At 43.9% G+C, this 130670-nt stretch overlaps 1 protein-coding gene, 2 long non-coding RNA genes and 2 pseudogenes across 4 annotated transcripts; all 5 read left to right on the forward strand.

Moving 5' to 3' along the window:
• The first annotated feature begins 2942 nt into the window (after window positions 1-2942).
• LOC140065430 (uncharacterized) lies at window positions 2943-24869 on the forward strand (annotated as a pseudogene).
• Window positions 24870-36030: 11161 nt separating this feature from the next.
• LOC140066002 (uncharacterized) lies at window positions 36031-116613 on the forward strand. Its single transcript, XM_072113568.1, is given in 12 exon segments — window positions 36031-36117; window positions 41924-43787; window positions 46411-46558; window positions 48350-48514; window positions 51216-51339; window positions 59847-60914; window positions 86057-86644; window positions 87559-87590; window positions 88606-88848; window positions 89117-89623; window positions 107577-107691; window positions 113161-116613. Coding segments are annotated over 12 exon segments (6429 nt in total). The 5' UTR covers window positions 36031-36035; the 3' UTR covers window positions 114654-116613.
• Window positions 89904-97056, forward strand: LOC140065463 (uncharacterized). Its single transcript, XR_011847929.1, has 3 exons — window positions 89904-90687; window positions 95872-95973; window positions 96604-97056. It is a non-coding gene; the product is annotated as an uncharacterized lncRNA (long non-coding RNA).
• Window positions 105450-107288, forward strand: LOC140065441 (uncharacterized). Of its 2 annotated transcripts, none has more exons than XR_011847904.1 (3): window positions 105450-105493; window positions 106929-107054; window positions 107181-107288. It is a non-coding gene; the product is annotated as an uncharacterized lncRNA (long non-coding RNA). The 2 variants fall into 2 exon arrangements; XR_011847905.1 differs by lacking the exon at window positions 105450-105493 and adding an exon at window positions 105529-105605.
• Window positions 116614-119084: 2471 nt separating the features above from the next.
• LOC140066003 (uncharacterized) lies at window positions 119085-120779 on the forward strand (annotated as a pseudogene).
• Window positions 120780-130670: the final 9891 nt, after the last annotated feature.

A 130670-nucleotide genomic window follows, 5' to 3' on the forward strand; every position in this document is an offset into this window, starting at 1 on the left:
TGCTGATGTTAAGCTGTTGCCTGACGTTCGAGTTATAATAAAGAACCGTGAGTTGATTTGCACAACATGCCTCCGCGCAATACCTGGATCAGGCTGCATCACCATTACAGGTTCCTCATCCTTCATCATCCAGGGATTCCTATATACACCTCAGGGGTTGCCCCAAGGGAGAAGCCTCTCCCTCGACTTTTCTTTCACACACCACCTGCTGGAGACCTGCCCGTCCTCCGGTCCCAATACCAAGCTCCGTGACCATAGCACGCCCAAGGCCGCACTAGCCAGCCCCTCCGGTATTCTGGGCCCTGCCTGTGGGGGATTTTGCACATGTATTCTAAGGTATTAGTATGACAGATACGCCATAAGTCTGACCAAGTGATTTTAAACAGGAGGGCAGCTAACGGGGAGTGCTGTGAATGCCAAGAAGGGGTATTTGCCACTTGAAACTTCAATTAAAGGGTTCAGAAGCTATGAAGTTTGCCCATACAAATTAATGTGGCATAGGTGTAGGAAGGCGCAAAGTCAGAAGCAGCATATAATATATCCAAGGTGTCAGCGGAGGGGACATAAAGACCTAACAGGATAACTTGTATATAATTACATATCTCCTCAGGGTCTTTACATGTAGATTCCACTGCACAGACCAATGTACTAGGATTGACAACCCACAGGAATATGAGGTACCAAACACCATGGTTTATGCCAGAGTAGGGGGATCTGTGGGGTGAGGTGGGTCTCCTGGTGATATACCAGGGTAGATTAAAATTGGGCAAAGATTAGAGGTCTTAATGTGGGCAAAGATATCATGGCGTCGCTTGTATCTGTGCGGGTACGGGAGCAGTGTATCTTCTAGCTGGGAGATGCCGGTCTCTGTCTTCCGAACCCGCTCATGCAGATTCTGTATATCGTGGTGAAGTCCATGTCCAGCTTCACTTCATCTATTTTGGTGGTGAGCGAAGAGTTACTCATCTGGATGGCTGCAGAATTATCTTGTGGAAGGTGAGATGGGGTGAGACAGGGGCCTGTCTCTGATTCATGAATGCAGGAACTGGAACAAAAGACTTTGTGGAGTAAGAGGCGCCATGTTGCTCCGGCCATGCAGACGCCTGGGAGGTCTTCAGCATGGTGGATAGCCGTGTCCTGTAGATGTGCATGCATACCCAATTACACACCCAATCCGGCTCATCATAAGAGCGTCAATGTTGATTAGGCCCTGCCTGCTGTGTATCACTCCCAGAGACAATCAGTCGATTGATGTAGATATGTCTGATGACATTGCTGCTGGTGGTGGCCCTGGTCCAGCCCTCCGAGGTTTCCAAGAGGTGGAGAAAGGCACCTCACACACCCAAGCAATGCCACATGTCCATAACATGACTGGATTACATACAGCAGGCAGGCAGGCACAGCTCTGCTGCAGACTCTCTGTACATCCTGAGTCAGACAGTAGGTTTTCTCCTTACAGAGAGTTTGCCAATTAAGGCCACCTTAAAGGGAACCTACCACCACAAATCTACCTTTAAAGGTAGATCGGGTGGTAGGTGGATCAATGGGACGTGAGGATAGCCCTTTTAAGGGCTAATCCTCACGTCCCCGCACTTTTTTAGCAACTTTTATGCAAATTTTATTATGCGGCTACTGGGGCGTGGAGTAGCCGCATCTGAGGTTACACGAGCCGGCTACTCCACGGCCCGGTAGCCTCTTTTCTCCTCCTACTCACCATCTTCGGTGCGCAGCTGCGCGTAGCTGTGCGCCCTCGTCCAACGATCCTGCAGTCTGCGCATGCGCAGAACAGCAGGCCTGCGCCTGTGCAGCCCTGGCTTCGGAGCAGTGACCGCGCAGGCGCGGGCCTGCTGTTCTGTGCATGTGCAGACTGCAGGATCGTCGGACGAGGGCACGCAGCTACGAGCAGCTGCGCGCCGAAGATGGTGAGTAGGAGGAAAACAGAGGCCATCGGGGCGTGGAGTAGCCGCCTCGTGTAACCTCAGATGCGGCTACTCCACGCCCCAGTAGCCGCATAATAAAATTTGCATAAAAGTCTAATAAAAGTTGCTAAAAAAGTGCGGGGACGTGAGGATTAGCCCTTAAAAGGGCTATCCTCATGTCCCATTGATCCACCTACCAACCGATCTACCTTTGTAGGTAGATTTGTGGTGGTAGGTTCCCTTTAAAGGCGTGTGGAGACTTACAGCCATAGATGCTCCACTAGGGAATTCTGGGAAGTATGCAATACGTTTAAAAACGAGTTAAATGGAAAACAATACCTCCATTTGCTACCCTTACCACCATGTATGACCTACAAGAAGTCTAAAGATATGGTTTGGGATTAAGCCAAACCAGTAACACCTTAGAAAACGTATTTGCATACTTCCCAGAATTCCCTAGTGGAGCATCTATGGCTTTAAGTCTTCACACACCTTTAAGTTGGCCTTAACTGTCAATCTCTCCTTATGGAGATCACCTACTGTCTGACCCTAGTCAATAGCCTCTCACACAGCCAAATCAGTTCCCTAAGCTGTACTGAGGAGACCAGGTCGAAACAGTGTTGTCTACAGTTGGGAGTCTGTTCCTTCTGGAATAGATATTCTGGTTTGGCTTAATCCCACATCATGTTTTTAGACTTCTTGTAGTTCACACTTGGTGTTAAGGGGGCTGCCTTTCAAGGTAGAAAAAGGAAGCGTTGTTTTCTATTAAACACCTTGGAAAACGTATTTGCATTCTTCCCTGAACATCCTGAGGTAACGCTGAACCCTCTGAGCAGAGAATTCTGTCAGACCTGGACATGTGACCCCATGACTCCTCCCACAACCGGGGCTGGTCACATGACTATGACATCATCACAGGTCCTGTATGTGGAGGCGGCTGTGCAGGAGGAGGTAGAATTGTCATTAACCCCCTCATAACCACAATCCCTTATTACCAAAACATTTACTTTACTACATTTAGAGACAACATTTTTGGAAGAATTTATAAGACCCACAGTTGCCAAGTAACCTCTTGATTGCAGGAGTCACCTGCACCTGGATCTCACCAGGGCATCCATGATCCATGACCAAAGTTCTCTTACATGATTTATCTTCTCTTCTTTCTATTCAGGTTTCTACATTACTGGATCCTCTGCTCATCTACAACATTTTACTGACTGGACCCTCAAGGATGGATAAAGAAAGGGACAAGGTGGAGAGAATCTTCCAGCTCACCCTAGAGATTCTCTTCTATATTACTGGAGAGGTGAGAGATTGTGATGAGGTCACATGACATCATTATCTATGGGAATAACAGATGATAGGACTGGAGAGGTGAGAGATTCTGGAAATGTATGGAGGGAGATTTATCAATGTGTCTCTCCATAACCAGGATTACACAGTAGTGAAGAAGACCTCTAGTGGGCGCTGTCAGGCCCCTGTGTATGAAGGACGGGGGAGAACCCTGAGCCCAATCCCGGCTCCTCCACCTCACCCCCTGATACATGATGACATCAATGAGCAGAAGATCCTAGAAGTCACCCACAAGATGATGGAGCTGCTGACTGGAGAGGTGACACTGCTGGGAATGCTGGGACATTATACAGTAACGCTATGAAGGGATCTGGGTGATGACGGGATCATTGTGTGTGTCAGGTTCCTATAAGGTGTCAGGATGTGGCTGTCTATTTCTCCATGGAGGAGTGGGAGTATTTAGAAGGACACAAAGATGTGTACAAGGACGTCATGATGGAGGACCACCAGCCCCTCACATCAGCAGGTAATAGACAGGACTAAATCCACACGTCCTTTCATTATCTGTATGGAAAGAAGGAATTCAGTCTCTGTGTTTCCTGCAGGAATACTGATCCCCGGGGACGTGATGGAAGAGACGGAGCTGCCAGGTCAGTATGAACATATACTAGATCTCCTGAAAAGATTGTTATCCACATCCACATGAAAAGCCTTTATATAAAAAAATGTTGATTATGAGACCAATAACTTCATACTAAGGCCGCGTTCACACATTGCGTTTTGAAACGTATTACAACAGCTGAGGAGAGGAGATTTGTCTAATTACATTACTGCAGATTTCCTCTCCTCAGATGTTGTAATTCATTACAAAATGCAAAGTAAAAGAAACCAAAACGCAACGTGTGACCACGTCCTCAGGTATACGGACCTGTCTAAGGTGTCATTTTGTGCTGCACGAGATGACATTTTCTTTGCTACTTTTTTGGGACTGTACAACCTTTTGAGTGTTTTTTATCACATATTTATGTGTTAAATGGCCAAAAAAGTTGAGATTTGGGTGCTATTTAATGTTTTTGGGAAATGGGGATATTTTAACATGTTCATGATTTACATTTTTTTTAGACCCCATAGGCTACTTGAACCCTAGGGGATCTGATTGCCCCTACCATATTCTGCAATTCTACTCTTTTGCAGTATAGGGCAGGTAAGCAGGTGACAGACTGTTACAGGAAATCTTCCATTTGTTTTTATGCGTTGTCAATAAAACCTATCTTGAATATGCTGTAGCGACACTGATGCAGAAACATATCTTGTTTCATGCCTGGTCTGAGTGGTTTTGTTTAAAAAACAATTATAAAATTCAGGACCTTGGGAAAGCTGGGTTGCATTCATGCTGCCGTTCATAAACACATTACACAGAGCTTCCTAATCTGTCCAGACAAGACTAATCAACCTGAGCTGGATGACTATTACACATTAGCTGGGGGATGGTTCAGCGATTGATTACCTCTGCCTGTCAGGTACAACACAATGATTACATCATTCTCTGGAGCAGCACATAATAAGGGAAAGAGGTGAATCACTGGGGCAGCCACAGGAGTGACAGAGCCTCATTATCATAATTTTATAATTGTTTTTTTCAGCAAAACCACTCAGTTCACGGATGAAACAAGATATGTTTCTGCATCAGTGTAGCTACAACAGTCTCAAGGTACGTTTGGTTCATAATGTATAAAAGCAAATGGTAGGTTTCCTTTAAAGATCTGTTGAAATGACAAGCCCTAGAGTATCGCAGAGCTCCTGGTACACGGCTCGTTAAAACACAGAGAGTAATCAGAGCTGTATCTTATAATGAGCCGTGCATTTGTGTGAAATCACATGACCATGGACAGATTTCTATCCGCTGGAAGTAAACATAGAGGCTTTGTGGCGCAGGACAGCAAGCAGAGATCTAGAAAACCGTGAGGAATTGATACAGGAAGTATATCGGATCATTGTAAAACTTTTCCTTACACAAACAATATCAATTATTTGCTGAAAGTGGACAACCCCTTTAATAAATATGTTCACCCCATGGGGTTTGTGCACTATGGCGGCCGTGAGCTGCTATCAATATCACAATGCTACAAACTAATCTTTTTTTCTCGGCAGATGACTGCACCAGTAGCTCGGAGGGATGGCTGATCGCTTCAGATTTTAAAACAGAAGATTGTGAAGTTATACAAGATCCAGACGCAGAGCAAGATCCATCCTCAGAACTTCACAGCGATAATCTACCATCTACTCCTGTGTTATCTGCCCCATCTACAGAATCATCACAGATTGGGAAACAAAATTTAACCCCTAAATTAGATGTTGAACAACAAAGAATTCACACAGGGGAGAATCCATTTGCATATTCCGAAGGAAAAATTGCTCTTGTTACGGATCAAGAAAATCTAACCGGGGACAAACGTTATTTATGTTCAGAATGTGGAAAATGTTTTTATCAGAAATCAAATCTTGTTCTACACCAAAGAAGTCACACGGGGGAGAAGCCATTTTCCTGTTCAGAATGTGGGAAAAGTTTTAACCAAAAGTCTGATCTTGTAAGACATCAGAGAATTCACACAGGGATGAAACCATTTTCATGTTCAGAATGTGGGAAATGTTTTATATCCAATGCAAGTCTTGTTAGGCATCAGAGAATTCACACAGGGGAGAGGCCAGTGTCATGTTTAGAATGTGGGAAATATTTTAATCAAAAAGCAAATCTTATTCGACATCAGAGAATTCACACAGGGGTGAAACCATTCTCATGTGTAGAGTGTGGGAAATGTTACAGCTTGAAATCGGCTCTTGCTCGCCATCAGATCCTTCACACAGGGGAGAAACCCTTCTCATGTTTAGAGTGTGGGGAAAAATACAGTGATAAATCTGAACTTTTTAAACATCAACAAACTCAGCACATACATACAATGAATTTCCGATATACATGTTCAGAATGTGGGCAGTGTTGTAGCAATAATTCAAGCCTTGTACGACATCAGAGAATCCACACGGGGGAGAAGCCATTTTCATGTTCAGAATGTGGGAAATCTTTTTATCAGAAATCAGATCTTGTTATTCATCAGAGAACTCACACAGGGGAGAAGCCATTCGTATGTGCAGAATGTGGCAAATGTTATAGCGATAAATCAAATTTTCTTCGACATCTGAGAGTTCACACAAAAGAAAAGCCCCTTTCTTGGTTGTAATGGGGGAAATATTTTGTGGATCTAAATTTTTTCCCATTAAAAAAAAAAAAACTTAAAAGCTCGGCAGACAGAGTTCATGGGCAATGCCATGCTGGTAGCTATAGTGACAGTTCGCTGGGGCCCCCACTGGTCATTCCTGTTATCCTACGACTTCTGTCCTCCAAGAGACTCTGACTTGTCGTATGCTGCTTGGATATGTAGTCAGCTGTTTCCTCCATTCCCAAATAATTATTGAATTGTTCTCAATAAATATAATTGTGATTTTTCTGTATCTGTATTTTTTGGGGGGAATCTGGATGTAATACATGTGGATCATATATTTTCTCATATCTTAAAGGGATATTTCTTCTTTTTGTCATAGAATGGAAAATGTATCACTTTCTGATATACATTTATTTCATATACAGGCAGTCCCCGGGTTACATACAAGATAGGGACTGTAGGTTTGTTCTTAAGTTGAATTTGTATGTAAGTCGAAACTGTATATTTTATCATTGTAGTTCCCGACAATTTTTTTTTTTTGCCCCAGTGACAATTGGAGTTTCAAATTTTTTTGCTGTAATAGGACCAAGAATTATCAATAAAGCTTCATTGCAGACAATTTTAAGCTGATTATTGCAATCTGGGACTATTTTAAAGCATCCAGAGAGCTTCACCAGAGGTCACAGTGGGCAGAGGGGTCCGTCTGTAACTATGGGTTGTCTGTAAGTCGGGTGTCCTTAAGTAGGGGACCGCCTGTACATGCGTTTGGTGTGCACACATGACATATGCATCAAAGAAATACATGGGAAAAATGGTGCACTTTCACTGTGGCCAAAAATTATAACTCTACATAGCTCTCTAGCTGTAACTAAGCCACCTGTTTATAGATGATGGCTGCCTGTCTCTACGAAATGTGTAACATGACTGTCTGTCCCTAGGTGCCTGTCTGTAGGTGATATGTCACATGGCTGCCTGTCTCTAGGTGATGTGTAACATGGCTGCCTGTCTCTAGGTGATGTGTAACATGGCTGCCTGTCTCTAGGTGATGTGTAACATGGCTGCTTGTCTCTAGGTGATGTGTAACATGGCCGCCTGTCTCTAGGTGATGTGTAACATGGCTGCCTGTCTCTAGGTGCTGTGTAACATGGCAGCCTGTCTCTAGGAGATGTGTAACATGGCTGCCTGTCTCTAGGCAATGTGTAACATGGCTGCCTGTCTCTAGGTGATGTGTAACATGGCTGCCTGTCTCTAGGTGATGTGTAACATGGCCGCCTGTCTCTAGGTGATGTGTAACATGGCCGCCTGTCTGTAGGTGATGTGTAACATGGCTGCCTGTCTCTAGGTGCTGTGTAACATGGCAGCCTGTCTCTAGGAGATGTGTAACATGGCTGCCTGTCTCTAGGCAATGTGTAACATGGCTGTCTGTCTATGTGATGTGTAACATGGCCGCCTGTCTCTAGGTGATGTGTAACATGGCCGCCTGTCTCTAGGTGATGTGTAACATGGCTGCCTGTCTCTAGGTGATATGTCACATGGCTGCCTGTCTCTAGGTGATGTGTAACATGGCTGCCTGTCTCTAGGTGATGTGTAACATGGCTGCCTGTCTCTAGGTGATGTGTAACGTGGCTGCCTGTCTCTAGGTGATGTGTAACATGGCCGCCTGTCTCTAGGTGATGTGTAACATGGCTGCCTGTCTCTAGGTGCTGTGTAACATGGCAGCCTGTCTCTAGGAGATGTGTAACATGGCTGCCTGTCTCTAGGCAATGTGTAACATGGCTGCCTGTCTCTAGGTGATGTGTAACATGGCTGCCTGTCTCTAGGTGATGTGTAACATGGCCGCCTGTCTCTAGGTGATGTGTAACATGGCCGCCTGTCTGTAGGTGATGTGTAACATGGCTGCCTGTCTCTAGGTGCTGTGTAACATGGCAGCCTGTCTCTAGGAGATGTGTAACATGGCTGCCTGTCTCTAGGCAATGTGTAACATGGCTGTCTGTCTATGTGATGTGTAACATGGCCGCCTGTCTCTAGGTGATGTGTAACATGGCCGCCTGTCTCTAGGTGATGTGTAACATGGCCGCCTGTCTCTAGGTGATGTGTAACATGGCCGCCTGTCTCTAGGTGATGTGTAACATGGCTGCCTGTCTCTAGGTGATGTGTAACATGGCTGCCTGTCTCTAGGTGATGTGTAACATGGCTGCCTGTCTCTAGGTGATGTGTAACATGGCTGCCTGTCTCTAGGTGATGTGTAACATGGCTGCCTGTCTCTAGGCGATGTGTAACATGGCTGCCTGTCTCTAGGTGATGTGTAACATGGCTGCCTGTCTCTAGGTCAGGGGTCTCAAACTCGCGGCCCGCGGGCCAACTGCGGCCCGCGGGACAATATTTTGCGGCCCCCACCTGCATGGAGAGGGCAGGTCGCGCTGCATGGAGAGGGCTCACGGGCCGAGCCCTCTCCATAGCCGGTAAGCCTTTGCTGCATATTGCAGCAAAGGCTTACCGGTAACACCCGCGATCGGTGCTAGTACCGATCGCGGGTGTTTTCACAGCGATGGCTGCCGGCAGCCTCAAAAAGATAGCGGCGCATGGGCGCCGCCATCTTACCTGGGATCTCCGCTCCCCGTGACGTCATCGGGGGGCGGCGATCCGTCTCCATGGTAGCCTCGGGTCTTCCGAAGACCCGAGGCTATTTCGTTTTAACCCCTTCATTACAATGTGCTAATAGCACATTGTAATGAATGAGGAGGAAAATCCCCATATATTGCCATACTGTAGTATGGCAGTATATGATAGGATCGATCAGACAACCTAGGGTTAAAGTACCCTAGGGAGTCTGAAAAATAGTATAAATAAAAATACAAAAAAGTAAAAAAAAAAAAAATGATAATAAAAAAACCTAAAATTTCAAATCACCCCCCTTTCCCTAGAACTGACATAAATATAAATAAACAGTAAAAATCATAAACACATCAGGTATCGATGCGTCCGAAAATGCCCGATCTATCAAAATATGATAACGTTTTTTCAATGCGTTTAACCCCGTAACGGAAAATAGCGCCCAAAGTCGAAAATGGCACTTTTTTGCCATTTTGAAAAATATAAAAAATCTATAAAAAGTGATCAAAAGGTCGTACAGTCCTAAAAATGATATCATTGAAAATATTATCAAATTTCGCAAAAAATGACACCACCCACAGCTACGTACACCAAAGTATGAAAAAGTTATTAGCGCCAGAAGTTGGCAAAATCAAAAAAATTATTTTTGTACAGGAGGTTTTAATTTTTGTAAAAAACATTATAAACCTATAACAAATTTGGTATCCCCTTAATCGTACCGACCCAAAGAATAAAGTAGACATGTCATTTGGAGCGCTCAGTGAAAGACGTAATATCCAAGCCCACAAGAAAATGGCGCAAATGCGTTTTTTTCATCATTTTCATTGCATTTGGAATTTTTTTCCCGCTTCCAAGTACATGGCATGGAATATTAAATACCATCTCTATGAAGTGCAATTTGTTATGCAGAAAACAAGCCGTCACACAGCTCTTTACGTGTAAAAATAAAAAAGTTATAGATTTTTGAAGGTGGGGAGTGAAAAATGGACATGAAAAAACAGGAAAGGGCCCGTAACCGGTTAATCCCCTTCCCTCCGGTACTTGAAGAAGATGAAGTCGCCGCTCTGAACGCACTTGGTGCAGGTCAGAGCGGCGACTTCATCTTCTTCGATGGGAGGCAAGTACCGGGGGGGAGGGGGGAATGGAGTGTCCTGGGCTCAGTGCGGTAGGAGCTTGGGACCCCTCGGTGCACAGGACGCGTTCATAGAGAGAACACGTCTCCCAGCTCGGGGCTTTCCTTGCGCTGGGAGACGCCATGACATTTAAATCTGAATAATGATATTTTGTAAGAGCATTTTGTGTGGAAAACTTGATGCGGCCCAGCCTTACCCAGAGTCTACCTCCAGCGGCCCCCAGGTAAAATGAGTTTGAGACCCCTGCTCTAGGTGATGTGTAACATGGCTGTCTGTCTCTAGGGGATGTGTAACATGGCTGTCTGTCTCTAGGTGATGTGTAACATGGCTGTCTGTCTCTAGGTGATATGTAACATGGCTGTCTGTCCCTAGGTGATGTGTGTGAGAGATATACTTCTCTACAAGAAGAACGAAAACGGAAGCCATTTAGTCTTATCCGGGGGTTATTCTGACCACGGTTCAGCCAAGACATGATTCAGACTTCATTTTGTGTGAACTGTTTAGAAAGTACTGCGTCTTCGCTATTGTTACCTTATCTTTTCTGCAGCTTCTCTGCGTGAAGGCCATGTTGTGACTTATACAGAGCTAACACAAGGACAATTACTATAAACATTCTGTTTATATGAGAACAAGGCCTCTGGAAGAAACCGTACATAGTTCAACATTTTGGAAGAATATCTTAAAGGAGATGTTCTGGTATATTGATTATAGCCAATAGTATTTCAGTATTTTATCACCTTTTCATGCCCCTATGCTGATGATTTTATGTATTTTATATATGCGGCTGTGCGCAAATAAACATTGCGAATTTTCTAAGAGACTGGTGAGTCTTGGTTCCTGCTGTCATCCCGGTACCTGTCTAAAATTCGAAGATCACCTTACAACTCCATGCAGGGCAGTTTAAGCCCTAGATAAAGATTTCTTACATGTGTAACATTGCCGTCTGTCTCTAGGTGATGTGTAACATGGCTGCCAGGTTCTGCGGCAGATGAGATGTGTATTATGAGGTTCTGCAGCAGCTGAGGTGTGTATTATTAAGTTCTGTGGCAAATGGGGTTTACATTATTAAGGTCATTGGCATTTGACCAAATAACTCTGGGGGAAGTCGGCGCAAGTCTTGAGGTTGAGCATGGGAAACTAATGTGCCTGGGAAAGGGGTGCCAGAAATTCCTATTGTCGAATGTACACCACACACACACATATCTGCCATGACAACACTCAGCACTGCTACATCTACAGAACATGACTAAATCACATCACACATTAGCTTATTGCTAGCACTTGCGATTATTTGCCCTAATCCATCACTATCACACCTTCGCACGAGCGCCAGCGTATGATAAATATGCCCTAATAGCTCTATGCACACCCAATAACATTAACTTATAAATTACTTGTATTTGTTCATAGCCAGACAACAAACACATGAAAATAAAATGTCATATGGTCCATGATAAGCCCCATCTGCCATACAGGGGTTCCCCTTCACATCTCAACGATCTAATACGTAAAGGATAAGTACATCAATAGATCAATACATTGCGTAGACAACAAGATGCAGTTATATATCACTAGACAAAACTGTATGGAAACAAAGTAACTAGATATACTGACCACTGGGTTAACAAGAGCCCAGTGGGCCCTGATGCAAACTTAGAATCAGGGCCCCATGTATCTAATTGCATGATACTGGCCCTCATCCTTCACATTTTACTTCAAAATACACATATACGAAATATAGGCTACACAGACATATGCACATTGCTTTGAAAACATTATACCTGATTTTTCAGCCTCGTCAGTTGATTTTGCGGACCCATAGACTTCAATTGGCTTCCGTGATCAACATCAGTAAAAAAAATAGGACATTTTAGAATTTTTTTCTCGGGCAACGGATCAGTGAAAATACAAGTCAATGTGAAAACACCCATAGAAATCAGTGGCTTTGTGAGTGTCAGGGCTCAGGGTCAGGTGACCCCCTGGACCACCGCGGGAGATGGTACTGACACCTGGGACCGGAATCTAAGTGGCACCTGGTCTTCACCAGAGCCTGCCGCAAAGCTGCGGTGGTAGCCAAGGTTGAGGTACAGATTCAGCGGAGTCTCAGAGTCAGGCACAAGCAGTCAGGGCAGGCGGCAGAGATTCAGAGGTCAGGTCCAGGGTCACGACAGGAGATCAACGCAGAGACTTGGAACGGGAACAAGGAGCAAGGAAGCTTTCTCTAAGCGCTATGAGCTCAAAGATTGGACGGGGGTTGATGGGAGCAGCGGGTCTTTATGGGAAACCCGGAAGTGCCAGAGGAGAGGTCAGTGACAAAGTCACTGGGTATCGGCAAAGGAAGTCCAGCCGGTTAGAGGCGAGAGGCTTTGTTACGGAACAGAAGGAACAGGACCCCATGTAATCCTGCTCGTCTTTGACCCTATCTGGCCACCAGTAGTAAGGCCTAGTGAGAACAGGAGCCAAGGCAAAAGTGGATTTCAACCTTGAGAAAGCCTTTTCAGTCACCGAGGGCCAGAGGCGAGGATTGGAGCCCTTCTTGGTGAGTGCTACAATACGACACACCAGAGTGCAGAAATGTGGGATAAAATGCCAGTAATAGTTCGCAAAATCCAGGAACTATTGTATGGCTCGTAGACCTTCTGGGTGTGGCAACTGAAGAACCACAGACAGTTTGGCAGGATACATCTGCAGACTTTTGTCGGGGATAATGTAGCCAAGTAAAGGAAGGCTCCGCTGGTGAAATTGACATTTTTCAAACTTGACGTAGAGATGATTAGCCCGTAGCCGACCAAAAACTTGATGTGCATGTGACTGATGGGTCTCGAGGTCTGGGGAATACACCAAGATGTGGTCCTGGCAGACCACAACACACGTATACAGCAGATCCCTGAAATTCACAAAGACAGCTGGGCAGCTCCTGGAAGACAGCTTGAGTCCAATTGGCATCACTGATGTTAGGGAAATATCCCCGTCTCTGATGTGATGTGTGGGTCCAAATCATTGTATAGTACGAGCTGCTCGGTGAACCACTCAGACCTTCACATGTTTGAGAGAATTCCCATTTATTTAGTCAAGAGAGAGTTTTTATAGGTTCTTGGGACAATAGCCTTCAACAGGATGTATTAGTGTAAAATGATCTGTGTACGCGGGGGATGGTACTAAGCATAGTAAAACACATGGTATGTGAACACAATAGAAAATGGATTCTATTCCCTCACACTAAGTACTCAAAATGTTGATCACGAGTGTTAGAACCTGCGCCAGCCGGAGAGGGAGACTTGCGTATGAAGCCTATCTGAAGGTTCTCTTTAATATACTCGGACATGGCAGCTGTCTCAGGATCTGAAAGAGGATAGATACGTCCTCTTGGAGGAGAGGCACCTGGCAGAAGATCCACAGAGCAATCATAGGGATGATGCGGTGGCAAGGTCTCTGCATGCAGGTAGACCCTCCAAGGACTTGGGAGACACAGAGGATGTCAAGACAGGAAGAGGCGTGACTGGCATTCTGGACCCCAACACAGGATCTCCCCCGTCTTACACTTGAGAACCGGAGCATGAAGTTACAACCATGGAAGACCCAGGAGGACAAGACGTAAAATGACAACTTTTCCTTGTGAAGAACTCCCACTTAAAGATAGACAGGTTCAGTGTGGTATCGGAACGGATCGGAGAGAAGCTGACCGAGGAAATGACAAGAGGTTGCCTGAGCGGAACCACCGGAATGTGATGCCGGGCGATTAGGGTGGCATTCACAAAGTTCCCCGCAGAACCAGAGTCAAAGAATGCACAGGAGTGCTGGTACCGACACCGAAAAGCGCAGGAACTGTCAAGCGTTGAGAAGCTGTATTCACACCTAGGGACACTTCTACACATTACACACGCACAGCTCCACTATACAGACATTATACACACACACAGCACTGCTATACACACATTATACACACACACAGCTCCGCTATACACACATTATACACACACACAGCTCCGCTATACACACATTATACACACACAGCTCCGCTATACACACATTATACACACACAGCTCCGCTATACACACATTATACACACACACAGCTCCGCTATACACACATTATACACACACACAGCTCCGCTATACACACATTATACACACACACAGCTCCGCTATACACACATTATACACACACACAGCTCCGCTATACACACATTATACACACACACAGCTCCGCTATACACACATTATACACACACAACTCCGCTATACACACACACAGCTCCGCTATACACACATTATACACACAAAGCTCCGCTATACACACATTATACACACACAGCTCCGCTATACACACATTATACACACACACAGCTCCGCTATACACACATTATACACACACAGCGCCGCTATACACACATTATACACACACAGCACCACTATACACACATTATACACACACACAGCTCCGCTATACACACACTATACACACACACAGCTCCACTATACACCCATTATACACACACAGCTCCACTATACACCCATTATACACACACAGCTCCGCTATACACACATTATACACACACACAGCTCCGCTATACACACATTATACACACACACAGCTCCGCTATACACACATTATACACACACACAGCTCCGCTATACACACATTATACACACACAGCTCCGCTATACACACATTATACACACACACAGCTCCGCTATACACACATTATACACACACACAGCTCCGCTATACACACATTATACACACACACAGCTCCGCTATACACACATTATACACACACACAGCTCCGCTATACACACATTATACACACACACAGCTCCGCTATACACACATTATACACACACACAGCTCCGCTATACACACATTATACACACACACAGCTCCGCTATACACACATTATACACACACAGCCCCACTATACACACATTATACACACACACAGCTCCGCTATACACACATTATACACACACAACACCGCTATACACACATTATACACACACAGCTCCGCTATACACACATTATACACACACAGCTCCGCTATACACACATTATACACACACACAGCACCACTATACACACATTATACACACACAGCACTGCTATACACACATTATACACACACAGCTCCGCTATACACACATTATACACACACAGCTCTGCTATACACACATTATACACACACAGCCCTGCTATACACACATTATACACACACACAGCTCTGCTATACACACATTATACACACACAGCTTTGCTATACACACATTATACACACACAGCTCCGCTATACACACATTATACACACACACAGCTCCGCTATACACACATTATACACACACAGCTCCGCTATACACACATTATACACACACAGCTCCGCTATACACACATTACACACACACAGCTCCTCTATACACACATTATACACACACAGCTCTGCTATACACACATTATACACACACAGCCCTGCTATACACACATTATACACACACAGCTCCGCTATACACACATTATACACACACAACTCCGCTATACACACATTATACACACACAGCTCCGCTATACACACATTATACACACAGCTCCGCTATACACACATTATACACACAGCTCCGCTATACACACATTATACACACACAGCTCCGCTATACACACATTATACACACACAGCTCCGCTATACACACATTATACACACAGCTCCGCTATACACACATTATACACACAGCTCCGCTATACACACATTATACACACACAGCTCTGCTATACACACATTATAACACACAGCTCTGCTATACACACATTATACACACACAGCTCCGCTATACACATTATACACACACACAGCTCCGCTATACACACATTATACACACACACAGCTCCGCTATACACACATTATACACACACACAGCTCCGCTATACACACATTATACACACACAGCTCCGCTATACACACATTATACACACACAGCTCCGCTATACACACATTATACACACAGCTCCGCTATACACACATTATACACACACAGCTCCGCTATACACACATTATACACACACAGCTCCGCTATACACACATTATACACACAGCTCCGCTATACACACATTATACACACACAGCTCTGCTATACACACATTATAACACACAGCTCTGCTATACACACATTATACACACACAGCCCCACTATACACACATTATACACACAGCTCCGCTATACACACATTATACACACACACAGCTCCGCTATACACACATTATACACACACAGCTCCGCTATACACACATTATACACACACAGCTCCGCTATACACACATTATACACACACAGCTCCGCTATACACACATTATACACACAGCTCCGCTATACACACATTATACACACACAGCTCTGCTATACACACATTATAACACACAGCTCTGCTATACACACATTATACACACACAGCCCCACTATACACACATTATACACACAGCTCCGCTATACACACATTATACACACACACAGCTCTGCTATACACACATTATACACACACAGCTCTGCTATACACACATTATACACACACAGCTTTGCTATACACACATTATACACACACAGCTCCGCTATACACACATTATACACACACACAGCTCCGCTATACACACATTATACACACACACAGCTCCGCTATACACACATTATACATGCACAGCTCTGCTATACACACATTATACACACACAGCTCTGCTATACACACATTATACACACACACAGCTCCGCTATACACACATTATACATACACAGCTCTGCTATACACACATTATACACACACAGCTCCGCTATACACACATTATACACACACACAGCTCCGCTATACACACATTATACACACACAGCTCCGCTATACACACATTATACACACAGCTCCGCTATACACACATTATACACACACACAGCTCTGCTATACACACATTATACACACACAGCTCTGCTATACACACATTATACACACACACAGCTCCGCTATACACACATTATACACACACAGCTCCGCTATACACACATTATACACACACAGCTCCGCTATACACACATTATACACACACAGCTCTGCTATACACACATTATACACACACAGCTCTGCTGCAGACTCTCTGTACATCCTGAGGTAATGCTGAACCCTCTGTGTAGAGAATCCTGTCAGACCTGGACATGTGACCCCATGACTCCTCCCACACACGGGGCTGGTCACATGACTATGACATCATCACAGGTCCTGTATGTGGAGGCGGCTGTGCAGGAGGAGGTGAGGGGTCGCAGCTCTTCTATCAGGGTTACAGGGATACGGGGAGGGGGTGACCGGGCCCATAAGAAGAGAGCGGCGGCGGCTGTCACCATGTAATGTCTCCAAGTTATCATCAAATAAGTTACTGGTTGTCACTGGGAGATGTTTCTGGACTAAGAGCTTCCATATAGTTACACTGTGACACCAGCTCCAGGCTCTGGTATATAGAGACGCATCTTCTCACATCTCTACATATCACTACATTATCTGCTCATTCATACAGTTACATTGGTTTAATAAAAATGTATAAGATACAAAATAACAGCCCCGCTCCCACACATTTGCTTTGCATTTTCTACATTGAATCCAGATAAAGTATTTTTTTTTTTCTTGAAAGTATCGTCCTTGACTAAAGTTGTCTTCAGTTTCTGATATAATTTGTCTCATCTTATATCCATTCAGGTTTCTACATGATAGGATCCTTTACTAATCTCAATTGGCCCCTCAAGGATGGAAAATGAGAAGGACAAAAGGATGGATAAAGAAAGGGACAAGATGGAGAGAATCTTCCAGCTCACCCTAGAGATTCTCTTCTATATTACTGGAGAGGTGAGAGATTGTGATGAGGTCACATTACATCATTATCTATGGGAATAACAGATGATAGGACTGGAGAGGTGAGAGATTCTGGAAATGTATGGAGGGAGATTTATCAATGTGTCTCTCCATAACCAGGATTACACAGTAGTGAAGAAGACCTCTAGTGGGCGCTGTCAGGCCCCTGTGTATGAAGGACGGGGGAGAACCCTGAGCCCAATCCCGGCTCCTCCACCTCACCCCCTGATACATGATGACATCAATGAGCAGAAGATCCTAGAAGTCACCCACAAGATGATGGAGCTGCTGACTGGAGAGGTGACACTGCTGGGAATGCTGGGACATTATACAGTAACGCTATGAAGGGATCTGGGTGATGACGGGATCATTGTGTGTGTCAGGTTCCTATAAGGTGTCAGGATGTGGCTGTCTATTTCTCCATGGAGGAGTGGGAGTATTTAGAAGGACACAAAGATGTGTACAAGGACGTCATGATGGAGGACCACCAACCCCTCACATCAGCAGGTAATAGACAGGACTAAATCCACACGTCCTTTCATTATCTGTATGGAAAGAAGGAATTCAGTCTCTGTGTCCCCTGCAGGAATACTGATCCCCGGGGCCGTGAAGGAAGAGACGGAGCTGCCAGGTCAGTATGAACATATACTAGATCTCCTGAAAGCATAAGATGATTGTTTTCTAAATTTAACTTCTTAAAGTGGGTTTTCCACGGAAGAAAATTCTCACATTTTAACCCCCCATTGATGTTAATTTAACACAATGAAGATCATTTTAACCCATTACTTTACAATTTTACTTAGTTTTATTCCTGTTTTAGCTGTTTATCACTGTTTAGGTTGCTCAGTGCAAAATCCTAGGTTGTGGGCGGGGTCTCTAAGCAAACACATTTTATCCATCTAGTCCTGTGGGGTGGCAATGTGGTTAGATAATCAGGGTAGAAGGTGTGCACTTTCATCTGGCTTCTGATATTGTTCTAGTGTCTGACACAGAAAGAGATCATAGATGCATGAGATTACACGGTGGCTGACAGACTTTTATACTGTGAGCTCTGCTACATCTCACAAATATGTGCCTGCCTCCCCCTTCCCAGCCACTCGCTCCTCACGATCGCCAAGCAGGAAGTAATCAGTGGGTGTCTCTGAGCTCCATGCAGGGGACGTGACTACAGACAGAAATCTCAGCTCCACGATCTCACACAGGAATCCAAGATGGCGGTACGACTCTTAGTCAGAAGTTACAGGGTTGTGTCTAGGGGAAACTGAAATTGTGTACAGCAGAACTGATAGAGACAGGTTGGACTTATATCTGTGAAATGTTGCATTTTTGTTAACAGTGAAATAGAGAAAGTGTTATTTTGTTATCCTGAGAACATATAAGAAACTTGTCTGACGATGATTGGTATTACTTCGGGCATAAATAAATTTGCTGCTATTGGTTGGTCTGCATTGACCAGCCAATAGCAGCGATCATGGATCGGGGGATGAAGAATCCCCTCCAGTCTATTACAGCACTCTTTGGGAAGGGGTTTAAAGGCTATACACCGGATAGAGCCTAACTTGCTGATCAGTGGGGGTCTCAGTGCTCAGATCGCGAAAACGAGGCATCTGTCTGAGCCGTGGACAGGGCCTAACTTTCCTTTGTGGGAAAACCCCTTTAATAGCTCGGACTTGGAGAGACTTACTTTAAAGTTGCTGGGCCAAATTTCCTGAACTCCTTCAGGACAGCTGGAAAGGGGAGTTGGGAGCCAACTCATGAACACTGGGATGATTCTGAAGGTCCACAGTCAGCTTTTCCATAGTCAGTACATATAGGAGGGGGGGGGGGGCAGAGGGCAGTCTTACGGGTGCCATTTCTAATAGGGAAGGGATCTGAGATAATACCATTCATTCCCACCTGTGCCGTAGAACCTGAATAAAGTGCCCTCACTAATCCCAAAAATCAGGGACCGTTCCTGATCAGTGACAGAGAGGCCGTGAGCAACAGAGTTTTGAATGAATGAAGCCCATCTGGTCATTGTGGATATTAGAGGGAATCAGAGCCTCCAACTGGTTAGCCATTAACTTAGTGAGCAATTTAATATCAACATTAATGAAAGATGGGCTGGTTGTTCGTGCTTATAGAATGATCCTTCTCAGGTTTAGGGATGACAGTAATTACTGCCTGTAAGGTTTGGCGCAGAATGGGAGCAGATATGGAAATGTAGATGAATATGCGTGTTAGGGGCTAGAGGTAGAATCTGACAAGGGTCCTTGGAGATTGTATATTTCGCAGTAATACGCCTAAAAAGTAATGTGTATTGCGTGTGGATCATGAGTCAGATGTTCTGATAGGTCTCAGACGTGGGGTATATACAGTGGTGGCCAAAAGTATCGGCACCCCTGCAATTCTGTCAGATAATACTCGTTTTCTTCCAGAAAATGATTGCAATCACAAATTCATCGGTATTAATATCTTCATTTATTTTGCTTGCAATGAAAAAACACAAAAGAGAATGAAAAGAAAGTCAAATCTTTGATCATTTTACACAAAACTCCAAAAATGAGCCGGACAAAAGTATTGGCAGCCTCAGCATAATACTTGGTAGCACAACCTTTAGACAAAATAACTGCGAACAACCACTTCCGGTAACTATCCAAGAGTTTCTTACAAAGCTCTGCTAGAAGTTTAGACCATTCTTCTTTGGCAAACTGCTCCAGGTCCCTGAGATTTGAAGGCGCCTTCTCCAAACCACCATTGTGAGATCTCTTCACAGATTCTATGGGATCCAGGTCTGGACTCATTGCTGGCTACTTTAGAAGTCTCCAGCTCTACTTTCATCTGACTAGAGAACATTCTCCCAAAACGTTTTTGGCTTTCTCAGGTAAGTTTTGGCAAACTCCAGCCTGGCTTTTTATGTTTCTGTGTAAGAAGTGGGGTCTTCCTGGGTATCCTACCATACACTCCCTTTTCATTCAGACGCCGACGGATAGTACGGGTTGTCACTGTTGTACCGTCGGACTGCAGGGCAGCTTGAACTTGTCGAGGTTCTTTATCCACCATCCGCACAATCTTGCGTTGAAATCTCTCGTCAATTTTTCTTTTCCGTCCACATCTAGGGAGGTTAGCCACAGTGCCATGGGCTTTTTAACTTCTTGATGACACATGTGCATGGTAGATACAGGAACATTCAGGTCTTTGGAGATGGACTTGTAGCCTTGAGATTGCTCAGGCTTCCTCACAAGTTTGATTCTCCATGCTCAATGTGGTACACACACAAGAAGTTGAGTCCATTTCAACTGGCTGTAAGTGTGATTTAGTTATTGCCACCACCTGTTCGGTGCCACAGGTAAGTTGCAGGTGCTGTTAATTACACAAATTAGAGAAGCATCACATGATTTTTCAAACAGTGCCAATACTTTCGTCCACCCCATTTTATATATTTGGTGTGGAATTATATCCAATTTGTCTTTTTGATAATTCTTTTTATGGTTTTTCCATTGAAGACAAATTAAATGAAGATAACAATACCAAAGGAGATATCTGGTATCACGTCCCATACCCTGGAGAAGTCATAGTTTTTCAAGGGGAAATCGTAGGGTTCTGGTATCACTGGATCCGGGTGAATCCTTGGATTGCATTGATACCAAACCTGACCTATTTGCTATGGTCCTATCCAGAGATAGGATGCTAGAGCCTCAATAGACAACTGGAGGGAAAATCAGCTCAAGTCTTCAGAGACGATGGGGCTGGGGAAAGTCTTTGAAGCTCGGCACCCACCTGAGCCAGGTAACACTTAGCTAGCTCCTTTAGGCTAATTAAGCAGAGGCTGGGGGAAAGTGGGGTATTTGTAACCCGCAGTCCCCGGGTTACATACAAGATAGGGTCTGTAGGCTTGTTCTTAAGTTGAATTTGTATGTAAGTCGAAACTGTATATTTTATAATGGTAGATCCAGAAAAAAAAAAATTTTGCCCCAGTGACAATTGGAGTTCCAAAATTTTTTTGCTGTAATTGGAGAAAGGATTATGAATAAAGCTTCATTACAGACACTTTACAGCTGATCATTGCAGTCAGGCTCTATACTAAAGCATCCAGAGAGCTTCACCAGAGGTCACAGTGGGCAGAGGGGTCCATCTTTAACTATGGGTCGTCTGTAAGTTGGGTGTCCTTAAGTAGGGGACCGCCTGTAAGGCGCTATTTATCACAGAGAGGTTGTAAAGGAAATCTACCATTTGTTTTTATGCATTGTGAACCAAACATACTTTCAGAATGCTGTAGCTACACTGATGCAGAAACATATCTTGTTTGATCCCTAAATTGAGTGGTTTTGCTGAAAAAACAATTATAAAATTAGGATAATGAATCTCTGTCGCTCCTGCGGCTGCTTTGGCACTTCTCCTCTTACCCTTAATATCAAAATATTATAAAATGTTATGTTTTCTTGGCAGATGACTGCAGCAGGAGCTCAGAGGGACGTCTGATATCTTCATATTATAAACCAGAGGAATTTGAAGTCTCAGGAAATACATATAAAAAGAAAGATCCATCAGCACTACACAGCAATGATCTTTCACCTGTTTCTTTGTTATTTGACCAATCTTTTTCATCATCACAAACTGGGAAAGGAGATGTAATCCACAAATTAGATGGTGAACAACAATTAATTCACACAAAAGAGAAGCCATTTTCATGTTCAGAATGTGGGAAATGTTATAGCACTAAATCAATTCTTGCTAGACATCAAATAATTCACACTGGGGAGAAGCCGTTTCCATGTTTAGAATGTGGGAAATATTTTAGCCAAAAATCAGGTCTTGTTAGTCACCGAACAATTCACACAGGGGAGAAGCCATTTTCATGTTCAGAATGTGGGAAATGTTATAGGTTGAAATCAGATCTTGTTCAACATCAGAGAATTCACACGGGGGAGAAGCCATTTTCATGTTCAGAATGTGAGAAATGTTATTGGTTGAAATCAAATCTTGTTAAACATCAGAGAATTCACACGGGGGAGAAGCCATTTTCATGTTCGGAATGTGGGAAATGTTTTAATTCAAAATATAATCTTGTTAAACATCAGAGATTTCACACTGGGGAGAAGCCATTTACATGTTCAGAATGTGGGAAATGTTTTATCCAAAAAGAAGATCTTGTTAAACATCAGAGAATTCACACGGGGGAGAAGCCATTTTCATGTTCAGAATGTGGGAAATGTTGTAGGTTGAAATCAGATCTTGTTAGACATCAAATAATTCACACTGGGGAGAAGCCATTTACATGTTTAGAATGTGGGAAATATTTTAGCCAAAAATCAAGTCTTGTTAGTCATCGAACAATTCACACTGGGGAGAAGCCATTTTCATGTTCAGAATGTGGGAAATGTTATAGGTTGAAATCAGATCTTGTTCAACATCAGAGAATTCACACAGGGGAGAATCCATTTTCATGTTCAGAATGTGGGAAATGTTTTGTCAGAAAATCAGATCTTGTTAAACATCAGAGAATTCACACTGGGCAGAGGCCATTTTCATGTTCAGAATGTGGGAAATGTTTTAATTTAAAATATAATCTTGTTAAACATCAGAGATTTCACACTGGGGAGAAGCCATTTTCATGTTCAGAATGTGGGAAATGTTTTATCCAAAAAGAAGATCTTGTTAAACATCAGAGTATTCACACGGGGGAGAAGCCATTTTCATGTTCAGAATGTGGGAAATGTTATAGGTTGAAATCAGATTTTGTTAAACATCAGAGAAGTCACACAGGGGAGAAGCCATTTTCCTGTTCAGAATGTGGGAAATGTTTTAGCCAAAAATCAAATCTTGTTAAACATCAGCGAATTCACACTGGGGAGAAGCCATTTTCCTGTTCAGAATGTGGGAAATGTTTTATCCAAAAACAAGATCTTGTTAAACATCAGAGTATTCACATCGGCTAGACGCTATTCTCATGTTTAGTATGTGGGGTAAACTACAGTCACAATTCGGCTCTTGTTAAGCATCAGAGAATTCACAAAGGAGAAAAAACATTTTCATGTTCAGAATGTGGGAAATGTTATAACCACAACTCAGATCTCGTTAAACATCAGAGAAGTCACACTGGGGAGAAACCATTTTCATATTCAGAATGTGGTAAATCTTGTAGCAATAATTGAACTCTTGTCAGACATCAGAGAATTCACACGGGAAAAGACATTTTTTAGTGTAGGTTGTGGGAAATGTCACAGTGATTAATCAATTTTCTTGGCTGTAATGTGGGAAATATTTGATCTATTCAACCTATTAAGTCACATATAGTCAATAATCAGTGGTCACTTAGAAACCAAATATTTTCGGAAGGTCAAACATACAGAATATTGCACATGGATTTTGGACATGCAGTGGTTTTTGCAGTACAAAAGTTGAGCATCAGGGCAGCAAAATCACAGCATAAAAACAAAGCAGCAACCAGATGATTTCTGCAGGTTTGTAAATGGTTGTGGAATGGTTGTTGGGGGTAAATTCTTCCATGTGTGCAGATAGCCTTACTCTTCAAAGAATCTCACACAAAGACAAAATCCACTCGCATTCAAGTCTAGAAAATATTGTAGCCACAAATCACATCTTCTTTATCATCGAGTGAAGTGAGTGACATCTCGCTGGGGCCTCCACTAATGACTTCTGTCCTCCAGGAGACTCTGACTTGTCGTACACTGCTTGGATATGTAGTCATGGATTTCCATATATCTGTACAGTTAATGTTTCCTTTATTCTCAAAAAAACAAAACTTTTTTATTTTTATCAATAAAAAATAGATTGAGAATCACAGAGAAAGACTGCGATCTCATTTATGAAAATTGTTTCATGTACACGATAATCTCTAATATTTTCACATGTATGCGCTGGGTGAGCACACAAGACATGTCCATGAAAGCAAAACATAAAAAATGGCGCAGTGTCTTTAGGTGATATAAGACGAAAATATGCAAATACATCTTCTAGGATGGGATAAGTAAAACTTTGCCTCAGTACTATCTTGAAAAACAGCCCCCTAAAAATCAAACCTGCCTTACAAGAAGCCTGGTAATAATACTTAGGATAATAACCAATAAACCAGTATATCTATTCCGAAAGGAACCAAATTTCCAAATGTTGACAACACTGTGAGGTGATGAGCGAACATGAACCGCAAAGTTCAGGTCCCTATTGAACATTGCGGATTTGGGACACATCAGCCAAAACCTAAAGTTTTCAGTCTCAAGCAACCACAGCCATGCGACCAATAAGTAGTGATCTGGTTGGACAAAGTGCTTTCAACCTCACAAGGGGGAGGTTATAAAACCCCTTGTGGGTGGGAGCACATGGTCAGTCTGGAGAGAGTATTCCAGAATCTAGTCTAGTGTGCAGCTCAGCCAGTGCTGCAGAGTCAGTCTTCCAGATCAGGTAGCAGAGGTGTCTGTGGCAAGCTGCCTGACACCTTGGGCAGTCAGGAAACTTATCCCAGCCTGAAGGTAATATCCAGGCTGTGATCAACCACCTTCATGCGGACCTGCACTCTGACTAGCTATCTTCTTCCATCTGAAGTTTGCTGCTGTTAAGCCCGTTGTCTGCCGTTTACTGTTCCAATAAAGAATTGTAAGTTATTCTGCACCAAAGTGCTTCTGTGTGATCTCTGGATCAGGCTGTTCACCATCACAGGCTCCCTATCCTTCATCATATGGGATCCCTATATAGCCATCAAGGTTGACCTTTCTTGCACAAATCTGCTGCTGGAGTCCTGCCACGCTGTAGACGACGAGTTCCCAAGGCCGCACTAGCCAGTCACTCAGATATTACGGGCCCCGGCTTCCTCCAGCCATCAGAAAAAGGTCAGGGGTATTTTGCAAGTGGCGTCACAATCCGGATATCTACTTCTGTACCTTATACTTGCACTAAGAACTGTTGTTTATTGAACTGATTTGTCTAAACCTTCTGCTTATCGGAATAAGGCTCTACTGTGATTGAACAGTTATTTTGTGCTGCCTTGTGCTGTCAAGCGCTGCTCTAGCACCTACAGGGTTAATACCCGCAAATAACTGTGTCTGCTCTGCTGTTTCCATGCTGCTGGAGCGTTGCTCCAGCACTGGAAGGGTTAACCACTGCAGAAACCAGCCCCTTTTTTGTCGGCCTGGGTCTTGGTTCGAGCAGACGTCTGTAGAAGGAGAGTCGAGTCTGTTCCCAGATAACATTAAGATCTTGGACCAACTCTTCCAACGCAGGAACATCCAAAGGCACAGAAAGAGGAAGGCTTGGGTGCTGACCATAGAAAATGAATAATTGAGCTGAGCCTATGGCAAAAGAGTCAACCAGTCATCCTGACAGGAAGGGAAAAGTTATGTCAGCTGTGAGAACCGGATGTCTATCTGAATGGCCAGAGTGAAGCAGATCCTGTGCAGACAGTGCATCTTTGATTTGGCTTAACAGTCCTTTCTTAAAGGTGCCAGTCAAGGCCGCTTCATTCCAAGAGAGCTTGGAGGCCAGAGTGTGGAATTGAACTGCATAGTGTTTAACTGACAGGTTCCCCTTGGCGCAAGGTCGACAGAGTGATCTCCGCAGAAGATGCCCGGGTTGGTTCCTCGAAAACAGACCAGAATTCCGGGAGAAACACGGTGATGTTGGCCGTGACGGGCTCATTTCTGTCCCAGAGAGGTGTGGCCCATGCCAGGGCTTTCCCGGAGGGTAGGCTGACCACAAATGCCACCATAGACCTCTCTGTGGCGAACTGCGTAGGCATCAACTCGATGTGCAAAGAGCACCGGATGATGATGTCCCTGCAGGACTTGGCGTCTCCGTCATATTTGGATGTCATTGTCACGGGTCCTCCTGCGACCCATATCGCAAGTCACGGGCTCACCCGTGCCCCTCATGCCCAGCCAGCGCAGCGCCCACGCCAATCACCTGTCCCCAATTCTGTTCCGACTCCCGCAGCTGTGTGCCAGCCTGCAAAGATTTAAAGGGCCAGCGCACCGCTGATAGGTGCTGTCCATTTCCAGGAAATTGTAAAAAGCCGGACTCTCCTAGCATTCTCTGCCGGATCTCCATGCTTATGCCGCTGAGATAGCTTGTGTCCATGTATTTGGATTTCCCGTTGTGACTCCAGTTCTTTATTAGACTTTGATCCTGACCTGTCCAATCCCGGGCTACACGTCCTTACCTCCTGCCTGTCCCCGATCCTGCTTTACGTCTGTGTACCTCGCCTCGCAGCCACTGCAGAAAAAGTCACACCTGTAGAATGAGCCGGTGGTACCCTGCCGCAGCAAATCCAAACCACTTTACAGCGGGCTCCGGCGAAAACCAGGTGCCACGTAGATTCCGTTCATGGGTGTCAGCTTACATCATCGTCCACGGTGGTCCAGTGGGTCCACTGCCCCTGGAGCCTAACAGTAAGATCCGGCCATGGACCCCGCAAAGGTCCCGATGCCTAAATTGGCTGATCTTACCATCATTGTGGTCCAGAAGTCCCAGCAGATTGCCGCGCAGTGTGAACAGCTTGGTCAAGAAACTGCCATGTTGCAGCAACTGATGGCTACTCAGAAACAGCATCAAGCTCCTGCGGCCCCTCCTGATACTCCCGTTAGCTTTCCTGCCTCTGAAACTAGGCTGAGACTCTCCACGCAGTAAAAGTGTGATGGGACCCCAAGTGCAGGGTCTTTATCACCCAGTGCTCCCCGCATATTGAGCTTATGCCGACTCAGTTTGTCATGGAACAGTCCAAGATGACATTTATCATCAGCCTCCTCTCCGGGAAGGCCCTGGCATGGGCTACTCCTCTCTAGGACAGGAAAGACCCGATTACTGCTGAAATCACCTCCTTCTTCTCTGAGTTCCAGTCTGTCTTTGAGGAACCAGCAAAAGCATCTTCAGCTTAGACTGCATTGCTGAACCTTTGCAAGGGGACTCTTCTGTAGGCAACTATGTGATTCATTTCCGTACCCTGGCCTCTGAGCTAACTTGGAACGATGCAGCCCTGACTGCGACCTTTAAAAAGGGACTTTCAGGACAAATTACGCACACTCTAACAGACACACTGTCTGCACATGACCTGCTGTCTACTCTAAAGACCGCTTCAGCCACCTTCCGTGACAGCTACAGGGGAACCGATGCCGGTGGACAGAGCTCGGCTTTCTGCTCAGGTAACATGTCAGGCGACCTGCAGCCTTCCTCTGGCAATACTTTAATCTGGGTGGTAACCGACTGGTTTTCCAAAATTTTCCATTTTGTTCCTCTGCCAGGTCTGACGTCTACTCCACACCTTGCCAGCCAGTTCTTCCATAACATCTTCCGGCTCCATGGACTTCCCCGGCACATCGTGCCTGATCAGAGAGTTCAGTTCTTCTCCAAATTCTGGTGATCCCTCTGTAACCAGCTTCAAGTAAAATTTGACTTTTTCCACCTACCTGTAGAATGAGGGTGATAGGCATAGGAAGAGTTAACCAGACTCTGGGCTGCTACATCCGTCATTTTGACTATTGGTCCACTCTGTTGCCATAACTCCTAATGTTCTGAATAACTCCCCGGATTCAGAATCTATATCTATATCCACGCCCTCCTCTTCCTCTGCCAGTGTCCTCGGACGTCCCTGCTGTTGAGGAGTTAGTACGGATCTGAAGTCCATCTGGAAGCAGACTTGCCTTTCCCTATTACAGGCTTCTGCCCGAACCAAGCTCCAGGCTAACAAGAGACAAAGGCCTCCTCCTATCTTCTCTCCAGGTGACAAAGTCTGGTTGTCCTGCAGGTATGTCCGGCTAAATATCCCTGGCTACAAACATGGTCCACGATTCCTGAGTCCTTTTTAGGTGCTCCTGTGGCCTACAAGCTGCGTTTTCCTACCACCATGCGCATCCAGATCTCCTTCCAAGTTACTCTACTCAAGCCAGTCATTCTAAACTGCTTCTCCCGGCAAGTTCCTCCTCCTCCTGAAGCTGACTACACTGATGTCTTTGAGGTAAACGAGATCCTAGACATGAAGAGGGTGAGAGGTAAGCGGTTCTTTTTGGTAGTTCTTCTTTGGGCCTGAGGATAGATCGTGGAAGCCTGAGGACAATATTTTACACCATGATCTCCTGCAGAAATTTCTCTGGGCCAAGAAGAGGGGGAGACCAAAGGGGAGTACCGTCATGGGTGCTCCCGCAACCAATATCCCTGGCTCCCCATGTCCCTTGTGCCTCACGAGTGCAGCGCCCATGCCACTCACCTGCTTCCAGGGCTGTGTACCAGAGCTTGCGACTTCTAGGACGCACGCACGTGCGCCGACTCGCAAAGGTTTAAAGGGAAATTGTTAAAAGCCGGCCTCTCCCAGCATTCCCTGCCGGATCTTAGTGCTTATGACATTGAGAAAGCTTGTGTCCCTGCTTGTGCCTGTGTTTGGATTTCCCGGTTCTGTATTGGACTTTGAACCTTTTCCGCCTGTCGTGACCTGTTGCTTAGTCTCCGACTATGATCTCGAGCTGACCATCCTGACTTCCTGCCTGTATCCGACTAAGATCCTGCTTAACGTCTGCGTGCCTCGTCTTGGCTGCCACTGCAGACAAAGTTGTACCTGTGGAGTGACCTGGTGGTACCACGCCACAGCAAGACCAACCCGCCTTTGCGGCTCTGGAGAAAACCGGGTGCTACCTAGATCTCGGTCCCAGGTGTTGGCTTACGTCATCGTCCAGAGTGGTCAGTGGGTCCACTCAGACCAGTGCGGGGAAGTGACACATTCATGATTTCAGGCGTACAATTTTAGTGAATTGTGGCACATAGCATTACTGACGGACAATGCAATTTCAGTGAAACCCAGTGCCTGAAGACTGTAACTTCTCCCTGGTGTTGGGTACCAATGTCCTCTGCCACTCCTACCCAGAAGTGCTCAAGGCTCTCCAGAATTCCTTACCATCCATACCCAGTGACTGCAGGATGCGATTCAAGAGACAATGCAAATCCTAGCAACGCCACAAATGTTTGCCGGCCCCACCAGAGAAATTTGCAGAGTCCGGATCAAAGACCCCCCCACCCCGTCCACCTGCAACTGACATGTTGGTATGGTGCCAAGCATGTATGGGTGTCCATGGTCAAGACAACCTTGGTAGAACCCATACCAGCCAATGAAGATTACCCATTTTGGCGGCCAGAAGTCTTGTTACTGTATCCCAAGGCCAAGAAGGTTTATTCCGAAGTTTGACCAACTGCTTTTAAAGGGACTTTAAAAACGGCCAATAGTCATAAGTGCCCATTGACTGGACGACAGAACAAGAAGCTGCATTCCAGAGCAAGCAAAGGTTGACGGAGCCTCCGGTGTTAGGATATCCGAAATACAATCTTGCCTTCATGCTCTACACCGATGCCAGCAAACAGGGCCTAAGGGCTGTGCTATCCCAGCTCCAAAACAGAACTGAAAGGGTCATAGCCTATGCCAGCTATTTCCTCAGAGAGCCAATGTCAGGATTTAGGGGTAGTGGACCTACTGAACCACTCCGGACAATAACATAAGCCTATATCTGGAAGCGGTGTCTAAGTGGCATCCGTTTTTCACCAGAGCCCACCGCAAAGCGGGTTGGACTGGCTGCGGCATGGTAACACCAGGTGGCTCCGCAGGATCGAGGTCAGAGGCAGAGCAAAAGGTTAGGATAGACAGTGGAGAAGCGTAATCAGGAACAGAATGGAGGACACAATAGGTATTCACCAAACAATCGCAGGGTACAAGGAACCAGCTATTCACTAAGGCACAAAGATCCAGCGGGGTATGAAGGAAGAGGCTGGCTGTTTATTAAATTACCAGGTGGCCAGTGTCAATAAGTGGCACGCTGGCCATTTAAATCTCACAGAGGCGAGGTGAGTCAGAGTGCTGGCGTGGAGGGGCACACAGAGGCATGGGTCGCCGGGGCACTCGTGACAGTACCCCTCCTTCGGCCTTTCCCTCTTTTTGGTCCTAAGGAACCTCTGCAGAAGACAATGGTCCAAGATATTGTCCTCAGGCTCCCAAGACCTCTTCTCAGGCCCGAACCCCTTCCAGTCAACAAGGAAGAACCACTTTCCCCTCACTGTCTTCATGTCTAGGATCTCTTTAACCTCAAAGACATTGGTGGAGTCAGCCACATGAGAAGGAGGTACTTGCCGGGAAAAGCAGTTCAGGATGACTGGCTTCAGAAGAGAGACATGGAAGGAGTTTGAGATGTGCATAGTGGGAGGAAGGTGGAGCTTATACCCCACAGGGTTTATACGAATCAGCACCTTGAATGGGCCCAGGAAACGTGGACCAAGTTTGCAGCTGGGGAGCTTCAGCCAGACATACCTGGAGGACAGCCACATTTTATCACTCAGAGGGAAGATCGGAGGAGGCCTGCGTTTTTTGTCGGCCTGGGTTTTGGTTCCAGCAGACACCTGTAGCAAAGAGATTCAAGTCTGCTCCCAGATAAATTTGAGATCTTCGACCAAGTCTTCCACAGCAGGAACATCCGAAGGCATAGAAAGAGGAAAAGGAGGGCATGGGTGCTGTCCATAGACAGTGAAGAAGGGAGCAAGGGAGTTCAAGGAAATGCAGGAAAACTCTGCCCAAGGCAACAGAGTGGACCAGTCGTCCTAACGGCAGAGATAAATTGATCGAGATAACAGCCTAGAGTCTGGTTAACTCTCTCTACTTGTCCATTGAACTGCAGATGGTATGCAGAGGAGAAATCAAGCTTTACTTGAAGTTGACTGCACAGGGATTGCCAGAACTGGGAAACAAACTAGACTCCCACGGTCCAAGACAATGTTCAGGAGGAGTCCATGAAGCCGAAAGATGCGGAGGAAGAACAGGCTGCCAAGACGAGGAGACAAGGGTAGACCATGCCGAGGAATGAAGTGGGACATCTTAGAAAACCAATCCGTTACCACTGAGATCCGTAATAAAGTGGCTATGTGAGTAACTGGGCATCGGAGCAGATCTGCTGATTTGAGATGTGAAGACTTGTTACGGGCACAGGAAGCGCAGAAAATCTCGAACATCCTTGACCAGATTTGACCACCAATAGAAACGAGATATGAGAGCAACAGATATCTGCACCCCAAGGTTCCCAGCCACAAGAGAGCAATGTCCCCAAGTTAGTATCCTCTTCCAAAGAGCTGGTTGGACATAGCTCTTGCCAGGAGAAAGCTGCCGTAGGTCCACAGGAGCAACAACAACCAGCAGTTCAGGAGGAACAATATGTCTAGGAGTGGGTTCTTCCCCAATTACGTCAAAGACACAAGAAGTTGAAAAGAAGTTGAAGAAGAATAGGGACAAGGGACAGAATAGGGACAGCTCCGCTATACACTCACCAGCCACTTTATTAGGTCCACCATGCTAGTAACGGGTTGGACCCCCTTTTGCCTTCAGAACTGCCTCAATTCTTTGTGGCATAGATTCAACAAGGTGCTGGAAGCATTCCTCAGAGATTTTGGTCCATATTGACATGATGGCATCACACAGTTGCCGCAGATTTGTCGGCTGCACATCCATGATGCCAATCTCCCGTTCCACCACATCCCAAAGATGCTCTATTGGATTGAGATCTGGTGACAGTGGAGGCCATTTGAGTACAGTGAACTCATTGTCATGTTCAAGAAACCAGTCTGAGATGATTCCAGCTTTATGACATGGTGCATTATCCTGCTGAAAGTAGCCATCAGATGTTGGGTACATTGTGGTCATAAAGGGATAGACATGGTCAGCAACTATACTCAGGTAGGCTGTGGCGTTGCAACGATGCTCAATTGGTACCAAGGGGCCCAAAGAGTGCCAAGAAAATATTCCCCACACCATGACACCACCACCACCAGCCTGAACCGTTGATACAAGGCAGGATGGATCCATGCTTTCATGTTGTTGACGCCAAATTCTAACCCTATCATCCAAGACTCTTCAGACCAGGCAATGTTTTTCCAATCTTCTACTGTCCAATTTCGATGAGCTTGTGCAAATTGTAGCCTCAGTTTCCTGTTCTTAGCTGAATGGATTGGCACCCGGTGTGGTCTTCTGCTGATGTAGCCCATCTGCCTCAAAGTTCGACGTACTGTGCGTTCAGAGATGCTCTTCTGCCTACCTTGGTTGTAACGGGTGGCGATTTGAGTCACTGTTGCCTTTCTATCAGCTCAAACCAGTCTGCCCATTCTCCTCTGACCTCTGTCATCAACAAGGCATTTCCGCCAACAGAACTGCCGCTCACTGGATGTTTTTTCTTTTTTGGACCATTCTCTGTAAACCCTAGAGATGGTTGTGCGTGAAAATCCCAGTAGATCAGCAGTTTCTGAAATACTCAGACCAGCCCTTCTGGCACCAACAACCATGCCACGTTCAAAGGCCTCAAATCACCTTTCTTCCCCATACTGATGCTCGGGAGAACTGCAGGAGATTGTCTTGACCATGTCTACATGCCTAAATGCACTGAGTTGCCGCCATGTGTTTGGCTGATTAGAAATTAAGTGTTAACGAGCAGTTGGACAGGTGTACCTAATAAAGTGGCCGGTGAGTGTACATTTCTAAACCAATAACACTCTGTTTTACAACGGCTCACACGATGCGGCTTCTATTATATAGCAGCGGCATCATTTGTGGCAAGTAAGTAGACACTAATAGCACACAGCACTGCACATTATACACACACAGCTTCGCTATACACACATTATACACACACACAGCTCCGCTATACACACATTATACACACACACAGCTCCGCTATACACACACAGCTCCGCTATACACACATTATATACACACACAGCTCCGCTATACACACATTGTCCACACACAGCTCCGCTATACACACATTATACACACACACAGCTCCGCTATACACACACAGCTCCGCTATACACACATTATATACACACACAGCTCCGCTATACACACATTGTCCACACACAGCTCCGCTATGCACACATTATACACACACACAGCTCAGCTATACACACATTATACACACACACAGCTCCGCTATACACACATTATACACACACACAGCTCCGCTATACACACGTTATACACACACAGCTCCGCTATACACACGTTATACACACACAGCTCCGCTATACACACGTTATACACACACAGCTCCGCTATACACACATTATACACACACAGCTCCGCTATACACACATTATACACACACAGCCCTGCTATACACACATTATACACACACACAGCTCCGCTATACACACATTATACACACACAGCTCCGCTATACACACATTATACACACACAGCTCTGCTATACACACATTATACACACACACAGCTCCGCTATACACACATTATACACACACAGCTCCGCTATACACACATTATACACACAGCTTCCCTATACACACATTATACACACACAGCTCCGCTATACACACATTATACACACACACAGCTCCGCTATACACACACATTATACACACACAGCTCCGCTATACACACATTATACACACACACAGCTCCGCTATACACACATTATACACACACACAGCTCCGCTATACACACATTATACACACACACAGCTCCGCTATACACACACAGCTCCGCTATACACACATTATACACACATTATACACACACAGCTCCGCTATACACACATTATACACACACAGCTCCGCTATACACACATTATACACACACACAGCTCCGCTATACACACATTATACACACACACAGCTCCGCTATACACACATTATACACACACAGCTCCGCTATACACACATTATACACACACGGCTCTGCTGCAGACTCTCTGTACATCCTGAGGTAACGCTGAACCCTCTGAGGGAGAATCCTGTCAGACCTAGTCATGTGACCCCATGACTCCTCCCACACCCGGGGCTGGTCACATGACTATGACATCATCACAGGTCCTGTATGTGGAGGCGGCTGTGCAGGAGGAGGTGAGGGGTCGCAGCTCTTCTATCAGGGTTTCAGGGATGCGGGGAGGAGGTGACCGGGCCCATAAGAAGAGAGCGGCGGCGGCTGTCACCATGTAATGTCTCCAAGTTATCATTAAATAACTTACTGGTTGTCACTGGGAGAAGTTTCTGGACTAAGAGCTTCCATATAGTTACACTGTGACACCAGCTCCAGGCTCTGGTATATAGAGACGCATCTTCTCACATCTCTACATATCACTACATTATATGCTCATTCATACAGTTACATTGATAAAAGTGTATAAACTACAAAATAACAGCCCCGCTCCCACACATTTGCATTACTACGCCCCATGTGACCACAACCTAAATATTGAATTCAGATAACACATTGTTTTCTTGAAAGTATCGGTATCAATTATAGTGTAACTTCTCCTGGTGTCTCACTCAAGATTCTGGTATCGGTGCAACCCTTATCCATGATCAAAGTTGTCTTCAATTGATTTTAACGACTGACCCCTCAAGGATGGGAAATGAGAAGGACACGAGGGTGGAGAGAATATTCCAGCTCACCCTAGAGATTCTCTTCTATATTACTGGAGAGGTGAGAGATTGTGATGAGGTCACATGACATCATTATCTATGGGAATAACAGATGATAGGACTGGAGAGGTGAGAGATTCTGGAAATGTATGGAGGGAGATTTATCACTGTGTCTCTCCATAACCAGGATTACACAGTAGTGAAGAAGACCTCTAGTGGGCGCTGTCAGGCCCCTGTGTATGAAGGACGGGGGAGAACCCTGAGCCCAATCCCGGCTCCTCCACTTCACCCCTGGATACAGGATGACATCAATGAGCAGAAGATCCTAGAAGTCACCCACAAGATGATGGAGCTGCTGACTGGAGAGGTGACACTGCTGGGAATGCTGGGACATTATACAGTAACGCTATGAAGGGATCTGGGTGATGACGGGATCATTGTGTGTGTCAGGTTCCTATAAGGTGTCAGGATGTGGCTGTCTATTTCTCCATGGAGGAGTGGGAGTATTTAGAAGGACACAAAGATGTGTACAAGGACGTCATGATGGAGGACCACCAGCCCCTCACATCAGCAGGTAATAGACAGGACTAAATCCTTTCATTATCTGTATGGAAAGAAGGAATTCAGTCTCTGTGTTTCCTGCAGGAATACTGATCCCCGGGGCCGTGAAGGAAGAGATGGAGCTGCCAGGTCAGTATGATCATAGATTAGATCTCCTGAAAGCATAAGAGTGGTTCAAAGGGTATATACGGGATAGGGCTTAACTTGCTGATCAGTGGGGGTCTCAGATCGCGAAAATGAGGCGTCCGGCTGAGCCGTGAATAGGGTTTCCTTTGTGGGAAAACCCCTTTAATAGCTTGGACTTGGAGAGATTGACTTAAAAGTTGCTTGGCCTGAACTCCTGAACTCCGTCAGGACAGCTGGAAAGGAGAGTTGGGAGCCGACTCATGAACACTGGGATGATTCCGAAGGGCCACAGCCAGGTTTTCCATAGCCAGTACATATAGGAGGGGGAGGGGGGGGGCAGAGGGCAACTTTTACGGGTGCCATTTCTAATAGGGAAGGGATCTGAGATAATACTATTCATTCCAACCTGTGCCGTAGGACCTAAATAAAGTGCCCTCACTAATCCCAAAAATCAGGGACCGTTTCTGATCTGTGACAGGGAGGCCCAATGGAACCTCCTGTGCAGACGGTCAGAGGCCTTCTCCGCATCTATTGACCGTAAACACAGCCGCTCCTCAGTTGATTTAGCCCGGGACACAAGCCTCCCTCCCCTGAATGAAGCCCACCTGGTCATTGTGGATATTAGAGTGAATCAGAGCCCCCAACTGGTAAGCCATTAACTTAGAGAGCAATTTAATATCAACATTAATGAGAGAGGTGGTGTAGTAGTTCGTGCTTATGATCCTTCTCAGGTTTAGGGATGACAGTAATTACTGCCTGTAAGGTTTGGCACAGAAGGGGAGCAGATATGGAAATGGAGTTGAACATGCATGTTAGGGGCTAGCCCGGCATTAAGGACCTTATAGAAATGAGGGGTGAATCCATCCGGGCTCGGAGATTTGCCCGCTTGAGTAGATTTAATAGCCTTTAATCCTCCTGGTTCGGTGAAATTGGACTGTAACGTCTCATGACCCTCGTTTGACATTCTATTTTGTCCCGTGCTCTATGCAGGGGTAGATTCTGACAGGGTCCTTGGAGGTTGAATAATTCTCAGTAACACGCCTAAAAAGTAATGTGTATTGCGTGTGGATCATGAGTCAGCTGGTATGATCGGTCTCAGACGTGGGGTATCTACAGTGGTGGCCTAAAGTATCGGCACCCCTGCATTTCTGTCAGATAATACTCGTTTTCTTCCAGAAAATGATTGCAATCCCAAATTCTTTGGTATTAATATCTTCATTTATTTTGCTTGCAATGAAAAAACACAAAAGAGAATGAAAAGAAAGTCAAATCTTCTATCATTTTACATAAAATTCCAAAAATGAGCCAGACAAAAGTATTGGCAGCCTCAGCCTAATACTTGACAGCACAACCTTTAGTCAAAATAACTACGAACAACTGCAACCTGGTTACCATCATTGAGTTTCTTACAAGGCTCTGCTAGAAGTTTAGACCATTCTTCTTTGGCAAACTGCACCAGGTCCATGAGATTTGAAGGCGCCTTCTCCAAACCCCCATTTTGGATCCATATGGGATCCAGGTCTGGACTCATTGCTGGCCACTTTAGAAGTCTCCAGCTCTACTTTCATCTGACTAGAGAACATTCTCCCAAAACGTTTTTGGCTTTCTCGGGTAAGTTTTGGCAAACTCCAGCCTTTATGTTTCTGTGTAAGAAGTGGTCTTCCTGGGCATCCTACCATACATTCCCTTTTCATTCAGACGCCGACGGATAGTACGGGTTGTCACTATTGTACCGTCGGACTGCAGGGCTGCTTTAACTTGTTTGGATGTTTGTCGTGGTTCTTTATCCACCATCCGCACAATTTTGCATTGAAATCTCTCGTCAATTTTTCTTTTCCGTCCACATCTAGGGAGGTTAGCCACAGTGCCATGGGCTTTTTAACTTCTTGATGACACTGTGCATGGTAGATACAGGAACATTCAGGTCTTTGGAGATGGACTTGTAGCCTTGAGATTGCTCAGGCTTCCGCACAAGTTTGATTCTCAAGTCCTCAATTCTTTGGTCTTCTTTTTTTTTTCCATGCTCCATGTGGGACAAAAAAGCACACAGGACAGAGGTTGAGTCAACTTTAATCCATTTCAACTGGCTGCAAGTGTGATTTAGTTATTGCCACCACCTGTTCGGTGCCACCGGTAAGTTACAGGTGCTGTTTATTACACAAATTAGAGAAGCATCACATGATTTTGTCCAATACTTTTGTCCACCCCATTTTTTAGATTTGGTGTGGAATTATATCCAATTTGGCTTTTGGGCAATTCTTTTTATGGTTTTCCATTGAAGACAAATTAAATTAAGATGATAATACCAAAGAATTTCTGATTGCAATAATTTGTTGGAAAAAACTGAGTATTATCTAACAAAATTGCAGGGGTGCCAATACTTTTAACCACCACTGTAAGTAGCGGTCGAGCAAGGGAGGAGGTATCTAGCAAGAGGATTTTAGATAAAAGTGTCATGGTCTTGTCCGATCTCTCCTGCTTTAAATGAGCTCCATATTTGGTCAATATTAATTGGAGCATACCCTTCAGGCGTAGACAACAATTAGGGAAGATTCACATAATAAGGCAACAACACAAACAGCGGCTCAAAAAACACAGAGGGCCTCAAGTGGTTAAGGATCAAATAGTGCAGATAACAGCAATGTGGAGCCTAGTGGGGACAAGGTGTACCACGAACAGTACAGTTGAACATGGAGTCCTGTGAGGGAACAGAGTCCGCCACAGAGTTGTTGCAAGTAAAAAGAAACTAGTAGAACATAATGCCTAACAAAGCAGTAACAGCACTGAAAAAGAAAAGTGGGAAGAAGAGGAATCCAACATTTTTAGTTTGCTGCAGCTATAACATATACACTCACCGGCCACTTTATTAGATACACCATGCTAGTAACGGGTTGGACCCCCTTTTGTCTTCAGAACTGCCTAAATTCTTCGTGGTATAGATTCAACAAGGTGCTGGAAGCATTCCTCAGAGATTTTGGTCCTTATTGACATGATGGCATCACATATTTGCCGCAGATTTGTCGGCTGCACATCCATGATGCGAATCTCCCGTTCCACCACATCCCAAAGATGCTCTATTGGATTGAGATCTGGTGACTGTGGAGGCCATTTGTGTCCAGTGACCTCATTGTCATGTTCAAGAAACCAGTCTGAGATGATTCCAGCTTTATGACATGGCTGAAAGTAGCCATCAGATGTTGGGTACATTGTGGTCATAAAGGGATGGACATGGTCAGGAACAATACTCAGGTAGGCTGTGGCATTGCAACGATGCTCAATTGGTACCAAGGGGCCCAAAGAGTGCCAAGAAAATATTCCCCACACCATGACACCACCACCACCAGCCTGAACCGTTGATACAAGGCAGACTGGATCCATGCTTTCATGTTGTTGACGCCCAATTCTGACCCTACCATCCGAATGTTGCAGCAGAAATCGAGACTCATCAGACCAGGCAACATTTTTCCAATCTTCTACTGTCCAATTTCGATGAGCTTGTGCAAATTGTAGCCTCAGTTTCCTGTTCTTAGCTGAAAGGAGTGGCACCCGGTGTGGTCTCCTGCTGCTGTAGCCCATCTGCCTCAAAGTTCGACGTACTGTGCGTTCAGAGATGCTCTTCTGCCTACCTTGGTTGTAACGGGTGGCGATTTGAGTCACTGTTGCCTTTCTATCAGCTCGAACCAGTCGGCCCATTCTCCTCTGACCTCTGGCATCAACAAGGCATTTCCGCCCACAGAACTGCCGCTCACTGGATGTTTTCTCTTTTTCGGACCATTCTCTGTAAACCCTAGAGATGGTTGTGCGTGAAAATCCCAGTAGATCAGCAGTTTCTGAAATACTCAGACCAGCCCTTCTGGCACCAACAACCATGCCACGTTCAAAGGCCTCAAATCACCTTTCTTCCCCATACTGATGCTCGGTTTGAACTGCAGGAGATTGTCTTGACCATGTCTACATGCCTAAATGCACTGAGTTGCCGCCATGTGATTGGCTGATTAGAAATTAAGTGTTAACGAGCAGTTGGACAGGTGTACCTAATAAAGTGGCCGGTGAGTGTATATTGATGAGGGATTTTAATGAGGCCTCAGAGTTCACCTAATGGGGGAGAATTAATGCAGGGTTCACAATGGACATGAGAGGGATCCAGTCCCAGTGGGACCTGGAGAGTTCATCCTGGGTGATTTGGGTCCAAAGCTCTCTTATCCCTTCTATCAGGCAAGCGCCTCTGTTCTCTACATCAGCGAAACATTGGTTGTTGGAAGGGAATATATATTGGAAGGAATATCGGCCAAATGGATATGAATCCCCTGCAACCGAAGCTCAGCAAGGAACCCCGGGAGGTCCCCAGGGTGACAGAGGGTCAAGTGTGGTCACCCCGCCGTACTTGGAGGCAGAATGCATAGCCCCAGGAATATTGCATATTCCTATCTCGCAGAGCTCCAAGGAGAGTGTGAAGGAAACTGTGATGTTTCGGACCCCTGAAGGGTACGCAAGGTCACTCAGTTATCCTTTTACAGACACTCCCAGAATGCAGGGGTTCTAAAAGGAGCAGGAAGTGATTTAAAGTTGTCCACACAACTTCCAGATATGGCACAACAATAAATCACAGCCTTGAATGGCTATAAGACCCCTTTCACTAGTGTCAGTGAAACAGAATCTTATCAACCTAATGAAGCTGCCACCAGTTCTCCCTTAATATGAACCCGGTCCCTAACGGGATTACATAGGGTGAGGAAACAACCTGGTAGCATGTATATGAGCAAAGCATGAATGTTTGGGTTTTGTATCGAAATAAAAGAGGTTACGTTTTATATTTAATTGCCCTAAGGACACACTAGACAAAACAATATATACAGTAGGGATATATACAGTACAAAATACACAGGTAGCACTAAAAGTATCAACAGTTCAGTAAGTTAGTTACCTTGTGTGTGGGCCTAATGGAACCTGATAGTCCACACCTTAAGATATTCCTCTGTATTGATGTTAAAATGGTTCCCAGACAAAAAGACAATTTGGCCTCAAAGGTTATATCAGGTGCAGACACACCTCTGTCCACCTCAGGAGGGGGCATGGGTCCCTCCTACCTGGTATCACGTCCCAAACCCTGGAGAAGTCATAGTTTTTCAAGGGGAAGTCGTAGGGTTCTGGTATCATTTGATCCGGGTGAATCCTTGGATTGCATTGATACCAAACCTGACCTATTTTCTATGGTCCTATCCAGAGATATTTATATTTCTGAACCCAAGGATGCTAAAGCCTAAATAGACAAATCAAAATAATACCACGGAAACACAGGTTCCAAAAATGTATTTACCCTTGGGCTGAGATGGTCCATAACTGTCCCTATTCAACATATTGGTCTTATGGCTCTTTTTCTCCTGTTTGAAAATTGGAGGGAAAATCAGCTCAAGACTTCAGAGATGATGGGGCTGGGGAAATTCTTTGAAGCTCGGCACCCACCCGAGCCAGGTAACACTTTGCTAGCTCCATTAGGCTAATTAAGCAGAGGCTGGGGGAAAGTGAGGTATTTGAATGTAAGGTCTCCCTCCCCCAGGCCCTATTTATCACAGAGAGGTTGCAAAGGAACCATTTGTTTTTATGCATTGTGAACCAAACATACTTTCAGAATGCTGTAGCTACACTGATGCAGAAACATATCCTGTTTGGTCCTTAAATTGAGTGGTTTTGCTGAAAAAACAATTATAAAATTATGATAATGAATCTCTGTTGCTCCTGCGGCTGCTTTGGCACTTCTCCTCTTACCCTTAATATCAAAATATTATAACATTTTATGTTTTCTTGGCAGATGACTGCAGCAGGAGCTCAGAGGGACGTCTGATATCTTCATATTATAAACCAGAGGAATTTGGAGTCTCAGGAAATGCATATAAAGAGACAGATCCATCCTCAGCACTACACAGCAATGATCTTTCACCTGTTTCTTTGTTATTTGGCCCTTCTTTTTCATCATCAAAGGCTGGGAAACTAGATGTAATCCACAAATTAGATAGTGAACAACAATTAATTCACACAAAAGAGAAGCCATTTCCATGTTCAGAATGTGGGAAATGTTATAGCACTAAATCAATTCTTGATAGACATCAAATAATTCACACAGGGGAGAAGCCGTTTCCATGTTCAGAATGTGGGAAATGCTTTAGCCAAAAATATGATCTAGTTAGTCATCAAACAATTCACACAGGGGAGAAGCCATTTTCATGTTCAGAATGTGGGAAATGTTATAGGTTGAAATCAGATCTTGTTAAACATCAGAGAATTCACACGGGGGAGAAGCCATTTTCATGTTCAGAATGTGGGAAATGTTATAGGTTGAAATCAGATCTTGTTAAACATCAGAGAATTCACACGGGGGAGAAGCCATTTTCATGTTCAGAATGTGGGAAATGCTTTATCCAAAAATCATATCTTGTTAATCATCAAACAATTCACACAGGGGAGAAGCCATTTTCATGTTCAGAATGTGGGAAATGTTATAGGTGGAAATCAGATCTTGTTAAACATCAGAGAATTCACACGGGGGAGAAGCCATTTTCATGTTCAGAATGTGGGAAATGTTATATGTTGAAATCAGATCTTGTTAAACATCAGAGAATTCACACGGGGGAGAAGCCGTTTTCTTGTTCAGAATGTGGGAAATGTTATAGGTTGAAATCAGATCTTGTTAAACATCAGAGAATTCACACGGGGGAGAAGCCATTTTCTTGTTCAGAATGTGGAAAATGTTTTAGCCAAAAATCGTGTCTTGTTAAACATCAGATAATTCACACAGGGATGAAGCCATTTTCATGTTCAGAATGTGGGAAATGTTTTAGCCAAAAATCAGATCTTGTTAAACATCAGAGAATTCACACTGGGGAGAAGCCATTTTTATGTTCAGTATGTGGGAAATGTTTTGTCCGAAAATATGATCTTGTTGAACATCAGAGAATTCACACTAGAGAGAAGCCATTTTCATGTTCAGAATGTGGGAAATGTTTTATCCAAAAATCAGATCTTGTTAAACATCAGAGAATTCACACAGACGAAACGCTTTTCTCATGTTTAGTATGTGGAGAAAAATACAGTCACAATTCGGCTCTTGTTAAGCATCAGAGACTTCACAAAGGAGAGAAAACATTTTCATGTTCAGAATGTGGAAAAACTTTTAGCCGAAAATCAGGTCTTGATGGTCATCAAAGAATTCACACTGGGGAGAAGCCATTTTGTTGTTCGCAATGTGGGAAATGTTTTATACAAAAATCATATCTTTTTAAACATCAGAGATTTCACACTGGGGTGAAGCCGTATTCATGTTCAGAATGTGGGAAATGTTTTATCCAAAAATCTGATCTTGTTAACCATCAGAGAAGTCACACTGGGGAGAAGCCATTTTCATGTTCAAAATGTGGGAAATCTTTTAGCAAAAAATCAAGTCTTGTTAAACATAAAAAATCTCACACTGGCTAGACGCTATTCTCATGTTAAGTATGTGGAGAAAAATACAGTGATAATTCGTCTCTTCTTAAACATCAGAGACTTCACAAAGCGGAGAAGCCATTTACATGTTCAGAATGTGGGAAATCTTGCAGCAATAATTCAACTCTTGTCAGACATCAGAGAATTCACACGGGAAAAGACATTTTTAAGTGTAGATTGTGGGAAATGTCACAGTGATTAATCAATTTTCTTGGCTGTAATGTGGGAAATGTTTGATCTATTCAACCTATTAAGTCACATATAGTCAATGATCAGTGGTCACTCAGAAACCATATATTTCCTGGAGGTCACACATACAGCATATTGCACATGGATTTTGGACCTGCAGTGTATCTTGCAGTACAAAAGTTGAGCATCGGACAGCAAAATCACAGCATAAAAACAAAGCAGCAACCAGATGATTTCTACAGGGTTATAAATGGTTGTGGAATTGATGTTGGGGGTAAATTCTTCCATGTGTGCAGATAGCCTTACTTTTCAAAGAATCTCACACAAAGACAAAATCCACTCACATTCAAGTCTAGAAAATATTGTAGCCACGAATCACTTCTTCTTTATCATCGAGTGAAGTGAGTGACATCTCGCTGGGGCCTCCACTAATGGCTTCTGTCCTCCAGGGGACTCTGACTTGTCGTACACTGCTTGGATATGTAGTCATGGATTTCCATATATCTGTACAGTAAATGTTTCCTTTATTCTCACAAAACCAAAACTTTTTTATTTTTATCAATAAACAAATAGATTGAGAATCACAGAGAGACTGCGATCTCATTTATGGAAATTGTTTCATGTACACGATAATCTCTAATATTTTCACATGTATGCGCTGGGTGAGCACACAAGACATGTCCATGAAAGCAAAACATTAAAAATGGGGCAGTGTCTTTAGGTGATATAAGACGAAAATATTCATATACATCTTCTATGATGGGATAAGTAAAACTTTGCCTCAGTATTATCTTGAAAAACAGCCCCCTAAAAATCAAGCCTGCCTTACAAGAAGCCTGGTAATAAGACTTGGGATAATAACCAATAAACCAGTATATCTATTCCGAAAGGAACCAAATTCCCAAATGTTAACAGCACTGTGAGGTGATGAGTGAACACAAACCGCAATGTTCAGATCCCTACTGAACATTGCAGATTTGGGACGCATCAGCCCTAACCTAAATGTCAGACAGACCTTTAGGTTCACGAAACTACAGAAAGCTGGTATATTTCTGAGCAGCCAATCGGTTTTCAGTCTCAAGCAACCACAGCCATGCCCAAATTGAGCATGGCTGTGATTGGCCAATCTGAACATGTGACCAATAATCATGTGTCATATGGTCAAGCACCAATACATCCAGCTAGGGAGAAGCTGCACCTGAAATGTCAGTGAGGGAGAGAATAGAGCTGTAGTAATTTTATAATTGCCCTTTTGAGGGCAGATAGGGAGAGAAGCCTGTAAGGGACAGATAGAAATAATTGCCCTTTTCAGGGCAGTGTGATAGTGAGATAACTAACTGAATCATCAAGAAATAGCAGCACTACTGCAACAATATATATATATATATATATCTAAATTGCTGAATCCATTTTTACTGCATCCATGTTTTTTTCACTTCACTCATGTATATCTCTGATAGTCTGTGCCTATCCTAAATTTCAGTGTCTGTGCGCTCTCATTTTTCTATCATGAGCTCCAGTGGTGGATATTATTTTATCTTTAGCGCAGATACAGTAGGGTTTTCACCCTGCAATCTGCACTGGTAACTATGGAAAAAACCAGGCCCTTCCTCTCATGCTCGAAAAGACACACTTGAAAAAACTGCTTCGGCGAGGTCTGCCAGAGTTCACCTTGTTCTTCTCGATGCATGTGAGTGCTCGATCTTGCGACACATTTTGTTTTTAAATTCTGCGCTGTTTCCGAAACCGTCGGGTTGTCCAACGGCCACTCCCCCCTATTTCTGTCGCGTGAAAGTCGGTGCCGATGCGCCAAAATCCGATCGCGTGCGCCAAAATCCTGGCGGAATTCAGCGCAAAACTGAAAAATTCGGGAAACCCAACGAAAGTGTGGCTGCGGAGCACTTAGTAAATGTGCCCCAGTGTGAATGCGTCAGTGTCTCCTGCTATGTGTAGTGGAGAACGATGCTGACGGGACAAGTGTCCTGCTGACCTGGAGACATTCGGGGCTCCACTCAAAAGATCCAGGACACAAGCCACGGATCTACTGACACCCCTGCTTCTAACTAATCATATCACATAGACTAATGTATTTTTGGACCATGTTAAGCTAGCATCTGTGGTGTATCTGCAACACCCCTGCAGATGCAAAGGGTTAGGTAGGTGTTGCAAAAGTGTTCCTCTCCATGTCAGGAGCTGAGCACCTCACTAGGAGGTCTCCAGCATGGATAATCTTGTGATGCAGCTGTGAGACTTTGACTGGGAGGCAAAGTGTTAATGTCACAATTGTATGCTCTGTAATTGCTGTACATTAAAGAGTGATCTGGTTGGACAAAGTGCTTTCAACCTCACAAGGGGGAGCTTATAAAACCCCTTGTGGGTGGGAGCACATGGTCAGTCTGGAGAGAGTATTCCATAATCTAGTCTAGTGTGCAGCTTAGCCAGTGCTGCAGTGCTGAAGGTAATATCCAGGCTGTGATCAACCACCTTCATGCGGACCTGCACTCTGACTAGCTATCGTCTTCCATCTGAAGTTTGCTGCTGTTAAGCCCGTTGTCTGCCGTTTACTGTTCCAATAAAGAATTGTAAGTTATTCTGCACCAAAGTGCTTCTGTGTGATCTCTGGATCAGGCTGTTCACCATCACAGGCTCCCTATCCTTCATCATATGGGATCCCTATATAGCCATCAAGGTTGACCTTTCTTGCACAAATCTGCTGCTGGAGTCCTGCCACGCTGTAGACGATAAGTTCCCAAGGCCGCACCAGCCAGTCACTCAGGTATTACAGGCCCCGGCTGTGTGCCAGCCCGCAAAGATTTAAAGGGCCAGTGCACCGCTGATAGGTGCTGGCCATTTCCAGGAAATTGTAAAAAGCCGGACTCTCCTAGCATTCCCTGCCGGATCTTCATGCTTATGCCGCTGAGATAGCTTGTGTCCCTGCCTTGTGCCTGCATTTGGATTTCCCGTTGTGACTCCAGTTCTTTATTAGACTTTGATCCTGACCTGTTGATGTGTCTCTGACTCCAATCCCGGGCTACCCATCCTGACCTCCTGCCTGTCCCCGACTACGATCCTGCTTATCGTCTGTGTACCTCGCCTCGCAGCCACTGCAGAAAAAGTCATACCTGTGGAACGAGCTGGTGGTACCCTGCCGCAACAAGTCCAAACTGCTTTACGGCGGGCTCCGGCGAAAACCAGGTGCCACTTAGATTCTGATCACGGGTGTCAGCTAACATCATCGTCCACGGTGGTCCAGTGGGTCCACTGCCCCTGGAGCCTAACAGTAAGATCCGGCCATGGCCCCCGCAAAGGTCTCGCTGCCTAAATTGGCTGATCTTACCACCATTGTAGTCCAGCAGTCCCAGCAGATTGCCACGCAGCGTGTTGCAGCAACTGATGGCTACTCAGAAACAGCATCAAGCTCCTATGGCCCCTCCTGATACACCCGTTAGCTTTCCTGCCTCTGAAACTAGGCTGAGACTCTGCATGCAGTCAAACTGTGATGGGACCCCAAGTTGTGCAGGGGCTTTATCACCCAGTGCTCCATTCATATTGAGCTTATGCCGACTCAGTTTGTCATGGAACAGTCCAAGATGGCATTTATCATCAGCCTCCTCTCCGGGAAGGTCCTGGCATGGGCTACTCCTCTCTGGGACAGGAAAGACCCGGTTACTGCTGAAATCACCACGTGACCTGCTTTCTACTCTAAAAACCGCTTCAGCCACCTTCCGTGACAGCTACAGGGAATAAGCCATCTTGTTTGAAACCTGCTGGTCTTCTTCAGCCATTGCCAATACCCAGCTGCCTGTATACTCATGTGGCTATGGACTTTATCACGGACCTGCAGCCTTCCTCTGGCAATACCTTAATCTAGGTGGTAACCTACTGGTTTTCCAAAATGTTCCATTTTGTTCCTCTGCCAGGTCTGACGTCTACTCCACACCTTCCTTTCCACCGTCTTCATGTCCGGGATCTCTTTGACCTCAAAGACATTGGTGGAGTCAGCCACATGAGAAGGAGGCACTTGCCAGGAAAAGCAGTTCAGGATGACTGGCTTCAGAAGAGAGACATGGAAGGAGTTTGGGATGTGCATAGTGGGAGGAAGGTGGAGCTTATAGGCCACAGGGTTTATACGCATCAGCAACTTGAATGGGCCCAGGAAACGTGGACCAAGTTTGCAGCTGGGGATCTTCAGCCAGACATACCTGGAGGACAGCCACATTTTATCACTCAGAGAGAAGATCGGAGAAGGCCTGCGTTTTTTGTTGGCCTGGGTTTTGGTTCCAGCAGACAACTGTAGCAAGGAGATTTAAGTCTGCTCCCAGATAGACTTGAGATCTTCGACCAAGTCTTCCACGGCAGGAACATCCGAAGGCATAGAAAGAGGAAAAGGAGGGCATGGGTGCTGTCCATAGACAGTGAAGAAGGGAGCAAGCAGAGTTCAAGGAAATGCAGGAAAACTCTGTCCATGGCAACAGAGTGGACCAGTCGTCCTAACGGCAGAGATAAATTGATCGAGATAACAGCCTAGAGTCTGGTTAACTCTCTCTACTTGTCCATTGAATTGCAGATGGTATGCAGAGGAGAAATCAAGCTTTACTTGAAGTTGACTGCGCAGGGATCGCCAGAACTGGGAAACAAACTGGACCCCCACGGTCCGAGACAATGTTCAGGTGGAGTCCATGAAGCCGAAAGATGTGGAGGAAGAACAGGCTGCCAAGACGAGGAGACAAGGGTAGACCAGGCCGAGGAATGAAGTGGGACATCTTAGAAAACCAATCCGTTACCACTGAGATGGCTGTGTTACCAGAAGAAGATGGGAGATCCCTATGTGAGTGATGTGAAATGATATATGAGAGCAACAGATATCTGCACCCCAACGTTCCCAGCAACAAGAGAACAATGTCCCCAAGTTAGTATCCTCTTCCAAAGAGCTGGTTGGATATAGCTCTTGCCAGGAGTAAGCTGCCGTAGGTCCACAGGAGCAACAACAACCAGTAGTTCAGGAAGAACAATAAGTCTAGGAGTGGGTTCTTCCCCAATTATGTCAAAAACACAAGAAGTTGAAGAAGAATAGGGACCAGGGACAAGATAGGGACAGCTCCGCTATACACACATTATACACACACACAGCTCCGCTATACACACATTATACACACACACAGCTCCGCTATACACACATTATACACACACAGCTCCGCTATACACACATTATACACACACAGCTCTGCTATACACACATTATACACACACAGAGCTCCACTATACACACATTATACACACACACAGCTCTGCTATAACACACATTATACACACACACAGCTCCGCTATACACACATTATACACACACAGCTCCGCTATACACACATTATACACACACAGCTCTGCTATACACACATTATACACACACAGAGCTCCACTATACACACATTATACACACACACAGCTCTGCTATAACACACATTATACACACACACAGCTCCACTATACACACATTATACACACACAGCTCTGCTATACACTCATTATACACACACACAGCTCTGCTATACACACATTATACACACACACAGCTCCGCTATACACACATTATACACACACAGCTCTGCTATGCACACATTATACACACACAGCTCCGCTATACACACACACAGCTCCGCTATACACACATTATACACACACACAGAGCTCTGCTATACACACATTATACACACACACAGCTCCGCTATACACACATTATACACACAGCTCCGCTATACACACATTATACACACACACAGCTCCGCTATACACACATTATACACACACAGCTCCGCTATACACACATTATACACACACAGCTCCGCTATACACACATTATACACACACACAGCTCTGCTATACACACATTATACACACACAGCCCCGCTATACACACATTATACACACACACAGCTCTGCTATACACACATTATACACACACAGCTCTGCTATACACACATTATACACACACACAGCTCCGCTATACACACACACAGCTCCGCTATACACACATTATACACACACACAGCACCGCTATACACACATTATACACACACAGCTCCGCTATACACACATTATACACACACACAGCTCTGCTGCAGACTCTCTGTACATCCTGAGGTAACGCTGAACCCTCTGAGCAGAAAATCCTGTCAGACATGGACATGTGACCCCATGACTCCTCCCACACACAGGGCTGGTCACATGACTATGACATCATCACAGGTCCTGTATGTGGAGGCGGCTGTGCAGGAGGAGGTGAGGGGTCGCGGCTCTTCTATCAGGGTTACAGGGATACGGTGAGGGGGTGACCGGGCCCATAAGAAGAGAGCGGCGGCGGCTGTCACCATGTAATGTCTCCAAGTTATCATTAAATAACTTACTGGTTGTCACTGGGAGAAGTTTCTGGACTAAGAGCTTCCATATAGTTACACTGTGACACCAGCTCCAGGCTCTGGTATATAGAGACGCATCTTCTCACATCTCTACATATCACTACATTATCTGCTCATTCATACAGTTACATTGATAAAAATGTATAAGATACAAAATAACAGCCCTGCTCCCAGAGATTTGCATTTCTACGCCCCATGTGACTGCAACCTAAACATTGAATCCAGATAATACATTTTTTTTTTCTTGAAAGTATTGGGTAACTTCTCCTGGTGTCACACTCAAAATTCTGGTATCGGTGCAACCCTTATCCATAAATATAGTTGTCTTCAGTTGCTGAAATAATTTGTCTCATCTTATTTACATCCAGGTTTCTACATTATAGGATCCTTTACTAATCTCTTCTCCTTTTAACCACTGGCCCCTCAAGGATGGAAAATGAGAAGGACACGAGGGTGGAGAGAATCTTCCAGCTCACCCTAGAGATTCTCTTCTATATTACTGGAGAGGTGAGAGATTGTGATGAGGTCACATTACATCATTATCTATGGGAATAACAGATGATAGGACTGGAGAGGTGAGAGATTCTGGAAATGTATGGAGGGAGATTTATCAATGTGTCTCTCCATAACCAGGATTACACAGTAGTGAAGAAGACCTCTAGTGGGCGCTGTCAGGCCCCTGTGTATGAAGGACGGGGGAGAACCCTGAGCCCAATCCCGGCTCCTCCACCTCACCCCCTGATACATGATGACATCAATGAGCAGAAGATCCTAGAAGTCACCCACAAGATGATGGAGCTGCTGACTGGAGAGGTGACACTGCTGGGAATGCTGGGACATTATACAGTAACGCTATGAAGGGATCTGGGTGATGACGGGATCATTGTGTGTGTCAGGTTCCTATAAGGTGTCAGGATGTGGCTGTCTATTTCTCCATGGAGGAGTGGGAGTATTTAGAAGGACACAAAGATGTGTACAAGGACGTCATGATGGAGGACCACCAGCCCCTCACATCAGCAGGTAATAGACAGGACTAAATCCACACGTCCTTTCATTATCTGTATGGAAAGAAGGAATTCAGTCTCTGTGTTTCCTGCAGGAATACTGATCCCCGGGGCCGTGAAGGAAGAGACGGAGCTGCTAGGTCAGTATGAACATATACTAGATCTCCTGAAAGCACAAGAGCATCACCTTCTAAATGTAACCTCTTAGCGTTCAGGGCAGTAATAGTACGTCATGGAGCCGATGCCGCTGCAGCTCATCATTGGAGCTTTAGTGGAATTGGAAAACACGGGGTGTCAGCATCTGTCAGTATCTTACAGCTGACATCCCCATGTAACACCCCCGGTCAGAGCGAACTCTTATGGGATGTGTTAACTTGTGAAATACATCCGTATTGCAGGGTATTATAATGAACAAGCAAATGAATGATTGCTGATTCATGTCCCATGGTGGGCCAAGTAAAAAAAAGTAAAAAAAAGTTTTAAATAAAAAACAAATTAATAAACATGCCCCAATACATAAAAAAGTAAAAAAAAAAAGCACAAAATGATTATAAATATCTTGTCCCAAATAAAATGTAATAAGCGATTTTAAAAAAAAGTATCAATACGAAAATTATTGTAAGTACAACCAGCCATATTGACCACAATTACATGTGTTATCCCACTTAGAAAATGGCGACTTCATATCACACACATTAGGTTTTATTCGACAAAATTTGTAAAATAATATAGAACTTTGGTATCACTGTAGAAGAATAAAGAGAATATAACTTAAGTTAAAGAATGTAAAAAAATTATTAAAAATCCCAACATAGGACCACTGAAAAATGTATCTAATCCCGGCAAAAAAAAGCCCTCACATGACAACACTAATTGAAAAACAAATATCTTATAGCACACAAAAGTGCGACCAAGAGTCAACTAAAACCCACTAAATTCCGTAGGGGAAAACCGGCAGCTGCACCGCCCTCCTTCCCTTCAGTGGCTCGCTGTGCGCCCATACAAAAACGTCCACTTGCGTAAATTACAGAAATTGCGTAATAAATTTTAATATTTTAACTTTTTTTTTTTTTAAGTTTTAATTTTTTTAACTTTTGTGAATGTGTAAATCTTCAGGTTAAATGAACATATCACTGACAGAATCGGACCCTTCTAAATTTTACCTTCATTTTATTTTCATAACTATAAAGATTTCAAAGGGTTAATAGTCTTCCTAAAATCTGTTTATAGTATCATAGTTAGAGGGGTGCAGATTTGAAAATGGGTTGATATAAGCTGTATTTCAAAGCTTATAAAAACAGAAAAGATTCCCAAAAAGCAAATTCTGAAATATCCTTGAAAATACAGAAAACTAATGTTGGATTTGTAAGCCGCATGACATCACAATGACATTTCCAGATAATTTCAAAATTATGAAAGTAGGCATATGGAAAATGTAAGTCACTAAGATACCTGTATATACTTGTATACACCACAAAAAACTGGGAAAACCTATTGACTCGAGTATAAGCCTATGGTGTGAAATGCATTGGTGCCAGCCCATGCCCCCTAATATATTGCCAGACCCCCAGTATATACCCAGCAGCCCCTAGTATATAGCCTGCCATCCCCCTAGTATATAGCCAGGCTATTCCCTTAACCAACCAGCCCCTACATATAGCCAGCCCCTGCTCCCCAGTATATAGCCAGCCAGCCCATGTCCCTATTATATAGCCAGCCAGCCCCCTGCTTCCCATTAAATAGCCAGCCAGTCCCCTACTATATAGCCATCCAGCCCATGCCCTCCAGTATATAATCAGCATCTGCCCCTGTATATAGCCAGCTGCTGCCCTCGTGTATACCCTTTCTCCTGCCCCAAAATATAGCTTTCCTCATGCCCCCATATATAGCCAGCTCCTATCCCCGTATATATAGCCTTCCTCCTGCCCACGTATATAGCCTTCCTCCTGCCCCCGTATATAGCCTTCATCCTGCACCTGCATATAGCCATCCTGCCCATGCCCTCCAGTATATAGCCAGCTCCTGCCCCTGAATATTACCGCCATACAATGAGGAATACTACATCCATACAGTGAGGAATACTACATCCATACAGTGAGGAATACTACAGTCATACAGTGAGGTACACTACAGCCATACAGTGAGGAATACCACAGCCATGCAGTGAGGAACACTACCGCCATACAGTGAGGAATACTACATCCATACAGTGAGGGATACTACCGCCATGCAGTGAGGAATACTACAGCCATACAGTGAGGAATATTCCCGCCATACAGTGAGGAATACTACCGCCATACAGTGAGGAATACTACCGCCATACAGTGAGGAATATTACCGCCACACAGTGAGGAATATTACCATCATACAGTGAGGAATATTGCTGCCATACAGTGAGGAATATTACCATCATACAGTGGATAATTTACTGCTACATAATAATTATTACCTTCATATCCTGATTGTTACACCCATGCAGTGACAGTAGTCCTGGTAGCACAAGCGGCAAAAGATCCAGGCCAAGGGCAGTATATATGTGGCCATGGGTAGATGTCATACAGGGCAATTTAGGACACTATACAATAAGGACCTATAGTATAGTGTCCCAAAGCTGCCTGACAGGTCCAACTTTGAACAATCAGCTGAACACAGAGCAGATGCAGCGTAAAGGGAGATAGATCGCTAGCGCTCTCAGGGAGTGGCAGCATTTCCTGCATGGCCAAAGCTTTACTGATCAATAAAGAGATAGCAAGGGAGATGGTGCCTGTGCCCACACTGGGGTCTCTGCGTGCCTTCTCTGGCATACGCACCATAGGTTTGTCACCACTCGTATAGAGTGCCCATGACCTGCACAATGGAACAAGACGTAAGAGTTGTACAAAACCATCTGTGTAATGCACATGGCATGGCCAAATTTTTGTACCAGATCTTCGTTTGCCGTAGGGCGCAGCACAGCTTCAGCAATTGATCTCACACATCAACCCATGTATGTATTGTAAGCCAGGATGCAGTCTAGTTTGGTGCAGCAGTGTTGGTGCCTCGTATGGGGGTGACGGTGCTGGAGAATCCATGAATTGTGGTCACAACAAGGACATCCCTTTTGTCCTTACGAGGCTTTACGGCGCAGAGGTATAAGGGATGTATGAAGAGGGCTCACGGGCTGAGTCCTCTTCATACAGGAGGTGGGGGTTGTCGCGGGTGCCGCCATCTTTATTACGATCGCCGCGCCCCCAAACGTCATCGGGGGGCGGCGATCGGTTGCCATGGTAGCCTCGGGTCTTCGTTTGACCCGAGACTATCTGGCATCTGCAGATTTGTTACAATGAGCCAGTGGCTCATTGTAATGAATGTGCTGCAAAAATGCCATATATTGCAATACAGAAGTATTGCAGTATATGGTAGGAGCGATCTGACCATCTAGGGTTAATGTACCCTAGATGGTCTAAAAAATAGTGAAAATTTAAAAAAAAAAAAAATTAATAAAATATTAAAAGTTCCCTAGAACGGATATAAAACATAATAAACAGTAAAAATCACAGACACATTAGGTATCGCCGCGTCCCAAAATGCCCGATCTATCAAAATATAAAAACCGTTACGGGCGGCGGTGACCTCCGAGGCGGGAAATGGCGCCCAAATGTCCGAAATAAAATGAATAATGAATAAATGAAATAAAAAATGATCAAAATGTCGCACAGACCTCAAAATGGTAGCAATGAAAACGTCGCCTCATTTTGCAAAAAATGACCCCTCACACATCTCCGTGCGCCAAAGTATGAAAAAGTTATTAGCGTCAGAAGATGGCAAAAAAATTTTTTTCTTTTTTGTACACATTCGTTTAATTTTTGAAAATTTATTAAAACACAATAAAACCTATATAAATTTGGTATCACCGCGATCGCACCGAACCAAAGAATAAAGTAGGCGTGTTATTTGGAGCGAAGAGTGAAAGTCGTAAAAACTGAGTCCACAAATTTTTTTCAATTTTTCCACATTTGGAATTTTTTTTTCAGCTTCGCAGTACACGGCATGTTAAAATAAATAACATTACGGGAAAGTAAAATTTGTTACGCACAAAATAAGCCCTCACACAGGTCTGTACACATAAAAATGAAAAAGTTATGGATTTTTGAAGTTGGAGAGCGAGAAATGAGCCGAAAAACCCTGCGTCCTTAAAGGACACCTGTCATCAGGTCTCTGCCTCTAGTCCTGTCACTACTACCTGTTGGAGCAGCTCACAAGGATCCCATCCCAGACATTATCTAGTTATTTCATACATTATTCATTGTAAAATCACATATTTTTTATCATGTAAATGAGGCTGGTCACATGGTCAGAGGCAGTGATGTCACCCCTGTTACCCCTCCCCTCTCCTCCCCCTGCTCATGTCTGTGTGTAATGTATAGTAAAGCATGACTAGTGTGAGTGCTGTACCTGCTGACATGCTGCATCCTCCTAATATACAGGTGAGAGACACAGACATCAGCTACACATGAATCTGACATGTTCTGCTGTAACATGGCTGCCTGGAGCTGCTGTATCTCTCCTAAACACACACACATGCACACACAGGCTACAGGGGGCGTGGCCGCCAGCACCAGGAAGCACATCATTGTACAGCCTCACATCATTAAACAGCCTCACATCATTAAACAGCCTCACATCATTAAACAGCCTCACATCATTATACAGCCTCACATCATTATACAGGCTGTCAGTCAAGCACTGGGGGTGTGGCTATGCCTCCCACTCATGAATAGAGTGGACAGCTTGAATATGCTAATGCTTCATTGGACATTTCACAGGTCATTTGCATACAGCTTTAGGACCTCATTGCTAAGGTTTACAGACATGTAGAGGGACAATGAAGGGATAGAGGCAATGCTCTCTAATGGCAGTTTATGAAAATATATTTAGTTTAGGAGGGTTATTTTGCCTGACAGGTTCTCTTTAAGGGGTTAACAAGATATCCTGGGTGACCTCTCTGGTTTTTGTAGTGGCGCACGCTATAGAACCTCGGGAACGTAGGGATTGGAATAGTGAAATGCTGGTATAAAAGTTCTCCACATGGAGGTGATAACCCTTATCCAGCAGTTGGTGCACATTGGGTGTACAGATCGGTCAATCAGAGAGGCGACAGGATGCCACCGGACATGGTCCCTTCTACTGATGATTGGTGCTGTCCTAGACAAAAGCAATTATTGTTGTGTCTTGCCCTCGTTAACCTGTGACACAAATTGTGACGATTATTGTTACTATTGGCTGGTCTGGATCGGCAAGCCAATAGCAGCGACCATGTACCAGGGGGAGTTGGCGAAACCCCACTGGACCGTTGGGCAACATGGATGGTTGCCATCTTGCCCGGATCACTGTGTCTGCAGACATGGTGATTGGTATTACTTCAGGCATAAATAAAATTGCTACTATTGGTTGGTCTGCATTGACCAGCCAATAGCAGTAATCATGAACTGGGGAATGCTGAAACCCAGGAACAGCCCCATATTACCCCGATCACTGTGTTGGCAAGTCGCTTCCCGCTGCACCATTCTATTACAGCACATGTCGAGAAGGGGTTTAAAGGTTATACAATCTTTATATTTTTTGAGGGCAATTTAGAAAAATAAGGTCTCATTTTTTATGAGATTACATGTACTCTAGAGATGCTTCATTTTAGTGGGTCTTTAGCTTATTGATGACATTTTATTAATGTGTGGCTAAAAAGAAATTCATCAATTCTTGTTTTGGATTTTTAGCATTTTTTCAGGGTGAGGGGGGTTCACTGTACCATAAAAAATATTTTTATTCTATGGATCACTACGATTTCTGCGATATCTCAATTACATACTTTTATTCGCCCGATTTAACTGTTTTAGTATCGCCATTATTTCAGAGGCATAACTTTTAGTATTTTGGTTGACGTAGCTGGTTTTGGGCTTATTTTTGTTTAATAAGTTGATTAAGTTTTTCTTTTCATTGGTACCATTTTGTGCTTGTAACTTTTTTGGCCACTTTCTATTTCCTATCCTGCCACAGTGGTTTTCTGTCCCTGGAAGGGACCTGAGCTCTGGCAACAACATTTTTTTTTTGTTTTTAGGGACTGCTAGTTAGCGGTTTGTAACTCACTGTTCTGACGGTGGCCTCCAGTCCAGGGAGGGCATCCGTAGACGGGAAACTGCCTCTTCCTTCACTTAATCATCCCCCGCTTGGCGAGGCAATGTCCAGTAGATGGCACCGTGTAACGCTGAGCCGCAGGTCGTCAGAGGCAAGGCAGTGGCGCTGAAATGCAGGAAGCTTACGTCGTGGAGAGAACAGCCGGCAGCGTGACCGGAAGTATGGAGTATGCATCTGTATGCATTAATTCCCTTAAAGACCCCATAGATAGGAAGGCAGAAGGGTTCCTTAAAAAATCCTGGGAGTCTTCTAATACCTCTTTTAGGCCAGCGGTGGCAGCAGCTTGTGTAGCCCGCTTGGTCTTGCTGTGGTTGGAACAACTTGAAGGAGACATTCAGAATAAGATTTCCAGGAAAGTCCTAAAATCCTCTGTAGCTAATATCCAAAAAGGTGCAGCTTTCCTGGCAGATGCTTCGGTGGATACTTTAAGACTTTCAGCCAGGTCTGCAGCCTTGTCAAACTCTGCAAGGAGGGCCCTGTTGTTTAAGAACTGGTCGGGCGATTTAGCCTCTAGAAGCAGACTTTGTGGCATCCCTTGCAATGGTAATTTTCTTTTTGGTCCCATCCTAGATGACTTGTTGGAGAAGGCGGGAGATAGAAAAAAAGGATTTCCTTTTTCTTCTACACCGTGTAGATCCAAATTCTTTTGGGCCTTTCGGAGAACAAGGTTCCAGAGGAAAGAAAGAGAGCCTATGCCCGGTTTTTCCAGACCACCTCAGACTAATAGAGGTTACCTGTTTGGCCAACAACAAGTACAGTCCAGACAGTCCAATCCCCAACCACAATGACGTGAGGCCCCAGGTAGGAGGAAGACTACCCCACTTCTTTCAGGCCTGGAGAAAAATTTCCAACAGTGAATGGATCCGCAGATCCATCTTACAAGGGATAACACTGGAATTTGTAAACCCCCAGAATAACAGAATAACAACGATTCCAGCGGGGGACAAAGGCAGAGCCTTTGTGTCCAGTCCCAATAGGGGAAGAAGGTCGTGGGTTTTATTCAACCCTCTTTTGGGTGAAAAAACCAAGTGGGGCCTTGAGAGCAATAATAAATCTAAAACAGTTAAACAAACACCTTTTGAGTTCCGAGATTCAAGATAGAAACGTTAAAATCAACTGTAAATCTGCTACTCCCAGGATGTTTTATGGCATCAATAGATCTAGCAGACGCCTACTATCACGTGGCAATTCATCCGGAGTACCAGAGGTACCTAAGATTTTTGATTCAAATAGGACAAAAAATTGTCCAGTACAAAGCTCTTCCTTTCAGAATAGCCATAGCACCAAGGGTGTTCACCAAGATTGTTTCAGAAATGGCAGACTTCATAAGACCAGGGTCTTTTTATACCCAACCTAGACCACTTCCTTTTCTAGGGAGGGGTGGGTCCCTCGGAACAGGTAGTAAAAACCAGGTTGTCATAAAGTGTCCTCAAAAATCAGGGACTTTTCCTGATCTGTGACAAAGAGGTCTAGAGGAACCCCAGTGCACACTGTAAAAGACCTTCCCTGCCATCCCTGCATCTATTGACACTAAACACAGCTATTGCTTGGTTGATTTAGGCCGGGACACAAGCAACAAAATTTTGTTGGTGTCCGGAGCCTCCCTCCACTGAATGAAGCCCACCTGGTCATTGTGGGTAATAGAGTGAAGCAACCCCAACCGGTTAGCCATTAACTTGCAGAACAATTTAATATCAACGTTAATGAGAGAGATAGGGTAGTAGTTCGTGCATATAGAATGATCCTTCTCAGGTTGCTACGGCCTGTAAGGACTGGTGCAGAAGGGGAGCAGATACGGAGATGGAGTTGAACATGAGTGTTAGCAGAGGGGCTAGCTCGGCATTAAGGACCATTAAGGGCTAGCTCTACTACAGCAGGCTCGGAGATTTGCCTGCTGTAGTAGATCCAACAATAGCCTTAATAGCCTCCAACACTTCTGGTTCGGTAAAATCGGACCCTTTTTTGACAAACTAGGGAGAGATGTGTCCTGGATGTATGCCTCTATTCTGTCCCGCGCTCTACCTGAGGTAGATTCTGACAAGGATCCTTAGAGGTTGTATAATTCGAAGTAATTCTTCTGAAAAGTAATGTGTATTGCATGTGGATCATGAGTCAGCTGGTCTAATTGGTGGGGTATATAAGTAGCAGTCGAGTGAGGGTGGAGGTATCTAGCAATAGGCCTCCCTCATCTGGTTCAAGAGCTCTTTCAGCTGTGTGGAGCCTAATGGAGACAAGGTGTACCACGAACAGTCCAGCTGCTTGCGTAGCCCTGTAAGGGAGCGAGATGTCTAAGAAGGACAGAGCCAGAGCTCACCACAGAGTTGTTGCAAGTAAATGACAGGTTGGCTTGAACAAGTGATCTTCTGATCGTTCTAAACAGGAGCTCGGGCCACGAAGGATTATAGGATCTTCAGCAACCTAGAAAGGGCCTCTATAAAATATGAAAATATGATAACATTTTATTTTTTCTTGGCAGATGACTGCAGCAGGAGCTCGGAGGGACGTCTAATATCTTCAGATTTTAAAGTAGAAGAAATTGAGGTCACAGGAGATACATATGAAGAAAGAAATCCATCCTCAGCACTACACAGCAATTGTCCTCCACCTGTTTCTTTGTTATTTGACCCATCTTTTTCATCATCACAGACTGGGAAAGGAGATGTAATCCAGAAATCAGATATTGGACAACAACTAATTCACACAGAAGAGAAGCCATTTACATGTTCAGAATGTGGGAAATGTTTTAGCAAAAAAAAATCTCTTGTTAGACATCAGAGAATTCACATAGGGGAGAAGACATTTTTATGTTCAGAATGTGGGAAATGTTTTAGCCGAAAATCAGGTCTTGTTGGTCATCTAAGAATTCACACAGGGGAGAATCCATTTTCATGTTCAGAATGTGGGAAACATTTTAGCCAAAAAAGAAACCTTATTGCACATCAGAGACGTCACACTGGGGTGAAGCCATTTTCATGTTCAGAATGTGGGAAATGTTTTATACAAAAATCATATCTTGTTGCACATCAGATAATTCACACTGGGGAGAAGCTGTTTTCATGTTCAGAATGTGGGAAATGTTTTGTCCGAAAATATGATCTTGTTAAACATCAGACAGTTCACACAGGGGAGAAGCCATTTTTATGTTCAGAATGTGGAAAATGTTTTATCCAAAAATCACGTCTTGTTGAACATCAGAGAATTCACACAGGGGAGAAGCCATTTTCATGTTCAGAATGTGGGAAAGGTTTTATCCAAAAACAAGATCTTGTTAAACATCAGATGATTCACACTGGGGAGAAGCCATTTTCATGTTCAGAATGTGGGAAATGTTTTATTCAAAAACAAGATCTTGTTAAACATCAGAGAATTCACACAGGGGTGAAGCCATTTTCATGTTCAGAATGTGGGAAATGTTTTCATGAGAAATCAAATCTTATAAGACATCAAACAATTCACACTGGGGAGAAGCCATTTTCATGTTCAAAATGTGGAAAATCTTTTAGACAAAAATCACATCTTGTTAAACATCAGAGAATTCACACCGGCTAGACGCTATTCTCATCTTTAGTATGTGGGGAAATATACAGTGATAATTCGGCTCTCGTTAAACATCAGAGACGTCACAAAGGGGAGAAGCCATTTACATGTTCTGAATGTGGGAAATCTTGTAGCATATGCTGCTGCAGTTATACATTGCAGTTAGAGCAGGAGACCGGTAAGATGGCAGAGAAAAATAAAGAATTATGTTTGTCTAAGAATGTTTTCCATTTTCTCTGTTTGCTATGGTTGTTTTACTTGCCTACCGTCCATCTATTCCACCAGTATAAACTCTCCACATCAATGCCTCACTTCTACACTCACCTTTGTACACCACTCTTGCCCTCTATACGTTATGTAACCATAGTAACTTATCTCAGTGTTCTGTTTTGAAGCAAGAAATAACTTCTTATAAATCTGTGAAGCATCTTCTGTCTCTTCTCCTTCTGCTTGCTGCAGTGGAGATCTCTCCTAACTCAGGCCCACCTTCTGCTTATTTTAACACTTTACACAGAAACCCTGCTAACCTTATAAAGATTGTGTTCTTCTCCTCCACTTGTAACCCCTCTTCAATGTGCCCTATAGAATGTCCGCTCTGTGTGTAATAAACTAGAATCTGTTCATGACCTCTTTCTTCCTAAATCCTTTGACCTGCTGGCCATTACTGAAACATGGATACCGCAGGATGACTCTGCCTTGGTCACGTTATTGTCTTCTGGCAGCTTACATTTTTCTCACTGCTCTTGACCTGAGAATAGGCAGACTACTCTCTCCACGTTGCACCTTCCAGGTCATTCCTCTTGTACCTTCTCTTACCTTTCCCAACTTTTGAGGTCCACACCCTCAGACTTTTCCACCCAGTTTCTCTTCGTGTGGCTGTAATATACCGCCCTCGAGGCTCACCCTATCAGTTCCTTGACCAGTTTGCGTTTTGGCTCCCTCACTTTCTATCCTGTTACATTCCAACCATCATCATGGGAGACTCTAACATCCCTATTAACACTGTTTACCCTCCTGCCTCTTAGCACTAACTACTTGTCTAGGTTTTTCACAACTCTCCGATTCGCCCACTCATAATGAGGGAAACCACTTAAACTTGGTCTTCTACTGACTTTCTTCAATATCTAAGTTTACCAATTGTCCCTTTCCACTTTCCGACCACAACCTTAATTCTTTTACTTTCAATAATCCTTCACCTTCTGAGAATCCTTCCACCCATCACTCATACCTGAACCCACGTTCCATTAATACTCACTAACTCACCAAAACCTTACAGTCTGCATTGTCCCCCCATCTCTCTCCTCTATCCTCTATCCACTGCTTGAAGCATGCAGTTGTTACCCCATTTATAAAGAAACCTTCCCTGGACCCATCCAGTGCTGCTAACTAGCTATCAGTTTCTAAACTCCCTTTCATCTCCAAACTTCTCGACTAACCCGCTATCTCTCAGCTAACTCCCTCCTGGACTGCACTTTCAGTGTCTCTTTTTCTTGATATTCCTCTTCTCATCTGATTGTCAGTGTTGGGGTTCCTCAGGGCTCAGTCCTAGGTCTTCTTCTCTTTTCCCTCTATACTGCCCTCATCGGACAAAATATCAGGAGATTTGGTTTCCAGTATCATCTCTATGCTGATGATACCCAGCTGTATACTTCTGCACATAACATCACCCCTGCCTTACTCCAGAACACTAGTGACTGTCTCTCTGCCGTCTCTAACATCATGTCCTCTCTCTTATTGAAATGTAATATTTCTATGACTGAACTTCTCGTCTTTCCACCATCTGCTAACCTCTCTATCTCAGTCTGTGGGATCACTATAACACCTATGCAACAGGCCCTCTTTCTTTGGGTTTTGCAGGACTCCAACCTCTCCTTTGCACCGTATATCCAATCTCTTGCTGCATGCATCTCAAATTGTTGCTCTTTTGAAGTATTTTTATAATTTATGAAAATTTTATTTTATATGCTGAAAATTGATAACACTGCTCTGCAGTGAAAAAATGTGGGCTTTGGCTGATTTACTATGCTACCAATTCCAGGGAAAAAGACGTCTTTTGTTTCTGGGATGCCCATGTGATAATTTACAAACCAATGAACTATGGACATTACTTCTTCTCTCTAACTAACCAAGCCCAGGTCCTGCCTCACTTAAAGTTCGTATACCGTATATACTCGAGTATAAGCCGACCCGAGTATAAGCCGAGACCCCTAATTTTACCACCAGAAACAGGGAAAACGTATTGACTCGAGTATAAGCCGAGGGTGGGAAATGCATTGGTCACAGACCCCCCCTAAAGTATACAGCCTGCCCCCAGTAGCATACAGCTTGCCCCCAGTAGTATACAGCTTGCCCCCAGGAGTATACAGCCTGCCCCCAGTAGTATATAGCTTGTCCCCAGTAGTATACAGCCACCTCAGCCTTCCCCCAGTAGTATACAGCCATCTCAGCCTGCCCCCAGTAGAATACAGCCACCTCAGCCTGCCCCCAGTAGAATACAGCCACCTCAGCCTGCCCCCAGTAGTATACAACCACCTCACCCTGCTCCCAGTAGTATACAGCCACCTCAGCCTGCCCCCAGTAGATTACAGCCTGCCCCCAGTAGTATACTGCTTGCCCCAGTAGTATACAGCCACCTCAGCTTGCCCCCAGTAGCATACAGCCACCTCAGCCTGCCCCCAGTAGTATACAGCCTGCCCCCAGTAATATACAGCCTGCCCCCAGTAGTATACAGCCACCTCAGCCTGCCCCCAGTAGTACACAGCCACCTCAGCCTGCCCCCAGTAGTACACAGCCACCTCAGCCTGCCCCCGGTAGTATACAGCCCAGCATTACAAAAAAAAACTTACATACTCACCCTCCGATGGCCGCGTTGTGCAGCGCTGCTCCCCCGATGTCCGTGCGGCTCTTATTCTGGCTTCCGCGCCCGTCTTCTTTCTTCTCTGACATCGTGCTGACATCTCATCAGAAGGTGAGTATGTAAATTTATGATTTTTTTTTTAAGTATTTTTTTTATACTCCCCCAGTAAGTATTGACTCGAAATGCATTGGTCACAGACCCCCCCCCTAAAGTATACAGCCTGTCCCCAGTAGTATACAGCCAGCCCAGCCTGCCCCCAGTAGAATACAGCCTGCCCCCAGTAGCATACAGCCTGCCCCCAGAAGCATACAGCCTGCCCCCAGTAGTATACAGCCTGCCCCCAGAAGTATACAGCCTGCCCCCAGAAGCATACAGCTTGCCCCCAGTAGTATACAACCTGCCCCCAGTAGTATACAGCCTGCCCCCAGTAGTATACAGCTTGCCCCCAGTAGTATACAGCCTGCCTCCAGCAGTATACAGCCTGCCCCCAGTAGTATACAGCCTGCCCCTAGTAGTATACAGCACTGCCCCCAGTAGTATACAGCTTGCCCCCAGTAGTATACAGCCTGCCCCCAGTAGTATACAGCCTGCCCCCAGTAGTATACAGCTTGCCCCCAGTAGTATACAGCACTGCCCCCAGTAGTATACAGCACTGCCCCCAGTAGTATACAGCCTGCCCCCAGTAGTATACAGCACTGCCCCCAGTAGTATACAGCACTGCCCCCAGTAGTATACAGCCTGCCCCCAGTAGTATACAGCTTGCCCCCAGTAGTATACAGCACTGCCCCAGTAGTATACAGCACAGCCCCCAGTAGTATACAGCACAGCCCCCAGTAGTATACAGCACTGCCCCCAGTAGTATACAGCCTGCCCCCAGTAGTATACAGCACTGCCCCCAGTAGTATACAGCACTGCCCCCAGTAGTATACAGCACAGCCCCCAGTAGTATACAGCACAGCCCCCAGTAGTATACAGCTTGCCCCCAGTAGTATACAGCCACCATAAAAACAAAGCAGCAACCAGATGATTTCTACAGGTTTATAAATGGTTGTGGAATTGATGTTGGGGGTAAATTCTTCCATGTGTGCAGATAGCCTTACTCTTCAAAGAATCTCACACAAATACAAAATCCACTCACATTCAAGTCTAGAAAATATTGTAGCCACGAATCACATCTTCTTTAGCATCAAGTGATGCGGCCATTTTGTTTGCTGTGGTGACAGCTTGCTGGCGCCTCCACTGCTCATTCCTGTTGTCCTTTGACTTCTGTCCTCCAGGAGACTTTGACTTGTCTTACACTGCTTGGATATGTAGTCATCGATTTTCATGTAACTGTACAGTAAATGTTTTCTTCATTCTCAAAAAAACTAAACTTTTTTATATTTTTAAAAATAAAAATAGAATGAGAATCACAGAGAAAGACTGCGAAAATCTCAAATATTTTCACCTGTATGAGCTGGGTGAGCACACAAGACAGTTCCATGAAAGCAAAACATAAAAAATGGTGCAGTGTCTCTAGGTGATATAATACAAAAATATGCAAATACATTTCCTACGATGGCATAAGGAAAACGTTGCCTTAGTACTAGCTTGAAAAACAGAGAGCTAGGGAGAGGCTGCGCCTGAAGGCAACAGTGAGGGAGAGAATAGAGCTTTAATAATTTTATAATTGCCCTTTAGAGGGCAGATAGGGAGAGAAGGCTGTAATGGACAACTAGAAATAATTGCCCATTTCAGGGCAGGGTGATAAGTGAGATAACTTACTGCATCATCATCAAAAAATAGCAGAACTCTTACTGCAACAGTATATATGTAAATTGCTGAATTCATGTTTACTGTATCCATGTTTTTCTAAGTTGCTGTACCCGTCATACATATATAAACTGCTCATCACACATGTTATCACAAATTTCAGTGTCCGTGCGCTCTCATCTTTCTATCATAAGTTTCAGTGATGGAATCATACATATTGGGGCTTTTTTTACTAAGGGTCCCGCGGATCACACTTTCGTCAGCTTTTAGAAATTTTTGGGATTTCCGCCGCTGGGACAGCTATTTGGAAGGAGATTACGTTGCACACGATTGGATTTTGGCGCAGTCGCGCCGACTTTCTTGCAACGGAAATCGGCGGGCGAGCTGTCGGATGATGTGTCGGATTCGGACTGAGCACGGGATTTAACTTTAAAATTGTGTCGCAAGACATGCACTTACATGCACCGGGAAGAAGAAGGTGAACTCCGAAGGTGACAGATGCAAGAAATCAGGTGCACAATCTTAGTGAATCGCGGAACAATGCACTCTGACCACTCGGATCGACATCTGGTTTACTGTGCATTTTTAGGAGCAGCGTCTTGAAAAAGCGCAAATCAGGACTCGACAACTGTCCGTCTAGCTCCTGTCTTCCAAAGACTGTGTCTGCTAAGGAGGAGCCGATGCAGGTGGATAGAGCTTGTCTGACTCCTCAAGGGCATTCCAGACGAAGAAAGGAGAATCTCTGCCTCTACAAACTCTACAAACAAAGAAATCACTGGCACAACCTCTTCACCATGTTTTATGTACTGTCCAACAACTGGATAGGGAACAGGTCACAGCAACGACCATATAGGAGGGTGCTCTTCAATCAGTAGAGTCCAAAACTTAAATAAAGATAGAGCAAGGCAGCACTCACCAGTGCAAAATTTCAGCATCACAGACAGATATGCAATACGCATGGCCATTTACAAAAACTGGGAAATATTAAAAGAAGACCCCTAATTAACAGTAGTCACAAGATCAAGACCAGTCATTTCCTTTAGAAGGTGTCAGACCATTAGGAACCACCTGATAAGGCGTCTTTTTTCGACAGTGCATGAAACATGGCTGGAAAGAAGTATACCTAATGGGAACTTCAAAAGCGGAAATTTAAATTTTTGCAAAGTTAACAGTCATGCGAAGAACGTAAACTTGTGGGTTGTCAATTGGAAAGTGTTATCGTTTATTACACACAGAATCTCATTTGTGGTGCATGCTATATGGTGCCCATGCGGCAGATTTTACATCGGGAAAACTATTCGTAATCTTTTTGTTAGATTCAGGGAACATCACAGGTCTATCTCTTCAGGAAATTGATGGCCGAGAATAATAGGGCATATCAGGACATACCATGGTGGCAACCCAGGAGTTATGCAATGTGCAGGTTTGGAAAAAATAAAAATTGACCACCCAGGAGGGCATTGCTCAATCTCTCTTCTTCAACAAGAAGCAAGGCATGTCATCCGGTTTGCTATGGGGAGGTTGGGCTGGAACAACCGCAATTATTTGCATTTATTTATGTATTTGTATTTCTGAAACCTGTATTCTCCTCTTTAATAAAATCTGCTAGGTAGATCCCTAAATATCTGCTAGGATACGAATAAAAGAATAGAGGTTTTTTTGTGCTTCTATCAGTATCTATAAGGTATTTCTCCATTTGATGCTTAATAAATTATTGCATAGCATAATGTTTTTTATTGTATGGATCCGGATTAGTGAAACACTTAAATGTCTATTTGGCATGGATGTGCAAGCTTTTGGCTTTAAAAGGAAAATTAGCCATTTTACACGATCTTATGTTTGTTGCTACAGTTACTTGGATGCAGCTCCCATGCAGCTCGCTTGCAGCTTGATTGGCGTGCTTAGCATATAAGGTGCACCCTACCTGTGTGTGGCGTCAAAGGCTAGAGAAAGCGATTGTTTAGCACGAAGGGGCCCGTTGCATTGTCTGTGATGCTGAAATTTTTAATAAAGAACGAACGCACTTTTGAGTGCTGCCTTGCTCTATCTTTATTAACAAATCTCTGCCTCTACTGTGCCAGCTCGGAGCACTTTCATGATTCTTGTCCAGTCCATCCACAGCGTTTGGGAAGCTCCTAGGGTTCTTGGAAGAAGCCTCCATAGTTGAGAGCAAACCTTCTCCTCGGCTGAATATTCCGTTCCTACTCAGCTCAGGAACAAGTGGCCTGGCCCTTTAAATCTTCTGAAGCCGGCAGCGCAAGCACAGGAAGACAGGAACGTGCGCACAAGGCCAGTGGATCACGGGTGAGCCTGCAACCCGAGACGTGGGTCAGGGGGGCACCCGTGACACTACCGGCAGTTTATACCGTATTTTTCCTCCCTTGTATCTCTAATTTATCTCTCGTTGTGCTGACCAATATCTCTCGTTGTGTTGACTAAGAAAAACGCCAATCCTAAGCTGTGGCCTCCGGCGGCTGAAGAAGCTTTATCCAAGCCGAAGTCTGCCTTTGACTCTGCTCCCGTTTTCACCTGGCCTGATACTGAGAAACCATTCTTGCTAGAGGTTGACACCTACTCGGTTGGTGCTGGAGCCGTTTTCAACCAGAAAGGGCCCAAAGGTCAAACCCTCACATGCAACTTCTTCTCCAAGACCTTTTCAGCCGCAGAGAGGAATTATTCCATAGGTGATCGGGAGCTTCTGGCCATTAAGCTTGCTTTGAAATCTCCTATACCTCCAGACCGCTCAGCGTCTCAATCCATGGCAGGCTCGTCAGTGCCTCTTCTTTAACTTCTTTCCATTCTTTAACTTCCTGATACATTTTCGTCCAGCAGAAAAGAATGTCAATCTCGTGCCTCAGATGTAATTGGGGAAGAACCAACTCCTCTACATATTGTTCCTCCTGAACGGCTGGTTGTTGCTGCTCCTGTGGACCTACGGCAGCTTCCAACTGGCAAGAACTATGTCCGACCGGATCTCCGGAAAAGGATACTGACTTGGGGACATAGCTCTGATGTGGCTGGGCACCCTGGGCTGCAGAGATGTCGCTCTCATATCTCTTTTCTACTGGTGGCCATATCTGGTCAAGGATGTATGAGACTTTGTGAGTTCCTGCACTTCCAGTGCCTGTAACAAGTGTCCACATCTCAAGCCAGCAGGTCTGCTCATGCCAATACCGATTTCCAGTTCCCTGTGGACTCACATAGCCATGGACTTTATCACAGATTTGCCATATTCCGTTAATACCTCCATCTAGTCACAGACCAGTTTTCCAAGATGTCCCACTTCATTCCTCTGCCTGGTCTACCGTGACCTCTTCGTCTTCCTCTACACTAGGGGGCACATTGACTTACCCGATCCTGTGCAATCCCCGATGTGTCTGACAAGAATGAACTCTGCCGCGATTCGCGTAGATTGTGCGCCCAATGTGTCGCTTCTCCGATCAGGTCCGCCGGAGTTCACCTTCTTATTCCCAGTGTATGTAAGTGCTTGATCCTGCGACACAAATTTAAAGTTAAATCCCGCGGTTTGTCCGAATCAGTGGGATCGTCCGATGGTCCGCGCCCCAATCGCATGAAAGCCGGCAGGATTGTGGCGAAATCCGATCGGGTGCGACACAATACCCTTTTAAATACCTGTCCCGGCGGCGAGATACCCAAAAAGTCGGAGAGCCCGATGGAAATGCAGCACCGGGACCCTTAGTAAATAAGCCCCATTGTCTCTGACCACACAATGTCCAGTCTGTTTTCTGGTTCTGGTGTTCCCTGTGCAGCCAACTCCAAGTAAAGCTGGATTTATCCTCTGCCTACCATCCACAGTCTAATGGATTAGTGGAGAGAGATAATCAAACTCTGGGCTGCTATCTACGCCATTTTGTCTCCGCCCAACAGAACAACTGGTCCACCCTGTTGCCTTGGGCGGAATTTTCCTACAATTCCCTGGTCTGAATCTGCCGGGGTGGCCCCTTCTATATTGTCTATGGACGACATCCATGCTCACCTCTCCCTCAATCTGTTCCATCTGATGTTCGCATGGTGGAAGAATTGGTTAATGATCTCAAGTCTATCTGTGAGCAAATGCATCAGTCTCTGTTTCGGGCTTCCGCCCTCACCAATCCCATGCTGACAAGAAATGTAGGTTCCCTCCAGTCTTCGCCCTAGGTGATAAAGTGTGGCTGTCTTCTAGGTATGTCAGGCTTCTTGGCTATAACCCTGTGGCGTGTAAGCTTCGTCTTCCTTTCACCATGCGCATCCCAAACTCCTTTCATGTCTCTCTTCTGAAGCTAGTCATCTTGAACTGCTTCTCCCAACAATTTCCTGCTCCTGAGGTTGATTCCACTAATGTCTTTGAGGTAAAGGAGGTCCTGGATATGAAGACGGTTAGAGAGAAGCGGTTCTTCCTTATCGAATGGAAGGGGTTCGGCTCAGAAGTAAGAACCTGGGAGACAGAAAAAAAACACCCAGGACCGGGGTGTTCTCCAGAGATTTCTCCATACAAGAAGAGAGGGAGGCTGTACTGTAACGCGTGTTCCAGCGACCCATGCACCTCCCTGACCCCCAGCACGGCCACGGCAGGCTGTTTTACCTGACCAAGCTCAAGCAATGTCTCCTAAGGTATGGCTCAAGCCTCCTCGTCTCCTAGGGCGTGCACACACCAGCACCTTGCAGTTTAAAGGGTCAGTGCGCCACTGATTGGCGATGTTCCTCACTTGATCTAGCCCCCCGCTGGTGTTTAAAACTTTTTTGAGCCCTGACAAGCTAGACCAGGGGTCCCCAAACTTTTTACACAGGGGGCCGTTCATTGTCCCTCTCAGACCGTTGGAGGGCCGGATAAATAGCAGTACATGTGACCGCATCTGTAATACACTGCCCCCCCCTCAAATAATTATTTAATATACTGCACCCCCTTGTGAACTATTTTATATACTGGCCCAATGAATTAATTAATTGGGTCAATTAATTATTAATATACTGGGACCCCTCTCCATTAATTATTGAGTATGCTGCATCCCTATTAATTACTAGACTGTCCCTCATAATTATTACCTATACCCCCACCATTAATTATTTCCTATGCTGCCTCTCCACCATTAGTTATTTTATATGCCCCCACCATTAGTTATTTTATATGCCCCCACCATTAGTTATTTTATATGCCCCCCACCATTAGTTATTTTATATGCCCCCCACCATTAGTTATTTTATATACCCCCCCACCATTAGTTATTTTATATACCCCCCCACCATTAGTTATTTTATATGCCCCCACCATTAGTTATTTTATATGCCCCCCACCATTAGTTATTTTATATGCCCCCACCATTAGTTATTTTATATACCCCCCACCATTAGTTATTTTATATGCCCCCCCACCATTAGTTATTTTATATGCCCCCCACCATTAGTTATTTTATATACCCCCCACCATTAGTTATTTTATATGCCCCCCACCATTAGTTATTTTATATACCCCCCCCACCATTAGTTATTTTATGTCTCCCCCCACCGCACCATTAGTTATTTTATACACCCCCCCCCCACCATTAGTTATTTTATTTGCCCCCACCATTAGTTATTTTATATGATTCTCACATAATGCATTGTTTCATATACTAGGGCCCCCCGCTGGCACAATGTTTTTACTGCTGCTTAAAAAAAATTAAAAAATCCTATACTCACCTCTGGCTCCTGCGTCTTCTTTCTTCTTGCGGCTGTCGGACAGGAAAAGGTGCGCGGCGCATGCAGGTTCAAAGAGCGATGTGCGCCAGGGTTGTATTCCGGCCACATCGCTCCACCTGCAATAATAGTGCTCGAGCGGCAGCTTCCGGCCGCATCGAGCACTATACTGTGACGGGCAGGAGCTTCCTGTCCGGACGGACGGAAGCCCCTGCCCGACTGCCGGAGGCCACATAGAAACGGTCCGCGGGCCGCATGTGGCCCGCGGGCCGTAGTTTGGGGACCCCTGAGCTAGACTATGCACGTGCTCACTTACTATATAGATAGCCCCTGCACGTGCACACATAGTATATAGACAGCAGCACATGTACCCTCAGTAAATAGATAGCCCACAGTCAGCCCCCACAGTCCACAGTCAGCCCCCACTTCACAGCAGATGCCCCCCTTTAATGAAATGTCGACCCTAGATGCCCCCTTCAATGAAATGTCCTGCCAGATGTCTCCGTTTAATGAAATGTCCACCCCAGATGCCCCTTTTAATTAAATGTGCACCCCAGATGCCCCCTTTAATAAAATGTCCTGCCAGACGCCCCCTTTAATGAAATGTCATGCCAGATGCCCCCCTTAAAGGGGGCTTCACACGAAAGAAAATTCTCACGTTTCTATCCCCTAGTGATGTTAACACAGTAAAGATCACTTTAACCCTTTACTTTACAATTCTCAGTTTTATTGCTGTTTTAGTTCTCCCCCTCGGCTGCTCAATGCAAAATCCCAGGGTGTGGGCGAGGCCTCTCTAAGAAGACACATTATGACCCATCTAGTTTTGTGGGGTGACAATGTGGTTAGATTATCAGGGTGCAAGGTCTATATACACTTTCATCTGGCTTCTGACATTGTACTAACACACTGACACATAGAAAGAGAGATGAGACAGATCAGAGATGCATGAGATGATTACACAGAGGCTGAAAGACCATTACACTGTGAGCTCTGCTACATCTCACAGACATGTACCTCCCTCCCCCTTCCCCCAGATCACTTATATCAGTGGTTCTCAACCTTTCAAATGCTGTGACCCCGCAATACAGTTCCTCATGTTGCGGTGACCCCAAACCATGTACAAGAGTATTGTATTCGTGCCAAAAAATGCAATAGAATCGTGGCTCCAATGGCTTTAGGAGACCCCTGTGTTTTGATCGTTCGACTCCCCACCGGGGTCACGACCCACAAGTTGAGAACCACTGACTTATATCCTTGTAGCTCATAGTTTGCAGCCTCTCTCTCTCTGCTCACCGTGTGCTGACAGGATGTGATCAGTGAGTGTCTCTGAGCTCCGTGCAGTGGGCGTGGCTACAGGCACAGCAGAGAAAGAGAAATCTCATCTGCACAATCTCATCCAAGATGATGCCCGACTCTAAGTCACAAGTTACTGGGTCGTGTCTAGGGGCAAATTGTGTACAGCAGGACTTGTGTAAAGTTGGACTTATATCTGTGAAATGCTGCATTTTTGTTAATAACAGTGAATCAGGATAACAAAATAACACATTCTCTGAGTACATATAAGAAACTTGTCTTAATGAAATGTCCTGCCAGATGCCCCTAGCGTGATTATGTCAGTGTCTCCTGCAATGTGCAGTGGAGAACGTTGCTGACGGACAAGATCCAGGGCACAGGCCACAGAACTACCTACGCATCTGCTTCTAACTAATCATTTCACGTAGAGTAATGTATTTTGGGACGATGTTAAGCCAGCACCTGTGGTGTATCCATCAATTTGACAGATCAGAATGTTGTAAATAAGGTAGAAGGTTTTAAACATGCCCACCATACTGCATCATCTATATGTTTAACCCACTTGCAGCCACAGGGAAGCGTCCAGGGCTGCCCCACCTGTGGGGACTTATGCCAAAAAGATCGGGCCGGGCCACTTTCCCATGTGTGCCCCTGCCCTCCCAATCCTGCACAGCCTCCCAATGTTCCCGAGGGGATCCTCCAGCTGTGCACACACAGCTCCGCTATACACACATTATACACACACACACAGCTCCGCTATACACACATTATACACACACACAGCTCCGCTATACACACATTATACGCACACAGCTCCGCTATACACACATTATACGCACACAGCACCGCTATACACACATTATACACACACAGCTCTGCTATACACACATTATACACACACACACACAGCTCCGCTATACACACATTATACACACACAGCTCTGCTATACACACATTATACACACACAGCTCTGCTATACACACATAGCTCTGCTATACACACATTATACACACACAGCTCTGCTATACACACATTATACACACACACACACAGCTCCGCTATACACACATTATACACACACAGCTCTGCTATACACACATTATACACACACAGCTCCGCTACACACACATTATACACACACACAGCTCCGCTATACACACATTATACACACACAGCTCCGCTATACACACATTATACACACACACAGCCCTGCTATACACACATTATACACACACAGCTCCGCTATACACACATTATACACACACAGCTCTGCTGCAGACTCTCTGTACATCCTGAGGTAAAGCTGAACCCTCTGAGCAGAGAATCCTGTCAGACCTGGTCATGTGACCCCATGACTCCTCCCACACCCAGGGCTGGTCACATGACTATGACATCATCACAGGTCCTGTATGTGGAGGCGGCTGTGCAGGAGGAGGTGAGGGGGCACTGTTGTCTGGTATCAGAAGTTAAATGGCTACGAGGATGGGGTGAGACGGGTCATCTAGGCCGAATTCACACACACGTATGGGGACGTATATATACGGGTGTAAGCTTGCAGCTGTTCATACGTCCATCATAGACAGGTAAAGCCGCAGGGAGCGATGTGGTGCCAGACACTGGGAACATGTACTATTACCACATAGTTTATGATAGGGTTGCACGATGCATCGAAACCTCAATGGTTGTGCGATAATTTAATACTCAGCTCAGTAGCGAGATTCTGTTGTGCTGCTGTTTAGACTCCTAGTATCTGCCTGCAGGGAGGACCTCAGAGGAGACATTGGGCAGGGAATCCTTTGTATAGATGTGTCGGGTCGGGGAATCCTTTGTATAGACGTGTCGGGTCGGGGAATCCTTTGTATAGACGTGTCGGGTCGGGGAATCCTTTGTATAGACGTGTCGGGTCGGGGAATCCTTTGTATAGACGTGTCGGGTCGGGGAATCCTTTGTATAGACGTGTCGGGTTGGGGAATCCTTTGTATAGACGTGTCGGGTCGGGGAATCCTTTGTATAGACGTGTCGGGTCGGGGAATCCTTTGTATAGACGTGTCGGGTCGGGGAATCCTTTGTATAGACGTGTCGGGTCGGGGAATCCTTTGTATAGACGTGTCGGGTCGGGGAATCCTTTGTATAGATGTGTCGGGCAGCGGCAGAGCAGGAAATACGTCATCAGGAAATCCCATTATCTATACCAATATGGTGTTTCTACATCTCTGAGGACTTCCCCTGACACAAGGTTTTTAAAATTATTTCATGTTGTTCAATTAAATAACAGATGGGATTTGAACTCACAACCTCCACTCTCTACCTGCCATAGAGATACAGGACAGCGAATCCATCCACTGGACAATGGACTTACTGGCTGTCAGGGAGAGGATGTGATCGCACTAGAGCTTCCATATAGTTACACTGTGACACCAGCTCCAGACTCTGGTATATAGAGACGCATCTTCTCACACATCTCTACATATCACTACATTGTCTCTTAATTATTACAGCTGAATTGATTTGATAAAAATGTTTAAGATACAAAATAAATAATACATTTTATATCAACATATCAACATTTCATTGGAAATACACATGTGATTGGGCTGAGCCCCCAGACATTTCCATTGCATTTCTAAACACAATGTAATCGCCCCATGTGACCGCACCCTAAACATTGAATCCAGATTATACATTTTTCTTTTCTTGAAAATATCATTATTGAGTAACTTCTCCTGGTATCGCACTCAAGGTTCTGGTATCGGGGCAACCCTTGTCCATAACCAAAGTTGTCTTCAGTTGCTGATAGAATTTGTCTCATCTTATTTCCATTCAGGTTTCTACATTATAGGATCCTTTACTAATCTCAATTGGCCCCTCAAGGATGGAAAATGAGAAGGACACGAGGGTGGAGAGAATCTTCCAGCTCACCCTAGAGATTCTCTTCTATATTACTGGAGAGGTGAGAGATTGTGATGAGGTCACATGACAACATTATCTATGGGAATAACAGATGATAGGACTGGAGAGGTGAGAGATTCTGGAAATGTATGGAGGGAGATTTATCAATGTGTCTCTCCATAACCAGGATTACACAGTAGTGAAGAAGACCTCTAGTGGGCGCTGTCAGGCCCCTGTGTCTGAAGGACGGGGGAGAACCCTGAGCCCAATCCCGGCTCCTCCACCTCACCCCCTGATACATGATGACATCAATGAGCAGAAGATCCTAGAAGTCACCCACAAGATGATGGAGCTGCTGACTGGAGAGGTGACACTGCTGGGAAATTATACAGTAACGCTATGAAGGGATCTGGGTGATGACGGGATCATTGTGTGTGTCAGGTTCCTATAAGGTGTCAGGATGTGGCTGTCTATTTCTCCATGGAGGAGTGGGAGTATTTAGAAGGACACAAAGATGTGTACAAGGACGTCATGATGGAGGACCGCCAGCCCCTCACATCAGCAGGTAATAGACAGGACTAAATCCACACGTCCTTTCATTATCTGTATGGAAAGAAGGAATTCAGTCTCTGGATGTGTTTCCTATAGGTAGATCCAGTAAGAGAACATCACCGGAGAGATGTCCCAGTCCTCTTCTTCTACCACAGGATTGTTCAGAAGAGAAATATGTCCCACAGGATCAGACAATGGACAGAGACACGAGGGTGGAGAGAATGTTCCAGCTCACCCTAGAGATTCTCTTCTATATTACTGGAGAGGTGAGAGATTGTGATGAGGTCACATTACATCATTATCTATGGGAATAACAGATGATAGGACTGGAGAGGTGAGAGATTCTGGAAATGTATGGAGGGAGATTTATCAATGTGTCTCTCCATAACAAGGATTACACAGTAGTGAAGAAGACCTCTAGTGGGCGCTGTCAGGCCCCTGTGTATGAAGGGCGGGGGAGAACCCTGAGCCCAATCCCGGCTCCTCCACCTCACCCCCTGATACATGATGACATCAATGAGCAGAAGATCCTAGAAGTCACCCACAAGATGATGGAGCTGCAGACTGGAGAGGTGACACTGCTGGGACATTATACAGTAACGCTATGAAGGGATCTGGGTGATGACGGGATCATTGTGTGTGTCAGGTTCCTATAAGGTGTCAGGATGTGGCTGTCTATTTCTCCATGGAGGAGTGGGAGTATTTAGAAGGACACAAAGATGTGTACAAGGACGTCATGATGGAGGACCACCAGCCCCTCACATCAGCAGGTAATAGACAGGACTAAATCCACACGTCCTTTCATTATCTGTATGGAAAGAAGGAATTCAGTCTCTGTGTTTCCTGCAGGAATACTGATCCCCGGGGCCTCGGAGGAAGAGACGGAGCTGCCAGGTCAGTATGAACATGTACTAGATCTCCTGAAAGCACAAGAGCATCACCTTCTAAATGTAACCTCTTAGCGCTCAGTGCAGTAATAGTACGTCATGGAGCCGATGCCGGTGCAGCTCATCATTGGAGCTTTAGTGGAAAACACGGGGTGTCAGCATCTGTCAGTATCTTACAGCTGACATCCCCATGTAACACCTCTGGTGGGAGCAAGTACCGATCGGGTGTGTTAACCCTTAAAATACATTAGTATTGCAGGGTAATATCATGAACAAGCAAACAAATGAATGTTCCATAGTGGGCCAAGTAAAAAAAAAAGTTTTAAATAAAAAATAAACAAATTAATAAACATGCCCCCAAAGCCCCAAAACATAAAAAAGTAAACAAAAAGCATAAAATGATTTTTACTATTGTGTCCCAAAAAAAATGTACTTTATTAAAATAAGTTATTGTCAGTACATTTCCAGTAAAAAAGAAAAAAGAAAACGAGCTCTCAACCAGCTTTATAGACCAAAATTACATGTGTTATGCCACTTGGAAAATTGCGATTTCATATCACACACATTGGGGCACCTCTACTTACCCGTCCGGAGGAGTTCACAGAAAGTGCATTGTCCGACGATCATGCGCCCGATCATTCACTAAGATCATGCGCCCGATATCCTGCATGTGTCGCTTCCCAGCTCAGGTCCGACAGAGTTCGTCATCTTCTTCTTCCTAGTGCATGGAAGTGCTTGATCTTGCGACACAATTTTAATGTTAAATCAGTTGGATTGTCCGACGGCCGCCCCCCCCCCCAATTTCTTTTGCATGAAAACCAGCGCAGCTGCGCCACAATCCGATCGCGTGTGACACAATCCCCTGTTAAAAGACCCGTCACATCTGTGCAAAACCTGAAAACATCGGAAAATCCAACGAATGTGCGGCCACGGACCCATGTTACTTAAGGTAAAAACTCAAAAAATCTATTACAGAATTGATGTTTTTTTCCACGAACCTCCCTCCCCCCACAAAAAAAACAAACAAACATTTTCAGCAATAGGGCATAGCCACCCCAAAACAGGACCACTAGAAAAATGCATCTAATCCCGCTAAAATGGAAATTAATGGAAAAACTAAACCCACTAAATTCTGTAGGGCAAAACTGGCAGCTGCACGGCCCTCCTTCCCTTCTGTGCCTCGCTGTGCGCCCATACAACAAGTAACGTCCACATGCGTCTATTAGAGAAATTGCGTAATAAATCTTAAGATGGGGTTTTCCTTTTTTATCTTTTGTGAATGTGTAAATCTTTGGGCTAAATGAACGTTTTACCGACATAATCGGACCCTTCTAAATTTTACCTTCATTTTCTTTTTTTTTATTACTATAAATATTTCAAAGGGTTAACAATCTTCCTAAAATCTGTTTCTGATAGATAGAGGGGTGCAGATTTAAAAAAATGGCTGATATATTGGGGGTTTCTAATATTCTTTATTTCAAAGTTTATCAAAACAGAAAAGATTCCCAAAAATCCAATTCTGAAATCTCCTTGAATACAGAAAACTAATGTTGGATTTGTAAGCTGCGTAACGTCACAATTACATTATCAGATAATTAAAAAATTCTGAAAGTAGACATATGGGAAATGTAAGTCACTAAGATACCTGTATATACTCTGACCCAAATATAAATCGAGGTACCTAATTTTACCACAAAAAAACGGAAAACCTATTAACTTGAGTATAAGCCTAGGGTGTGAAATGCATTGGTGCCAGCCCATGCCCCCTAGTAGATAGCCAGCCCCCCAGCATATACCCAGCAGCCCCTAGTATATAGCCTGACAGCCTCCTAGTATATTGCCAGACCTCCAGTATAAAGCCAGCCCGGCCATTCCCTTAACCAACCAGCCCCTAGTTATAGCCAGCCCCTGTCCCACAGTATATAGCCATCACTGTGCCCACCATCAAATAGCCAGCAAGTCCCCTATTATATAGCCATCCAGCCCATGCCCTCCAGTGTATTGCTAAATTTTACCACCATACAGTGAGGAACACTACAGCCATATAGTGAGGAATATTACCGCCAAACAGTGAGGAATATTACCGCCATACAGTGTGGAATATTATCGCCATACAGTGAGGAATATTACCATCATACAGTGAGGAATATTACCGCCATACTGTGAAGAATATCACTGCCATACAGTGAGGAATATTACCGCCATACAGTGCGGAATATTACCACCATATAGTGAGGAATATTACCGCCACACAGTGAGGAATATTACCGCCACACAGTGAGGAATATTACCGCCACACAGTGAGGAATACTACTGCCATACAGTGAGGAATACTGCTGCCATACAGTGAGGAATACTGTTGCCATACAGTGAGGAATATTACCGCCATACAGTGAGGAATATTACCGCCATACAGTGAGGAATAATACCGCCATACAGTGAGGAATATCACCGCCATACAGTGCGGAATATTACCGCCATACAGTGCGGAATATTACCGCCATACAGTGCGGAATATTACCGCCATACAGTGCGGAATATTACCGCCATACAGTGCGCAATATTACCGCCATACAGTGCGGAATATTACCGCCATACAGTGAGGAATACTACCGCCATACAGTGCGGAATACTACCGCCATACAGTGCGGAATATTACCGCCATACAGTGCGGAATATTACCGCCATACAGTGCGGAATATTACTGCCATACAGTGACAAATTTTCTGCTATATAATAATTATTACCTCCACATCCTGATTAAGGTTGCCCCCATACAGTGACAGTAGTTCTAAGCAGTGGTGGGAGGGATATGATGCTTTAGCTGCTCATTGAACAAATATTGTCAATAGCATCACTCTCCTTGTGTTCCTGGGCTGCAGGGGAAGGGGGGTGGGCACTGACCTGCTGCTGTGTCTCTAAGGCAGCACTAGTGAGCAGAGAGCAGATGCAGCCTAAAGAGAGATCACTGGAGCTTCGGCGAGGGGCAAGATTTCCTACCTGGCCAACGCATCACTGATCAATAAAGAGATGGCAGGGAAGATGGTGCCTGTGCCCACAGTGGGGTCTCTGCGTGCCTTCTCTGGCACATGTACCATAGGTTCGCCACCACTCATATAGAGTGCCCTTTCTAAACCCTCTTTTGGTACAGACTCTGCCTCTTTTCTGAGTCCTTCCTTTAGTACCAGTCTTGGGGAACTTCACCAGGAAAATGTTGCCCTGGCACAACTTTGGAGACATCTAATCCAGAGATACTGGGGCTCTGTCCTTCATGGAGAAATTATACATCATGACCTGCACAATGGAACAAGGGTTGTACAAAACCATTTGTGTAACGTACACGGACAACTTTTTGTACCAGATCTTCGTTTTCCGTAGGGCGCAGCACGGCTTCAGCATTTGATCTGACACATCAACCTCTCCCATGAATGTATTGTAAACCAGGATGCAGTCTGGTATGGAGGCAGGTGGTGCCTCATACAGGGATTAGGGTGCTGGAGTACCCATGAATTGTGGTCACAACAAGGACATCCCTCTTGTTTTTATACCCTAACAAGATATCCTGGGTGACCTCTCTGGTTTTTGTAGTGGCTCATGCTAGAATACCTCTGGAACTTAGGGATTGGAATAGTGGAACGCTGGTATAAAAGTTGTTCACATGGAGGTGATAAGCCTTATCCAGCAGTTGGTGCACAGTGGGTGTTCAGATCAGTCAATCAGAGAGGTGACAGCATCCCACCAGACGTGGCCCCTTCTACTGATGATTGGTGCTGTCCTCGACAAAAGCAATTATTGTCGTGGGTTGCCCCCGTTAACCCGTGACGCCAATTGTGACTATTGGCTGGTCTGGATTCACCAGCCAATATCAGCAATCATCAGCGAAACCCCTCTGGACCGTTAGGCAACATGGATGGTTGCCATTTTGCACGGATCACTGTGTCTGCAGACATGGTGATTGGTATTACTTTGGGCATAAATAAAATTGGTTGGTCTGCCTTGACCAGCCAATAGCAGCAATCATGAACTGGGAAATGACGAGATCCCTCTGGTCAGGGAAAGCCGCTATCTTACCCCGATCACTGTGTCGGCAAGTTGCTTCTCGTCGCTCCGTTTTATTACAGTGCAAGTCATGAAGGGGTTTAAAGGCTATACAATCTGTATATTTTTTTGACGGCAATTTAGAAAAATAAGGGCTTATTTTTTGTGAGATTATACGTACTTTAGAGATGCTTCATTTTAGTGGGTCTATAGCTTATTGATGATGTTTTATTAACTCTTTAATGAATGGAGAAAAAGAAAATCATCAATTCTCGTTTTGGATTTTTAGGATTTTTTTTGTTATTAAGTTGATAAAGTTGTTCTTTTCATTGGTAAAATTTTGTGCTTGGCTTGTAACTTTTTTGGACACTTTCTATGTCCTATCCTGCCACAGTGGTTTCCAGTCCCTGGAATGGACCTGAGCTCTGGCAACATCTTTTTTTATTTTTGGAGACTGCTAGTTGGCGGTCCGTAACTCACTGTTCTGACGCCGGCCTCCAGTCCAGGGAGAGTATCCGTAGACGGGAAACTGCCTCTTCCTTCACTACATCATCCCTGGCATGGCGAGGCAATGTCCGGGAGATGGCACCGAGAAACGCTGAGCCGCAGGTCGGCGGAGGCAAGGCAGAGTGGCGCTGAGATGCCCGGAAACCTCCGGCATGGGGAGAGCAGCCAGTGGTGTGACCGGAAGTACAGTAGTAAGTACTTCCAGTTCGCAGAGCTGCAATCAAAATGAGTATGCATCGGTATGTGAAATCCAGGCGGAGCCTAGGGGTTCTAGCCCTCCTCCTGGGATATACACAGTGTATATATGCAGTTATTTAGTTATGTATATATATGGATACTTTTTACTGTTTAGTTCCCCCACGCCACAGGGCAGGGTTCAGGGCCTGGAAGGGGCGGGGCCTAGGTACAAAAAGCCCCGGCAACATGGAGAGTCGATGCTTCCACTCTCAGCCAGGAAGGCAGACAGATGTGAAGCTCCTGAGCCCGTGAGTTTCTTTTCAAGGCTTAATCTCACATGTATCCTGATGGTAATCTTCTAACAAATTTTAGGGAGAAGAGGTTCCCAAAAAGACTCATCACAGAGAATACAGAATCGGTGGTTGAAAATTACCATCAAGTTATGAGAAAAACGCCTATACTGCATGTATTGGAAAGATAATTACTGAAGGACCCTCCTCAGCAGTCATGCAAGACCCTGTAGGGGAGATTTCAGCTTCAGAGGAGGAGGGAGATAGAAAGGAGAAGAGATAACTTTTCGGTCTCAGAGGAAGAGTTGTCTGGACATCCTTTATTAAGAATGGTTAGATCTTCAATGGACATTGAAGATATTATGTTTGAGGGTTCGGCGGAGAGGAAAAGACATACTTTTCCCTTTCATAATACTATATCAGCTCTGTTTACCAGGGAATGGCAGAACCCTGATAAAAAAATCTTATATTCCAAGGGCAATAAAAAGAAAGTACCCCTTTGAAAAGAATCCCACTTCTTCCGTGGGCCCTCCACCAAAAGTAGATGCCTTTATTATAAAAATTAATTCCCTTAAAGACCCCATGGATAAGAAGGCAGAAGGGTTCCCTAAAAAATCCTGGGAGTCTTCTAATACCTCTTTTAGGCCAGCGGTGGCAGCAGCTTGTGTAACCCGCTTGGTCTTGCTGTGGTTGGAACTACTTGAAGGAGACATTCAGAATAAGGTTCCCAGGGAAGCCCTAAAATCATTTGTAGCTAATATCCAAAAAGGTGCAGGTTTCCTGGCAGATGCTTCGGTGGATACTTTAAGACTTTCAGCCAGGTCTGCAGCCTTGTCAAAATGGTCGGGCGATTTAGCCTCTAGAAGCAGACTTTGTGGCATCCCTTAGTATGGTAATTTTCTTCTTGGTCCCATCCTAGATGATTTGTTGGAGAAAATGGGAAATAGAAAAAAAAGGATTTCCTTTTCCTTCTACAATCTATAAATCCAAATCCATTCGGAGAACAAGGTTCCAGAGGAAAGAAAGAGAGCCCAGGCCTGGTTTTTCTAGACCACCTCAGACTAATAGAGGTTACTTGTTCGGCCAACAAGTATAGTCCAGACAGTCCAATCCCCTCTCCACAATGACGTGAGGCCCCAGGTAGGAGGAAGACCATCCCACTTCTTTCATGCCAAGAGACAAATTTCCAACAGCGAATGGATCCTCAGATCCATTCTACAAGGGATAACACTGGACTTTGTAAACCCCCCTTCTCGGAAGTTCAGAATAACAAAGATTCCAGCGGGGGACAAAGGCAGAGCCATGATGTCAGAGATAGCCGTGCTCCTTTCCAAAGGAGCACGGCTGGTTTTAATTCTTTTTCTAGACCTAATTGTAGAAAAGTTCAGAACTTCCAAAGACCCATCATGATCCTGGTCTAGATTTTAGACAAAAGAGTCAAGGTCTTGGCTGACCTCTCCTGCTTCAAAAGAGCTCCGTGCTTGGTCAACTTTAATTGGTTAATACCCTTCAGGGTCTCCAATTGTATAGGACGAGATGGCTGAGTCCCGAGTGTATATTAATAACCTCAGCAATCTTCCGCCGGAGATTTGTGAGGCAAAGTTCTTGAGTAGATTGTTAGTAAGGCGCCAATGCCAAGTAAATGAGCAAGTGCAGGGATGTCTATAGTGAGAGAGATCGGTTAGTGAGCTGACCACAGGGAGGGAGCTACAGAAGACTCTGGTCTTCAAGTAAGAGCATGATGACTTATTAAAAACATATCTAACCGGCTGTACGAATGGTGGGTAGGGGAGTAGTAGGTATAGTCTCGAGACTATGTGGGTGAAGGACCCTCCAGACATCACTCAGTTGAGAGTCCCAAACGGATTTCTGAAATTTCCACATTATAGTGGTTAAGGATCAAACATTGCCGTTAAGAGCTGTGTCGAGCCGAGTGGGGACAAGGTGTACCACAAACAGTCCAGCTGCTCGGGTAGCCCTGTGAGGGAACAAGATGTCTAAGAAGGACAGGGCCAGAGCTCGCCACAGAGTTGGTGCAAGTTAATGACAGGTTGGCTTGAACAAGTGATCTTCTGATTGCTTGTTCAAGCTGATATAGAGCTTACACAGTGCAATACAGATGTCTCGTATAATACACTGAGCATACTGCACATTCTCATAGAATTATCGCCGGGTCCTACATGGAGGCAGGGGCAACACCTAGAGCAGATGGCGCAGAGCTCGGGGCTGTATGTTGCCGGCTCTGATCGTGACCTGGCATATAACCAAGTAACCCTAGTGCCATGCTATATTGGTGCGGGTCAGTAGGGGGTTAAAATGATCAAAACTTATAATCCTAAAGCGACGCATGTCAGATTACAAAAATGGGTCTGGGCCTTAAAGGGGTTGTTCACTTTCAGCAAATAATTTGTATGGTTCGTGTAAGGAAAAGTTATACAATTTTCCAATATACTTTATGTATCAATTCCTTACGGTTTTCTAGATCTCTGCTTGCTGTCCTGCTATAGAAGGCTTCTGTGTTTACTTCCAGTGGATATAAATCTGCCCATAATGGACACTCAGGTGTGTGAGCTGTTATCAAATAGCCCTTATTACTTTCTCTAATAATGTCTCATGCACCTGTGTGACATCACATGACCATGGACAGATTTCTATCCATTGGAAGTAAACACAGAAGCGTTCTATAGCAGGACAGCAAGCAGAGATTTAGAAAACCGTAAGGAATTGATACAGAAAGTATATTGGAAAATTGTATAACTTTTCCTTACACAAACAATATAAATTATTTTTCAAAGTGGAAGACCCCTTTAGGTCAATAATGGCTGCGTCTTAAAGGGTTAAAGTACTCAGTAAGAGTTTATCACACATTTCTATTTGCATTTTTAATATTATGCCAAGATTTGTAACTTTTTCTTAGTCTGTGTCACTGATGCCACTTTCCCAAAAATTGGAAAAGTTCAAGAGAACCCCAGGTGCTTTATTATAGAACTATCCAGAAAGTGGTTTAAATTTTAGATCAGATCTATAACATCTCCTGGGTTCTGTTTGTTACAACAGAAGAAACACCTTCTATGTGAGGTTGGTAATGGATAAAGTATATTACTCGGCCCTTTGCCCAACACAATCTTACTGAGCACTGATCGTTCTAAAAAGTAGCTCGAATCAGGAAGGATCGGAAGATCTTCAGCAACCTAGAAAGGGAATCTATAAAATATCAAAATATTATAACATTTTATGTTTTCTTGGCAGATGACTGCAGCAGGAGCTCAGAGGGACGTCTGATATCTTCAGATTTTAAAGTGGAAGAATTTGAAGTCACAGGAGATATATATGAAGAGAGAGATCCATCCTCAGCACTACACAGCAATGGTCTTTCACCTGTTTCTTTGTTATTTGACCAATCTTTTTCATCATCACAGACTGGGAAACCAGATTTAATCCACAAATCAGATATTGGACAACAATTAATTCACACAGAAGAGAAGCCATTTTCATGTTCAAAATGTGGGAAATATTTTAGCCGAAAATCAGATATAGTTGCACATCAGAAAAGTCACACTAAGGAGAAGCCATTTACATGTTCAGAATGTGGGAAATGTTTTGTCCGAAAATATGATCTTCTAAACCATCAGAGAATTCACACTGGGGAGAAACCATTTTCATGTTCAGAATGTGGGAAATATTTTGTAAGAAAATATAATCTTCTTAACCATCAGAGAATTCATACTGGGGAGAAGCCATTTTCATGTTCAGAATGTGGGAAATGTTTTAGCCAAAAAAAACAACTTGTTGCACATCAGACAATTCACACTGGGAAGAAGCCATTTACATGTTCAGAATGTGGGAAATGTTTTATCCGAAAATCATGTCTTGTTGCACATCAGATAATTCACACTGGGGAGAAGCCATTTTCATGTTCAGAATGTGGGAAATGTTTTGTAAGAAAACAAGATCTTCTTAAACATCAGAGAATTCACACTGGGGAGAAGCCATTTTCATGTTCAGAATGTGGGAAATGTTTCATCCACAAAAAAAAACTTGTTAGACATGAGAGAAGTCACACTGGAGAGAAGCCATTTTCATGTTCAGAATGTGGGAAATGTTTTACTGAGAAATCAAATCTTGTTACACATCAGAGATTTCACACTGGCGAGAAGCTATTGTCATGTTTAGTATGTGGGGGAAAATACACTGATAATTCAACTCTTGTTAAACATCAGAGAATTCACACAGGGGAGAAACCATTTACATGTTTAGAATGTGGGAAATCTTTTAGCCATAAATCATGTCTTGTCAATCATCAAAGAATTCACACTGGGGAGAAGCCATTTGCATGTTCAGAATGTGGGAAATGTTTTAATGAGAAATCAAATCTTGTCAATCATCAAAGAATTCACACTGGGGTGAAGCCGTTTTCATGTTCAGAGTGTGGGAAATGTTTTATCAAAAAATCTGATCTTGTTAAACATCAGAGAATTCACTCTGGGGAGAAGCCATTTTCATGTTCAGAATGTGGGAAATGTTTTATCAAAAAATCAGATCTTGTTAACCATCAGAGAATTCACACTGGGGAGAAGCCATTTGCATGTTCAGAATGTGGGAAATGTTTTAATGAGAAATCAAATCTTGTTAAACATCGGAGATTTCACACTGGGGAGAAGCCGTTTTCATGTTCAGAGTGTGGGAAATGTTTTACCCAAAAATCAGATCTTGTTATCCATCAGAGAAGTCACACTGGGGAGAAGCCATTTTCATGTTCAGAATGTGGGAAATGTTTTATCAAAAAATCAGATCTTGTTAAACATCAGAGAATTCACACCGGCTAGATGCTATTCTCATGTTTAGTATGTGGGGTAAAATTCACACAGGGAAGAAACAATTTACATGTTCTGAATGTGGGAAAACTAGCATATGCTGCTGCAGTTATACATTGCAGTTAGGGCAGGAGACGGCAGGGAAAAATAAAGAATTAGGTTTGTTTAAAAATGTTTTCCATTTTCTCTCTGTTTGCTATGGTTGTTTTACTTGCCTACCGTCCATCTATTCCACCAGTATAAACTCCCCACATCAATGCCTCACTTGTTCACTCAGAGGGAACTGGGAAATCCTGGGGGAACGTCTTCAATACGATCTCGAGACGAATCCAGGCGATATGGAATATAGTTAGGTAAAAAGCTAATATATGTATTCTGCTCATCTTGTTATAAGACGGTATAGGCTTTGAGTATAAATGGTATGCTGCTGGCCGTCAGCTCCGTCCTCAGAGCAGATAGGCAGATCCCGCTGCCATTGTTCAGGGAGATATAGTGTATAAGCACGCTGGAAGATGATCGGAGACTAGAAAATGAAGGCGCTGCATCCGCTTCAGCTAATTCTTAAAACGATGTATTTTTTATTTGTATCATGCTTTGCGTTTGACCTCGAACCAAGATCTTCATCAGGCATAAAAACATACATAACTATATGATAAAACATGCACACTTATATATACAAACAAATGGAAATGACCTCAAATGATTGACTGGAAGAAGTGGAATTACATCGATTGATTGACAGGTCAATTTACCAATCAATTGTCTGCGTACTTGTGCAAAAAGCATATGAGGGTATATTTAAAAATGTATAAAAGGTACTTCTATGTTTAAAAGGACTGTATATTATTTGAACTAAAATAGGAGAAACAACCTAGTGAAGTATTGCTGTCTTAGCAAATGTGTTCCATGTGTGATCCCTAGGTGGATTCTATGATTTCGTAAAGACCGTCTGGGTATAGGCTTCTCAAACAGTATATCCAAAATGATTCACGTTAGTTCAGAACCTCATTTCTATTGTGTGTCTCTTCTGGGATCTGTTCTATTATTTTCAGTTTAAAATGATTAAATAATTTCTTGTGTTTCATTGTCAGGTGTCTGGAAAGACTTTGGTTTAAAAAAACATTTTTGGTTTTAAACCTGTGACTGTTGAAACTTAATCTCAATGATTGCTCTGTCCTGCCTACGTATTGTAACCCGCAACTGCAGGTAACCAGATAGACAATGAAAGATGAACTGCATGATGTATTCTGTTTGCTCTTAAATTTTTCCCCTGTGCTGTTTGATACAAATGTATCTGGTTCATGTTTAACAATTAGTTGGCAGCACAGGCAAGTTTTTAAATCGCACATAAAAGTGCCTGGTTTTTCTGAGTGTATTTTCTGAGGTTTTGTTTTCTCCTTTTTCTCTCGGAGTCTACTCGGTGCCACGATATTTCTAATTGATCTGGCTTTTCTAAACGTAATTTGTGGATACTTCGGTATATCGTTTTTGATAATGGGATCCTCTTGTAATAAGTACCAGTATTTTGTTAAGGTTTCCCTTATGGCTTTATTTCCTTTGTCAAAGGTGGTTAAAAAATTCCACTCATATTTCTGATTTGTTGTAGCTTGATTCTTTTTTAGATTTGTTGGTTTTTGTGTTATATTTTGTTTCAGATTTCGTGAGAAAGCGTTTTTAACTTCATTTTTCGGATATCCTTTCTCCAAAAAAATTTTTGTAATAATTTTAGACTGTGTTTTATAATCTGAATCCTTGCTACAATTTTTTCTTATTCGAGAGAATTGGCTAAACGGTATGTTCTCTAGCCATTTACGGTAATGCGCACTTTCATAATTCAAGTATGCGTAATACTGTTAGCCTTCAATTTCTGTATTGTACAGCCAACATAAATCATAGAACAGAGGGGACGTGGCTTGGCGATGGCGGAGTAAGTCGCACGGACTGCGAGCTCCCGGCCATTCCTGCCAGATATCCGCAGCTAAGAGCGCAAGGAGCCCCGATATCACCATGGTCCACAGGAGGGGACCAAGGAGGACCACGGCGCCCCCGGCAGCTGACCCAGGAGCCATAACTAAGTTCCTCAGGACAGCGGAGCTGCCTGAGGACGCGGCGCACGAGGCACCCACCTGTCATCTCCACACCGCAGCGCAATCCTCACAGCAGGAGCTGAGCGAGATGGAGGAGTCAGCCCCGCAGTCCCCGGGCACCACGGTGAGTGCCCCTTCAGAGGGGCATCATGAAGAGTACCCCCCACTATCGGGGAACGGTGGGGACTTGCCTCCAACACAGGCCTCCCCTCTCTTAACCTGGCCTTCCACTCCTCACAGGGCTTTACCTCCCACCCCCACTACAAGCCAGGGGGGCCATGCTTCCCCATCCCAGGGGGCAAGTGCCTCCCAACAAGAATGGGACTGGAAGGCACACATACGTGCCATGCCTACCAGGCACGAAATTAATAACCTTTTTTCAAGGCCTCGAGGAATCTCACAAAAGAGACATTGCTGGTTTGCAAAAAGAAATACATCATATTGGCCACAGGGTGGCGGAAGCGGAGTCTGCCCAGGAGAAACTTCTAGATCAATTGGACACTCACTCACAAGTTCTACAGGAACATGCATCCCATATCTCTAGCATTTTGACACATCTGGAAGATATTGAGAACAGACACCGCCGTAACAATCTAAGGATTAGAGGCGTGAATGAAGACGTGGAACCATCTAAACTTGAGGAGTGGGCCCAGGCGTTTTTTGCAGAGATTTTGAACCAACCTTCTGCCTCTCCAATTGAACTTGACCGTATCCATCGCACACTGGGCCCTAAGCCTGCGGCCTCTGAACGTCCCAGAGACATTCTTTGCCGAGTCCATTTTTTCAAGGAAAAAGAGGAGATACTTCGCCGTGCAAGAGAGCTCAAGGATATCACGTTCCGTGGCTCCAAAATTATTGTTCTCCCAGAACTAGCGAAGAGAACCCTTCAACTGCGGAGGGCCTTGCGCCCCCTTTATTGACGGAATTACAATCCAGGGACATCCCGTATAGATGGGGCTACCCGTTTCAACTGATCGCTAAGAAAATGGGAAGTCGGCTGTTTTCAGATCTCTCGGAGACCTTCTCTCGGAGATAGCTCCTGTTATACTTTCCTTACCATTTTGTTATAGTCTTTTTTCACGTGGTTTTATAATAATACTCCTCGATTCATCACAGGTTACGATACCTCTGGGAGTTTAGCAGGGGCTTTTATAGTCTTTAATTATTTGATATTCTAACTTAGCAGCGCTTATTATATTTTCTCTTGTAATATGAATACACTTTTTGTGGCGGAGATGTGCCGGGAGACTCGCCCCCCATCAGTCTCCTCGTCTCCCCCTTAGGGTTGCGGTGCTGGACACCGCCTTGGCTTTTTATGCCCTATCTTAGATTTACTAGGCTCATTAGGGGCCTGGGTTGTACATTTTTTCATGTATGTTATGTTTGTTATGTTTGTATACCCCTCTCTCCCTTCCCCGTTCTTTCCTGGTCTAACCTCCTCCCTCCCCTCACTACATTATCTATTCATGATCTAAGCTCTCCTTTACCTAAACTATGGCGGTATTAACTTTTTGTACATACAATGCCAGGGGTCTAAATAAACCGGAGAAACGAAGCCAAATATTATATCGCCTACATAAGAGACGAGTTTTAGTAGCAATGTTTCAAGAGACTCACTTTAAAGCAGATAGCATCCCCAAATTCCATAACAAGTATTACCCTGTATGGCACCACTGCCCCCACCCCTCTTGGAAGGCTTGTGGAGTTTCCATAGCTTTCCACAAGTCGTTTCACCCGTCCATATTGGCCACTGAGATTGACACGGAAGGCCGTTACATATTTCTTAAAATTGACTTATTGGGAAATGTTTTCACACTTGCCAATGTTTATTTTCCTAACCAGGGCCAGGTTTCCTTTGGCTTGGGGGTTCTGAAAAAATTGGCTGTCTTTGCTGAAGGATCCGCACTGATTTTAGGAGGCGATTTCAACATCCCTCTTGAACCTGCACTGGACTCATCCACAGGTAGGTCCTCTCTCTCTCACCTGGCACTGCGTAGACTGAGACGCTCATTATTAAACCTTAAATTGGTAGATATGTGGAGGGTGCTTCACCCGGGAGTCAGAGATTATAGCCATCATTCTCAAGCACATAACAGCTACGGCCGCCTAGATTATCTCTTCGTGTCACACCAACTGTTAAATCGGGGTCCTAAGAGTTCCATCGATTCCACCCTTTGGTCAGACCACGCCCCTGTGTATGGGTGGCTAGGTCACCTGGGTAAACGCACAAAGGAATTCTCCTGGAGATTAAATGATAACCTGCTAAATGATGCCCTATGTGAAGCTGAAGTCCGTGGTGTAATCACGGACTTTATTTCCACAAGTCAGGCTCAACATCTTACAATGCCAGTTAGATGGGAGATTTTAAAGGGATCTATCCGAGGGGTGTTTATGGCACATGGGGCGCGACTTAAAAAGGAAAATTCCGCAAAACTGAGCTCTTTATTTTCAGAACTGGGTTCTAAAGAAACCGCTAATAAATCTTCCCCAACTGATCTTTTGAAGGTGGAAATCTCAACTATTAGACACAAGATCCTCCAACTACTAGATCAAAAGAGCCTATGTTTTAGAGATAAGGTGAAAAAAGATTACTTCGAATATGGGGATAAATGCGGGAAATTGCTAGCTAAAACCTTGCATCCTAGGACCCCTCAGGCACCAGTTATGTCCATATACTCACCTCAGGGTATATTAGTTAACTCACCGAATGAGATTCTTCGGGAATTTAGAAACTTCTACTCCGCTCTATATAATCTAGATGTTCCTGCTGCTGACCCTGTACAGTCCGTAGAGGAGATCTCAGGTTATCTGGAATCCCATTTCCCAAATTCTATTTCCTCAGAGGCAGCCTCTACAATCGATAATGACTTCACCTCAGAAGAAATTCTGCAGGTAATAAAGGAACTGAAAGTGGGCAAGAGCCCTGGGCCTGATGGCTTCACACCTAGATTTTATAGAGTCTTCGGGGACACCCTAGCTACACCCCTGGCGGATTTCTTCAACTCTATAGACATAGACAGTCCCTTCGACCCACAATCTCTTAGAGCCCACATTTCGGTTATCCCAAAACCGGGTAAGGACCCCAACCACTGCGGAAACTATAGGCCCATCTCCTTGATCAATATTGATCTCAAAATATATTCCAAGATTTTAGCCCTACGCATCTCCCCACTTATTCCAAACTTAATTCACCCTGAACAGGTGGGCTTTGTCCCGGGTCGTGAGGCAAGAGACAATACCCTAAAAACGCTCACCCTGATCTCGTGGGCTCGGCGCTCGGGGACCCCTCTGTGTCTGCTTACGGTGGACGCTGAAAAAGCTTTTGATAGGGTACATTGGGGTGTCCATTGTCCCCACTTCTTTATATCCTGGTGATGGAATCTTTGGCATGTGCACTTCGCGATAACCCATCCATTAGAGGCCTAGAGGTCAAAGGAAAACCTTATAAGCTCTCACTGTTCGCTGATGACTTACTCATTTATGTTTCAGACCCGGTGGTAAGTTTACCTAATATTATGAGGGAGTTTGAGGCGTACAGTAGAGTAAGCAATTTTAAGGTTAATGTCCAAAAATCTGAGATCTTGAACATTAATATCCCGAATCATCTGGTCTCCTCCCTGTCCTCCTCCCTTCCCTTTAAATGGGCAAATGGACATATTAAATATCTAGGAGTGCACATCCCATCAGATCCTAACCAAATTTACGCTTTGAACTATGCTCCCCTGCTTAGGAACATAGAAACCGATCTCAAATCATGGAGTTCTCTCTCCCTTTCCTGGTTTGGTAGGATGAATACGCTTAAGATGGACTCCCTGCCTAAGATCCTATACATTTTTCAGACGGTTCCCTTAGATCTAAGCGCCGCTTTCCTAGATCGACTCAGGAAGCTAGCTACTAAATTTGATTGGAAAAACTCCCCACCACGGATAAAACATAGTATCTTAACAAGACATAAAGAATTGGGGGGGGGGGCAGGTTCCAGATTTCTCACGCTACCATAGAGCGGTCATAAGTAAAGTGGTACTAGATTTTACAAGTCGAAACAGCGGGAAGCTATGGGTAGACCTGGAGTGTTCCCTACTGAATAATGGTCATCTCCCAGATTTGTTCTGGCTCCCCCCTAGGAGTGATTGGGATTCCTACAATATTTCACCACTAATGTTGCACATCTTGAAAGTCTGGGGCAAATTCGCCATCAGGGCCAAACTTATTAATGTCCCCGGTCCTCTGTCCCCGGCCATGGGTCTCCCCGGAATACCGGAAACCTTAAAAAGCTGCCCTATCTTACTAAATGACAATGGTCGTCATAAGACTCTGGGTGAGATATTATCCACAACAGGGATACGCCCCCTAAATGACATATTAGGATATAAGAGACCTTATCCTGGGGTATGGCTACATTATCTTCAACTACGTAGTGCTATTCAAGCTCTGACTCCCGGGGGAACCTTGACCTCCACACTTACGGCATTTGAGTCCATCTGCAGATCGGCCAAACTGACGCCTCATGGAGTGTCTCTGGTCTATGGGATGTTGTCGGGATGTGAGAGGGAGGACCTACCATTACCATATATGAGGGCATGGGAACGGAGCTGGGTAAAACCTTCACCAAAGAACAATGGGAAAAGTCCCTCCTTCTAACCCATAAGATGTCGGTGTCCAACAAAATCCAGGAGACTAATTTTAAAATCCTTACCAGATGGTATAGAACCCCCACTCGCCTACACAGCATGTTCCCTTCAGTTTCTCCTATTTGTTGGCGATGTCACAAGGACAGGGGCACCATGCTTCACGTATGGTGGGACTGTGGAGTGGTGGCAGCAGTGTGGAACGCCATTTGGGATCTTTACAAGCAGCTATACGGCTCCATAGGGAGCATTTCCCCTGATATTGCTTTGTTATCAATACTCCCAGGGCGGCTTAGAGACATCAAAAAAGGCCTCCTACGACACTGTATAGTGGCAATGAGACTGGTAATCCCTAGATTGTGGAAATCCACTTCTCCACCTACCAGATTACTGTGGGTGGAAGAGATGGACAGGCTGAGACGAATGGAGGAACTGAGAGCATTAGATAACAATCAATATGTTTTTCATAAAACCTGGTACAGATGGGACACGTTCAGGAACTCACCCGCTCTACTCTCTTGGATATAGATGCCGTGATTGTGGGCACCGCTGTTCCAGCAACATGGGGTACCCCCCAACCTTGATGTGTAGTGATTGATTTTTTTTTCTCTCCCCTCCTCTCTTTCCCTACCCCCCTTATTTTTCCACTTCTGGATGTTTAGTTAATGTTAGATACGTTCATATTTGCTTGGTTGAGCTTGAGTCCTACTTGATTATGAATCTTTGTCATAACTAAATATGGGGCTGCGACCCGAACATATGCCTGACTTGTAGGCTTCTCGCTCGCTTGCAATAAAGTTTATTGAACCATAAATCATAGAACAGCACATGCATGATTATGTACACTACGTTTGGCTCGTAGGAATTCTCCATAAGGAATCGCATGCACAGTATGTGAAGGATGACAACTAGATGCCGATAGAATGGAATTGCCTGCTAGAGGCTTGGAAAACTTGGTGGTAGTGACAGATTCACACTCCGGTAGAGCCCTCAAGTTGATATCTAGAAAATGTATGTTGGTAGATGGTTGTTCCGATGTAAATTTCAAGTTAATGTCATTAACATTAATATATGAAACAAAATCTAGAAATTTATCAGCATCACCCCGCCATACCATCAATATGTCGTCCACATATCTACCGTAAAAAATAATATTTTGCAAAAAAGGATTGTGAGACGAAAAATGGTTCTTTCTTCCCACCATGCCACAAATAATATGGCCAATGACGGGGAGAATTTTGAGCCCATCGGGCGATTCCATATGGAGAATTCCTATGGCACATTGTAATGTATGAGGAGTAAAATCCCCATATACTGCCATACTGTAGTATGGCAGTATATGATAGGATCGTACAGACACCCTAGGGTTAAAGTACCCTAGGCAGTCTGAAAAATAGTAAAAATAAAAACAAAAAAAATTATAATAAAGAAACCTAAAAATTCAAATCACCCCCCTTTCCCTAGAACTGATATAAATATAAATAAACAGTAAAAATCATAAACACATTAGGTATCGCTGCGTCCAAAAATGCCTGATCTATCAAAATATAATAACGTTTTTTCACTCCGTTTAACCCCGTAACGGAAAATCGCACCCAAAGTCAAAAATGGCACTTTTTTGCCATTTAAATTTTTTTTTTAAATTCTATAAAAAGTGATCAAAAGGTCGTACAGTCCTAAAAATGATAACATTGTAAACGTCATCAAAATCTGCAAAAAACGGCACCACCCACAGCTCCATACACCAAAGTATGAAAAAGTTATTAGCGCCAGAAGATGGCAAAACCCCCCCAAAAATTTTGTACAGGAGGTTTTAATTTTTTTAAATGTATGAAAACATTATAAAACCTATACAAATTTGGTATCCCGGTAATTTTACCGACCCAAAGAATAAAGTAGACATGTCATTTGAGGCGCACAGTGAAATCAGTAAAATCCAAGCACACAAGAATACGGCACAAATGCGTTTTTTTACCAATTTCACTGCATTTGGCATGGAATATTAATTACCACCATTTGCAATTTGTTACGCAGAAAATAAGCCGTCACACAGCTCTGTACATGGAAAAATTAAAAAGTTACAGATTTTTGAATGTGGGGAGTGAAAAATGAAAAACGCAAAAATGAAAAAGGGCTGCGGCGGGAAGGGGTTAAATTCCAGGTACCCTCACGGAATGAATTCTAAAAATGATTTAGCTTATATCTATTGAAAATGTATAATATGAGTATGCTGTCTTTTTATGTTTTACTTTGTTTCTGTATCTGGAAAGATATATAGAGCATAGACTGGACTGTGTGTGTTAAACCAGGAAATGACGTGGGAATGTTTGATTGTTCAGGTGTTCAATATGGTTTAAAGTGCTGTTTTAAACTTGGTGATATTATACCATGATTAAGGCTCCGTAGCTAGCTGAAACGCGTAGGTCTTTGCCACTGTAACCTACACCTTCTATGCACATGATACGCACGTTTTTTTAATGGATACCGAATAAAGCTATTTTTTGGATTTTACCCACAAGTGCTCCGGCTTTCTTCATTTTCTCTTTGGATCTGCTCTGCATGCCAGACACCGTTGCAGCACGGGATTGAAAAACCCTGATATACAGACCAGCCTAGGGAACGTGAGTGCACCTCTCCTTTTCTCTTTTCAATTTACGTTTATTTATATCACTTCTAGGGTAAGGGAGGGATTTGAATTTTTTAAATTTTATTTTTACTATTTTTCAGACCCCTTAGGGTAATTTAACCCTAGGTTGTCTGATTGATCCTACCATATACTGCCATACTGTATAGGGATTTTGTATATCATCTATTGCAATGTGCAAATCACACAGTGCAATAGAACAGTGCCACAGTGCCTAAAACATGACAGCCTCGGGTCTCGTCATTGCAACAGATGGCAGCTCCCTGATGACCTTACGAGAAGTGATGATCCGAGCCAAGATGGCGCCGCCGGCTCTTCAATGCCACCAGCTGCTTTGTAATATGCAGCCGTCTCCAATCACCCGCAGCCGACGTGTGACATACAACTACATCACGCGTCAGTAAGGGGTTACGTGAAAAATTTTAATTTTCATGTACATTTTGTATCTTATCACAATTGGTTGCAAAGATACATGGTGGGTGTGTTTATTAAGTTACATTTATATACTTAGTAGTTCTTTCTGATTTGTGTATATATTGTGTATTTTTTTACATATTTGTTGATTACTAGATATTGCATGGTTTTTGTTATAACATTATATCTTCAGATTTCAAAGTGAAAGGTCATGGTCTAGCACAAGATACATCTGACAAGTTTGCAGATTTACCCTCATCGGATCCTATTATACAGGTTCCATCTTCTTCATCACAGACCAGGAATCGAAATAAAAGTCGCAGAAGGGTTGGATATCAAAATATTCACACAAAGGAGAAGCCATTTTAATGCTCAGAATGTGGAAAATGTTTTACAGATAAATCGAAACTTGTTAAACATGAGAGAACTCACACAGGGGCAAAACCATTTTCATGCTCTAAATGTGGAAATGTTTTAGCCTTAATTCAGTCCTTGGCAGACATCAAAAAATTCACACCGGGGAGAAGCCATTTCCATGCTCTATATGTGGCAAATGTTTTAGCCTAAAATCTGTCCTTGACAGACGTCAAAAAATTCACACCGGGGAGAAGCCATTTTTATGCTTACAATGTGGCAAATCGTTTAACCAGAAAGGAAATCTGGTTAAATCTGGTAATTTTTGGCTGTTTTGGTAGGTAGTTTTCTAGATAGATGTCTTTTGTTAGGATATACCAGTGTTTTTTTAAAACGTTTTTGATTTCTTTGTGTTTTGTGTTGTATCGGGTGATGAAATTAGTTTCATAAGATTTCGGTTTGTTTTCTATAGAAATAGACACATCAATAGAAAACAAACCGAAATCTTATGAAACTAATTTCTTATGAAACTAATTTCATCACCCGATACAACACAAAACACAAAGAAATCAGAAACGTTTTAAAAAAACACTGGTATATCCTAACAAAAGACATCTATCTAGGAAACTACCTACCAAAACAGCCAAAAATTACCTATAGAAAATCAGCTAGCATCAAAAACATCCTAGCACCCAGTGTTTTAAGACAACACAAAACAACAAAAAACAACAACGAAAAGGGATGCATCAAAAAATGCAGTGGAAAAAGATGCCTCTGCTGCAAATCAATAAACATAGGCTCTCATTTCAAGTCAAATAATACAAAAGAAACATATACCATCAATCATAATATGTCCTGTCAAACTAAATATGTGATATATCTTATAGAATGCAACATCTGTCACCTGCAATACGTTGGCAGGACCGTCCAACCACTACGTAACCGTCTCAATAAACATCGAGAAAATATAAAGAAAAAGTTTTTACTTCATGGTCTCTCCAAACATTGTGCTTTAAAACATCCAAAATCAACATTTCCAATTTCCATCATGCCTATAGACCATATACCCGAAACCACAGCAAACCGCTTCCAAACACTCTGCAGACGCGAAGTATATTGGATTTTTAAACTCAATACATTATCTCCACTAGGGCTAAATGAAGCAAATGAAACCATCCTCTAAATAGAGCTCCATTGTTTCACCTGAATCTCACCTCTTTCTTCCCCTGTACATCAGATCGAATTGCGGGATGTCACTTTCTGGCATCCGCAATGCCAGTTCTGCTAAGACACTTAGCAGTTTCCAGACAACTAATCACCAACAGAAAATCCGTACCTTTTTTGGCCAGAGCCGGCTTCCGTAGTAGTAGTTCCATTGTGACCCCTTACAGCTTCCGTAACAGTAGTTCTCAAGCGCCTTTCAGCCATCTTCTTCAACGTATCGATCAGGAGCGCCGAACTGTTCACCAACATAACACATCCACCCTTGTGTCATTCCATCCAAGTTAAGATTATCAATTATCGTACATCTTTATTTTTAAACTTATATTTATAAATATGATTTCCCTGTATGTACAAACATTGTTTTTATTTCTTAATGTATTTCATGTTGTATTATTTACCTGTCAAAAAACCAGCTGACCGGAAACAGTCATGCCCCTTGTGACCCAAACTTACCTTTAAATATCGAGGTTTTTTTTACCATGACATGAACCAGATGAAGCGCTCAGTTCGGGCGCGAAACGCGTTGTTCTAATTCTTTTATTATTTATTTATGTAATTTTATCATAAAATAAAAGCCATTTACCTTTGGCTAAAGTATCCAGAGCCTTTCTATCGCTCAAATACCTACCATTTCTTGAATGTTCATCATGTGATTCAGCATTCCTGCTACTTACTTTTGTCTTCTCTGTAGACTCTCTATGGAGCACTAATAAATAGGAGGGGCCTGCAGCAGGGGATTATGAATCATCCTGCCCTCCCTCTCCCTTTGTCCGTCAGTGAGACTGTGAGAGAAAGAGGCAGAAGTTGTGTATATATGCAGAGGGCAGCATGGTGAGATCAAGGAGAGGCTGAAGTTCTCAGAAGAGGCAAAGACATGTCTAATAGAACAGAATGTATTGAAAAGTGACCAATCCCTTTAAGAACACCCAAATTCGTGACAATTCCTAGTTACATACGATGCTCTCTGGATGCTAGTAATTTACTCATCTTTCACCGTAGGGTGCATAGGTTGACAAAAGAGTTATGAAAGGTATCATTTATTTATAACATTCTTGGACTTGCGTTACCTTTTTCTTGTACCTTACATTTTTGGAACCAGATCGTCTTTTAATAAACATTTTAAAAACTGATTTTACTGTATTGTTTGTATACGTCTTTCAATAAAATGTAAAAAAAAAACAAAAAACATTTATACATTATACCTGGGTTCACGTTGCATAAGTTTATTCACTCCGGCCTAGTCTCAGGAGTGTGGAGCAGAGGGCCATTGCATGGGCCACACCTGGGCTAGGTTGTACAGGGGCAGTGATAATGTCTGGACCAGGATGTGATCCATTGTGTATGACGTACTACAAGACCCCCGCAACATGACTACTACTGGTAATAGAGGAAATCTCCTGAGGGCCTCTTGTTAAAAAAAAATAAGTTTTTTTCAGCAATTGGCCTAATGAATCATTACCAGAATATTGTCAAGCAGCGTAACACCTTCTAGTTTTTGTTTCTTCCATGGTCCAGTGTGGTGGCATCATCCCGAAAAGTGAGCTGGAAATTGGTTGTATAAAGTCCAGGAGGAGGAGTTTAACGCTTGAAGTCAAGGTGGGGAGCACTGATCATCTCCTCCTCTGTGATTGACATCATTTATTGGACTTTAGGAGAACTGGTTTGTGAGGTGCAGGACCATCAATTACATTGCAGGAGGGTTTCTAAGGAAGAGAGAGCTTGATCAGTGTTAAACTCTCCGCCTCCTTGACTTTATACAACCAATTTACATCCCATTTCAAAGTAGATTTTCTGAACGATGCCACCACACTGGGCCATGGAAAAAACAATAACTAGAAGGTGTTCGGCTGCTTGAAAACATACTGGTAATGGTTTATTAGGTCAATTTCTGCTGACAGGTTCCCTTTAATGAATTATTTCATATTCAAAACTAATCACTGCAGATCAGTTACCAATAACCTACCTTCCTGTAAAAGCGCTGTATGTACTTAACACCCTCACTGGTATCTGCACTGTTCTCTGTGATATCAGAGACGCTATTCCTGTCAGCAGCAGTGCCTTTTCCCTTATAACTGTGGATCACTCTGTCTCTTTGTAGTATCTCCTGCTCTCTCCTATCTCTTTGTAGTCTCCTGCACTCGCCTGTCTTTTTGTAGAGAGTCCCCTGAACTCGCCTGTCTCCTTGTAGAGAGTCTCCTGCACTCGCCTGTCTCTTTGTAGAGAGTCTCCTGCACTCGCCTGTCTCTTTTTAGAGAGTCTCCTGCACTCGCCTGTCTCTTTGTAGTGTCTCCTGCTCTGTCCTGTCTCTTTGTAGTGTCTCCTGCTCTGTCCTGTCTCTTTGTAGTCTCCTGCACACGCCTGTCTCTTTGTAGAGACTCTCCTGCACTCGCCTGTCTCTTTGTAGAGAGTCTCCTGCTCTCTCCTATCTCTTTGTAGAGTCTCCTGCTCTCTCCTATCTCTTTGTAGAGTATCCTGCACTCACCTATCTCTTTGTAGAGAGTCTCCTGCTCTGTCCTGTCTCTTTGTAGTGTCTCCTGTCTCTTTGTAGTGTTTTTTGCTCTGTCCTGTCTCTTTGTAGAGTCTCCTGCTCTCGCCTGTCTCTTTGTAGAGTATCCTGCTCTCTCTGTAGTCTCCTGCACTCACCTTTCTCTTTGTAGAGTCTCCTGCACTCGCCTATCTCTTTGTAGAGAGTGTCCTGTCTCTTCCTCCTCTCCTGTAGATGGATGTCTCTTCTCTCTCATCGTCTTCTCTGACTTTTACCTCAGGAACATCCCGAGTCTCTCACCTCACAGAATTACCTCAGAGCATCTTCTCTCTTCCCGCCTCCTTCTGATTCGTCAGCTTCATCCAGGGGGCGGCGTTATGTGCCTGACAAGGTTCACAGCTCCCATCAGCTAAGCTTGGTTGCTCAGAGGAACATAGGATAGTGAGAAGAGAAGACGTGAGAGAGATAGCAAACAGCTCAACAGCGCCACCTACTGTGTGACACAGAGACAGCCAGTGATATATACAGCATAGGAGTAGTAGTACTGTGCCCATATATACAGGATAGGAGTAGTAGTACTATGCCCATATATACAGGATAGGAGTAGTAGTACTGTGCTGTGCCCATATATACAGGATAGGAGTAGTAGTGCTGTGCTGTGTCCATACATAAAGGATAGGAGTAGTAGTACTGTGCTGTGCCCCTATATACAGGATAGGAGTAGTAGTACTGTGCTGTGCCCCTATATACAGGATAGGAGTAGTAGTACTGTGCTGTGCCCCTATATACAGGATAGGAGTAGTAGTACTGTGCTGTGCCCATATATACAGGATAGGAGTAGTAGTACTGTGCTGTGCCCCTATATACAGGATAGGAGTAGTAGTACTGTGCTGTGCCCATATATACAGGATAGGAGTAGTAGTACTGTGCTGTGCCCCTATATACAGGATAGGAGTAGTAGTACTGTGCTGCGTCCATATATACAGGATAGTAGTAGTAGTACTGTGCTGTGCCCATATATACAGGATAGGAGTAGTAGTACTGTGCTGTGCCCATATATACAGGATAGGAGTAGTAGTACTGTGCTGTGCCCATATATACAGGATAGGAGTAGTAGTACTGTGCTGTGCCCCTATATACAGGATATGAGTAGTAGTACTGTGTTGTGCCCCTGTATACAGGATAGGAGTAGTAGTACTGTTCTGTGTCCATATATACAGAATAGGAGTAGTAGTACTGTGCTGTGCCCACATACAGGATAGGAGTAGTAGTACTGTGCTGTGCCCCTATATACAGGATAGGAGTAGTAGTACTGTGCTGTGCCCCTATATACAGGATAGGAGTAGTAGTACTGTGCTGTGCCCCTATATACAGGATAGGAGTAGTAGTACTGTGCTGTGCCCATATATACAGGATAGGAGTAGTAGTACTGTGCTGTGCCCCTATATACAGGATAGGAGTAGTAGTACTGTGCTGTGCCCATATATACAGGATAGGAGTAGTAGTACTGTGCTGTGCCCCTATATACAGGATAGGAGTAGTAGTACTGTGCTGCGTCCATATATACAGGATAGTAGTAGTAGTACTGTGCTGTGCCCATATATACAGGATAGGAGTAGTAGTACTGTGCTGTGCCCCTATATACAGGATAGGAGTAGTAGTACTGTGCTGTGCCCCTATATACAGGATAGGAGTAGTAGTACTGTGCTGTGCCCATATATACAGGATAGGAGTAGTAGTACTGTGCTGTGCCCCTATATACAGGATAGGAGTAGTAGTACTATGCTGCGTCCATATATACAGGATAGTAGTAGTAGTACTGTGCTGTGCCCATATATACAGGATAGGAGTAGTAGTACTGTGCTGTGCCCATATATACAGGATAGGAGTAGTAGTACTGTGCTGTGCCCATATATACAGGATAGGAGTAGTAGTACTGTGCTGTGCCCCTATATACAGGATATGAGTAGTAGTACTGTGTTGTGCCCCTGTATACAGGATAGGAGTAGTAGTACTGTTCTGTGTCCATATATACAGAATAGGAGTAGTAGTACTGTGCTGTGCCCACATACAGGATAGGAATAGTAGTACTGTGCTGTACCCATACATACAGGATAGGAGTAGTAGTACTGTGCTGTGTCCATATATACAGGATAGGAGTAGTAGTACTGTGCTGTGCCCATAGATTTTAAATCGCCCTTACTGCAGGTGCAAGGTGACATTTCGAATTAACCCTTTATAGCCAAGAAATGTCTCCCTGGTACCGGGATCAGAGCACACGCTAAGACACACTAGTCTCTTAGAAATTGCAGAATCACAATCTTTATTAACACGCAGCCGCACATGTAAAACACTTTCATAGGAGCGTGAAAAAATGATAAAATACTGCAATGCTATTGGCCACATCGAATATTTCGCCATAAATTCACTTTCCCAAAACATGTACATGAACTTTACATATCAGGGCACATTTACTTACCCGGCCCGTCGCGATCCCCGTCGTGCGTTGTCCAACGAGGATTCAGAGCTGCCCCGATTCACTAAGATCGTGCATCCAATTTCCTGCATGTGTCGCTTCTGTGCTGAGGTCCGCCGGAGTTCACCTTCTTCTTTCCGGTGCATGTGAGTGCTGATCTTGCGACACAATTTGCTTTTTAAATTCCGCGGTTTGTCCGAATCAGTCGGGTTGTCCGACGTCCACACCCCTCGATTTATGTCACATGCAAGCCGGCGCCGATACGCCACAATCCAATCGTGTGCGCCAAAAACCCGGGGCAATTCAGGGCAAAATGGTAAAAAGTCTGGAAACCTGACGAGAATGCGGCGTCCGGACCCTTAGTAAATGTGCCCCATTATTTCTCACACAAAGCACTGTCTCCAGAGAAACAATGTTTTTGCTAAAAGTCCTGAGAAGAAGACTCGGTGAGGCCAAAACATAAAGAATGCTGGAACAAACATATAGGACAAGAGTGAAGGACAGACTTGCCTCTCAGCAGATTTAGACAAAATTATGTTTGAATCATGAGATGAATAGACATTTTACAATATGGCTGACAGTGGTCAACAGCACCCCCAGCGAAGACTAAAATGGCATCTGTAGAGGAATATCTCACAGGTTAAATATATTTATATGAGCATTATACACAGGCAGCCATGACACATGCACATTCATACTGTACAGTATAGAAATAGCTGTGTGACCTAAGCGTTACACACATGAGAAATACATTATAAACACACACAGCTCCGCTATACACACATTATACACACACAGCTCCGATATATACACATTATACACACACAGCCCTGCTATACACACATTATACACACACAGCTCCGCTATACACACATTATACACACACAGCTCTGCTATACACACATTATATACACACACAGCTCTGCTATACACACATTATACACACACAGCTCCGCTATACACACATTATACACACACACAGCTCCGCTATACACACATTATACACACACAGCTCCGCTATACACACATTATACACACACAGCTCCGCTATACACACATTATACACACACAGCTCCGCTATACACACATTATACACACACAGCTCCGCTATACACACATTATACACACACAGCTCCGCTATACACACATTATACACACACAGCTCCGCTATACACACATTATACACACACAGCTCCGCTATACACACATTATACACACACAGCTCCGCTATACACACATTATACACACACAGCTCCGCTATACACACATTATACACACACAGCTCCGCTATACACACATTATATACACACAGCTCCACTATACACACATTATACACACACACAGCTCTGCTATATACACATTATACACACACAGCTCTGCTATACACACATTATACACACACAGCTCCGCTATACACACATTATACACACACACAGATTTGCTATATACACATTATACACACACAGCTCTGCTATATACACATTATACACACACAGCTCTGCTATATACACATTATACACACACAGCTCTGCTATATACACATTATACACACACAGCTCTGCTATACACACATTAAACACACACACAGCTCTGCTATACACACATTAAACACACACACAGCTCTGCTATACACACATTAAACACACAAACAGCTCCGCTATACACACATTATACACACACACTGCTCCGCTATACACACATTATACACACACAGCTCCGCTATACAAACATTATACACACACACAGCTCCGCTATACACGCATTATACACACACAGCTCCGCTATACACACATTATACACACACAGCTCCGCTATACACATATTATACACACACAGCTCCGCTATACACACATTATACACACACAGCTCCGCTATACACACATTATACACACACAGCTCCGCTATACACACATTATATACACACAGCTCTGCTATACACACATTATACACACACAGCTCCGCTAAACACACATTAAACACACACATAGCTCCGCTATACACACATTAAACACACACATAGCTCCGCTATACACATATTATACACACACAGCTCCGCTATACACATATTATACACACACAGCTCCGCTATACACACATTATACACACACACAGCTCCGGTATACACACATTATACACACACAGCTCCGCTATACACACACACAGCTCTGCTATACACACATTATACACACACACACAGCTCTGCTATACACACATTATACACACACACAGCTCTGCTATACACACATTATACACACACAGCTCCGCTATACACACATTATACACACACACAGCTCTGCTATACACACATTATACACACACAGCTCCGCTATACACACACAGCACTGCTATACACACATTATACACACACACAGCACTGCTATACACTCAGCTCTGCTGCAGACTCTCTGTACGTTGAACCCTCTGAGCAGAGAATCCTGTCAGACCTGGTCATGTGACCCCTTGACTCCTCCCACACATGGGGCTGGTCACATGACTATGACATCATCACAGGTCCTGTATGTGGAGGCGGCTGTGCAGGAGGAGGTGAGGGGTTGTGGCTCTTATATCAGAAATTAAATGTATACAGGCAGGGGTTGCGATGGGGCCTTTAGGCCGAATTCACACAAACGTATGGGGGACATATATATATACGGGTGTAAGTTTGCAGCTGTCCATACGTCCACCATAGACGGCAATAGCTGCACGGAGCGATGTGGTGCCAGACACTGGGAACATGTCCTATCTTTCCCCATGTGCTCGGGCGTGTATCTTTATGGTCACACCTTCTCCCTAGCACGCCGGATACTAAAGGGGATGGGGGGGGGGGTGTATGCTCTATGTGTGTAATGTGTGTGCTGTACGTGGCCATGTGGATAATGTGTGTGCTGTACGTGGCCATGTGGATAATGTGTGTGCTGTACGTGGCCATGTGGATAATGTGTGTGCTGTACGTGGCCATGTGGATAATGTGTGTTTGCACGTGTGACCGCAGCCTTAAACACAATGCAAGCACAGCGTGTGACCACACCCTCAAAAAGGCTTGGCCCAATCGTTTATGTGTTCCCACTGAAACACATGCTATCAGCAATAAGCATTTGTGGAAACACTTGTGCGATTTGGCTTAGCCCATCCCTGTTGTGTTTGACTTGTATTTACACGTTTCATACCGCAATGCAGGAGCTGAAGAGAGTTGCACAATGCATCGAAACCTCAAAGCTTGTGCGATAATTTCATACTGTTGACTTGTGCTGTTGTATAGACTCCTAGTATCTGCCTGCAGGGAGGACCTCAGAGGAGACATTGGGCAGGGAATCCTTTGTATAGATGTGTCGGGTCGGGGAACCACATCATTAGGAAATCCCATTATCTGTCCAAATATGGGGTTTCTACATCTCTGAGGGCTTCCCCTGACACAAGGTCTCTAAAATTATTTCATGATATTAATTTAAATAACTTTTTGCCCAGATGGGCCACTCTCTACCTGCCATAGAGATACAGGACAGCGAATCCATCCACTGGACAATGGACTTACTGGCTGTCAGGGAGAGGATGTGATCGCACTAGAGCTTCCATATAGTTACACTGTGACACAAGCTCCAGACTCTGGTATATCGAGATGAATTTAATACAGTTAAATTGATTTAATAAAAATGTATAAGATACAAAATAAATTATACATTTTATATTAACATTTCCAGGAAAACCTTCACCGTGATCGTTACTGACTGCAGGAGTCTCATTGGAAGCACATATGTGATTGGGCTGAGCCCCCAGACATTTGCATTACATTTCTAAACACAATGTAATCGCCCCATGTGACCGCACCCTAAACATTCAACCCAGATTTTTTTTTTCTTGGAAGTATCGTGTAACTTCTCCTGGTATCGCACTCAAGATTCTGGTATCGGTGCAACCCTTGTCCATAACCAAGGTTGTCTTCAGTTTCTGATAGAATTTGTCTCATCTTATTTCCATTCAGGTTTCTACATTATAGGATCTTTTACTAATCTCAATTGGCCCCTCAAGGATGGAAAATGAGAAGGACACGAGGGTGGAGAGAATATTCCAGCTCACCCTAGAGATTCTCTTCTATATTACTGGAGAGGTGAGAGATTGGGATGAGGTCACATTACATCATTATCTATGGGAATAACAGATGATAGGACTGGAGAGGTGAGAGATTCTGGAAATGTATGGAGGGAGATTTATCAATGTGTCTCTCCATAACCAGGATTACACAGTTGTGAAGAAGACCTCTAGTGGGCGCTGTCAGGCCCCTGTGTATGAAGGACGGGGGAGAACTCTGAGCCCAATCCCAGCTCCTCCACCTCACCCCCTGATACATGATGACATCAATGAGCAGAAGATCCTAGAAGTCACCCACAAGATGATGGAGCTGCTGACTGGAGAGGTGACACTGCTAGGAATGCTGGGACATTATACAGTAACGCTATGAAGGGATCTGGGTGATGACGGGATCATTGTGTGTGTCAGGTTCCTATAAGGTGTCAGGATGTGGCTGTCTATTTCTCCATGGAGGAGTGGGAGTATTTAGAAGGACACAAAGATGTGTACAAGGACGTCATGATGGAGGACCACCAGCCCCTCACATCAGCAGGTAATAGACAGGACTAAATCCACACGTCCTTTCATTATCTGTATGGAAAGAAGGAATTCAGTCTCTGTGTCTCCTGCAGGAATACTGATCCCCGGGGCCGTGATGGAAGAGACGGAGCTGCTAGGTCAGTATGAACATATACTAGATCTACTAAAAGCACAAGAGTATCACCTTCTAAATGTAAACTCTTAGCACCCAGTGCAGTGGTATGGGGCAGTGATGGCGAAACCTTTTAGAGACCAAATTATCAAAGTGCAAACCAAAGTCCATGTAATTATCGCAAAGTGCCAACACGACTATTTAGCCTAATATTACCAACATTACCACTCTATAAGGTACATATAATACTGCTGCATGATGACCATTACCAGTACAACAAGATAAATATCATCATACTGATAATAAACAGAGCACCATAGAAAGACCAACATCACCAATAATATCACTAGGCAGGAGCAAATACAGTGAGAAATATCGCCGCCCTACAGTGAGGAATTTTCTGCTGTATAATTATTACCTCCATATTCTGATTAATGTTACATCCTTACATTGACAGTAGTTCTGAGCAGGGGTGAGGGCTATGATGCTTTAGCTGCTCAAATATTGTCAATAGCAGGGGCAATATGAAGGATTGGGGAATCCAATTTTGCAGGGAGTGTAGGGTACAGTGTGTATTGTAGGGTGGAACCAGGCAGGTGAATTTTGGATCACCCCATATGACAGCCATCTTTGGCCACACATATACACTTCCCTTGGACCGGATCTCTGGGCACCTGTGCCATGCTGTCAGTGAGGGCAATGTAGTGCACCCCGGTGTCACTGGCAGCATCGCACAGCGACAAGAGATCCGGGCCAAGGGCAGTATATATGTGGCCATGGACAGCTGTCATTCTTCCTGCCCCCCCTCTCTCCTACTAAGTGACTAAAATTATAACTTATCTGTACTCAGCTGCTCCTGCCCTCCTCCCTCCTACTGAGTGACTGCACCTATAACTTATCTGTACTTACCTGCAGCTGTGGCCATTCTGCCTCACTCTCCTTGCGTTCCTGGGCTGCAGGGGAGGAGGGGCGGGCACTGACCTGCTGCTGTCTCTCTAAGGCAGCACTAGTGAGCACAGAGCAGATGCAGGCTAAAGAGAAATAGATCACTGGAGCTTCGGCGAGTGGCAACATTACCTAACTGGCCAAAGCCTCACTGATCAATAAACAGAAGGCAGGGGAGATGTTGCGTTTGCCCACAGAGAGATCCTGGGAGCCCGAGGACAACATCCTGGACCGTGCTCTACTTCATAGAGGAGGTCGAAGGGGGGTACAGTCACTGGTGCCCCCCCCCCCCCCCCCCCCGTGTACCTTCATGTGTCCCCGGAGAGAACTCTCCTCTCCTGGCTCCAGTGGCGGTCTCTGGGGCTCCCGCGGTCTGGCGTGCGCAACCCCGTCTCTGGGGCTTGCAAAAATTTAAAGGGCCAGTGCGCTAATAATTGCTGCTGGCTTGCCACATTCCCAGATAAATTCCCAGCTGCTTCCTGTGTCCCCTGCCAGATCATTGTGCTTTTTTGCCCAAGAGAAAGCTTTGTTGCATGCCCTTTGCGATTATCCGAATTTCCCGTTGTGACCTTAATTCTATTCCGTGCTGCCTGTCCTGACCTACCGCTATGCCCCCGACTCTGATCCTGTGCTGCCTGTCTCACCCTCCAGCCTGTCCCGACCACGAGTTTGCCTGACGATTCTGTACTACGCCTTGGCTGCCACCGCGGACAAAGTCACATCTCTGGAACGACTTGGTGGTACCACGCCACAGCAAGTCCAACCCGCTTTGCGGCGGGCTCTGGTGAAAACCACTTAGACTCTAGACCTAGGTGTCGGCTTACGTCATTATCCACGGTGGTCCAGAGGATCCACTAACTCCGATCCTATCGCATACTTTTCAGCGTAGCAATTATTTAGGGGGTAATTGCACCTCATCATGCATATATGACACTTGGTGAGGCGTTAATGCGACCTCTGGATCCCGACTCGTCCTCCAACTCTGTTTCTGCTCTGTATTCATTGGTAGCTGACCCGGCTTGTATTCTGAACCTGTGCTGGCTGCCACGACCCTCTGCTTGTCTACGTTTCTGCTTGTTCGCTGCCTGCCTCGACTTGGACTGACTTTTACTACCTGCTCTGCCTGACCCCTTGGTACCACATACCGGTGTCTCTGTGCCAGCTGCTATCTACACTGAAACCACCACAATTGGCCTTGCGATCTCTCTGCAGAAAAGTCCATATCCTTGTGTAGGGGTAAATGGGTAAATACCAGAGAGGTCCAGGGATAACACCCAAAGTCAAAGTCAAACCAGTTAGATAGCACAGTGGGTTCACAACCCATTGCTTGTAACAAGAACTATTGCGGAGGACCCCCCCCCCTCCCCAAATGAACCGCCAAAATGTTGAGCGAAGGTTTGAGAAGAAAAGAACTTGGAAGACGGATTGGGAGAGTCTGGTACGGATACAGGGATCGAGGCAGTATGTCCAGTTTGTGAACATTCATTCGACCAAACCAAGACAGGTGGTGGCTCTTATATTGTGTCAGGTCTGTAAGGGGCTTGTAATTTAATGGGTAAAGAAGTGACCGGTCTACCAGAATATGGATACCTAGATAGCTGATAGGGGAGTCCCGACAATTAAAGGGGAACTGGGGGGATAAGTGGCGAGCTTCTGTTCAAGGGAGAAAAACATTTAATACCTCGCACTTTGAGAGCTTGACCAAGTTTCCTGACTCCTCCAGGACAGCTGGGAGCTCACTTGAAGACCATGAACACTGTGGTTGTTTTTCGGAAGGGCCGCAGCCAGGTGTTCCATGGCCAGTATGTATAGGAGGGGGACAGAGGACAGCCTTTACAGGTGCCAATTTTAATAGGGAAGGGATCTGACATAATGCCATTCATTTGGACCTGTGCCTTAGGACCTAAATAAAGTGTCCTCAAAAATCAGGGACCGTTCCTGATCTGTGACAGAGAGGTCCAGAGGAACCCCCAGTGCACACTGTCAAAGACCTTCCTTGCGTCTATTGACAGTAAACACAGCTGCTGCTTGGTTAATTTAGGCCGACACACATGCAACAAAGTTTGTGTCCAGAGCCTCCCTCCCCTGCATGAAGCCCACCTTGTCATTGTGGGTAATAGAGGGAAGCAACCCCAACCAGTTAGCCATTAACATAGAGAGCAATTTAATATCAACGTTAATGACAGAGATAAGGTGATCCTTCTCAGGTTTAGGGATAACTATGACTTGTAAGGACTGGTGCAGAAGGGGAGCAGATACAAAGATGGAGTTGAACATGTTTGTTAACAGAGGGGCTAGCTCGGCATTAAGGCCCTTATAGAAATGAGGGGTGAAAGCATCCAGGCTCAGAGATTTGAGTGCTGTAGTAGATTTAATAGCCTCCAACACTTCTGGTTCGGTAAAATCGGACCCTCGTTTGACATACTAGGGAGAGCTGCGTCCTGGACTTATGCCTCTATTTTGTCCCGTGCTCTACCTGAGGTAGATTATGACAAGGGTCCTTAGAGGTTGTATTATTCAAAGTAATACGTCTGAAAAGTAATGTGTATTGCATGTGGGTCACAAGTCATCTGGTCTAATTGGTGGGGTATATAAGTAGCAGTCAAGTGAGGGTGAAAGGTATCTAGCAATAGGTCGACCTCATCTGGTGCAAAAGCTCTTACAGCTCCTCACGAGTGTTTAACAGCTTGTTCAGAACTTCCAAAGACCCATCATGATCCTGGTCTAGATTTTAGACAAAAGATTCATGGTCTCGGTTGACCTCTCCTGCTTCAAACGAGCTCCGTGCGTGGTGAACTTTAATTGGAGAATACCCTTCAGGGTCTCCTATTGTATAGGACGAGATGGCTGAGTCCTGAGTGTATAGTAATAACCTCAGCAATCTTCCGCCGGAGATTTGTCAGGCAAAGTTCTTGAGAAGATTGTTAGTAAGGCGCCAATGCCAAGTAAATAAGCAAGGGCAGGGACATCTAGAGTGAGAGAGATCAGTTAGTGAGCTGACCACAGGGAGCGAGCTATAGAAGACTCTGGTCTTCAAGTAAGAGCATGATGACTTATAAAAAACATATCTAACCGGCTGTACGAATGGTGGGTAGGGGAGTAGTAGGTATAGTCTCGAGACTAAGTGAGTGAAAGACCCTCCAGACATCACTCAGTTGAGAGTCCCAAACGGATTTCTGAAATTTCCACATTATAGTGGTTAAGGATCAAACATTGCCGTTAAGAGCTGTGTTGAGCCGAGTGGGGACAAGGTGTACCACAAACAGTCCAGCTGCTCGCGTAGCCCTTTGAGGGAGCGAGATGTCTAAGAAGGACAGGGCCAGAGCTCGCCACAAGAGTTGTTGCAAGTTAATGACAGGTTGGCTTGAACAAGTGATCTTCTGATTGCTTGTTCAAGCTGATATAGAGCTTACACAGTGCAATACAGATGTCTCGTATAATACACTGAGCATACTGCACATTCTCGTTGGATTACAGCCGGGTCCTACATGGAGGCAGGGGCGACACCTAGAGCAGATAGCACAGAGTTCGGGGCTGCTGTATGTTGCCGGCTCTGATCGTGACCTGGCATATAATCAAGTACCTTAGTGCCATGCTATATTGGTGCACATCAGTAGGGGGTTAAAATGTTCATCATAAAGCGACAAATGTCACAATACAAAAATGGGTCTGGGCCTTAAAGGGGTTGTCCACTTTCAGCAAATAATTGGTGTTGTTCGTGTAAGGAAAAGTTTTACAATTTTTTAATATACTTTATGTATCAATTCCATGCGGTCTTCTAGATCTCCGCTTGCTGTCCTGCTATAGATAGCTTCTATGTTTACTTCCAGTGGATATAAATCTGTCCATGATGGACACTCAGGTGTGTGAGCTGTTATCATATAGCCCTTATTACTTTCTCCAATAATGCCTAATACGTCTGTGTGACATCACATGACCATGGACAGATTTCTATCCATTGGAAGTAAACACAGAAGCGTTCTATAGCAGGACAGCAAGCAGAGATTTAGAAAACCGTAAGGAATTGATACAGAAAGTATATTGGAAAATTGTATAACTTTTCCTTACACAAACAATATAAATTATTTTTCAAAGTGGAAGACCCCTTTAGGTCAAAAATGGCTGCGTCTTAAAGGGTTAAAGTACTCAGTAAGAGTTTATCAAACATTTCTATTTGCATTTTTAATTTTATGCCAAGATTTGTAACTTTTTCTTAGTCTGTGTCACTGATGCCACTTTCCCAAAAATTGGAAAAGTTCAAGAGAACCCCAGGTGCTTTATTATAGAACTATCCAGAAAGTGGTTTAAATTTTAGATCATATCTATAACATCTCCTGGGTTCTGTTTGTTACAACAGAGGAAACACCTTCTATGTGAGGCTGGTAATGGATAAAGCAGATTACTCGGCCCTTTGCCCAACACAATCTTACTGAGCACTGATCGTTCTAAAAAGTAGCTCGAATCAGGAAGGATTGGAAGATCTTCAGCAACCTAGAAAGGGAATCTATAAAATATCAGAATATTATAAAATGTTATGTTTTCTTGGCAGATGACTGCAGCAGGAGCTCAGAGGGACGTCTGATATCTTCTGATTTTAAAGTGGAAGAATTTGAAGTCACAGGAGATACATATGAAGAGAGAGATCCATCCTCAGCACTACACAGCAATGGTCCTCCACCTGTTTCTTTGTTATTTGACCAATCTTTTTCATCATCACAGACTGGGAAACCAGATTTAATCCACAAATCAGATATTGGACAACAATTAATTCACACAGAAGAGAAGCCATTTTCATGTTCAAAATGTGGGAAATATTTTAGCCGAAAATCAGATCTAGTTGCACATCAGAAAAGTCACACTAAGGAGAAGCCATTTACATGTTCAGAATGTGGGAAATGTTTTGTCCGAAAATATGATCTTCTTAACCATCAGAGAATTCACACTGGGGAGAAACCATTTTCATGTTCAGAATGTGGGAAATGTTTTGTAAGAAAATATGATCTTCTTAACCATCAGAGAATTCACACTGGGGAGAAGCCATTTTCATGTTCAGAATGTGGGAAATGTTTTAGCCAAAAAAAACAACTTGTTGCACATCAGACAATTCACACTGGGAAGAAGCCATTTACATGTTCAGAATGTGGGAAATGTTTTATCCGAAAATCATGTCTTATTGCACATCAGATAATTCACACTGGGGAGAAGCCATTTTCATGTTCAGAATGTGGGAAATGTTTTGTAAGAAAATATGATCTTGTTAACCATCAGAGAATTCACACTGGGGAGAAGCCATTTTCATGTTCAGAATGTGGGAAATGTTTTAGCCTAAAACAAGATCTTCTTAAACATCAGAGAATTCACACTGGGGAGAAGCCATTTTCATGTTCAGAATGTGGGAAATGTTTCATCCACAAAAAAACTCTTGTTAGACATCAGAGAAGTCACACTGGAGAGAAGCCATTTTCATGTTCAGAATGTGGGAAATGTTTTACTGAGAAATCAAATCTTGTTACACATCAGAGATTTCACACTGGCGAGAAGCTATTGTCATGTTTAGTATGTGGGGGAAAATACACTGATAATTCAACTCTTGTTAAACATCAGAGAATTCACACAGGGGAGAAACCATTTACATGTTTAGAATGTGGGAAATCTTTTAGCCATAAATCATGTCTTGTCAATCATCAAAGAATTCACACTGGGGAGAAGCCATTTGCATGTTCAGAATGTGGGAAATGTTTTAATGAGAAATCAAATCTTGTTAAACATCGGAGATTTCACACTGGGGTGAAGCCGTTTTCATGTTCAGAGTGTGGGAAATGTTTTACCCAAAAATCAGATCTTGTTAAACATCAGAGAATTCACTCTGGGGAGAAGCCATTTTCATGTTCAGAATGTGGGAAATGTTTTATCAAAAAATCAGATCTTGTTAACCATCAGAGAATTCACACTGGGGAGAAGCCATTTTCATGTTCAGAATGTGGGAAATGTTTTATCAAAAAATCAGATCTTGTTAAACATCAGAGAATTCACACCGGCTAGTTGCTATTCTCATGTTTAGTATGTGGGGTAAAATTCACACAGGGAAGAAACAATTTACATGTTCTGAATGTGGGAAAACTAGCATATGCTGCTGCAGTTATACATTGCAGTTAGGGCAGGAGACGGCAGGGAAAAATAAAGAATTAGGTTTGTTTAAAAATGTTTTCCATTTTCTCTCTGTTTGCTATGGTTGTTTTACTTGCCTACCGTCCATCTATTCCACCAGTATAAACTCCCCACATCAATGCCTCACTTGTTCACTCAGAGGGAACTGGGAAATCCTGGGGGAACGTCTTCAATACGATCTCGAGACGAATCCAGGCGATATGGAATATAGTTAGGTAAAAAGCTAATATATGTATTCTGCTCATCTTGTTATAAGACGGTATAGGCTTTGAGTATAAATGGTATGCTGCTGGCCGTCGGCTCCGTCCTCAGAGCAGATAGGCAGATCCTGCTGCCATTGCTCAGGGAGATATCGTGTATAAGCACGCTGGAAGATGATCGGAGACTAGAAAATGAAGGCGCTGCATCCGCTTTAGCTAATTCTTAAAACAATGTATTTTTTATTTGTATCATGCTATGCGTTTGACCTCGAACCAAGATCTTCATCAGGCATAAAAACATACATAACTATATGATAAAACATGCACACTTATATATACAAACAAATGGAAATGACCTCAAATGATTGACTGGAAGAAGTGGAATTACATCGATTGATTGACAGGTCAATTCACCAATCAATTGTCTGCGTACTTGTGCAAAAAGCATATGAGGGTATATTTAAAAATGTATAAAAAGGTACTTCTATGTTTAAAAGGACTGTATATTATTTGAACTAAAATAGGAGAAACAACCTAGTGAAGTATTGCTGTAAACCTGTCTTAGCAAGTGTGTTCCATGTGTGATCCCTAGGTGGATTCTATGATTTCGTAAAGACCGTCTGGGTATAGGCTTCTCAAACAGTATATCCAAAATGATTCACGTTAGTTCAGAACCTCATTTCTATTGTGTGTCTCTTCTGGGATCTGTTCTATTATTTTCAGTTTGATATGATTAAATGATTTCTTGTGTTTCATTGTCAGGTGTCTGGAAAGACTTTGGTTTAAAAAAACATTTTTGGTTTTAAACCTGTGACTGTTGAAACTTAATCTCAATGATTGCTCTGTCCTGCCTACGTATTGTAACCCGCAACTGCAGGTAACCAGATAGACAATGAAAGATGAACTGCATGATGTATTCTGTTTGCTCTTAAATTTTTCCCCTGTGCTGTTTGATACAAATGTATCTGGTTCATGTTTAACAATTAGTTGGCAGCACAGGCAAGTTTTTAAATCGCACATAAAAGTGCCTGGTTTTTCTGAGTGTATTTTCTGAGGTTTTGTTTTCTCCTTTTTCTCTCGGAGTCTACTCGGTGCCACGATATTTCTAATTGATCTGGCTTTTCTAAACGTAATTTGTGGATACTTCGGTATATCGTTTTTGATAATGGGATCCTCTTGTAATAAGTACCAGTATTTTGTTAAGGTTTCCCTTATGGCTTTATTTCCTTTGTCAAAGTTGGTTAAAAAATTCCACTCATATTTCTGATTTGTTGTAGCTTGATTCTTTTTTAGATTTGTTGGTTTTTGTTATTTTGTTTCAGATTTCGTGAGAAAGCGTTTTTAACTTCATTTTTCGGATATCCTTTCTCCAAAAAATTTTTTGTAATAATTTTAGACTGTGTTTTATAATCTGAATCCTTGCTACAATTTTTTCTTATTCGAGAGAATTGGCTAAATGGTATGTTCTCTAGCCATTTACGGTAATGCGCACTTTCATAATTCAAGTATCCGTAATACTGTTAGCCTTCAATTTCTGTATTGTACAGCCAACATAAATCATAGAACAGCACATGCATGATAATGTACACTACATATTGCGTATCACAGTTAATAAACGTTTTTATTTTCCTGTTTGTTTTGTCATCAATCTTAAATTCTAACGTTCTGTTGATTGCATATACACATACGTTGCATCTGCTGCCTCCACATTTATAGAAACCTGTTATGGACATCCAGCTCTCACTATTAACTTTTGTACTAAATGTGCTGGGTGATAAGATGTTACCCAGAGTTTTACCACGTTCTGCCACACTCCTTCATCACCTCACAGAGTACGGTATCCTGATTCATAACAGGGATATATTTGCAAATAATATTTTTTATTTTATTAAATTGTGTACTATATGGGGTGCTGAATGTGGGAACACGGGTTGTCGTTCGATTAGAAGTGGGGGTATCCTTTCTTTTTAGCAATTCCTTCCTATTCACTCTCGAGGCTTTCTCTCTTGCATTTTTTAATAAAGAAGGAGAATATCCCCTCCTCCTTAATTTGTTCTCAATGACCATGGATTGTGCATGGAATTCCGTATCATTGCAAATACGTTTGGCTCGTAGGAATTCTCCATAAGGAATCGCATGCACAGTATGTGAAGGATGACAACTAGATGCCGATAGAATGGAATTGCCTGCTAGAGGCTTGGAAAACTTGGTGGTAGTGACAGATTCACACTCCGGTAGAGCCCTCAAGTTGATATCTAGAAAATGTATGTTGGTAGATGGTTGTTCCGATGTAAATTTCAAGTTAATGTCATTAACATTAATATATGAAACAAAATCTAGAAATTTATCAGCATCACCCCGCCATACCATCAATATGTCGTCCACATATCTACCGTAAAAAATAATATTTTGCAAAAAAGGATTGTGAGACGAAAAATGGTTCTTTCTTCCCACCATGCCACAAATAATATGGCCAATGACGGGGAGAATTTTGAGCCCATCGGGCGATTCCATATGGAGAATTCCTATGGCACATTGTAATGTATGAGGAGTAAAATCCCCATATACTGCCATACTGTAGTATGGCAGTATATGATAGGATCGTACAGACACCCTAGGGTTAAAGTACCCTAGGCAGTCTGAAAAATAGTAAAAATAAAAACAAAAAAAATTATAATAAAGAAACCTAAAAATTCAAATCACCCCCCTTTCCCTAGAACTGATATAAATATAAACAGTAAAAATCATAAACACATTAGGTATCAGTGCGTCCAAAAATGCCTGATCTATCAAAATATAATAACGGTTTTTCACTCCGTTTAACCCCGTAACGGAAAATCGCACCCAAAGTCAAAAATGGCACTTTTTTGCCATTTAAATTTTTTTTTTAAATTCTATAAAAAGTGATCAAAAGGTCGTACAGTCCTAAAAATTATAACATTGTAAACGTCATCAAAATCTGCAAAAAACGGCACCACCCACAGCTCCATACACCAAAGTATGAAAAAGTTATTAGCGCCAGAAGATGGCAAAACCCCCCCAAAAATTTTGTACAGGAGGTTTTAATTTTTTTAAATGTATGAAAACATTATAAAACCTATACAAATTTGGTATCCCGGTAATTTTACCGACCCAAAGAATAAAGTAGACATGTCATTTGAGGCGCACAGTGAAATCAGTAAAATCCAAGCACACAAGAATACGGCACAAATGCGTTTTTTTACCAATTTCACTGCATTTGGCATGGAATATTAATTACCACCATTTTGAAGTGCAATTTGTTACGCAGAAAATAAGCCGTCACACAGCTCTGTACATGGAAAAATTAAAAAGTTACAGATTTTTGAATGTGGGGAGTGAAAAATGAAAAACGAAAAAGGGCTGCGGCGGGAAGGGGTTAAATTCCAGGTACCCTCACGGAATGAATTCTAAAAATGATTTAGCTTATATCTATTGAAAATGTATAATATGAGTATGCTGTCTTTTTATGTTTTACTTTGTTTCTGTATCTGGAAAGATATATCGAGCATAGATTGGACTGTGTGTGTTAAACCAGGAAATGACGTGGGAATGTTTGATTGTTCAGGTGTTCAATATGGTTTAAAGTGCTGTTTTAAACTTGGTGATATTATACCATGATTAAGGCTCCGTAGCGAGCTGAAACGCGTAGGTCTTTGCCACTGTAACCTACACCTTCTATGCACATGATACGCGCGTTTTTTTAATGGATACCGAATAAAGCTATTTTTTGGATTTTACCCACAAGTGCTCCGGCTTTCTTCATTTTCTCTTTGGATCTGCTCTGCATGCCAGACACCGTTGCAGCACGGGATTGAAAAACCCTGATATACAGACCAGCCTAGGGAACGTGAGTGCACCTCTCCTTTTCTCTTTACGTTTATTTATATCACTTCTAGGGTAAGGGAGGGATTTGAATTTTTTAAATTTTATTTTTACTATTTTTCAGACCCCTTAGGGTACTTTAACCCTAGGTTGTCTGATTGATCCTACCATATACTGCCATACTGTATAGGGATTTTGTATATCATCTATTGCAATGTGCAAATCACACAGTGCAATAGAACAGTGCCACAGTGCCTAAAACATGACAGCCTCGGGTCTCGTCATTGCAACAGATGGCAGCTCCCTGATGACCTTACGAGAAGTGATGATCCGAGCCAAGATGGCGCCGCCGGCTCTTCAATGCCACCAGCTGCTTTGTAATATGCAGCAAAAACTTACAGGCTATGGAGTGGGCTCAGCCTGTGAGCCGTCTCCAATCACCCGCAGCCGACGTGTGACATACAACTACATCACGCGTCAGTAAGGGGTTACGTGAAAAATTTTAATTTTCATGTACATTTTGTATCTTATTACAGTTGCAAAGATACATGGTGGGTGTGTTTATTAAGTTACATTTATATACTTAGTAGTTCTTTCTGATTTGTGTATATATTGTGTATTTTTTTACATATTTGTTGATTACTAGATATTGCATGGTTTTTGTTATAACATAATATCTTCAGATTTCAAAGTGAAAGGTTGTGGTCTAGCACAAGATACATCTGACAAGTTTGACAAGATTGCAGATTTACCCTCATCGGATCCTATTATACAGGTTCCATCTTCTTCATCACAGACCAGGAATCGAAATAAAAGTCGCAGAAGGGTTGGATATCAAAGTATTCACACAAAGGAGAAGCCATTTTAATGCTAAGAATGTGGAAAATGCTTTGCAGATAAATCGCATCTTGTTAAACATGAGAGAACTCACACAGGGGCAAAACCATTTTCATGCTCTAAATGTGGGAAATGTCATAGCCTTAAATCAGTCCTTGACAGACATCAAAAAATTCACACATTTCCATGCGCTATATGTGGCAAATGTTTTAACCTAAAATCTGTCCTTGACAGACATAAAAAAAATTCACACCGGGGAGAAGCCATTTCTACGCTTACAATGTGGCAAATCGTTTAACCAAAAAGCAAATCTGGTTAAACATGAAAAAATTCACTCTGGGGTAAAAAGGTTTTCATGCGAAAAATGTGGGTAATGTTTTATAGAGAAATCGAAGCTTCTTAAACGTGAGAGAAATCACACTGGAAATAAGCCATTTTCTTGTTCAGAATGTGGTAAACAGTATAATGATAAATCCGCTCTAGTTATACACGAGAGAACTCACACAGGGGAGAAGCCATTCTCTTGCCCAGAATGTGGGAAATGTTTTAACCAGAAATCAGATCTTTTTAAACATCAGAGAAGTCACACAGGAGAGAAACCGTTTTCTTGTTCAGAATGTGAGAAATGTTTTAAACATAATTCAGCACTTTCTTTGCATTTGAAAATTCACACAGGGGAGGAGCCATTTTCATGTTCAGAATGTGGGAAATTTTTTAACTACAAATCAAATCTTGTTAAGCACCTGAAAATTCACACCGGGGAGAAGCCATTTACATGTAATGAATGTGAAAAAATTTTCATTCAGAAATCAGATTTTATTATACACCAGAGAATTCACACTGGGGAGAAACCATATACATGTTCAGAATGTGGGAAATGTTTTAATCAGAGATCAGGTCTCGGTATACATCAGAGAAGTCACACAGGGGAGAAACCATTTTCATGTTCGGTATGTGGGAAATGTTTTAACCAGAATTCATCTCTTCATAAACATCAGACAATTCATACAGGGGAGAAGCCATTTTCATGCTCTGAATGCTGTAAACGTTTTAACCGCAGACCAGATCTTATTAAACATTACAAAACTCATATAAAGTAAAACCATCTTAAAAGGAACCTGTCACCTCGTTTTCATTAAAGACGGGTTGTAGAAGCCCATTACAACTGCAGTGCACATCCGCGTTTCTGCTTTCTCTAAGCATTTGCATTACAAAATAATTGTGTTATAACTTACCTTGCATCCTGACAGAATCATCTGTGTAGTCCCAGGGGTTGGGCTTTGGTTTGGATGCATTTCAAAAAACTACATGTGACTTGTCGGTGCTGCAGACTGCTTTGCTCTCAGCCCCCACCTTTTTTAAATACATATACATCTTAAGGACATCTACCACCAGGATGAAATATGGTATGCAAATGAGCCTGTGGGGCTCCATTAACACCCTCAGACTCATTTGCATACAGTCCCTGATCCTGGTGGTAGATGCCCTTTAAAGAGGTTGGTCACTATTTAACATAAGTTATCATTATGTGCCTTTACTGCCTTAATAATCCCTGAATGTTCATCGTGTGATTCAGCATTCCTACTACTTACTTTTGTCTTCTCTGTAGACTCTCTATGGAGCACTAATAAATAGGAGGGGCCTGCAGCAGGGGATTATGAATCATCCTGCCCTCCCTCTCCCTTTGTCCGTCAGTGAGACTGTGAGAGAAAGAGGCAGAAGTTGTGTATATATGCAGAGGGCAGCATGGTGAGATCAAGGAGAGGCTGAAGTTCTCAGAAGAGGCAAAGACATGTCTAATAGAACAGAATGTATTGAAAAGTGACCAATCCCTTTAAGAACACCCAAATTCGTGACAATTCCTAGTTACATACGATGCTCTCTGGATGCTAGTAATTTACTTGTCTTTCACCGTAGGGTGCATAGGTCGACAAAAGAGTTATGAAAGATGTTTATCATTTATTTGTAACATTCTTGGACTTGCGTTACCTTTTTCTTGTACCTTACATTTTTGGAACCAGATCGTCTTTTAATAAACATTTTAAAAACTGATTTTATTGTATTGTTTGTATACGTTTTTCAATAAAAAGAAGTTTAAAAAAAAACAAAAATAATTTTTATACATTATACCTGGGTTCACGTTGCATAAGTTTATTCACTCCGACCTAGTCTCAGGAGCGTGGAGCAGAGGGCCATTGCATGGGCCACACCTGGGCTAGGTTGTACAGGGGCAGTGATAATGTCTGGACCAGGATGTGATCCGTTGTGTAAGACGTACTACAAGACCCCCGCAACATGACTACTACTGGTAATAGAGGAAATCTCCTGAGGGCCTCTTGTTAAAAAAAATTCCGTTTTTTTCAGCAATTGGCCTAATGAATCATTACCAGAATATTGTCAAGCAGCGTTACACCTTCTAGTTTTTGTTTCTTCCATGGTCCAGTGTGGTGGCATCATCCCGAAAAGTGAGCTGGAAATTGGTTGTATAAAGTCCAGGAGGAGGAGTTTAACGCTGAAGTCAAGGTGGGGAGCACTGAGCACCTCCTCCTCTGTGATTGACATCATTTATTGGACTTTAGGAGAACTGGTTTGTGAGGTGCAGGACCATCAATTACATTGCAGGAGGGATTCTAAGGAAGAGAAAGCTTGATCTGTGTTAAACTCTCCGCCTCCTTGACTTTATACAACCAATTTACATCCCATTTCAAAGTAGATTTTCTGAACGATGCCACCACACTGGGCCATGGAAGAAGAACTAGAAGGTGTTCGGCTGCTTGAAAACATACTGGTAATGGTTTATTAGGTCAATTTCTGCTGACAGGTTCCCTTTAATGAATAATTTCATATTCCAAACTAATCACTGCAGATCAGTTACCAATAACCTACCTTCCTGTAAAAGCGCTGTATGTACTTAACATCCTCACTGGTATCTGCACTGTTCTCTGTGATATCAGAGACGCTATTCCTGTCAGCAGCAGTGCCTTTTCCCTCATAACTGTGGATCACTCTGTCTCTTTGTAGAGAGTCTCCTGCACTCGCCTGTCTCTTTGTAGAGAGTCTCCTGCACTCGCCTGTATCTTTGTAGAGTCTCCTGCACTCGCCTGTCTCTTTGTAGAGAGTCTCCTGCACTCGCCTGTATCTTTGTAGAGTCTACTGCACTCGCCTGTATCTTTGTAGAGTCTCCTGCACTCGCCTGTCTCTTTGTGGTCTCCTCCACTCGCCTGTCTCTTTGTAGAGTCTCCTGCACTCGCCTGTCTCTTTGTAGAGAGTCTCCTGCACTCGCCTGTATCTTTGTAGAGTCTGCTGCACTCGCCTGTATCTTTGTAGAGTCTCCTGCACTCGCCTGTCTCTTTGTGGTCTCCTCCACTCGCCTGTCTCTTTGTAGAGTCTCCTGCACTCGCCTGTCTCTTTGTAGAGAGTCTCCTGCACTCGCCTGTCTCTTTGTAGACTCTCCTGCTCCCTCCTATCTCTTTGTAGAGTCTCCTGCACTCACCTGTCTCTTTGTAGTGTCTCCTGCTCTGTCCTGTCTCTTTGTAGTGTCTCCTGCTCTGTCCTGTCTCTTTGTAGAGTCTGCTGCACTCACCTGTCTCTTTGTAGAGTCTCTTACACTCACCTGTCTCTTTGTAGAGAGCCTCCGGCTCTCTCCTGTCTCTTTGTAGAGAGTCTCCTGCACTTGCCTGTCTCTTTGTAGAGAGTCTCCTGCACTCTCCTGTCTCTTTGTAGAGAGTCTCCTGCACTTGCCTGTCTCTTTGTAGTCTCCTGTCTCTTTGTAGAGAGTCTCCTGCACTCTCCTGTCTTTTTGTAGAGTCTCCTGCTCTGTCCTGTCTCTTTGTAGAGTCTCCTGCACTCGACTGTCTCTTTGTAGAGTCTCCTGCACTCACCTGTCTCTTTGTAGATAGCCTTCTGCTCTCTCCTGTCTCTTTGTAGAGTCTCCTGCACTCGCCTGTCTCTTTGTAGAGAGCCTCCTGCTCTCTCCTGTCTCTTTGTAGAGAGTCTCCTGCACTTGCCTGTCTCTTTGTAGAGAGTGTCCTGTCTCTTCCTCCTCTCCTGTAGATGGATGTCTCTTCTCTCTCATCGTCTTCTCTGACTTTTACCTCAGGAACATCCCGAGTCTCTCACCTCACAGAATTACCTCAGAGCAGTTTCTCTCTTCCCGCCTCCTTCTGATTCGTCAGCTTCATCCAGGGGGCGGAGTTATGTGCCTAACAAGGTTCACAGCTCCCATCAGCTAAGCTTGGTTGTGCTCACATACAAGAAGAAGCAGCTACATGGCGGCTCAGAGGAACATAGGATAGTGACAAGAGAAGACGTAAGAGAGATAGCGAACAGCTCAACAGCGCCACCTACTGTGTGACACAGAGACAGCCAGTGATATATACAGCATAGGAGTAGTAGTACTAAGCCCATACATACAGGATAGGAGTAGTACTGTGCTATGCCCATCTATACAGGATAGGAGTAGTAGTACTGTGCTGTGCCCCTATATACAGGATAGGAGTAGTAGTACTGTGCCCCTATATACAGGATAGGAGTAGTAGTACTGTGCCCATATATATACAGGATAGGAGTAGTAGTACTGTGCCCCTATATACAGGATAGGAGTAGTAGTACTGTGCCCATATATATACAGGATAGGAGTAGTAGTACTGTGCCCCTATATACAGGATAGGAGTAGTAGTACTGTGCTGTGCCCCTATATACAGGATAGGAGTAGAAGTACTGTGCTCATATATACAGGATAGGAGTAGTAGTACTGTGCTGTGCCCATATATACAGGATATGAGTAGTAGTACTGTTCTGTGTCCATATATACAGAATAGGAGTAGTAGTACTATGCTGTGCCCATATACAGGATAGGAGTAGTAGTACTGTGCTGTGCCCATATATACAGGATAGGAGTAGTAGTACTGTGCTGTGCCCAGAGATTTTAAATCGCTCTTACTGCCGGTGCAAGGTGACATTTAGAATTAACCCTTTACAGCCAAGAAATGTCTCCCTGGTACCGGGATCAGAGCACACGCTAAGACACACTAGTCTCTTAGAAATTGCAGAATCACAATCTTTATTAACATGCAGCCGCACATGTAAAACACAGATCAGTTTCTTAGGAGCGTGAAAAAATTATAAAATACTGCAATGCTATTGGCCACATCGAATATTTCGCCATAAATTCACTTTCCCAAAACATGTAGATGAACTTTACATATTGGGGCACATTTACCGAGGATTCAGAACTGCCGCGATTCACTAAGATCGTGCATCCAATTTCCTGCATGTGTCGCTGAGATCCGCTGGAGTTCATCTTCTTCTTTCCGGTGCATGTGAGTGCTGATCTTGCGACACAATTTGCTTTTTAAATTCCGCGGTTTGTCCGAACCAGTCGGGTTGTCCGACGTCCACACCCCTCGATTTATGTCACATGCAAGCCGCCAATGGCCCACAATCCGATCGTGTGCGCCAAAAACCCGGGGCAATTCAGGGCAAAATGGTAAAAAGTCTGGAAACCCGACAAAAATGCGGCGTCCGGACCCTTAGTAAATGTGCCCCATTATTTCTCACACAAAACACTGTCTCCAGAGAAACAGAATGCTTTTGCTAAAAGTCCTGAGAAGAAGACTCGGTGAGGCCAAAACATAAGATAAGCGGATGCTGGAACAAACATATAGGACAAGAGTGAAGGACAGACTTGCCTCTCAGCAGATTTAGACAAAATTATGTTTGAATCATAAGATGAATAGACATTTTACAATATGGCTGACAGTGGTCAACAGCACCCCCGGCGAAGACTAAAATGGCATCTGTAGAGGAATATCTCACAGGTTAAATATATTTATATGAGCATTATACACAGGCAGCCATGACACATGCACATTCATACTGTACAGTATAGAAATAGCTGTGTGACCTAAGCGTTATACACATGAGAAATACATTATAAACACACACAGCTCTGCTATACACACATTATACACACACAGCTCTGCTATACACACATTATACACACACAGCTCTGCTATACACACAATATACACACACAGCTCCGCTATACACACATTATTCACACACACAGCTCTGCTATACACACATTATACACACACACAGCTCCGCTATACACACATTATACACACACACACACAGCTCTGCTATACACACATTATACACACACAGCTCAGCTATACACACATTATACACACACACAGCTCTGCTATACACACATTATACACACACAGCTCTGCTATACACACATTATACACACACAGCTCTGCTATACACACAATATACACACACAGCTCCGCTATACACACATTATACACACACAGCTCTGCTATACACACATTATACACACACACACACAGCCTGCTATACACACATTATACACACACAGCTCAGCTATACACACATTATACACACACACAGCTCTGCTATACACACATTATACACACACAGCTCTGCTATACACACATTATACACACACAGCTCTACTATACACACAATATACACACACAGCTCCGCTATACACACATTATACACACACAGCTCCGCTATACACACATTATACACACACACAGCTCCGCTATACACACATTATACACACACAGCTCCGCTATACACACATTATACACACAGCTCTGCTATACACACATTATACACACACACACACAGCCTGCTATACACACATTATACACACACACAGCTCCGCTATACACACACTATACAAACACACAGCTCCGCTATACACACATTATACACACACACAGCTCTGCTATACACACATTATACACACACAGCTCCACTATGCACCCATTATACACACACAGCTCCGCTATACACACATTATACACACACAGCTCTGCTATACACACATTATACACACACAGCTCCGCTATACACACATTATATACACACAGCTCTGCTATACACACATTATACACACACACAGCACCGCTATACACACATTATACACACACACAGCTCCGCTATACACACATTATATACGCAGACAGCTCCGCTATACACACATTATACACACACACAGCTCCATTATACACACACAGCTCCGCTATACACATATTCAGGGCCGGATTAAGGTTGGTGGGGGCCCCTGGGCGCAAAATATGGTGGGGCCCCCATTAAATGTAGTCCAGACAGGGAACAGATATCGCTATACAAAGGCCCCCAGCAATCACTATATACAGTCCTCAGCAATCACTATATACAGCTCCCCCAGCAATCACTATATACAGCCCCCCAGCAATCACTATATACAGCCCCCCAGCAATCAATATATACAGCCCCCCCAGCAATCACTATATACAGCTCCCCCAGCAATCACTATATACAGCTCCCCCAGCAACCACTATATACAGACCCCAGTAATCACTATATACAGCTCCCCCAGCAATCACTATACACAGCTCCCCCAGCAATCACTATATACAGCTCCCCCAGCAATCACTATATACAGCTCCCCCAGCAATCACTATATACAGCTCCCCCAGCAATCACTATATACAGCTCCCCCAGCAATCACTATATACAGCTCCCCCAGCAATCACTATATACAGCTCCCCCAGCAATAACTATATACAGCACCCCCAGCAATCACTATATATACAGCTCCCCCAGCAATCACTGTATACAGCCCCCCAGCAATCACTATATACAGCCCCCCAGCAATCAATATATACAGCACCCCCAGCAATCACTATATACAGCTCCCCCAGCAATCACTATATACAGTCCTCAGCAATCACTATATACAGCTCCCCCAGCAATCACTGTATACAGCTCCCCCAGTAATCACTATATACAGCCCCCCAGCAATCACTATATACAGCCCCCCAGCAATCACTATATACAGCCCCCCAGCAATCACTATATACAGCCCCCCAGCAATCAATATATACAGCCCCCCCAGCAATCACTATATACAGCTCCCCCAGCGATCACTATATACAGCTCCCCCAGCAATCACTATATACAGCTCCCCCAGCAATCACTATATACAGCTCCCAGTAATCACTGTATACAGCCCCCAGCAATCACTATATACAGCCCCCCAGCAATCACTATATACAGCCCCCCAGCAATCACTATATACAGCCCCCCAGCAATCAATATATACAGCCCCCCAAGCAATCACTATATACAGCTCCCCCAGCAATCACTATATACAGCTCCCCCAGCAATCACTATATACAGCTCCCCCAGCAATCACTATATACAGCTCCCAGTAATCACTATATACAGCCCCCCAGCAATCAATATATACAGCCCCCAGCAATCACTGTATACAGCTTCCAGTAATCACTATATACAGTCTGCAGTAATCACTGTATACACCCCGGCAATCACTGTATACAGCTCCCCCAGCAATCACTATATACAGCCGCCCCCAGCAACCACTATATACAGCTCCCAGTAATCAATATATAAAACCCTCCAGCAATGATTGTATACAGCCCCCAGTAATCACTATTTACAGCACCCCAGTAATCTATATATACAGCCCCAATAATCCCTGTATACAGCTCCCCCAGCAATCACTATATACAGCTCCCCCAGCAATCACTATATACAGCTCCCCCAGCAACTACTGTATACAGCTCCCCCAGCAATCACTATATACTGCTCCACCAGCAATCACTATATACAGCTCCCCCAGCAATCACTGTATACAGCTCCCCCAGCAATCACTATATACAGCTCCCCAGCAATCACTGTATACAGCTCCCCCCAGCAATCACTATATACAGCTCCCCCAGCAATCACGATATACAACCCTCTAACAATCACTATATACAGCTCCCCCTGCAATCACTATATACAGCTCCCCCAGCAATCACTGTATACAGCTCCCCCAGCAACCACTATATACAACCCCCTAACAATAACTATATACAGCCCCCTAGTAATCACTATTCGAACCCCCAGCATTATTTATATAAAGTCCCCCTATAACAACTATATACAGACCCCATAATAACTATAAACACCTCCTATAATAACTATATACAGTTCCCTATTATAACTATATACCCCCCATAATAACTATATACACCCCCCTATAATAACTAACTATATACCCCCATAATAACTATATACACCACCCTATAATAACTAACTATATACAGTTCCCCTATTATAACTATATACACAACACCTCCTATAATAACTATATACACCACTCTATAATAACTATATACCCCCTATAATAACTGTATATACCACCATTTAATAACTAACTATATACCCCCAAAATAACTATCTACCCCCTATAATAACTATATACACCCCCTATAATAACTAACTATAGACCTCCTATAATAACTATATACACCACTCTATAATAACTAACTATATACCCCCTATAATAACTATATACACCACTCTATAATAACTAACTATATACAGTTCTCCTATTATAACTAATTACACAACACCTCCTATAATAACTAAGTATATAGCCCCCATAATAACTATATGCACCCCCCTATTATAACTATATACACAACAGCTCTAATAATAACGAACTATATACCCCACCAATAATAACTATATACAGTTATATCCAGTTTATTTTATAAATAAAATTGTACATCACCTTCCTCCGTTCCCCCGATGCACGCCTTCCTTGTGTTCTTACCGCGCGGTTATCTTCGGAGGTGTACCAAGATGGCGGCGCCCTGCTAGCAGCCAGCGCAGTGACATCACACGCGGCGCCGGCGCCGTGACGTCACACACGGCGTCGGCGCCGTGAACACAGGGCGCCGCCATCTTGGTTTCCACGGATCATCAAATGGCAGAGCAGGGAGCTTATTGTTCCCTGGCTCTGCCATAGCATTAAGCATTTCTAAGCCCCATGTGCGCTACTTACGGTGGTCAGCCCGGACCCAAATACATAGTGGGCGAATCGGGTGGTCATGCGACCGCTCGAATCGCCCACATTTGGTGGGGGCCCCTTTAAGGGCAAAGTGGTGGGGGTCACGGGGCTCTAGCCCAGGGAGCCCCCCCTATGATCCGGCCCTGCACATATTATACACACACAGCTCTGCTATACACACATTATACACGCACACAGCTCCATTATACACACACAGCTCCGCTATACACACATTATACACACACAGCTCTGCTATACACACATTATACACACACAGCTCTGCTATACACACATTATACACACACAGCTCCGCTATACACACATTATACACACACAGCTCCGCTATACACATTAAACACACACAGCTCCGCTATACACATTAAACACACACAGCTCCGCTATACACACATTATACACACACACAGCTCCATTATACACACACAGCTTCGCTATACACATATTATACACACACAGCTCTGCTATACACACATTATACACGCACACAGCTCCATTATACACACACAGCTCCGCTATACACACATTATACACACACACAGCTCCGCTATACACATTAAACACACACAGCTCCGCTATACACGCATTATACACACACAGCTCCGCTATACACACACATTATACACACATTATACACACACAGCTCCGCTATACACACATTATACACACACAGCTCCGCTATACACGCATTATACACACACAGCTCCGCTATACACACATTATACACACACAGCTCCGCTATACACACATTATACACACACAGCACCACTATACACACATTATACACACACAGCTCCGCTATACACATTAAACACACACAGCTCCGCTATACACACATTATACACACACAGCTCCGCTATACACACATTATACACACACACAGCTCCGCTATACACACATTATACACACACAGTTCTGCTATACACACATTATACACACAAAGCTCCGCTATACACACATTATACACACACACAGCTCCGCTATACACACATTATACACACACATAGCTCCGCTATACACATATTATACACACACAGCTCCGCTATACACACATTATACACACACAGTTCTGCTATACACACATTATACACACACAGCTCCGCTATACACACA

This window comes from Engystomops pustulosus, chromosome 6 (assembly GCF_040894005.1).
Source record: "Engystomops pustulosus chromosome 6, aEngPut4.maternal, whole genome shotgun sequence".
Taxonomy (NCBI): domain Eukaryota; kingdom Metazoa; phylum Chordata; class Amphibia; order Anura; family Leptodactylidae; genus Engystomops; species Engystomops pustulosus.